The 144,179-nt window shown below is 46.2% G+C and overlaps 1 protein-coding gene, 1 non-coding gene and 2 pseudogenes across 2 annotated transcripts; 3 read left to right on the top strand and 1 right to left on the bottom strand.

Annotated features, from left to right (window-relative positions):
• Positions 1-8,255: 8,255 nt before the first annotated feature.
• On the bottom strand, positions 8,256-15,804 carry LOC146209687 (uncharacterized; annotated as a pseudogene).
• A 14,345-nt stretch (positions 15,805-30,149) lies between these two features.
• Positions 30,150-140,386, top strand: LOC146209684 (sodium-coupled monocarboxylate transporter 2-like). The gene is made up of 15 exons (XM_084580926.1): positions 30,150-30,502; positions 71,668-71,733; positions 72,337-72,388; positions 82,070-82,137; positions 98,849-99,006; positions 103,488-103,628; positions 108,907-109,036; positions 119,566-119,654; positions 127,557-127,666; positions 132,099-132,166; positions 134,978-135,064; positions 137,395-137,567; positions 138,467-138,570; positions 140,125-140,225; positions 140,294-140,386. Exons 1-15 carry the CDS (start codon positions 30,161-30,163, stop codon positions 140,384-140,386), a joined length of 1,782 nt encoding a protein of 593 aa, XP_084437052.1. The 5' UTR covers positions 30,150-30,160.
• LOC146209686 (uncharacterized) lies at positions 53,980-54,910 on the top strand (annotated as a pseudogene).
• TRNAS-UGA (transfer RNA serine (anticodon UGA)) lies at positions 121,884-121,956 on the top strand. The gene has a single exon. It is a non-coding gene; the product is annotated as a tRNA-Ser (tRNA).
• Positions 140,387-144,179: the final 3,793 nt, after the last annotated feature.

Raw genomic sequence — 144,179 nt, 5'->3', positions numbered from 1 at the left:
AATTCTGTGCCGCCCTTCGCATCAAAGTGGCCAAGTACGGGCGTATTTTGGAGGCACTTGCGAAGATCCTCGAAGCCCCTTTACTGCTCGTCGGCCCAGATGAAAGGCTGATCGTCCTTTGCTGGACGAGTAAGTGGTTCCGCTATCCGGGAGAAGTCGTGCACAAATCATCTTTAATATGCACAAAACACGACACACGGAAAATTTATCAGTTGGGGTCGGGAAAGCAGCTACGGCAGCCGTCTTCTCTGGATCAGGACTAATTCCCTAAGCGCTCACGGCGTGGCCCAGAAACGTGAGCTGTTGGAATGCAAAGTGGCATTTTTATGGTTTTAGTGAGAGCCAGGCCACGCGGACGGAATTTAGCACGGCCGAAAAGCGTTTGAGATGCTCCTCGTAGGTCGCAGAGAAAATGACAACGTCGTCGATGTAGACGATGCACATCTGCCATTTCAGGACGGCTAGGACAGTGTTTATTATTTTTTGGAAGGTTGCAGGAGCGGAACACAAGCCGTAGAGAAGTACCTTAAATTCGTACACTCCGTCAGAAGTAATGATTGCGGTCTTTTCTCGATCACGTTCATCGACTTCGTTCTGCCAGTGCCCACTGCGTAGATCAAGCGACGAAAAGTACTGGGTGTGGCGGAGTCGGTCGAACGAATCGTCAAATCGAGGCAATGGGTAGACGTCCTTTTTCATAATTTTGTTTAGCCTCTTATAGTGGATGCATAATCTGAGTGTTCCGTCCTTTTTAGCGACCATCACAACTGGTGATGACCACGGGCTAGTGGACACCTGGATCACATCATCGCGGGGCATTTCATCAACCTGCGCCCAAAGAGCCTCTCATTCCTTCGCTGACACTCGGTAGGGGTGTTCGCGGATAGGACGCTCGGTGGGATCAACTATAATTCGATGTTTGGCTACTGACGTCTGCATACCGTTGGAGGCGACGGCAAAGCAGTCATGGTAAGTATCCAGAATTGCTTGAAGGTGGCGTTTCGAGGTAAGAGAAAAAACAGGATTCACGTCAGTTGGAAAAGTATGTCCAATGCTCTTGGGAGGGTTCTCGTTGGCCAACGAAAGGGCGCAGTTACTTCGTCAAAATAAGCGATGGCTGTACCTTGCGGTAAATAGCTGTATTCGGCGCTAAAGTTCGTGAAAAGCAGTTCAGTTTGTTTGTTACTCAGGGCAAAGACCCCCCAAGCGACGCAACTTGTAGGCTCAACAATAAATTCACGTTCGTTTCCGCCAGGCCTTGAAGGGCGGGAGTATTATCGCACTGCACTGTAACAAACAATATGGTGCTTTGAGGTAGAGTAACGTGGTCATCACACACTTGGAAAACTGACCTGCTTGTGCAGTCGCTGTGCTGTGTGTATGTCATCGGAAATTGCGCGGTGAGTGGAAAAAGTCACCATGAAGTCACGGAGGTCAATGATTGCGTTGTTTTCCCTAAGAAAACAAAAGCTGATAATCAGGTCCTTGGAGTACTCTGCTAGAACAATGAAGCAACATGAGAAAGTTACGGGACGAATCTCGATGCGAGCGGCGCACACTCCGAGCGGCGTTAGAACATGCCCTCCGGCTATCCTTATCGGGGCTCCTTGTCAAGGAGTCAGTAAATTTTGCAGAATGGTAGCAAGGCCATGACTCATAACGCAAAAATCAGCGCCGGCATCTAAAAGGGCAGTCGTGTGGTGGTTAGCAACAATGGTCGGTATTTCGGCAAAAGATAGCTCACTGCCGACAAAGTTCAATGTGCCAGGGATCGTCGGGCTGACGGGTCGTTCATTGCGTCGAATCGCGGCGTCGAAGGTAAGCTTCTGTAATTACCGGAAGGTCGTCGGACTCGTTGGTCGTACGGTGCGTCGGTTGTGCATGTCAGAAGAAAGCTTCGGCGATAGTCGGAAGTGGTCGTACTATTGGTCAGAGCGGAGGGTCGGAGGTCGGTCTGTAGGATAGAATCGGTGAGCGGAGAATGTTGGTCGTAGTGTTCATCGCCGGCGACTCTACTCCCGCCGGTCGCCGTCCTCAGTTTTCCCGGCACGCACTTCGAGACTGCCTGAAGGAAGTACGGCGGCTGGAGGAAAACTGTCTCGGGGATGGTGACTTGGACTGGCGTCGCGAGAGGGACGTAGGTGGGACGTTGTCTTTGAGGTACCAGTCGATGTCCCGTGGTCGTTCGCCATATTGCGGCCGAGGGGCCTCCGGTGAAAATCTGCGCAAGCCCATCCAACGGTGCGGCCAGTGGCGCAGTATGTGACCGGCTTCGCCGCAATGAAAGCACAAACGTAAATTGTTCGGCGTGGCTCTACGAACGGGGGGTCGAGCGTCAGGCACACCAGTCGAAACTGGATATCGGGGTGCTGGACGTGCGGGAGTAGCAGGGTTACAGGGTGCCGATGGTTCAGGCGCACGGGTACGCAACACGTCATTGTACGTCATGATGTACGGCGCAGGCGGCTGGGGTGATGGTACTGATGACACTGCTTGGAGGAGCTCTTCACGCACAACATCCGAGATGCCCCCAACACGTGGGTGTCGATCGAGAGAGGGCAGCTTTTGAAGCTCTTCGCGCACGATGTTTCGGACGGATGAGTTCACGAAGGGCTTCACTGTCGTTTCCGCCCATCGGCAAGCGGAAGTCCTGAACAGCGATGTTCGCAGAGCGGTCAGAATGCACAAATCGCCGATTCAGAGGACGCTCGATGCTTGTCGCTTCCTTCGTAAAATCAACACTACATGCATTATCACATACAAGGCCAACGAACAGTTGCTTCTTGACGCCTCGCATAAGGTGGCGCACCTTCTTTGCATCCGACGTAGACGAATACGCCTGGTTGAAAAGCCGATTAATTTCTTCTACAAACATGGCGACACTCCCTTTATACCGCTGTTCTCGGGGCTGTAGAGCGAGTCCGGCCAGTTCTTTTCTTACATCGTTGCCAAATGTTACGAGCCGCTGCCGCCGGAGATCTTGCCAGGTGGTGATGGTAGTCACGTGGTTTTCGAACCACATCTTGGCAGCATCTTCTCGTGCGAAATAAACATTCCGCAACTACCGGTCCTCGTCCCACGCATTAAACAAGGCGACCCGGTCGTAGCTGATCAACCAGTCCTCAACGTCTTCAAACTTCTCACCATGGAACTGCGTGGGCATACGCGGAGTATGGCAGATCAGCGGCTGGGCCCTCACGGCAAGCTGAATGGTCTGGCTTGCCGCTGTAGTCATCATGGTTCGCGGTGAGGAAACAACCGCACAACACAAGGTGAGCCTCTCAAGTGGCGGCTCGCCTTGTGCACAGGCGTCGTCCACAGTGTGTAGATGGCGTAGGAGCCAGAGAGGCTCTTCGCACATGGGCTCTACCCGGAAGCTCCACCAAAAATGCCACAACATCCAGTGGAACTGGGTAGGCAGGTTTACTTACACTTACGCAAAAGCACCGGCAAAAGAAGGCAGGGCTGGCTAACCGACTGGCGAGCAAGCACTATGAGAGCACATGCTAGTCTTCCTAGCTCGCCATATGGCGGCGCCAGTAATAACATTGCGGCAATATCTGACAGATCACTGTACTCAGAGTTATCTGGACGGTATGACAAAATTGTGTCGCTGTTACAATGTGGTTCATGGTCGTATAAAAGGAAGAAGGGCGAAAAACGAGTTGTTTCGTGGCAGGCAGCGTTCTACGTGAAAGTTACAAATGACAGAATCTGGTCCAAGTTGGAGTACCCAGAGGCGAGCATGTCCCCAAGCGTACGGTTGAACCAGTCCGTGAGGCCGTTCGTTTGCGGGTGGTAGGTGGTTGCTGCACGATTGAACGTATTTGCATGAGGATAGAAGCTCTTGGTCGAGTTCGGAGAAAAAAGCATTGGCAGTGGCGTAGCTCAGCTATGTCAGGACATACATAGCGAGAGGTTTCACTCCGTCTAATCACGTAATCACTAAGGCAATCGATAATAGAATCAGGACAACCTTGGACTGCAATCAAGCAAATGATCAAGCAGGTTTCCGGAAACAACACTCTACTATCGGTCACATTCATACAATCAACCAGGTGATAGAAAAATGCTCGGAATATAACCGGCCCTTACACATAGCATTTATTGATTACGAAAAAGCATTTGACTCAGTTGAAACCTCGGCGGGGATGCAGGCATTGCGAAATCAGGGGGTAGACGAGCCGTACGTGAAAGTGCTGGAAGATATATATATATAGTGGCTGCACAGCCACCATTGTTCTGCGTAAAGAAAGTAACAAAATTCCCATAAAGAAAGGAGTTAGGCAAGGAGACACAATCTACCCAGTAATATTCACAGTTTGCTTCGAGGAAGTGTTCAGAGACCTGGAATGGGAGCAGTTAGGGATAAGGGTAGATGGAGACTACCTCAGTAATCTGCGATTTGCTGCTAACATTTCTTTGCTAAGCAATTCGGGGTATGAACTGAAAATAGTGATTGATGACCTAGACAGGAAAAGTAGAAAGGTAGGCTTGAAAATCAATATGCAGAAGACTAAGGAAATGTTCAACAGCCTCGGGAAGGAACAGCAGTTTACGTTAGGTAGCGAAGCACTGGAAGTAGTAGGCGAATATGTCTACTTAGGACAGGTAGTAACCGCAGATCCGGACGATGAAAAGGAAATAAAAAGAAGAATAAGATTGGGATGGAGCGCATTTGGCAAGCACTCATAGATAATGACTAGCAGCTGAGTGGTATCGCTCAAGAGGAAAGTATACAACAGTTGCATCATACCTGTACTCACCTATGGGACTGATGAAACGTGGAGGCTAACCAAGAGGTTTCGACTTAAGTTGAGGACAACTCAGAGGGCTATGGAAAGAAAAATTATAGGGGTAACATTAAGAGATAGCAAGCGTGAAGAATGGGTCAGAGAAATATCTCAAGTTACTGACATTCTAGTGGAAATTAAGAAGAAATGGGCATGGGCAGGACATGTAGTGCGAAGAGAGGATAACTAATGGTCGTTTAGGGTAACAAACTGGATTCCAAGGGAAGGAAAGCGTAGTAGGGGGCGGAAGAAAGTTAGGTGGGCGGATGAGGTTAAAGGGCAACTCCGGGGGTTTTTTGACATTCGAATATTGTAGTGAAACTTTTACCACAGGTTCTTCTCTCCGTCCTGATGCATACCACAAAATTTGGGTGCCGTACGATAATCCGTTCACGCGCAATACGGCTCTAAAATATGCCGTTTTCATAGCTTAAGTTGAGATTATTTCTGCGGGCAACACTGAGTTTCTGACGTCACAAACAGTATACAGACGTTAATGTCTACTTCCCGCGTGATTATGAAATTGTGAGGGTTATATTGAACTACCTCAGACATTTTATGCAGTGCGTCATGATTTCCATACTTTATTTTCACCATCCAACGCACGTACGAGTGTTTTTCTAATACTGAGTGTGACGTCACCGTTTCGTCAAATGTGACGTCGTTTCTGGCCGTGAAATCAGTTTCGGTTTCGATTTGCTGTTTTTCTTTTTTAAAAATACTTCTAATTGGAATTTTGGAAAACGGTTTTTTGTGTTGAAGTCAGGACGTGCCGAGGAATGTAATTTAATTAAAAACACAAAATGATGAAAAAACCACCGGAGTTGCCCTTTAAGAAGGTCGCAGGGGTCAAGTGGATGCAGCTAGCACAGAACCGGGTTAGTTGAAAAATATGGGAGAGGCCTTCGCCCCGCAGTGAGTGGAGTCAGGCTGATGATGAAGGTGATGATGATGATGATGAATCACGTGATCGGTTACACGTTGCTTCGCTTGCTTATGCCGTCTCTTGGCCAGGCGCTTCCCTCTCTGCCCCGGCGTCTCCGCCTCTCTCTTGGCCTTGCGCCGTTCGTTCTTTCTGTTCTCGGTAGTCAGCCGCCAGACCACTACCTCGGGGTCGGACGAGTTGCGATTCTCCAGTGTCCAGCGCCGCTAGGCGGCGGCCTGTCTCTCTTTATTAAGGTGACGCAGCCACTTTGCGCACGCGCAGTAGTGTGCGCCATGCTGACGTCAATAGGCTGTTAGCGCATGCGCACAACTGGCGAAGCGAAGCGGTCGGAGCGGCGGGGAGGCGCGTGCAGCAGCGCGCTTTGACGTCAATGGGCTTCTCGTGCATGCGCAGAACTACACCTTTTGGAAGTACGCGAAACGGCGAAACTGTGGCCAATGTAGCTTTCACTACAAAACACGACCTCTGTCACTCAGTAGCTCACGAGGGGCGCCGTGTCTGAAAACGGAACGATGGAGAAGAAAACGAGCTACCTCTCTTGCTGTCGCCGTTGGAAGCGCGGCAGCCTCCTCGTAACGGGTCAGGTTATCGACGGCGATTATAGACCATCGATTACCTGCGGCAATGCATGGTAGCGAACCGCGGAGGCCAATTCTCACGCAAGTAGAAGGGTGAGTTGGACACAGTAATGGTTGCAGAGGGCCAGCCGTGTGGCTAGAGGACCTTTCGTTGTTGACAGGCAGTATAAGAGCGAATGTAGCTACGTACAATATTGTACATGCTGAGCCGGTAATATCTGACGAATACGTATGGTCGTCGTACGTTTTCAGGACGCCGGCATGAGCGCTTTTCGGGCCTGTATGATGACGGACACAAATAGTATAGCGGATAGGGCGCGCAACGACAAAGAGCCAATTTCTGCAGTCTGAGTAGAAGCTCCGTCCTTAGAGGATCGCTGTTCCGAATAGTGCAATGGGAGGCTTGTCAGCGGAGTTCCCGAGGATGCGTAGTCACGGAAGTGGTACCAAAGATATCTAGCACAAAATAAATCAAAGGATCCATGCATTGCTCGGAAGGCATATCCTTAATGGTTAGGGCTGTCAGGAAGGCCTGAGGCGGGGACGACAATACAGGCGAGCACTCCTGTGATCAGGAAAGAGCGTTGGCGTCAGAATGCTTGCGGCCAGTGTGGTACACTGCAATAATGTATTCCGAAAGCCTGAGAGCTCAGCGGTCGAGACGGTCAAGCGGAGACTTGACAGACGCGAGCCAGCAGAGAGCATGATGATCCGTAAGCACCTTGAAGGAGTGGATGTACAAATAAGGGCGGAACTTAGTGACAGCCCACACTATAGCTAAGCACTCTTTTTCGCTACAGGAGTAACTGGACTCTGGTTTGGTAAGAGAACTACCTAATAGGCGGCAACGTATTCGTAGTATCTAGGATTGGGCGGGGCGAGTACAGCACTGAAGCTGACACCGCTGGCAGCGGTATGGAGTTCTGGAGGGGCAGTAGGGTAGTAATTACGAAGGATTGGCGGTTACGTCAGAACATTTCGCAGCGTGGCGAATGCCTCATCGCATGCTGAAATCCAAAAGGAGATGTTAAGGGTGCCTTTCAGGAGCTGTGTAATGGGGTTATGATGGATGCGAAATTCCGGACAGAACGACGGAAGTACGAGCGGAGGCCCAAGAAGCTTCGCAGTTGTTTCAGTGACGTCGGCTTCGGGAAGTCAGCAATGACGCGCTGCTTGTCAGGATCAGGTGAACTCCATCTTTGCTCACGACGCGTCCGAGTATTGTGAGCTGGTGGGCACCGAAGTGGCACTTTTGGAGATTCTAATGAAGATCGGCGCGGGGGAGGCAGGTGAATACCTGGAGAAGGCGAGTCAGGTGGGTGGGGCAGTCGGTTGAAAAGACGACGATATAATCGAGATAGCCCGAAAAGATGCTCAATTTAAGTATAATGGTGGTGGTGGTAGAGGTTATTTTATTTATATACAAAAGAAAGGAAAATATGTTTGCCAGCCCCGGTATCTGCTATCTGATATCTGAAGCACCTAAACTGGGGCGGCGGAAATAAAGGGATAGCGAGGAAAAGGTAGAGGAAATCAAAGAGGTGAGCGATAGGGATAAAGAAAAGGGTAGGTAAAAAAAAGAAATAAATACTCTATACAACAATATACAGTACTTTGCTTGAGGCCCGCCCACATATATGTTAGGTCACTGAGCACTCGGCACATCGGGCGGGCCTCCGCACTAGCTCTGCGTCCATGTAAATGTTTACGACGCCAGGAGGAGCACACTTTAGAAAGAAATGACAGCCGAAGTGGAACGATCAACCGTTATCGTCCAGAATAGCATACGCGGAGCGTTCGGTAACAGCGCGCACTATCCGGCGAGGTTAGATAGGCGGGATATCAAGCCCGCCTTTTCGATATATTCACACAGGTGGTGGTGAACTCCTTTATGGCGCCCAAAAAAAGGGGACCAGTCAAAGATCCGGATGCGCTGGCTTAGAGGAGGTCGGTGCGGATCCCTTGGGATGCCGCGGCCTCCACTGCGCGCTGGATAAGCCAGCGTTGGTCCGCTGGCTCGGGAGTACGCAGGAGAGACTCCCACGTCTCTGGGATGTTTGAGTTGTCTGTGTTGTAGTGTGTACAAGTCAACGCTATGTGTATAAGAGTGGCCGCAGTTGAGCAGTGTTTACACATAGGGGCTATCTATTCCGGTAAGATCTTGCTGTACAAGATGGGATGTGGGAAGCTGCCATTTTGTAGTTTGCGCCATCGGACGGCCTCGAGTCTTGTTACATCGCGGTGTGCTAGAGAATATGTGCATCGGGAGTCGGTAGTGCTGGAGTATGTCCGTGTGTGTGGTGAGTAGAGAAGCGCGTGAGATATTGTAACGTAAAGTTACACAGAAGGCACTCTGGCACTCTGGCACCGAAGAACACCAACAACCAGTCAGGTCGGCACGAAAGCGGAGCACTTTCGCTTCGTCGTTTTCTTCCAATCACCCGTTCAAATCTTCGTCGTCGTCTATGAATGACATGTGTCTTTGCCCCCCTTGACAGCATCGCCTAGATGCTGCAAATGCTGCTCGATACGATGAGCTGACAGATGGTATGCTAGGTTGGTGTGGGATACCACAACACAAAACGGGGCACCATCAGTCTCAAGAATAGTCAGCGGGGCGATCGTGGTAGGGTTTCATCCGGACGACGTGTACAACATCAGTGAACTTGCGTCGTCTGCGGCTTGAGGGATCTTGGGTCGCAGATTCAACTTCGTACGTAACGTCGCTGAGGCGGCGGAGAACACGATATACCGAAATACCGGCGCAGCAATTTTTCAGAGAGCCCACGATGACGAACGGGCTTCCATATCCAGACATAGTCTCAAGGCTCGTAGGCAGCGAATCACCGTTCCTTGTAACGGTCAGCGTCTAGTTGCTGTTGTAGGTATATGCGCTGCCTGGCCAGCTACTGCGCTTATTCCGCACGCTGAGTAAAATTAGCGACGTCTAGGTCAAGCTCATGCTCGCCGTTGGTGTATACGGGCACATTGTATCCAAGGGAGTTGTCACTCGACAGGTGAAGACAAGCTCGAAGGGAGTGAGCACGTCGTCTCCTGAAGTGCCGTATTATATGCGAACCGTGCATACGGGAGAATGCTTAGGTCTTATGCTCTATATCCACGTACATAGACAGCATGTCGGCCAGAGTTCTGTTAAGCGTTCCACCAAGCCATTAGTTTGTGGGTGGTATGCCGTGGCCCGTCTATAGCTAGTGTGTGTAGGGTTCCACACAGCCTTAGTCAGGCGGTCAGAAAAGCTGCCCCGAGGTCGGTAATGACAGCAGCTGGAGCGCCATGGCGCAATACGATGTCGTGGAAAAAAAACTCTGCTACTTCGGTGGCAGTTCCATTTGTGAGCGACGCGGTTTCAGCATATCGCGTCAAGTAGTCTGTCGCGTACACAATTCAAAGCTTTCCATTAGTTGATGTCGGGAAATAACTAAGAAGATCCATCCCCACTTGTTGGAAAGGAGTTTTCGGAGCAGCGATCGGCTGAAGAATTCCAGCTGGTTTCACGGGTGGAGTCTTTTGGCGTTGACAGTCACGGAAGGTTTTAACGTAAGATCGTGCTTAATGGAATAATTTCGGCCAATAGTATTTTTCTCGTATTCTTGCAAGCGTACGACTAACTCCCAAGTGGCCGGCGGACCGTTCGTCGTGACAAGCGCTCAAGATGTCAAGCCGTAGGTGCGTAGGTACTACGAGTAGAAATGTCGATTTTGATCTTTCAAAATTGCGCTTGTAGAGATCTCCCCTTCGTAAAGCGTATGACTGCAAGCCACGAAGAAAAACAAGCGGTACTCTACCACCGCGTCCTTCCAGATAATCGATGAGCGGCGCCAGCTCCGGGTCCTTGCGCTGAATGCCAGTCATATTGAATTGGGTAATTATCCCAATAAAGGGCAATCGTCGGCGTTTTCCACTGCAGTGGAGTCCAATGGCACGCGTGACAAGCAATCCGCATCTTGGTGTTTATGTCCCTACTTATAAACCACAGTAACGTCCTACTCTTGAAGACGGAGGCTCCAACGAGCTAAGCACAAGCAAAGTAGCAATGGGGGCTAGTTGGTTTACCATTAGCCAAGCGTCCAGATGGGTCTTTAAGGCTTGCCAGCCAGCACAAGGAATGATGGTCGCTGACAATGCGAAAGGGTCGTCCATACAAATATGGTTGAAGCTTGCTGATGGCCCAGATTACCGCAAGGCACTCCTCCGTTGTCGAATAGTTCGCCTCCGATCGTGAGAGTGTTCAGCTCGCGTAGGCGATAACCCGTTGTACTCCGTCTTGCCACTGGATGAGCACCGTCCCGAGGCCAACGTTCCTGGCATCAGTGTGTACCATCTTTGCCAAAAATAACCGGGTTGCGTGTTCCGCTTCTCGGTCGGGTAGCAGAACATTCGTGCCACTTCTGACGCTGTAAATCTGCCTAAAGTAGAGGCGAGTTCCTGTCCTCACTCCTCAAGAATTGTAATACCCTTGGAATCCATGTTGGCGTTGCAATACAAGCGATAAGCAAAACATGCAGCCTTGTTACGTTTGGCAAAGACGGTACGTCGGTTGCGCCGTCTTCATTGAAATGGGCGAGAACTGGGGGTCTGTGTAGGCGGCTTCTAAGCTCCTGGAAGGCTTGTTCTTTATCGTCTCCCCACAGGAGTGTAGGCGGCTTCTAAGCTCCTGGAAGGCTTGTTCTTTATCGTCTCCCCACAGGAAGGGTATGTCTTCTCTGGTTGATGCTGCCAGCGGTTCAGCTATCTTGGAAGAATCTTGGACGAAGCGTCGGTAGTAAGAACAAAGACCTAGAAATCGCCGAAGTGCCTTTTTGTCGGGGGGGGGGGGGGGGGAGGCGTGGAAAATTTGAAACTGCGGTAGTCATCTCGGGATCAGGGAGAACGCCCTGTGCACTGACAACATGGCCAAGAAAGCATAGTTCCTTGAAAGCGAAGTGGAATTTCTGAGGCTTGATCGTTAGTTGCGCGCTTTGAGTGCTTGAAGCACGATGCGCAACCGGTTCAAGTGTTACTCGAAAGTAGGCGAGAAGATAACATAATCTCAGTACATCAAGCCCGACTGCCACTTCAGACTTGATAAAACCGTGTCCATTATACGTTGGAACGTCGCCGGTGCAGAGCAAAGACCAAACGGAAGCACCTTAAACTCGTTTAGGCCGTCGGGCGTCACAAAGCAAGTCTTCTCTCGGTCTCTCTGATCCACCTCGATTTGCCAATATCCGCTTTTCAGATCTAATGAGGAGAAGTACCTGGCGTCGCGTAGTCGGTCGTGGGCATCATCAATCCTGGGCTGCGGGCAGACGTCCTTTTTGTTCAAGTGATTTAGCTTTCGGTAATTGACACAGAATCTCAAGGTGCCATCCTGCTTTTTGACAAGGACTACTGGCGACGCCCATTGGCTCGTCGATGGCTGGATCACGTCGTCCGCAAGCATTTCATCCGCTTGCGTTTCATTGGCGACACGTTCTTTAGGAGAAACTCGGTACGGGCGCTGGCATACCGGTAATGCGGTCTCCTCGGTAATGATGCGGTGCTTGGCGACAGGAGTACGACCGACCTCAGAGTCTGCGGCGAAGCAGTCTGCGAAATCGCTCAGAAGAGCCGAGAGAAGATTCTTCTGATCGGGCCTCAAGTCGGGGCTAATTTTAACGGTTTGCAGAGCATGACAAGGTGCGGCCTCTTCTTTAGTGTCGCCCCGGTGGTGCATAAATGAGACAAGGCAGTAACATCGTGAAGGCCTGCAACAGCCGTGTCCTCGGCAAGATGCCGCATCTCCATATCGAAATTTGTCAGGAGGACAGTAGCACAACTGTTATGGAGTTGTATAAGTTCCTTCGTCTTCTCCTTCTCGAGTAGTAGCGGAAGGTGCCCGTCCGCGATGCCCTCGTAATCGTGGAGCAATTCATGCTTTACAAGAACCAGCACATGAGACCGTGCGGTACCCTCACGTCATTGTCGACTATACGCAAAACGTTCATACCCGGAACCTCGTTTTCAATGCGCGCCATTGCTCGGTTCGTAGAAAAGGAAACACGCGCTTCTTTCAGGTCAATGACAGCGCCGTTCGTCTGCAGGAAGTCTATACCAAGGGTCAATTTTTACGCACACTCAGGAAGCACGATGAATTCTCCGACATACACAAAACCAAGGATGCCGACCCGCGCATTACACTTGCATGCAGGTTTTGAAATTTCGCGCAGGACCAATGTGCAAAAACCTTCTTCAATTCTCGGGCGAGACCATGGCTCATTACTGAATAATCGGCACCAGTGCCGAGAAACGCGGTGACATCCACTCCGTCAATCGTTACGCACAAATCGGAGGTAGTATGCGGATGCTGTCGCTACCTGACACAAGCGAAATCTCGTCGGGTCGGCCTAACGATGACGGAGGATCTTCACATTTCCCTACCTCAGCGACCCAGCCTCCGAAGGTCGCTGGTATTAGTTTTCATGGCGAGGGCTGGGAGAGCGGCGTCGGGAATAGTTGGGACTTGTGGAAGGGTAGCTCGTCGGTGACGTAGACCGCCGCTCTTGGTAACCGGACGTGACGGGATACTGTCGCGCTGCAAGGTCGCTTGAGATCTCTGTAGGCCGTCCACCATTCAGAGGGTAGGGGTCCTCGGAGGCAAAACCCCGCATGTTTACGCGGCGGTACAGGTACGCCCGGTAAAGCTGACTGGCTTCACCGCAATGATAGCAAAAGGGCAGAGGGTCCCGAGGCCGCCATACTTGACTTTTACGGGGTCGCTGGTAGATTGGCGGAAGGGAGTAGCGAGGCCCCATGCGGCTCCACGCGAGGTCCTCCATGCGAGGACTTCACTCAGTTTCAGGGGAAGCAGGGTGGCTGATCATATTCTCGGCTCGGCAGCTGAGATCTCGAGCGAGAGTGTGCGCCTGGACGTTTCCTCTGAGCGACTCGGGGGTTGGAGCCCAAAGAAGTGAACGACATGTGAAAGAGGGTGCTCTATAATGTAGAATGTGCAACGCCTGGCAAGATATACAACCAGCATCGTAGTTGCGAATAGCCTGTTGAGGATCACTGATGACGACTTTGGTATTAGGGTCGGCTAGCGCTAGCGCAAAGGCAACCTCCTCAGCTGCGGTGATTGTTTCTGCATTGCGAATGCTGCAGGCTTTGTACCAGCTGCGGTGACGGGCGAGAGCTCCCGCCACGATCGCTGGCCTCGATGAATGGTAAGAGGCGTCCGTATACGTGGCGTCCGGACGTCCGCTGAAGCGTTTCTCGAACTGACGAGCTCGGTCGGCCCGTCTCTTGGCGTGGTGTTCCGGGTGCATCCGTTTGGGAATGGGAGGAATGCGGAGATTTAGGCGATATTCCGGTGTAAGCTCAGTGTAACTTGGGGCCGATCTCGGCGGGGAGATCCCAACTTGCTGCAGTACCGCTAGGCCAGCGTGTGTGAGTGAGAGCCGCTCATACCGGGCGGTGAGGGTTGCTCGATAAGTTCGCTCACGGTATTGGAGATTGGGAGAGCCATCAGCTTATGGGTAGCTGTGGACATGAGAAGACCTAGGGCCGTCTTGTATGCTTTTCGAAGTTACGCCTCTAGCCGTTCGCTTTCGGCACGAGTGAGACGTAAGTAAGGTCCAGAGTAGGTGATGCGGGAGCAGATTAAAGCCTGAACGAGGCGCAGGAGGTTAGACTCACGCATGCCATGATGCTTGTTGGAGATTCGCTTAAGGAGGCATTCGATCTGTACCACCGACTGGTCGATGCGTTGGAGCGTGACGTTGTTGCTGCGGTTAGCCTGTAGGTGCAAACTGAAGATCCTGATGTTATCTGTTCGAAGAATCGGGTTCTCTTGCACCTGGAGGTTGATGTCAGGAAGTATCTTCGGAGGGCGTGGAGCAGATTGGGCGAACTGTACTTAGATAATCTCCGATCCGTTCGATGGCGGTCTGTAAAGTCTCGTCAATCTGGCCGTCACTGCCGCGGGTGATCTAAAGTGTGAGGTCGTCAGCATAAATGCTTTGATGCAGGTGGGGAATGTCGGCCAGTAGCTTCGGCAGGCCTCTCAGTGAGACGTTAAAAAGAATCGGCGAAAGAACGGTGCCTTGCGGCGTGCCACGGTTTCCCAGAGAGATGATGGCAGGGTCTCCCGTGCCGGCTTTAAGTAGCACTGTTCGGTCGGTGAGGAAGTTTCGGATGTACGCATACGTGCGATGTCCAACACCTAGAGCCTGAAGTTGTTGAAAAATTGCTTCATGGAGGACGTTGTCGAATGCCTTGACAACATCGAGAGCGATGGTGTCTTTCGTGTCTAGTGTACTTCTCATGACTACCTGATGATGGAGAAGAAACAGATTGCCCGGGTCTGCTAAATGAGGGCGGTAGCCGAAAATTGTGTCTGGTAGAAGATCGTTGTCTTCAAGGTATCGTGAGAGTCTGGTCTGGATAACGTGTTTTATCAGCTTCCCATCGCAGGACGTGATAGAGATGGGACGGAGGTTGGCCAACGTTGGCGCTTTGCCCGGCTTGGGGATGAGGGCTATATTGGCGCATTTCCACTCCTGAGGAATGATAGCGCTGGCCCAACATTCTTGAAAATAGTCGGTAAGAGCATGAATAGACGCGTCGTCTACAAATTAAAATTACCTATAAGAAGATACCGCTTCGCCTCGGCAAAGCTCGCCTCACGAACTGGGATGCTTTTAGGAAAGACACCGTACCCCCATCCACGGTCGACCACGAAGCCTGGACCAGCTCCTTAGTAGACAGGGTCGAACGTCACGCGAAACATATCCAACTCATTACACAAACACCGGCTGTGGATTCTCATCTACTACATTTTTGGGAAGCCCGGCGAGGACTCCTCAGAAGATGGAGGAAGCAGAAAAATTCAGAACCCTACAAAAGCGGATTGCCAAAATCACCAAACAGGCCGAAGAGTATGTCAAAGACCTCGAAAGACAAAACTGGAACCAGTTTTGCGATCGACTACAAGGAATTCTGAGTACACATAATACTTGGAACACTCTGAAATCTCTCATCGGAACCGCAGTGTCTAAATCTACATCTCGAAAAAACTTGGCTAAAATAAAATAGTACATTCTTATGATGGAACGGAGCAAAAAATCCTGAAGGAGATTAAGAAGCAATTAAACAACGGAAGTTTGTTACGTCCACACCACAACATACACTCGACGTGCCAAGGAAGCCGGAATGAGGACCTAGATCGGCCTTTTCTGACAGAACTACTGGCGTCCCTGGCGAAGTTCACCCGGAATACCACCCCTGGCAAGGACCGAGTAACTGACAATATCTTACGAAACCTTAACCAGGAAGCAACGAAGTACCTCCTTGAGCAAATAAACAACAACTGCGAGACGGGGGGCATACCAGCAGCGTGGAAACACGCAGAGGTGATAATGATTCCCAAGCCCAACAAACCACCAGGACTTGGGAACTTGCGACCTATATCCCCCACTTCATACGCAGGGAAGCTCTCCGAGCACATGGTCCTGAGCTACCGCGCAAACCATTTGGAAGATCATGGGCACATCCCCAATACGCTCTATGGATTTAGACAACACCTATCCGCACAAGATATCCTACTCCAACTCAAAGAGGGTATTATGGACCATCTTGACAAATACAGTAAGAGCATCATTCTTGGAATGGATATAAAGGGAGCATTTGACAACGTTTTACACGCCGCAATACTTCTCAACCTAGAGGACATTAGTTGCGGAGAGCGAGCATATAACTATGTTCATACATTCTTGACGAATCGTACGGCCACCATAGGCCTGGAGGAACCTCAACACGCACAAATTCCTAGTAGCGGACAAAGGCACCCCGCAAGGCTCTGTTATATCGCCCCTCTTATTTAATATCGCTATGATGAAACTCCCGAGGGATCTAGATAAAATCAACGGCATACAACATGTTTTATATGCTGATGATATACCAATACGGTTCTAGGCGGCTACCCAGGACAGCAGCAAGACGCCCTTCAGGAAGCCGTCGACTGCACGAATAAACTACTTAAAAACTTGCGGACTCATCTGCGCACTAGAGAAATATGCACGCCTGGTTCGTAACGCCAGAACTTGAGGAAGACCACCAAAAGATGACATTCCTGAACCGGAAATCTTTCTTGACGGAACCCCTATCTCTCAAGCCGACTCTCTTCGCATCTTGGTCTAAACATCCCGAAAGATGGATCAGGGTCTGCAACACTCCGAAGACTTCAGGCTACTGTTACTTAAGTGGCGCACCTGGTCCGCCATGTGGCCAGCAGAAGACACGTATGAATGAACAAAATACCATCCGCATCATCCAGGCTCTCATCATAAGCCGCGTAACATACGGAACACCATATTTAGATCTAAAGAAAGCAGAAGTGAAAAAAACTGAACACTGTCATCCGTAAAGCCACCAAAATCACAATCGGTATATCCGAACGTGCATCTACGCAACGCCTCCTCCACCTATGCCTTCATAACACATGGGAGGAGCTTGCCGAGACACACAAAGTAAATCAAATGGAACGCTAAAAACTAACAAAAACTGGATGGGCAACCCTAAAGAAACTGGGATACAGAGAAGGTTTAGAACAAAAAAAAAAAGAAAAACACTAAGCAGCGCCTTCCGGACGAAATCTGTTCATACGTCACCGTAGCCACCATCCCGCGAATTTGCATCCTACATACAACAAAGGCCGGCGCCTGGCAAGAGTTCGGGCCCTGAGTAAAGCGCACGGAAGAAATCCGGAAACGAGATACACTGATGCAGAAAAATACCCAGGAAGACAAGCCCACTCCATTAGCGTCATGGATTCCACATTTACAGAAAAGACCTCTGCAACTATTCCAACAAACGACAAGGACGTAGCCGAAGAAGCCACAATTGCATTGGCGGTCTCGACGAGCAAAGAACACGTCGTCATTCTCACTGAATCACAGTCTGCATGCAGAAACTACCAAAAGGGAAGAATTTCCAGCATAGCACTTCAAATCCTCCGTTGAAACACAACTTATCACCTTCGAGACACCTACATCATATGGACTCCAGGACACACTCATTTGGAAGGAAACGAGGCCGCCAACGCCTCAGCCCGAGGATATGCTAACCGGGCACCACTTCTAGAGGGATTTCGGAGAACACAGGAGGTACCCAAGAAGTATACTGGCATCCTCCTGTATTACAGACTTGAAAGAAGAAAATATACCCTACCCCACAAGAAACTAACCAGAGAAGAAGCAGTCACCCTCCGAAAAATTCAAACCAAAAGCCACGTCCACGGCACCTTACTACACAGACTCTCGCTCACCACCTACAGATATGAATGCGCATTTTGCAACGTACCTAACACCCTACAACATATGGTGTGGGGATGCAAGGGATGAAATGGCACTATAACCACCATGGCCACAACCTAAGAGCAGTGGGAGACTCAGCTGTCAAGCCCCAGCCTGGAGGATCAGCGTAGTCTGGTCAGCCGGATTCGGGAGATGGCTCGGGTCTACGGCTTCCTTGACTGAGGAGGCTGCCCACCTTGGGCTGAATATTTCACGCCTGCTCATAATAAATATTTGTCTCTGTCTCTCTAGGCTTAATTTAGTTAGTTTAAAAAGAAGGAGCTTATGCATGACCCCTTTTCAAAGGCAAAGATCAAGGAAAACGCAATCTGCTCTAGATCGACGGTCAAGGATGAGACCAAGCTTATCGGTGAATGACGCATTGTGTTAAGCAAAAAAGGTTCTTGCGGAAGACATGTTGCGCATGTGTAAAAAAGGAGTAAGTTTCAAGAAATTTGTCAATGCATGTGTAAAGGGCGTGTGCTATTATTTTGCAAGGATTTCTAGTTAATGATAGGACGATGATTGCTGGGTTCATTTGCGGCTTGATTTGTGGACTGGCTCGGCTTGTGACTGAAATCAGCTTGCCTATCTTCCATTCTGAAGGGAGGGCACTGTCGTCTAGTGTTTGTTGTAAAATCTGAGAAAGTAGACAGGAATACAGTTTTGGTGTTTTTCAGAAATTTTATGTACAATTGGTCAATTTCCGGACAGATGACATATTCAGAGCCGATTATCTGTGCAATGCCTATAGCTTCGAAATTGCTGAGTTCATAGTATTCACGACATTGCATGGCTGTATACGTTGGGTTAGCTTAAATGACAAAGTTACTGCAGAAACTTCGATTTGATGCCTCAGGGAAAGTCTGAGAGGACAAAGCTAAACCGGTGTAACTTTGCTATATCTATGTCGTTAGGGCACACAACACGCCAGAATTGTTTGGGGCTTTTAGTAATCATCGACGTAATGTAGTTTGGAAGAAGTTGGTTCTCGTGGCATTTAGTGCAGATATATAAGCGGAATTAGCAGCCCTATAAGCGGTCTATCGCTCATCATAGGAACGCTCTTTGGCGAAACGAAATATTCGTTTTTTTTTTTTCACCTGTTGCTTACTCGTTTAATGTGTGCATTATACCAGGGTGAATGAGAAGAAACAGTGCGGAATAGGATATACCGGTCGGTGAGGCGTATTGCCGTTCCCCGAAAACTGCAGCAACGGAAGTGCCGGGTGCGTCACTCAAAAATAAAACACGACCTTACGTTTTTTATCGAGCGTGAAGCGCAGTACGGAAACTGAAATGCAATATTAATAAAATCGTTTTATGGACTATAATTACTTTCTGTAATGAACTTAATACATCGCTGGCGTCCATCGCGCCATCTTTTCGAGGCTAAGTTAATTTGAAAAATCGCCGCGGCGTAAAGCCGTAAAAAGGAACTTAAAGCATTTTAAAAGGCGATTGTTGCTTAGAGCTGGGCTTGAACGCAACCTAAAGGTAACATACACTCCCTGAAGACAGCAATTGACTACGTTAAAGTAATTGTATAGTGTAACCGTTGTTATACCGTCACATTCTGGCTGAGTTCGCGGCTGGTTTTGCTGCTGTTCAGAACAGAAACATGGTATTATTCAACCTAAAGGCGAACATAACCCGGCAAATATGGTCGTAATTTATTTAATGTTTTAATTAAAAGAAATAAAAAAATGTACCTACAAAAATTAAACACATCTCTTACAATCAGGTATGTGGTGTTAATCCCTTGCGCCACAGAAGCGACGGGAAGTGCACTCTTTAAATGCGATTTTATTCGTTTTCATTCAACGTACTAAAGATGGCGCGAGGGATGCAAATGACATAATCAGAGGATTACTGCAAGCAGTCTTAATCCAGCAAACTGCTTTATTGTGTATGTATTTTAGTTTATGCACTGCAATGTATACTAAAAAACAACATATAGCTTAAAGGACTTTCTTTTTGTTGTGTTTTATTTTTTTGTGATTTCACCCGGCACTTCCGTTGCTGCAGTTGTCATTGAATGGAAATACGCGTCGGTGAGTTCTTGCACCTTCGCGAGGTAAACGTTCAAATTTCGTTGCGCTGTGCAACTATCAAATGTTTCGAAAAAAAAAATACTAATTCAGAAAGCTGTATTCTGAATACGCTTTTTCATTTCTACGTTTCCTACGCAAGAATTTGTGGTTTAACGTACCAAAGCGACTCAGGCCACATAGGGACCGCGTCGACCACCTCGCGTTCTTTGGTATGCACTGACATGTCCCAACACAAGGGTGCCTTTCTTTTCGCCTCCATCAAAAAGATGGCGGTGCGAGCGGGATTCGATGCTGCGTCTTTGGTTTCAGCAGTCGAGCGCCTTAACCCCTAAACTACCGCAACAGGGCAAGCGTGTTTAGAAATATTTTAAACGTTTTTGCTATTTAAAAATTGCTGCTGATACAATTCTGTGGAGCTTAGCGTTAGTTTCATTGCTATAGTTCAAAGCCTCTATAGTGGAGTATTATTAGGTTTGCTGGGCTTATGGCATACATCGGTAATAAAATCGAATTTTGCTCAGATGCAGTGCCAATATAGGCTTTCACAAGCGTACATTAGGTTAAAAATTTTTGAGCCTTGAATCTTTAAATAAAAGCTAGCTGAAATTGAAGCTACGTTTACTTTTACATCTAATTTTAGGCAGAAGATGGAGAATGCTATGCACAACTCTCTCGACGTATGCAAATATGCGAGTGTAAGTTTTCGGAGCATGTCTCCCACTGAATGCGTAATTAAGGTTTCTCTATAAGAAAGCAATACAAACTGTGAATGAGAGAGAGGGCGCATACTATTTCTCCCAATTTTTGTTAGGACACGCGCGAAAGAATAAACCACCCATGCACGTATCTGAAAAATTTTATTGAGTATAGAGATTAGGGAGGGGTATGTGTAGGTGGGGTGCCTAGTCCGGGACTCCAGCGGCTCCGGGACTCCAGCGGCTGCCGCTGCTATCCGCGCACGTGTTATGAGGGCCCGTTGGGTATCTAGTCCAGAGCTGGATAGGGCAGCCTTCTACCCCTCAATTGTTGGCACTGCATTTGGGTCATCTGGAGGATTGTTTGGCAGGTCTACACCATGTGGGACAGGCCTGCCTTCTCCCTGCAATATTTACATTTGGGGTTGCAAAACCCGGGGTGTATCATGCTTGAACGAGTTGGTGTGTTGTATGTACCTCTCTTTAAGCGTCGCCATCTAACTTCTGCTTTGGAGAGCCCCTTGGCTGGGGTGGATATTTTCTGTGAGAGGGCATACATTGCCAGAGGGCCTGTATAGGACACGGTTGTGGAGGATTAAGTGGTCGAGTCCCGGGAGAGGAAAGCTCGGGAAGGGGCATGGGTGCACTCGTTCCCTTCCACGCCTTGATGTCCCGGTGTCCAGACGGAACATGTCTTGTTCAAGGTGTCCATGAGTTTTCAATATCCTGGCAGCCTGGGGACATATTATACCTTTGATGTAGTGGTGGTAGGTAGCCATAGAATCTGTGATTATATAGACGCAGGTGGTATGCGTGGCGGCTAAAGCAATGACCATCTCCTCCGCCATTTATATATTGTCATCGCAGATGGTGAGGGCATCAATCAGTTGTTGTTGGTGAATCACAACCGCTATCGTGTACGCCGCTTGTGACTTTGCTGCGTCTACGTAGCAAGATTCAGTGTCTGTCTCGTACTTTTCCTGGTCGTATTTGGCCCGCGCCTTCCGGCGCCCTTGGTGGCACAGAGGATGCATATTGCGGGGTAGGGGATTGGCTATGATGGACTTTGACAACCCGGGCGGTATAGCCTGTTTTTGTACGAGACCTTGTGGTTTAGTCAGGTTAAGGTCCATAAGAACGGCCTGCCCCGTGCGGGTTGCTGCTAGCGAATAATCTGGAGGGCCTGTTGGGTGGCAAGGATTGCTCCGGTTGTATTGTGCCCCCCTAATTGCAAAAGGCACTCTGTGGAAGTGCTTTGGGGCAGGCCCAGCATCTTATTAACTGCGTTTCGTATAATGACGTCAATTTGCTTATAGTCTCCCGTCTTGACGTTGCGAATACGGTGTCGAATACACAATTTTGTTAATGACAAATGCTTGAACCAGGCGCAAGGTGTCTTGTTCGCGCATTCCGTTGTTTTTGGTAGTGACCCTGGCTATCATACGCGCCACCTGCAGGCTGGTGTTTTTAAGCCGAGTGAGGGCGTACACATTTCTGCCCTTGTCGTTGATGTAAAGGCGTAGAACACTGATGGTGTCCTTCTGTGGTATTGGGTCTCCATTGAGGTTAACTTCAACCGTGGGTCTTCGTTGGCGGGAGCTGTGAAGTACCAGCAGCTCCGACGTTTCGGGGGAGCAAGTAAGCCCGCAGTTAGCGGCGTAGGCTTGCACGATGGTTACGGCCTCTTGAAGGCAGTCCTCGATTTCCGCGGTAGAATAGGCCGTGCTCCAAATAGTGATGTAATCCGCGTAGAAGGCGTACCGCAGATGCGATACCTGATTTAGCTTGGCTGGGAGTTTGATTAAAGCAATATTAAAAAGTAAGGGTGATAGAACAGCACCCTGTCGCGTGCCGCGTGCGCCTAGCTGTATTTTGCTGAGTTTTACGAGACCGACGTCGGCATAGACGGTACGACCTTGAAGGAAATCTTTTACATGTTAATAGGGTCTTGATGCCGCAATTGACGTCGCTCATAGTTTCCAAAATAGAGTGGTGATTTACGTTATCAAACGCCCTCTTGAGGTCGAGACCAGAGAATTGTCTCGAAGAAAGACTTGTTAGGGGGGGTTATGACTTCTTCCTTCAGCTGGAGAAGTATATTTTGGGTGGCTAGGCCGGGCCAGAATACGAACATGGCATGTGGGCACAAGTCATGTTTTTTTCAAGGAATCGTGTGAGCCTTATGTATACCGCCTTCTCCATGTCGTTCCCTACGCAGGAGGTGAGAGAGATGGGCCGAAGATTGGTAATATTTATGGGTTTGCCCGGTTTGGGAATGAAGTGCACCTCGGCAGTTTTCCACTCGTCTGGCAGCCGGCCCGTGCGCAAACAGCTGTTAATGTAATTCGTGAGCTGGGTGAGGGCTGCGTCGTGGAGATTGTCGAGGAGTCCCACCGTGATTTTGTCTTTCCCAGGAGCTGTGCCTCTGCGCATGGCTAGGAAGGCGACATGTATTTATTTGAAGGTGAAATCCGCATCTAGTTCTTCATTTGGCTGCCCATTAGAGGGAGGGAAGAGGTCCGTGTCGATGTGCGGGCGGAGTGTCTTTGGACTCCATCTTACCATACATGGCGCAGAAGTACTTCTGTTTCATGGTTTGTATGAGATCATCACATACAGGGCCGCCGCTTAAAGCCGCCTAGCGGTGGTATGCGCAAGTATGCTTCGGCGGCTGACGCCACCGTCTATTTGTCGATACAAGAATGAACGAGGTTATCGGCCCCGGTTATATTCCTCTCTTGACCTCGCTCACGCTTAATTCACAAGCTGTAGTACGTAGCATTATTAATATAAACAGCGCGAACACGAAGACAAGGGACAAGAAACAAGAAAGCCACAGTACAAGCGCTGACTCACAACTAAGCCTAAGACCTTTAATCCAAAGCCGAGAAAAAAACAAACAAGAAGAAAACGAAACAGTCACGTGAAACAACCCCTGGGTTCACCTGCTGCATAAAAAATTACTTTAAAAAATCACTTAAAAAAGACACCTCTTTGCTTGTGAGTCAGCGATTGTACTGTGACTTTCTTGTTCCTTGTCCCTTGTCTTCGTGTTCGCGCTGTTTATATTAATAATGAATAAGTACCAACTCGCCCAACAAAGTATCTTGGTAGTACGTAGCACTGAACTATTACGGTCATGTGTAAAATTAAGCATTGCCATGACGTTGAATCGATTCTGAGAGAACTTACGTACTGCATCGACACACAGCTCCTACCTCTCGCCCCCGCTCCTTTTCTCTCGTGCTATAGCTGGAAATAGCCAGTGGGTGATGAAGCGCAGCTCTGCTCGGCTGGTCTCACCGGCGCTTTCAATACCTGATGGCTTGACCTCTCTTGACTCTCCTAAGCGGGTGAATGAACCTGTGGTCGAAGCTAGCAAAAAACGATTTGAAGATTGCTGGCCTAAAAGCAGAAAAATTACATAATGTTAGTAATGTAAAAACAAAAATTCAATAAATAAAATGATGATATAGTTAACCAATCTAAAACAATAATTAAGATATAGGGAGAGAAAATGAGCATGAAAGCAACAGCTACTACCCCGTTTAAAAGGGGACACACCTATATTCCATTAATTCATCGCTTGTTGTTCGTCCGGGCCCTGCAGAAATGTTTGCCATCGGCACCGTGCGTTTTGTATTTCGTCGGAAACGGCACGATCTTTTTCAGTGTAACAGCCGAAGTTCGCGCTTCACTTGGCAGGGAGTTTGAGCGCTGACGAGTATAAATGCCCGTGCAACGCTTTGGCAAGTGGGGTGAAAATTTTGCTTCACTCTAGGCAATAACATGCATGAGATATGTCTTTGATAAAAATAGGTGCTGAACGGCATAGCAACTGGGCTAACAATCCAAGACCAATTTCTTCAACAGAACATATAAAGGTAGAAATAGGTAGCAGAAAGGAAACAGATATAAAAAAAACAGCCTCTAAAGGTGCAATTTTATGCAAACTGTAGCACGTCACAGTAGTTGGCTTCGTGCATGCTGTCACAATGATAATCAATGAGAAAAAGGCTAGACGCCTTTTGCAACACATGCCCACACGCACGTATTTATAAACGAACGTTGTGAAAATTCCCATTCGACGAAAAATGCCGCCCCGAGTTCTACTGGGTGTTAGACGCAAAATTGTTCTTCTATGCGCGCAGGATGTACCGCAGCGAGAAATATGCAGCAGGACTGGAAGGTCGATGACTGCAGTGAATCGTTTATTACAAGCTTACAGGGATGAAGGCGGTCGCCTTAGCGATGCTCCACGTCCAGGTCGCGAGCGATGCACTTCGGCAGAGGCTGACGAATTGATCGTCGCTGCAGTCATTGCGGATCCCTCTCAGAGCGCTGAAATAATTCGAGATGCCTTCGGCCTAGTCTGAGCACCATTCGGAAGTCTTCAGGAAGCCGAATTAAGTGAATGTGTGGCGGCGCAGAAGCTGTATTTGACGGTAAAACAGAAGGCACAGCTACTCGAATTTGCTCGCACCCACGAGCAGTGGACTGTGGACGATTGGCAACAAGTCATCCTTACAGATGAATCAACTTTCAAATCAAAATGGGAAGAGCAGCGGCGCTTTTGGTGTCCATGCAATTGCAGGTATGTCCAAATAATATTGATTTGAGTGAATCGAAGAGCACAGCGTTCTAAAGCCCCGTAAGCCATGGGCAAGTAAAAGTTGAGAAATGAAACAATTTTTCCTCGCTAGTCCTCGTGCAGCAATTAAGTTCTGCAAGCAGAAAAGTGCTTTTATCTTTCTCTGTGACCTGACATTATGGTTTTGAGTTAAATTCGTATTTCTTTATCATGCAAAACATAGGAGCTGATGAAGGCATTATTCTTTCGCACATAGGTACCTGCCCGAAATCACGACGCAAGTAATCAGCAGTGGTCGTTAGGCCGTGAACTTCTGGGGAGCTGTGGGTGCAGAAGGCCTCGAACCTTTTATAAGACTGCCATCAAAGTTTAACGGAGCCAGATACGGCGACGTCCTTGACAACTATCTCATCCCGTACGCGCTGGACGGGACACTTAAAGATGGAGTCGTCTTCCTGCAGCAAGACTATATCCCCGTCCATCTGCGTGAGTTGTGAAAGCCTTGCTATAAGAACGGGCTGTGCAGCTATTGGAGTAGAGTCCAAAAGGCGCCGATAGGAGCATCGCTGAGAACGTTTGGGGAACTTTGAAGAGTAAATCACAGCACAGGCCCTGACGACCTCTGGGAGGCTGTCAACAGAGAGTAAACGTAACAGTAAACGTATCCGAAGAGCAATTCGGATACGTTTACTCTAGTTCCTTCCTCGGCTTGTGACCCATGTCATTAACGTGAGCGGGAGTTTCACTCGTTATTAAACTTTGAGTTTGCATAAAAATGCCCTTGGAAGTTTTTTTCTTTTAATCGTTTCCATCCTGTTGGCCTTTTCGCCTTGTACGTTAGCAAAATATAGCCAATCGTAGGCGGCTAAATGTGAGTCAACCATGTTTTCTGTTTGTCTTTTTTTCCTCCGATGTAAGGAAGTAATTTTTCTCCCAGGGAAATCATCCTTAATTAGCTCACTTGCTATTCCGTAGAGCACCTGTCTATAATGATCACAACGAAGGCAATACATGCAGGCTATTCTTCTTTTTAATGTGCTTCCTTGAGCCAAGAAGAACTTGACCGAACTTGTCAAAACGATGGACGAGCGTTCGCAGCTCGTGCACAAACTCGCAGAACACATCACGAGATAGTTTGTTGCTCATCTCAATTAAAACAGCGCGAACTTCACGACGGTCGTAGAAAGGGAAGACGATCAGCGGAAGACGATCACTTGTTGGATCCAGCGCCTGTGCCTTTTTTTTTTTTGTCCCTCGTCTTCCCTTTCTACGTCCTTCGCAGTTTGCTCTGTTTTCATTGTCACAAAGTCGCCGCGAAGCAAAGAGCGAACCGTGGCGGTCACGCAGGCTGAAAATAGTGGCATTGCTGAAAAAGCAAAAAACTCAAGCTGCCAAACTCTGACTTTCTACACGGCGCAGACAAACAACAAAATCTTGCATGATGTATTGAAAGTGCCCCTGGCTAGCACTGATGGAAGCACAGCAGCTTCTCTCGTGGCGGCGATAACGCGAGTATCAAGTTATCGAAATGGGTCAGCCGGATGTTTCGGCTCTTTGCCGCGCAATTGCTGATAGAGCGAGCTGGCATGCAGTTTTTCCAGTTTGGCCACAGCTCGTGACTACGTATTACTTTTGGGGCAGCTGTTTGTGCTGTTTGCCCTGGCGAGTAGAATCAACACATTTAGTGACGTAACAAACAAAACCTGAATAATAATTCTTAATATTTTTTCCAATTTTTTAATAATACATGGATGTAAGCGTCTGTCATAGGCAACTTCCGCTCATAATAAAGCGTGCAAGGTATTAAAGACTGCTAAATTGCAAGTGAAAGACAGTTTACCAAAACTTCGCAAAACATTAGTTATATATAGCGCGGCTCCGAGCCAGTAATTTTATTCATTTGTCTCGCCCCTAACTGTAGCTTTCGCATACCCATTCAAATACTACTTCATGATCTGAACCGACACAGAGTAGTTAGGGCTGTCGAGTACTGTTCCCAAGGATGCGGGATCGAATCCCGGGATCGGCTGCCGCTTTTTTGGATGGAGGCGAAAAGCAAAACGCCAATGTTGGCGTCTTCGCATGTCCTCAGCACTTCAGCCATCATGTGGTGCGACTACTGCTTTGCACGGCGCCTATGTCGTAATGACAACTCCTGCTCAAACTGCATGATATTATGCGAAACATTTATGGCCAGTCTTGCAAAGTACTTTGTTTTCTTTTGCACATCAAAAAACAAAATTATAGCTACAACCACTTTGACGCATAACAAGGTAACGCCAAGAATTTTGGAGATTACCCATGTCAATAGGGAGTCATCATTGTAATTCTTGCTGCGACAAAGCTGTACCTGTGTTTCGATTAATCAAAGCGGCGGCGCAGTGAATTCTATTTTAACACTGTTTTTACTCAAGAGTCAAGGGGAAGAATTATTTAGACTGAATCAGATTTTGCAGTAAAGCAACCAGTTACCATTTTCTTATCTCGGTCTTGAAATTATATCCTGAAATTCTATCCTTGCGTGACAGATTTCTAAGACTTTTAAAGCTATCAAGCCCTTTATTTAACTAATGTAGCATACAGTGTTCCCGATGCAAAAGCAAGCGCCTACTCAAGTATATTTAGCCATAAGAGAATAAAATGAGCTTTGTCAACATAGGAGTGGTGGATGTTACTGAGTCTAGTCCTTCCGAATTCAGGCAGGTGGTGTATCACCCCTTCACTATACAATGGAAATTTTCCCTCTAGTTCCTTTTTCAGTTATATTACACTGCAGGTACAATAACAGTACCTCTTGTTTACCTGTACGGCTAAATCTTTTTCCCGCATTATTGTTTCGCTCGCTGATTTGTAAATGCAGATGAGAATAATTATCTTCAGGTTGGCCATTCCGAAATATTGGCTACAATCTATTACTAGGTCAACCCATTGTAAAGCTGGCGGAAAATTTGGCAAAGTTACGTGGTGTGCTGAACGTTAATTTCGCCGGTCGCCGGCCGATCAAGGTATCCAAATGCGAGCGCACCTCTGCAAGGTGCTCTTCCGGAACGGCACTCTGCGGTCGCATTTACGCGCGAAGTTACGCGTAGCGGTGGTCCATTTTTGTCTTCCAAAGGTGTTGCAAAATGATAGCTCTGTCTTAGCTGCATTGATGTTGTCTTATACACAGTGCATCGATAACACGATTCCACACCTTAAGCTCACTCCGAAGCTTGGCCACGCGGCTCGTAGCAACGTCCGCGCTGCCAGTCGGGGCAGACACGTCGGGGCCAAATGTGGGCTACTAGGGTGGGTGCAGTTCATTCTCTTATATATGACATATGTAATTTATCTATAGGCTTCTCTATGTAACGCCGTACCGAAACGTCAAAATTTTTGTGCATCACCTTCGAGCTTGCGACCGCGTTGCTAGCCAGATTTTGGTTCAGTTTGGCTTTGCTAAGTATTTGCCGTTCTCTGTGTGTGTGTGTGTAACGGTGGACCCTGAACGCTTAACCTGTTCTCTTATAATAATTTGATAAAAGAACCTTTAGGGTAGGTAAAGTTTGACACAAGCAGTATCATGTTAACGCTGTAAAACTGCTGCTGATGTTGCAGACTCTTCTAAGGTTCTGTTTCTGAGCTGACGCCCAAGTTTTCACTCAGTGCAACTGTAACTTTATTCATGACAGCCCCACTTGATTGTCATCATGTCTTATACCTCAGACAATATTATATTGCATGGTGATATTTACAGAGAAGCATATAGTTGTGAATTTTGTTTGTGGGCAAAATAGCATTTCAGGAATATTAACTGTCGTACCTACCGTCCACTTCCTTCACTCCTGCTTTTTACGAATAAGAGCTGCATTAGACTTACGTAAGGTGGTCTTCAGACTTTGAAGTCTATAATTTTTCCTTTCGTTTATGAGTTTGTCTCTTTTCATTTTATTGAGAAAAATTTTCCAGGAAACTCTAACTAAGCGTTTCAACTTTCGAGAAGGGCAAAATTGGTGGAACTGAGATAGAAGCGCTTGGCCTCTCAAACAGGTGACAACAAGTGTTTAGTTTCCAAGCCAAAAAGTTCATTTTTTTTTTTTACTTTCACACGCAGCTCTACTGCTGGATGTGACATTGCGGATGTGCCGCACTCCGCCATGTGGTATGCCTACCTTCGTTTTTTGGCCCCTATGTCACTGACACGACGTAGGCACAGCTGACTACGTCACCAACGTAAACGCCGCCCTTTCTTTGAAAAGAGTACTGCGAAGTTGGTTTTAAACAGCTGTGTGCTGGCCTGGTTTATCGCTGTAGCGCAGAGAACAGTTGTATGTTCTTTTGAGCCTATAAAAAGAAAGAAGCAAGTGAAAGGGAATAAAAAGCAGGAGAGGGTACAGTACAGGCATAACCGATTCAGAAGTGTGACACAGGCACAGGAGCAATCTGCGCTGAAACGATTTTCAGAAAGAGTGGTTGGGTATGCAAGTCAAATGCAACACGAATCCGGCGCCGTGCTGTAGAGGTAAGAATCGCAAGAATAACATATTCTCAACCAAACCAACATAATCTTTGCACGCAGAACCATTCAGATAAATACTGCTGATGCCCCACACTAGTCCAAATCGCATTATTTTGTCCGAGAATGTGAATATCAGTTTACGCTAGACTTAGTGCAGCATCTTACAGAAGCAAATAATTTTTACCTCCATGCATGAGGTGAATAATGATAGAATAATCGTAGAACGAGTGAGAGAAGATGTTACACGGTATGAAAGAGGTACTGAACAAGGATTAAGGAGGGAAGCCTCAGTTCACAAGTCGAGCCTTGCGAACTGAGGCTCGCCTCCTCTGTCCTTGTTCAGTGCTTTTTCATGCGGTGAATTAGAAAGATGAGGTTGCAAAAGATTTTTTTAGATTAGACAAGGAGCACGTATCACAGATAACGCGTCATTACAGTATTTGAGGTTCAATTGCTCAATGTTTAGTCGAGTGTAGTACCAAACCTTCATATCATCGGATCCTAAATCTGATAGCCAAAATCAAAGCTTCAAACCTAAGAAATAAAAATATAATCTAGGAGTGGTTAGTTCAGACACATGAAATGTGTCCCTTTTTATCTAAACAGCGCTCTGAAGAGGGAAAAGTGGTCAGAAAAGTTTGAATTGCGACCAGGACACGACCACCACCGTAAATGTTGCGACTCCTGGAGTACATCCTGTTCGCGGTTCTGGTGATGGGGAACCTTGCTCTCGGCCTCTACTTCTCCTTCCGGAAGAGAAACCTCGTCCCCGGAAGCACTGAAACGCCGGCGGAAGTGTTCCTTGGAAATCGAATGATGAAGACGCTCCCTTTGGCAGCGTCATCAGTGGCTTCTCTATTTTCTTCGACGGGACTCGTTGGCTATCCGGCGCACTACTACGCTTATGGCTGGCACATGGCCTGGTCCTACCTGACGCCACTGCTGTTTATTCCGGTCGCTACGCATGTATTTGTGCCCGTGCTTTACAGGCTTCGCATCACTTCAATATTTCAGGTTGGTCCTTTATGGTAGTGTGAGCCCATAGAGCTTTATCTCTTGCGAATTTTCCCCGAATAGCTTATACAGCTCGTTCGTCCGAAAATCTGTCAGCGTCTTAATAGTGGAAGCTGCAGTTGTAGTAGTTGGCGCTGCGTGTCAGGTATAATGGGGGGCAGCGTAAAAAAAAAAATCGTATCACGGTAATTTGTTGTCTAGTGACTCATGATGAATTGGTGTGTCATAGGCAATGACGAGGTAAGGCAATAATTTTAATTGATCAGAGAAATGGTGAATCAAAAAAATAAAAAATGGCAAAAGAGGATTAATGGTGTCAGAATGCCAGAATGAAGATCCAGCGCTTAATGATGCCAATTAAAAAAAGAGTATGTTGCGATGGAGAAGAACTTAAGGTGACGAAGAGGATTCTGAGCGCTTTCTTGAGTGGCATCGCAAACGCTGTGTGTGCTTGACCTGTCTGTACACGGACTGTTCCCGCCGCAGCTCCTTGATCTCCAGTACCTCTAACAAAACCCACATGCTTCAATTGTGTAATTGGTAAATTAAATATTGACATCATTGAAAAAAAAATGAACAATTGAAAAAGAGGGTTCAAAGGTGTCAAAATGCTCATAATGAATATGAAATGCTTGATGATACTAGCGTTAATTGATCATATAATTACCAGAAATAATTGAAGATGTGAGAGGAGGAGGAAACGACTTTAATGTAACGCACTATTAGGCGTCGAGAATGTCCTGGGTCAGGGTCACAAAGGCCAACTGGTCTTTCAGCTGGTCACAGGCTAACCAACAAGCCCGCCACGTTGGCGAAGGAGGTGTGGAAAATGAGGTGACTGAATTGCAATGGGCAGGAAAACGTGCAGTGTTCTAAGTTTGCACAGTTTTCAGGACAATTCGGGCATGAAGGAAAATGTGTCTGATGCGGAGTAGAAACGATCGGGAAGGAGTAAGGAGCGTATTCAAGTGTATGCGCGGAAGAATGCGTATTTTCATGGTAGTGAGGGAATATTTATCAGAAAGGTGAAGTGTACGGAGAGTTTGCGTAATGTTGTCATAGTGAATGCTGATTTCTTTTTGTAGTGAACGGTAGCGTCCCAGATGAGTGAATAAGGTCAGCGAATCCCAGGCGCCCGGTGTTGAAGTTCGCTGACGAGGCGATGCACTACTTCATTGCCTGGGATTCCAGCGTGACCAGGAATTCACCCCAGTGTGACATTGTGGTGATGAAATATGAGAAAATTGGAAAAATAGGGGTTGGAATATTTCAAAAGCTCAAATGAAAAGTAAATGTTTGCTGATGCTAGATATAGGTGTTATATATAAAGAAACGAGACATTTAAAGCATTAAAAAGGTGAACAAATATTGTACATGTTTGTTAAGCGTTACTGTGGCATGCCCTTAATTATGGATTTCTACGGTATTACATCGAATGTTAAACAGCGCGTTCCGTTGAATGCGTCCTGGGACGCATCATGCTTCAAGAAGCGGCGCCCGAGCTTACCGCTGACGTCATCGCCCGGCAGGCAATAATAAAAAAAATTCGATAAAATAAATAAAAAAAGAAAGATAAAAGTTGAAAAAGTGAGAACAAAAACAGTCATCCTTGTGAAGGTATGCTATCGCTTCTCACCGTTAAAGGCGCAGTTTTAAGTACCGCGAATGCTTAAAATGCATAATGTAATAAAGCCAGCTCCGGCCGTTTTGCCTTTTTGCCTTGTGATTAACAGATTTTCGATTTCAAAACAGGAAAGTTATCATAAACAAATATTAACTGAGGATGCAGGCGAAACGAAATTTTTCTAGCCATCGCTATTCTAGCTGCCCTAGAAAGGTTGTGTTATTTGAGCGGAGATGGTGCTGTATAGAGGGAAGAAAAAAAATACGCAGGCAAAGTATTTCAAAACTCATATAACCAGTGGTACCTTGGAGGAAACTACTGGGATAGCGAATTTCAGTGTAGCAGCGAGCGGACGAGAGTCAGGTGAAAGGCTGAGACAGGAGGTTCTTCTGTGGTGCGGTGGGCGTTGCTGACACGGGCCAGGATTAATTGAGGCAAGGGGTTACACCAGAATACATAGGTGAACATTGCCAAAGAGTTCATTAGGGCATTTAGACTTGTCTTAAATTTAATAAGACTAAGGCCTTTCCTGTGACTTTTTGCACTCATTTGCCGCGTTTTCACTCACTTGCTTCCTTTTTCCCTTTTTTGAACCTTTTCGCCACGCATTCTTTACAATTTAAACGTCTGTGGCAGTTCGGACATCTACACACTATATCTATGTCCGAGGCTACTTTGATGTTCAATTGTATCTTTGGCTCTAATCAAGTAACTAATTTCTCCACGTCAACGAAATATTGTACACAAACTTTTGACTCTCTACCTCATACAATCAATTTTTTCTCATCAATCAATTCTTTTCTCTAAAATGACAGTGTGACACCCTACGCGGACCCACAAATCTTGTCTAGATATATTTCACCCTAATGTTATTCATTATGTGAGAACTTTTTAGCCTAGCCACGGTGGCCAGGGAATTCGACGGCTGATACGAGACAGTCGTGTTCAGCCTGCAGGATGGGCCAGTTGCGTTTCAAAGGATGTAGTACAGGCGCCACCCATATACTGTGCGATCCATACTATTACACCCCAGATAGGTCGCCGAAATCAAACAGTCCCCATCACTGCGGCCTCCCTTATAAAAATTGGTGACTCTAAAACGTTAAATGCCATAAAGAATCAAAACCTTTCATTAGAAGCTAAGCTGTATTTGACCGGCGTGGCACTAGGCATGCGGTCGCGCAAAGAAGGGAATGGCACACTGTAGGAGCATGTTGACCCCCGCGAATAGCAAGCATCTAAGGGCAGATGTAAGATAATACGTGGAAAGATTGACACGCTTCGCAGCCGAGCCACGTACACCGAAGCGCCGACAGCGGCTTCTGTACAGACGGATACCCCCTTGTATCCCGGTACGCTATCTTCTCTCGGTTTCATAGAAAACAGACGTGCAGACTGGCGCGACACTGAAACGATCTCTTCATTGGGCTGGCCTGTGACCGTAAAGAAATGAATTACTTGGGGAATGACGGCAACAGCGCTCGGCCACTGTCAAAAACGCTGCACCGCTCGGCTGCGCTCAACTTAAAGTTCAGAAAGAACATCCTAGATAAGACTTCAAAAGCGAGCACGCCAATCTCAAATAATCGCTGCTGCGAATCTCTGTAGGCAAACCTTGTCACCCCCGCCGTCAGGAACCGTCAGAGTGATAAAAACTCGTATCAGCGGTTTTGAAAGAAATTAGCTGTTCTTTTTTTTTTTCAGATTCAGGCGGCATTTTTGAGCACTTACAAAAAACGTACTGTACACTGGGTAAAAGGAAGGGCGAAACTGGCGCTGTTGAGCCGAGGTCCAGTCTCGTCCTTGTCTCCTTTGTATAGCGCGGTTTGAAGGGGCATCATGCCAGCTTCCCTCACTCTCTTTGATGTTTCGTAAGCAGCCGCCACTCCCTTCTGGAGGAGTAGGTTTTATTTTTTTAATTTTTGCTTATTTGCCAACAGGTAGTGATAATACTGCGCATGACGTATTTCCACTATTTTTCTTTATTACCCGCGAAGAAAACAGGTAACCAAGTCCGCACTATTAATTACACGCGATGCATCCCACTACATTAAAAGACGAATTCCCACTGTGCGGGAGGACCCCTACCCAGTACCACGTAACGTGGGAATGCAGTGCACATCAAATACAAACAGTTCCAATTCTAAATGAAAGGCAGCGGGAGGATTTGCTGGCCAGCTCTGACCCGGAAGCTCAGCTCTACGTGGTTACAAGAGCTCGCAAGCTGGCGAAAGCCAGTGGTGCCCTGGACTGGGGGCGCCAACCGCTCGTCAGCCTCGGCTAAAGAGGCGAAGATAAAAGACCCTTAATTAAGCATTTAATAAAGTTTACTCACTCCCTGATAGCGGCAGTGATGGTTGTAGCATGGAACAGCGAACAATGAAAAGAAGAATGCCAAATTGTGGTTTCATTGTTCTATAGCAGCCGCCAGGCATCTGAAATACTAGGCTGGTCGACGCTCGCGCGATAACCTTCAAATCGCGTTTAACAGTACGTGTTTTACTGGCGCTAAATAATGCCGTTTGAATTTAGCGGCTTTGAGAGCTAAAATATAAGCACGGCAAAGGGTAGCGGCAAAACCGTGACAATGACAACTATGAATATACCTGTGACTTTTGCGAGGACGGAAATAATTTCAAGAGGAGATTTGACGTCAGTGGGGATGACGAAACACTGTGAGCAGATGTGGTTCGGCTCAGCGGCTGTTTATGAGACAGGTCATCCAGGCATAGTTTCCTGCGCCACGTATTTGTCATGCAGCATGACAGGAAATCAAGGCTGGTTTTTATTTCAGAATGATGGCCTTTATAGCGGCAGCGTGAAAATGTCAATTATTCGGCTATCAGAATATTTGTTTTAATGCACTTCTCAGTTGTGTGGTGCTTTGTTCTTTGCCGCGTTTCGTTCTCTGCAATAAACTCCAGTGTGCTTGGAACGTCCGATTTTTCATAAAACTCTATAGGTGCAGGACGGAAATGGCAATTTTGCACACTGCGCGCTCCCTAACGGTTTAGTGCTCTGCGCGATGCTATAGTGAACGTTGAAGGTCATCCATGCCGTTGAAATTATTCTCTATCCTGCTAAGAGTGCTCTTCGTATATTTGACGCGTGTAGATCTTTCATGTGGTTGAAGCTATTCCAGATTCCTGTTTTACGGCATATATTCCATCTTTTCAATGTCATATTTATCATCACGGAGTTGAGTATTGTCCGCCGAAAATGGAACGCTATATGTAGAATCACGAATAGAATATCGATGGGACGACGACAAAGAGAGGGAAGAGAGCGTTGACTTTCGAAATCCAATGGGAAGTCAGCGCTCTCTTCACTCCGCCTCTACCATCGTTCCTTCCGCATTCTATTCGCGGTGCTCCACAAGATACAATGAGCCAAGCAGCCCAACAAGCAACTATACTGGACTCATTGGGAGTTGCGTTTTGTTTCTTAAAACTAGAGTTCATGTTGTTTCAGGCTGAAAAACAATGTAGTGCCCATTTACGGCAGTCATAGTCGGACACCTCAATGAAAGTGACGGCTTGACTGGTGCCGGAAATGACGTGATTTTTTGTCTCAAAGGTCGCATAACAAACTAATATAAAAGTACGCTTCTTCGTCGAAAGCAGGTCAAATATGAAAATGTTGGGTATGAGTAAGTAAAACAAGACATTTCAAGACTGATTGCATAACCGCGGCCCTCGAATCGATGCTGGACACGTTGTGGGCGTATTCGGAGCGCCTTTAGCGCTTTTCGTACGCGCTCTTAGAGATGCGTTAGGGTCTCTGACCATTCAACTGCACGTGTTCCCGTCGTCTAGCCCACTTTGGGGTCCGTACTTTCCCACTAGTGTACACTTTCGAGTCGAAGCACCCCATTAAACTGCACAGCGTAACGCCGACAGGCACGCGCTTGTGAATACACAGCATGACCGTATCATACAGGAAGAGCAACCGACGGAGGCAACGATAGTTTCGGCCTTGTCTCTTTGTTTCTGCGTTGTAAGCACCGCCACCTGCTCACAGCTTAGCGGCAATAATACGCACAGTGAATGATAGCAGCTGCCATTAAAATACCAACGTGTATGGCTTATTATGCGACGAGATTCGCATTAATGTAAGTGGGTTGATAACGCGATCTCTTCGAAATTACTAAGTTCATTTTCCTTAATGGAAGGGGAAGAGGTGTATGTTAAAATAATGAGCCTATACTATACGGAACGTTAGAAGAGTCGTCTGGCAGGCTAGTTGGTGACATTCGCTCATCTTCAAAACTGTTCGAATTAGACAGGACAACAGATATACACACACAAAGCGCTTTTTGTGTGTCTCTCTGCTGTTTCTTATTTGCGCAGTTTTGAAGATGATGGAGGTTAGCTTTAAATATTACGTCTGCAAGAATTTCTGCAGTATGAAAATTCTCAGTTTTTCTTTTAGGGACGATATTAAAGAACTATTTATTACTGGATTGGTTGCTTAGGCAGACGCCAGGGCAGGCATTGTGCGTCGTGCATATCGGCTCTTCTCTTTTGAAAACCTATTGAAGGTTATCCGTAAACGTGGCCGCTGTGTATAAGTATTGCTTTTTTGAATTCAAACCGAGTACATTACATTGAATAGGACCCTGCAATTAAAAGAAAACAGAAAAAAACGTAAGAAAACAAGTTCTTAAGCAACGCGAGTCGATTTGTTGTCGCCATAGGGACAGACATTATAATTATTCATGCTCCCTTTTACTCGCGAGCACTACTGATGACAGGCTGCCGGGCGGGCAAGTCGCTCAGTTCCAAACCTAACGAAAAACGTCGGACAGTTGGACATGGGTTAGCTGAAGAAATTAAAAGCCGCCGAAGGTGGTTGCGGTGAACTCTTTTATTATGCCCAAAAACAGGGGACCAGTCGAAGGACCGGTTGCGCTGACTTAGAGGAGGTCAGTGGGGACCCTTTGGAATGCCGCGGCCTCCACCGCGCGCTCGATAAGCCAGCGTTGGTCTGCTGGCTCGGAAGTACACAGGAGAGACTCACACGTCTCTGGGGTGTTTGAGTTGTCTGTGCTGTAATGTGTACAAGTCCACACCATGTGTATGAGCGCGGCCGGAGTTGAGCAGTGTTTACACATGGGGACTATCTGATCCGGAAAGATCCTGCTGTATAAGAGGGGGTGTGGGAAGCTGCCAGTTTGTAGTTTGCGCCATTGGACGGCCTCGCGTCTTGTTAGATCGCGGTGTGCGGGAGGATATGTTCACCTTTGGAGTCGGTAGTGCTGGAGTATGTCTGTGTAAGTGGTGAGTAGAGAAGCGCGTGATATATTAGTGTACGCGGAAGCAGGGTGGCTGATCATACTCTCGCCTCGACAGCTGAGATCGCGAGCGAGAGTGTGCGCCTGGGCGTTTCCGCTGAGCGACTCGTGGGCTGGAGCCCAAAGCAGTAAGCAAGATGTGGAAGAGGGTGCTGTAGAACGTAGAATGTGTAACGCCTGGCAAGAGAAACGGCCAGCATCGTAATTGCGAACAGCCTGTTGAGAGTCAGAGATGACGACTTTGGTATTAGGGTCGGTTACCGCTAGCGCAATGGCAACCTCCTCAGCTGCGGTGACTATTTCTGCATTGAAAATGCTGCAGGCTGTGTACCAGCTGCGGTGAGGGGCGAGAGCTCCCGCCACGATCGCTGGCCTCGATGAATGGTAAGAGGCGTCCGTATACGTGGCGTCCGGACGTCCGCTGAAGCGTTTCTCGAATTGACGAGCCCGGTCGGCCCGTCTCTTGGCGTGGTGTTCCGGGTGCATCCGTTTGGGAATGGGAGGAATGCGGAGATTTAGGCGATATTCCGGTGTAAGCTCAGTGTAACTAGGGGCCGATCTAGGCGGGGAGATCCCAACTTGCTGCAGTACCGCTCGGCCAGCGTGTGTGAGTGAGAGCCCCTCATACCGGGCGGTGAGGGTTGCTCGATAAGTTCGCTCACGGTATTGGAGATTCGGAGAGCCATCAGCTTATGGGTAGCTGTGGACAGGGGAAGACCTAGGGCCGTCTTGTATGCTTTTCGAAGTTACGCCTCTAGCCGTTCGCTTTCGGCACGAGTGAGACGTAAGATGCGAAATGCACGCCTTCGTGTTATTATTACCGTAGTCTATCACTCTCAGAGAGAATAGGCCCTTTGGCTGGTGCATCTACGCTCTTTTCTCTCCTGCTGAGGTCAAGAGGCAGGACGTCTGTCTGCTGCTAACAGCAGAAATATACATTATGGCCACACAAACCTCGTCAGTGAAGAGAAGTAGACACAAATTTAAGCAAATTGTTGCCCCAATCGATGCCATTGTTGTTGTCTATATAAAACAAGTGGGGCCCAGTTGTTCGCGTAGCTAACAACATGGAAACGTCAGCGAACGTGGTAGAAGGAGGGTCCGACGCTGCTACTATAGCATCGCTTTCGGAAAACCTAAAATATGTTTTACATTTAGCTTGAGGAAAGATAGCGAACAACGTGTGAAAATGTTTGATAGGTTTCATTTATCGAAGTACGAAGCTGTTAACGCCGGTTGAGGCTAGAGATGTTGGTAGAATGTGGTTTCAACGTTACTTGATTATTTATTCCATATACTCTCCGGATCTGAAGTCACCACAGAAACAAGTGATAGAAAAGGACAGCGCAGAGGTATACAATAATGGGTTTAGAAAGTTGCAGAAAATACAGTTGCCTTGAAGTTCTCAACATCTGATATGGCAGCGATGGAGAGAGAAAGATCCTTCGAGTCAACGTTATTTTAGGAATAAAAATATCATGACACATTTTCACCTAGAAACCTCAACACCAACTTTCAATATGTGATCAGAATGGGTTGAAATAATAGAAGGGCTAGCAAAAATACGACCATTTATTAGAGGGGCATTGTGATACATGTTTGGGAAAGACACAGTCGAAACCACTATCATAGCGAAGAAAGGTCCGGCTATAAAAGGGCGCTTTTTATGAAAGTAATACTGGTGTAACTTGAAGAGGTAGATAAGTTGAAACCTGCTGCGTGATTCGTAATGAACTCTATTGCGTTCATCAGCCTGATTCGATTAGAAGCCCATACTGCGGATGCATGTTCTAACTTTGGCCGATCGTAAATGTGGAATATGGGTACCGGTTGCTGAACCGTTACATCATCACTACATTAACAAAGAGCCGACATGACAGCTCAAGCTGCACCTATCACATCCCACAACGATGTTGCATAATGTGCGTTCAGAGCGCAAAAGCATACAGCAGTCGGGCTCAAAGCATTCAGTTAGAGAGCAGGGCCCGCTTGCACAAAACAATCTTAAGACTGTCTTAGCTAAGTCCAGACTTAACTGGAATCTAAAGAATAGGCCACTAGCATGGCCGCTTAAGACTGGAGTCAAGACTGGGCTTCAGTCCTGACTTGAAAAAGTCGCTTGTATGATTACGACTTTAGTGCTGTCTTGGTTAAGACACAAGGACGCCAGGGCCCGCTTGCACAAAACAATCTCAAGACTGTCTTAGCTAAGTCCAGACTTAACTGGAGTCTAAAGAATAGGCCACTAGCATGGCCGCTTAAGACTGGAGTCAAGACTGGGCTTCAGTCCTGACTTGGATAAGTCGCTTGTATGATTACGACTCTAGTGCTGTCTTGGTTAAGACACAAGGACGCCAGGTGTCTAAGTAGAGAAATTAGGGAAATACAGGGATGCGCTGGCACTGTCCCTGCTGTAAGATGTACACATTCCGTCAATTTTGCCGTTGTGTAAAATTCGTGCCATTGCTTTTTGCGGCTTAAGATTGTGTTACGAGGAAAAATGCCCCACGTGGTTGCTGAGGCCGTTCTGGGAAGCCACTCTGGTGAACATGAACCTGAAGCGTTCGACGTTCGGAACGCGAGCCGTCTTAAATAAGCTTGGTCTTTCTAAAGACACCATTTAAGTCTCGACTTAGCTCGGACTTTATCGTGCAAGCCGGCCCAGGTCTTAAACCTTGTTGTGGCCCCAGTTGATTAATCGTTTTGTGCCTGCCTTCTTCTGGTTCTGCGGCCCGTGTTCCATCTGTTCATTTTACAATTAAAAGGTAGGGCAGGCACTGGCAGAAACAGGTGGCCCTCGTTGGCTGTTACGAGGGTTACGTTATGCCACATGTGCCTGACGGATGTACTCGGTGGGAAAGGTGAACGGCCAATAATGATCACCTGTGCATCGGTGATTCAAAGACCTTGCGGACGTGACCCACGATTTCGACAGACAAGTTGGGAAAACTGTGAAGGTGCTGGCAATGGAGAATGCGGGGATTTTGTGTACTACGGCCGACATCGTCCTCTTGACTAGTCTGACCATTTCCCGAAAGAGCTGCTACTCCTTGCTGTGGTGGAGCTCAGTCCGACCTTTGTGCAGGTTTGGGAGCGTCTTCAGATGTACTCCTGACGTCCAAAGCTCGTTTCAAAAGCGGAAGACAGAGAAGTAGGCTGGTTGGTTGGATATGAAGGGGGTCTTATTCCTCGTCAGCGACGCATTTGAGGTAGCTTGAAGTGTGTGGCGGCGAGAAACCCAAAGCGCACATTTCACTTCCCCGGACTCGATGACATCTATATAAATGTTGCTATGCCAGTGATCTGGAAGGGCAGCCTTGGACCACCTGCAAATGTTTTCGTGGTTCACTTTTCAATGCCTGTAGCAAAGCCAGAGGGGCACTTGAGGAACACTGAAGACATCCTTAAAATCGGGTGGGGTGCTTGTTGTCCAGGTGGGCTTCTTCGAAGCGCTAATATAGTTCTTTCACTATCGATGTCAAATATGGCATTATATTCTTTGCGACCTTATTTACGTATTTAGAGCATTCCCATGCAGGTGCGCGAAAAGAACTTTACGGTCCCGCGAGTTGCACCAGCCATTGGCTTCAATTAAGCAATGTACTGAGTGAAGCATCCATGTAAGTCAATGGTACGGCTTGCAGTCTCAAATTCATTGGTGGCATCGATTGTGGTGTATTCCGTAGCGCCATACGCTGGTGTTCGTTAACAATTGCTGCTCCGAAAGGCGTCGCTTTATGTTACTAATAAGCGGCAGCTAGATATCTTCGGGGAATACAGCAGGTATGCACATGCTTTATGTCATATGATCCTCTTGTCTATGCAAAAAATAGAAATAGGCTGAGCAGAACGACGGCGACGAGGAAGAATATTTAACGCTTTCGTGACGCGAGTTTAAGGCGCTTAGCCGCTGACTGCGCATCTTTGGAGCAGCTAGATGCCAATATTTCTTGAATTTTTCGATATCTGAGGATAACTGGAAACGATTCTGTTAGAATCTACTGGTGCGCTTCTTTTGTGGGCTTCGAGTAGCGTAGGAATATGTGGCTACGTTACTGGTTGCCGTCCTCTGGCCTCTGAGATCGAGTCTGGGTTCATAACGTCGCATTTATGACACAAAACGGAATGAGCAGGGCTGCTTAAGGCCCCCAAAACATTGCAACATTTCCCAAAATACAGTTCATTCCTGTTTCTGTTTCTCAGGGAGAGCTCGAGCGAGCGTCATTATTTCTATGTTTTCAACAGAGCGTTTCGAAGGCGTGTGTAAATATCCAGTGCCGCCGGCGATATCAAATTCATGATAACCTTGCTGCCTAATGATTAGTTACTAAGTACCTGAAGAAACAAGTGCTACATAAATTATATAAATTGCAAAAATATGCAAATAAGAAGAGAAGATCTGTTCCTGTAAGCATTATTATTGCCGAGAAGCTTTGTTCTTTTTGCTTGTTCCTGCCTGGGAAACCCGGCTTTCATTTTTTTCAAGCGCAAGATGCGACGATCGAGATTCATCTGGAGTAAATGGAATCACACCCGACTGCTTCTGCTTTGCTTCAGATCGTTCTGAGTACTTATGGAGGATGTATCTCGATATTTATATAGTCGCCTTTAAATTTAGCGCATTTGAGAGCAATGTGCATTTCTGTAGCTCTCCGACCAGCGATTGCGCGTGCTGGTATCGCCACTGTCGAGGTTCTTAGTTCTGATCATCATCGTCATCATCATCGTCACCGCCAGCCACACTATACCCACTGCAGGGCGAAGACCTCTCCCGTATTCCTCCTATTAACTGGCTTCTGTGCTAGCTACATCCACGTGACCCCTGCGAACTTCTTAACCTCATCCAACCACCTGATTTTCTGCCTCTCCCTGCTACGCTTTGTTTCCTTCAAATCTAATTGGTTGCTCTTAGGGACCATCGGTTATCCTCTCTCCACATACATGTTCTACCCATTTCTACTTGAATTTCAACAGAACCAGGGCCCGCTTGCACAAAACAATCTTAAGACTGTCTTAGCTAAGTCCAGACTTAACTGGAGTCTAAAGGATAGGCCACTAGCATGGCCGCTTAAGACTGGAGTCAAGACTGGGCTTCAGTCCTGACTTGGATAAGTCGCTTGTATGATTACGACTCTAGTGCTGTCTTGGTTAAGACACAAGGACGCCAGGTGTCTAAGTAGAGAAATTAGGGAAATACAGGGATGCGCTGGCACTGTCCCTGCTGTAAGATGTACACATTCCGTCAATTTTGCCGTTGTGTAAAATTCGTGCCATTGCTTTTTGCGGCTTAAGATTGTGTTACGAGGAAAAATGCCCCACGTGGTTGCTGAGGCCGTTCTGGGAAGCCACTCTGGTGAACATGAACCCGAAGCGTTCGACGTTCGGAACACGAGCCGTCTTAAATAAGCTTGGTCTTTCTAAAGACACCATTTAAGTCTGGACTTAGCTCGGACTTTATCGTGCAAGCCGGCCCAGAACTAAAATGCAATAGAAATACAGTCCAAACTAAATTTGAACAGAATTACAGTTGGAATAAACTGGCCAGTAAAATCAAAATACCGTCGAATTTCCTCCGCAGGTATCCAATTGACCTCTCTCGGGTTCTTTTTTTCAAAGCTAACTTGAAATCTTTGACAAACAGGCCTTGCAAATAGATAACATCTGATACTGACACACGCGCTTTACAGGCTGACATTGACAATATTAACCTATGGTGCAGTAAATGGCATATGACATTAAACGTAAAAAAATGTAAATTCATGCGCGTGTCCCGTTCACCCACTAACTTATCTCCTTACCATCTAGGCGGTAACCAATTAGAATCTGTCCTGTCATACAAGTACCTCGGCATTCACATCACTTCCAGCATTCTTGGAGAACGCACGTAGAATACATCGTCAACAAAGCTAATTGCATGCTCGGGTATCTCAAGCGTAACTTCCATTCAGCCCCTACTAACACGAAGCTAGTGCTTTACAAAACCATAATTCGTTCGCAAGTAAAATATGCATCGGCTATATGGGACCCAGGCTTTGAAGTTCTTACAAATCAGATAGAATCAGTTCAAAACAAATGAGCACGTTTCATTTTATCGAACTTTCATCGCACCGCCAGCGTGACCGCCATGAAATCAAACCTCTGCTTACCACTTCTAGCAACGCGCCGCAGACTTGCGCGACTGTACCTCTTTCACAAAATATTTTATCGCGAAATACTACATGATGAATTGCTCGCTCCACCCACATACATATCTTCACGCCTTGATCATGCACACAGAAATCAAACCTCTGCTTACCACTTCTAGCAACGCGCCGCAGACTTGCGCGACTGTACCTCTTTCACAAAATATTTTATCGCGAAATACTACATGATTAATTGCTCGCTCCACCCACATACATATCTTCACGCCTTGATCATGCACACAAAGTCCGCCTAATTTCATGTAACACCAAAGCATTTTCTGACTCGTTTATACCTCGCACATCTGTGGACTGGAACCACCTTCCTTCGTCAGTGGCTACAATTGAGCGGTTACCATTGTTCCAGTTATTTTTGTCCAATGTTGCGCATGATGCCTCGCACAAAAGTGCTATACGTATATCCTATAATGTACTGATGTTTATGTATGACCATGATCTGCTTATTTGTTTGTTTGTTTTTCTCACTATTTCATTACATGCTGTACGTTTTTATATGAGTCAAATGTTTTGTTGTAATCCCCACTCCCCTCTGTAATGTTTTACCTTGAGGGTACCAATAGAATAAAATAAAAAATAAAAAAAGCGCGAAATAGTTCTATTACATCCACCGTTGTTCAGCTATACCTACATGCTCAGCCTTTGCTTTATTTGTTGACATATCTTACCAAAATTGTTTTTCAAAAATGTTGCCCTTTCAAAGTAGCGTTAGCACCCCAAAGAGCCCCGCCGCGGTGGCTCAGTAATAAAGGCACTCGATTGCTTGTCTTAAAGATTTCGGCTCCATCCCTTCCCCTAGCGGCCGCTTATCGCTGTACGCGAAAAGCGACACGTGTTTGTTTTGTGCGCGTGAAAGCAGCCCAGTTGGTGGAAATTTCCGGACCACTCAAATAATGTGTTTCCCATAGCCAGAAGTAGTTTGGGGCATTGAACGCTATAAATAAAGCCAATCAGCGAAAAAGAAAAAAAATCAAGGGCCCCGGCCTTTACAGTACAGTCAAAGTACAGCGACTCATTTTTCATAGAAACTTTTTATGATGAAAGAAGTGTGCTTCGTGTCCTACATGTATAAAGGTGCCATATAATGCGGTTGGAGTGTTCCAAGCATGCGATTTCTTTCTTCATTTGAATTGAAACTTCCATGCAGTCCCTTTGTTCTGTATATAAGCAGTGAGCTGATAATAAGTTGTGCATGGTGTTTAAATATTCCCACACTGATTTGGCCTTGCTTTCGGTCCTGGATGACGATGAGTTAAGGTATTGCCTCCGCTAGGAATCTTTTGCGAACACCTAGCGTTCGTTTCAGTCAAGTAATCAGGTTTATGTGCAAATCATGAAATAACTTGAGGAAGTGTAGCGTGAAAACTGCAAGTCGGACTGATAGGAAGACTCGAACAAGCGCAAACGCAGAATGGAAGCTTACTGTAGAAGCCTGATTGGGAATGTAGAAGCCAGATTACCCTTCATGGAGTCGTAATACCATACGTCTCCAGGCACAGATTCTTGGGAGTAATTATTGACCACCGACTATCTTGGTCGAAACATATTGCTATGGTGAAGAAAAGGCTAATTAATTTTTGCCATGTACTTCGTTACATAGCTGGCATCAAATGGGGTCCAACTGACCGCTCCTTAATATGGCTTTACGAGGCTCTGTTTGTTGGCTACATCCGGTGCAGTCTCCCAGTACTCTCTAGTATGAGCATTTCCTTCTTGCGGACTTTAGAGAGCGTGCAAGCGCAGGCACTGAAAATATGCCTTGGACTGCCCAGATGCACCTCTAACAAAGGCACAATTGAAGAGGCACACGCTCGCCCAATGTCCATATACTTGTCACACGAACCACTTCGTGTATATTTACGAGCACTTACAAGACACCGTTTTCCCCCACTCAGCAAGATTCTGGATGAGAGGCCGGACTGCAGTTTTACAAGTGCACGCCGCTGCCATCAGTCGCAAGTACCGACAGGATATGCCCTCCCATATCGTCCCACCCAACCACCATGAATGATGGATAAACCTTTGGTGCACCTTCGTGTTCCCGGACTACTAATGGTACCAATTAGTGGACTCAAACAACTTACTCTGGCACACATCTGGTCAGAATATCCCAATTATATTCACGTATACACCGATGGATCTGTTTCAGCACAGGCATCCGCTGCAGCTGGGGTCATACCAGCTCAGAAAACGACTCTGCATTTCCTTTTGGGACATACCTCTACATCAACCGCTGCCGAAATTGTAGCCATTCCGGAATCTATTCGCTATATATGTGGGGAACCACCTCAAAAATGGTGTATATTCACGGACTCGAAGACTGCATTACAAATTTTGGAAAACTTCTTACGCCACGCTGCCTATCAGTCCCTGGCACTCAACATTATGGAGCTCATCACATCTGCCCAGATGCAAGACCACATGATAATGTTTCAATAGATCCCTGCCCACTGCGGCCTCCATGGGAATGAGCAGGCCAATGTTGAAGCGAAAAGCGCACTCATCAATGGCTTCCAAACAGCTGTGCCTTTTTCAAGAGCGGATACGACGTGTCTTCTAAAGAGTTGTTTGAATATTGCTACAGCAACTTACTGGGCTCAACCAGACGCCCGACACATCCGTCTAAGAAGGCTCGATCGAACATTTAAATTTAATGTTCCGCGTGATATTCCGCGTCATCAGGCATGCTTGATACATAGACGTCGTTTAAACGTGGCTTTCACGCGCAAGTACTTACATTTAATTGGACAGATGGACTCACCGGAATGTTCAACTTGTGGCATCCCAGAGACTGTGGACCATGTATGTAGAAGAAGTATCTTCCTGCTAAGGTGGCTTCATCGCTCCTCTGAAAATTCTTGCCGTTCCTGTAAGCACCTGTCCTGTCTCCAGAGAAGTGGATCTTCTATTTCCGAGGAAGCTCCAGACGTCCTCTCCGCGTCAGGTTGCGAGACCTCCGGCGCATGCTACTCATGCATGATTGCAGCTCAGGTCGGCACGGTGGCTAGGCCTAGTGCTGCCGCTGCCACGCTGGCAGAGGCAGCTTCGCCGGAGTTGCTCGCTGCAACTCCTGCCCTGCCGTCGACACCTCAACCTGACCATCGGCCTCAGGTCCAGCTTTGTGCTCCCGGTTCTTCAGCACCAGCGCCTATTCAGCCTTCTCAAAATGAACAACAGTCCGTAAGTGAACTGTTCTCTGGGCGGAGCACGGCTATGGCCACTCAGCTAACACGACGAGATGCACATCCAACAGTGCGTCCTGAGGAGACAAGCTCTTCAATGGACCTATCGGCTTCACCATCCGTATCAACGAGCACCCGTGCGCCTCACAAGCGTCCTTCGGAAGATAATCAACCGAATTCGTCCTCGGCAAGTGGTGGCTATCAAGGAAAGCGCTCCTGTTTAACTATCGAAAACAAGGTTGCACCTACACCGGGATCGTCATCTTATAAATTGGCGATTAAATCTCTAGCCAACAAAAGCCTCACCGATATACCAAACAGGATCATCCAGGCCAACTTGGACGCGTGTCTCGGAACCAGAGGTTTTCGGGGCTTCACGGCAAGGAAGAAGTCAAACACTATAGCTGTGTGGCTCCCGACACTTACTGCGGTGGAACGTGTCCAAACGCTTAGTTATATTTCAGTCACAAGTGAGATCTCAGTGCCTGTGCAAGTGTATCTAGTTGAAGGCTCCGACTTGCAGCGTTGCGTTGTTTACAACGTCGACATAAACGAAGATCAAACCACCCTTCAACGTGAGCTGTACTGCCCAACGCACCGAGGCATACAGGCCCGACACATAGGAAAGGGGCGTTCCTGCATGATCACCTTGCAAGGCCCTCCGACACTCCCTGCTTGTCTGTACTACTACGGCTGCATATTAAGGCCACGGCCGTATAAACCGAGTGTGGTTTACTGTTATAACTGTTTTCGGGCAGGGCACATGCGCAAATCTTGCCCCTTTGCTACTGCCGATAAAGGTGCGTCTGAAGGAAAAGTTACGTACCGATGCGGCCTCTGCAAATCGGACGACCACGAGATAACATCTCCAAGTTGTCCGACAAAGCAAAAGGCAACGCAGAAGGCTCGTCTTTGGAACACTAAGCGTTGGCCAATAGAGGACATGACACCGGTGCAGACATCCAATCGCTTTGCAGCTCTTCAGTGGAATGATGACGAGTGGCCAGAGCTTCCTGAGCCCGCTTCGAATGCACCTCCAGCTAAGACAAAGTCTAATGATACGGTGCTCAAGAAACGCCGTCGACAACAGCCAATACAGCAGTGTACTGATCTACCAGACGACGATATGGCTGTAGTGGATGAGCAAATCAATCGTCTCTTAGCAGAGGTCTCTAAGCTCCGACAACACAGCGAAATGCTTGCTCGACGTCGGCGAGTTGCAGAAGTAACCGAGAAATCTAGTAATTGCCCCACACAACCGCCTTCATTCCGCGCAACAGGGCCATTTTCTGCCTCTTCCCAGTGTACCACAATGCCTAATGATAACTCTGCAATATCGCTGCTCCGCTATATGGTCAACCAGTTATCCAACCTGACATCTGTGATACTACAGCGCTTGGACTAGCACACAAAAATGGCGAAATCCGGTCGTCCTGGTGTACTACAGTGGAACTGTAGAGGCATTTCCACGAAGGTTGCCGAGCTCAGGACCCGACTGCGATTTAACAAGCTTCGGGTGTGGGCTATGTTACTTCAGGAAACGAACGCCTTGCCATCTATTCCTGGCTTCAGCGGCTACGTGTCTCCTTCAATGACCGACCGTCGCGTGCAGACTGCTTCTCCCCCGGGAAAGGCGGCGATATATGTTGAAACGAGTATTCTTCATGTACGCCTTTCTCTCGAAAACTGGTGCACATCATACCAAGAGGTAGTAGCAGTTGCTGCGAAATTTCTGAAAGGAACCGTTGTTCTTGTTTCTTATTACGTTCGACCAGCTGGAGGCGCCTCTTCCCGTATTAATCTTGACTGGTTATTAAGTGTTCGTCGGCAATACCCCGGGTGTCCAATTTTAGTCGGAGGCGACTTTAACGCCCCTCACCCAGATTGGGGGTATCCGACTGCAAGCCCTCGTGGTAGGCGTGGGCGGGACGCCTTCACTGATGCCCTGTTTGTTCTGCTTAATCACCCTGGGACAGCAACACGGCCTGTGCGTCACATACTTAGTGCTGCCTATGCTCCAGACTTGACGTGGTGGTTGGGCGCAGGAACTCCCTCATGGCACATGGAGCCGGACTGCTGGGGAAGTGATCACCACCCTATCCTCATGGGTCTCCATCCCTCCCGCCTCCGCCCTTTACGCCGCAAATGTTCTGTGATAAACTGGGACAGCTTTCGCTCCTGTCTCGACAGTATGTCTTCAGATTCGCCGTCACTCCTTGTTGACCGTATACAGAGAGCACTAAACAGCGCTACGACTACTACCTGGATTGATGTAGGTCGACCGGCACCAAATCTCGGCCTGCTTAACTTGTGGGCAGCCCGCCGTCAAGCTGAGCTGGCTGCTACGCGAGACCCTACTTCGGGGCAGGCACGTACACGACTGAATTATCTTACCGCGAAGGCTCGGAGATATGAACGCGATCTATCGCGACGCCAGTGGCATGCATGGTGTGAACAATTTTCTGATAAATCATCGAATGCCTCACTATGGCGAACGTTTCGTGCAATGGAACATGGTCTTCGTTCTACTGACGCAGCAGCAACAGCATGCTTTGCGGCTAATCTGTCGCCGGGTGATTTCGCCAAAGAAGCTGCTCGAAAATTTTTCCCAAAATACGATATAATGCCTCCTTCAGCTGTAAACATTAATTTGGCAGGTATCCCTGCAGACGCATGGAAAGTACCATCTGCTGCCGACGCAGATGGAATTGCGAGCCCCTTTTCGATGTGCGAGCTGCTGGCTGCAATTGACGATGCGAAACGGAAAACAGCGCCCGGCCTAGACAAAATTCAGTATGAGGTTTACAAGAACTTCAGTACTGCTGCACTTCCTCAACTACTAGACACCATAAACAAAGTGTGGCTTGATGGTGTCGTACCCGAGAGCTGGAAAACCGCTGTCGTGATCCCTATTCCCAAACCTGGGAAGCGTCCAACGGACCTCGCCAACTTGCGACCAATCTCCTTAACATCAACGCTTTGCAAGCTCGCAGAGAAAATGCTAGCCACACGACTTTCTTGGTGGCTTGAACAGCACGGTTTTTATCACCCTGCTCAAATTGGATTTCGTCCATACATAGGTACAGAGGACGGGTTGGCTGTCTTGGCCTCAGCAGTTCTGTCATCTACCCGCAGCCGCGATGTACGTACCATATTAGCAATGGATGTTGAAAAGGCATATGACAAAGTCAGTCATGCTGCAATCCTGAATGCCATTGACATGCTCCATCTCCCTCCGAGAGTACGCACTTTTGTCGCATCATTTTTGGACGGACGAAAATTTGCAATACGCTTCAGCGGTGACACTGTTGGTTCATTCGTTTCACTACGTGGCGTGCCCCAGGGATCAGTATTGTCTCCGACGTTATTCAATATTACTTTCATCCCATTGGCGTGGCGCTTACATGATATCCCTGAAATCAAGTTTTTGCAGTACGCAGATGATATCACGGTATGGAGCACTCACCATGATCTTCTCACTCAAGAGGCCGCCCTTCAGTCAGCATTAGACGTAACCTCTGATTACGCATCCTCCATTGGCCTTCAACTTTCTGTGTGTAAAACTTCATACACGTCAGTCGCCAACCGCTGGGGACGGCGTAAACTTGCCTCAAATCCAATTCGTCTCTCTCTATCAGGCACCCCAATACAAGAAAGTTCGAGCCTGACAATTCTGGGCTTAACAATTCACCAATCAGGATCAGCCACTGCTTGGCTCTCTCAGGCAAAAAAGCAAGCACTTCAAACTATAAGTTTAATAAGAAGACTTGCACCTAAAACGGGTGGCACTGGCTCGTCTGTTGCACGCCAGTTAGTGAGGGCGGTTATGCAGCCCCGTATTGTTTATCAGGCCCAGTTGCAGCATCTTACAAGGGCACAATGGGATCGCCTTGAAGCCGTAAATCGAGAAGCTATGAGAACCATAACATGCCTTCCACGAATCACACCGGTCGTAGCGTTACAGGAGAATGCGCAGCTCAACACCATCGATGAACTGGTGCAGCAGCGCCGAGATGCTCGCAGACTCAAGACCACTTTGTCACATTCCACGCAAGCACTAAGGGCGTATGCAACGTCACACATTATTCTTCAGCCACCTGCGCCAGTTCTCCCTCCCTGGAAATTTATACAGTTAGGAGACAACAAGCCAACTGACATCCGCAGACCGACGTCTGCCAACTCTGCATCGTTGCTACGCCAAAGATTTGAAGAGCAAGATACTAACCTGCCTCAAGATTCCATAGTAGTGTACGTAGATGGAAGCCTGCAAGGCTGTGAAGCCAAAACGGCAATCCACTGTCCACGGAGACCTAGCCTGAATCAGACAACTACGTTTCAGCTTTCGGAACTACTTACATCTTTTTGCGTTGAGCTTGTGGCAGTTCAAGAGTCACTCTGCTCCGTGACTTCTATAACTATGCTCCCTACAGCCCACATTGTCATCCGCACTGACGCACTTCAAGTAGTACGTCTGCTCCGACGTGTCAGAAACTGCCCTAAAATTCGCCAGGACATCCACCAGCTTGCGGCGCGCATCCCACAGTCAATACGCATTGAGTGGGTCCCACGGGATCTGCTGCCTTCCCAAAGTCAAGCTGATTTTGCAACCCGCCTCGTGAACCAAGACGCATCAATCCCACGGCTTCTCGAAGTCGACGACGCTGCCCTCCTTTTGTCAAGAAAGGAGCACCTCCGGCGCCGCACACGTGCACTTATCCCTCCGTGTGCGATATCCCTTCCCCGCGGTCTCACCCGTGCAGAGGAGGTTGCGCTTAGGAGGATCCGGGTCGGTGTTGCCCTTACACCAGCAGTAACTAGGACGTGGTCATACTTCCAACACTTATATCCTCGCCCAGGATGCCCGATCTGTAACAACGAAGATGTCGAGGCCGACATCCACCACTTGCTGTGGGACTGCCCAGCACTCAAGCCAACACGAATCCGGCACCTGAGAATAGCTGGCCTTTCAGCAACCAATCCTGCCTCATACGTCACTTGGACGCAGGGACCTCATCATCGCTCACTTCTGGACTTCATAAAATCAGCCAACCTTTTTCCATTTATTCAATCATTTATTCATCCTTCATCTCATAACCTACTGATGCCCTGAGGCAATAAATATCGACTTAAAAAAAATGTAGTATATGTGTGCCCAGAGTATTCGAACGAAAGAAATGTGCTAGCTGCTTCCTTGAAGCGTTTAGACAAGAGGCCTCTGTCGGAGGAACTGCTGCTGGGCGCTTGGCAGGACAAGGGGAAGGGCGTCGAGGCAATGCGTGCTCTTTGCTGTTATTTGAGCGCCAGCGGATTGATTCGGGCTTGTAAAGCAAGCTGCTCTGTCTGTATATATATTTCATATGCCTTCTCCCACATCGTCACCCATCATGACCTTCTTTCTTCTCTCCTTCCCCTTCCCCAGTGCAGAGTAGCAGGCCAGATTTGAATTACTGCGGCCAACCTATCTGCCTTTTCCTTTCAATAAATCCATCTATCTATCAGATTGGGACGCCGCTTACGCCGCGCTGCGCGTGATGTGGAAGAGGACGAGGTCAAAGCACAAAAAATCACGCTGCGGCTTTTTAAAGCTGACCTATCACTGCTGGCCGATTTCCCTATTCTTCCAGTAAATATAATTTCATGCTCATCGTCACAGCAAGGATGCGGTTGTCGGATAGTTTCCTGAATCCTATAGAGCCGGAGACATATTATGGTAAGGCTATCCCCCCAAAAAACATAAAATAATGTGCCTCTGCCCGTGCCACTAGGTATAAGCACCAAATGAAAAAAAGGAGAGTCCAGCGGTGCACTTAAGTCTGTTTTAATACAGTAATGCGAAATTATTGCTAATTCTGCCACGCCACCTGGTGGATTCACCCGACACTACGCTAGTTGACCTGAGAAAGATGTGTATGGCTTATTTTCGTAAGTTAAATGATGGGGCGGCGCAGGTGGAACTTCATAAATACGACCTTGTTCACTGTGCAGCGCGAGAGTGTGTTGTTGTTGTTTTACTGGAGGCGTGATCGCTTACGGCGATAGCATTGAGCTCTAGTGCTCATGCCAATGGAGCTGAGTTGTTCGGATAATCGTATTGTTTCCGGCAGCGACCCGATTTTTTCCTCAAGTGTCACTTCTTACGGACACGCTCTGATGACAGGTATGGTCCATGTCTATAATGCTTTCGCAGTAACTGAGAAAACAATATTAAAGCGATAGCATTAGAGTCCTCGTTACCCAGACAATCTGGCGTCAGCATTGTGATCGGCGTTGTGAGCAAAAATTACGTGCATAGAGTGATAGGTGGCAGCGGGAAGCTTACATGGCGGGACACTGATTGTCCGTGTGTTTGTGCGACTTAACGAGGCCAAGAGATAAAATGAAGGGAGGAGCCGCCGACTCGGGTTGCTTATTTGAGGTGGGAAGGTGCACTGAATATTAACCTTCCAGCGCACTTCGATGCTTTGTACGTGTCCTCGAATGAGAAAGCACTACCGCGTCATGCACTTAAACGCGGAGCTTGTCAGCAAAACTTTTTATACAAAAAGCAATTTTCAGACAATTTACATTTTTTTAGATATATCATACACGCGTACCGCAACTGAAATGAGCAAAGAAAAGCGAAAATACGTATTGATGGAGAGGTAAATATTGGTAAAATAAACATTTGCTTAAAATGCTGCAGGTTTTTTGTGAATAATTATTGTAGGCGTTATTGGTGCGAGAGGGAATTGTGGTTTCATAGCATGAATGTTACAGTACATTTTTCTATAAACCATATCACAAATCTGAGAATGAGTTATACTCGTCATATTAGTGGATTACTGGAAACGATCATAGCCGTGATGACAACATATAGAAGCGCTTGAAAGCATGATGGAAATAGTGACCAGCAAAGAGCCCATGGTGTTGTTAATGGTGTCGCGACACACTCTGTGCATATTTACGCGCAGCCTCCGTCTTATTATCATCCACCGCAGCGTAACACAGCCACACGCTGGAGTGCGTTACCGATAAAACAAAGGGCCACCACTGCGTCACCTAAGCAATGCCTCCTCGACGGTGGCTACAAAGGTAGGCTGCCCGGCTAGGAAGTTTGGCCTTTTCCTTCCGCTACTGAGACGAGCGTAGCGTTGGAAGGCACTTCTGCTGGCGCCGCTAATCGAATAAGCAGCTACGTTTTTATGCTGGGATTCGTCGTTCAACAGAAACGACATCCCACATATAGTGACCCGGACAACGGACAATAACGCACTGCCATGGGCGGGTAAGAGCAACAGCTTCAGGAACGACACGGCCAACTCAACGGTTCCGTGCAACAACAACCTACCGGCTCCGCCGAGGACGTCAGAACCTCTGAAGATGGCTTCCCGCACTGCCCCGCACGACGTCTGGCGTGTCGCTGTCAAACTTTCGTCGTTTTGATCCGACTCGCCCGAGGTATGGTTCCCCCAAGTAGAGGCCCAGTTCTCCCTCGCACACATCACACAAGATCGGACCCGCTACGATTGTGTCATCGCCCACCTCGATGCCCGCTGCGCCAACGAGGTCTGGGATATCCTTGCCAGCCGACCGATGGTCAACTTTTACTAACACCTCACGACCGAACTCATCCGTCGCCTGTCGCTCTCGGAAGTCGAGAAGGTGCGACAACTACAGTCCGCAGAACCTGCCGAGCGCGACCTTCGCAGCTCCTGCGCCACATGCGTGCTCTTGTGAGCAACATGGAAGTCCAGGATTCCTTACTGCGAGCACTTTGGCTTCAAAGACTCCCACCGCACGTTCAGACAATTATGAAGGCTCAGTTGCCGCTACCTCTCGACCAACTTGCCGGGATCGCTGATCACGTTATCGACGTCCATTTGCCGCTGTTGTCGCCCACAGCGCTTGCGCGCCGTATCGAAGACATCAATCGACAGCTTAGTCCACTTCAACGACTCCTGGATCAACATTTGTCAATGCGCCACTCGCAAAGCTGTGGCTGTAGCACACCCGTCGTAGCAGAATGATGACGACGGCCGGTGCGACTATTATCGACGTTTCGGGGACAGAGCGCGACGATGTCGACCACCGTGCTCCACTGGACATAAGGGAAGCATCAAAGGCAGCTCGTAGACCCGGCTGCGAGCTGTCAACCTGGATGCCGTCGCATCATCGTCATCGACCAAATTACAAAACAATGGTTCCTTGTTGATAGCGGTTCCAAAACCTGCTTTTACCTACGAGCCCACCTTCAAAGTACCCGTCCTCCTAGTCTTTCGAGAGCGGCAAACCGGTTTACAATGAAGACATACGGCTCGCTCCACCTGCACGTCGAGCTTAATAACCTACGCCGTGCCCTTCATTAGAATTTTGTCATCACCGACGTCATCGAGCCAATCATCGGAGTAGACTTTTTGGCGCACTACAATCTCCTTCTGGACGTCCGCCACGACTGCATTATAGACGTGACAACGGGACTTTCTTCGCAAGGACCGCAAGAGAGTATACCCACCAGCTAAGCATTAAATACTCTGTGTTGAAAATCGTTCACCGTACCACGCCATCCTCGTCGAATTCCCCAGTTTGACGCGTTCTAGCGGGTTGCTGCGTGATGTGCAGTACACCACTGTCCGCTACATTCGGACCACCTCAGGTCCCCCAGTTTTCTGCCACGCCCGTTGCCTTGCACCGGACCCCATACGTATAGCCAAAGCAGAGTTCGAAGCCATGCTCCGTCAGGGAATCGTCCGCTGCTCCGACAGCCCACGTACCTTGCCACTTCACCTTATCCAGAAGAAGACCGACGGCTGGCGACCCTGTCATAACTACCGTGCCCCACAGAGCCAGCACCATTCCGGACAGCTACCCCGTTCACCACATGCAGGACTTTGCAGATCGCATTTATGGCTGCCACGTTTTCTCCGTGCTCGACTTGTCTAAGGCCTACACGCAGATACCCGTCAACCCCGACGACGTTCCGAAAACTGCAATCGTTACCCCTTTCGGCTTGTTTGAGTTTTCCTTCAAGAGCTTTGACCTGAGGAACGCTGGACAAACCTTTCAACGCTTCATGGACGAAGCCGTTCACGGCCTCGACTTCTGCTTCAGCTATCTTGACGACATATTGGTCTTTTACTGTAACGCCAACGAAGACCACACGAACCTTCTACTTTTCCAATCCTCGATGACCATGGCCTACTCGTGAATGTCCTAAAGAGCACGCTCGGCGCATCAGTCGTCAATATCCTCGGCATTAGTTTCATCACAGGAAACTGGACATTTGCCTCAATGCATCCCAGACCTGCAAAATTACCCCCAACCCACCATCGTTAAAGACCTCCGTTTCTTCGGCATGCTGAACTTTTACAGGTGTTTTTTTTTTTTGCAATACGCAGCCAAATACCAGGCTCCCCTCTATAATGCCTTGGCTGGATTATGAGGAAACGAATCCGTCACGTGGACACTGGCTTTAACGCAGCTTTACGAAGAATGCTAAGCTGCCCACTGCACCACCACACTTTTCTCCCATACTCCCTTGGGACGCTCCTTTGGGGCTCTTCACGGACGTCTATAACTTCGCCGTCGGCGCCACCTTTATGCAACGTGTAGACAACACCTGGCATTCCTTGGCGTTCTTCTCCAAGAAACTGTCAGCTAGGAAAACGACCCCTTCTGCAGCCAGTCCCATCAACGAAACCATGACCCGCGCCCGGTCGAGTTCGCCAGCTTACTGCAGAGAACTCCTGGCGATATACGAAGCAGTTCAACACTTTCGCCACATTCTCGACGCACAGCACGTCACTATCTACACTGACCATAAACCTCTGACCTATGCCCTCTTTCAACGTCGCGACAAACTCCCGCCGATCCAGCAGAACCAGCTTTTGTTCATTGCCAGTTTACCACCGACATCTAAAATGTCAGCGGGAAGGACAACGTGATCACCGATGCGCTTCCACGCGTGGTAGCTATCAGATCTTTGCAGATAACAGCTGACGTCTTTGCCGAGGCTTAGACTATACGTACGTCGAACTGCAAGAACTTTTTCAATGCGTGTCCTAACTGCAGATGCAACAAGTCCCCATACCTGGATCGACAACGACCATCTACTGTGACATGTCAACAACACGAAGCAAGTTTTACTTGCCCCTTTCCTATCGCCGTGAGCTCTTCAACCACTTGCATAATCTCAGCCATCCCGGCATACGCGCCTCTACACGCCTCGTGGCCGACAGCTATGTCTGGCCCTTCATGCAGTGGGATTGCCGCACCTGGGCATGCTTGTGCATTCGATGCCAGCGCGGTAAAGTCCCCAGGCATGTCCCCTCACCACGTGGAGCTTTTCCCTAAACCTCTGGTCGCTTTAAAAACGTCCACCTTGGTATCATAAGGCCCCTTTCCCAGGCTGGATCAAATAGCTTTTGTCTCACCGCATCGAGCGGTATACTCAATGGCCTGAGGCATGGTCCATCGAGGGAATCACCGCGGAAGACGTCGCCTCGACCTTCTTCGCCGCCTGGATTACCCGCTTCGAGCCCCTTCACCACGTCACCACCGACAAAGGATGACAGATAGAATCGCAACTTTGCAAGCTTCTCGGGCTGACCATCGGGTTGGAGTGCTCGAGGACGACCAGCTACTACCCCTGCACCAACGGGATGATAGAGCGTTTCCACTGAAATTTCAAAGCAGTCATCATGTGCCACCCGGACTCCATCTGGCTCGAAGCCATCCTAGCCGTCGCCCTAAGTCTTCGCGCCATCTTCAAGCCGGACATTCAGGTTATACCCAAAGAGCTCGTCTACGGGGAACCACTCCGTTTCCCAGGCGAATTTTTAGCTGCACCGCCAATCACCACCGTGACGTCAAATCCCATCTATTTCGTCGCCCGGCTGCGACGCAGCATCGCTGCTCTCTGCTCGTCACCTGCAGCTCACCACTGAAAGACTGCCCCTTTCGTCTTCAAGGATCTGGCGACGGGCACGCAGACTTTTCTCCGCGACGACACCGTTCGCAGGCCTTCCCAGTCACAAAGCGGACGATATCCAGTTCTACGTCGCGACTACAAAACCTTCATCCTGCGCGGTAACGGCAACGACGCCCGCGTCGCTGAATCGATCGGCTGGCTTTACATCGATTCCGCCGAACTAGGAAATACCTGTGCAACCACAAGCGTTCATCGATGCCTAGCAGCATCGCAACCTGCTTCTGTCACTCACAGACGTCTGGTATGCTGCACAGGTTTTTTTTTTTTTCAAGCTTTGACGGCTCTCCACGGCGCGGGAGGGGGAGGGAGGTGATGTCGCGACGCACTCTGCGCATATTTTTGCGCAGCCTCTGTCTTGTTATCATCCGGTGCATCGTAACACAGCCACACCCAAAACTGCATTACAGATAAAACACAGCGCCACCCGTGGTATGCATCACTGACGGTGGCTAAAAAGGCAGGCTGCCCAGCTTGGAAGTTTGGCTTTTTTCTAATCACTACTGAGACAAGAGTAGCGTTGGTATGCTCGTCCGCTGCCGCCGCTAATCGAATAAACAGTAGTTGCATTTTTAGTTTGGGATTGGTCCTTCAGCAGAAATAACATCCCACAGCCAAAATGACGCACGAGATTCCGGGTGACTTGGTGGACGTATTTAAAATGGTAATGGACGCTTTGCAATGCCTTGATGGTTGAGGATTCAAAAGTGCACTTGGTGTGCTTACACTAGGTGACATTGCAAATGTATTTAGAATTGCGAGTGATATGCATGCATACCGCCTGTCTCACCCACACGGACCTCAAGAGATTGACGCACCTGAAAAACTCCTTACGTATGCGTACGTTGGCAGCAGCAATGAACATGTCATTAGGCAAGTTTACCGGTCATCTAACCAGTTTGGAGCTCTTTCTACCTCTGTATCGGAGCATCGAACTCTAAATATAGGTTTACTGCTGTTTGATTTTTGCTGAGAGATGAGGAAATGTTTAGAAAGTGATGACCACGCGAAAGCATCTGCGGACCAGGTAATGCTCCGGCTCAAAAGCCAGTTCTCGGTAGTACATATTGCTTAAACACTAACATGCTCACACACAAAGCTCGAGCCCTGCATCGAGATTGTGGTTCTAACACTACCGTTTCTGCATTAATGTTTCTTCCTTGCCGTTGTCCATTAAAAAGTTTGGAGGAATAGCGGTGCTACGGCCTGGCCACAGCGTCTATGCCGCAGTGAACGCCATTAAGCATATGTGAAATTATTGTTGTTAGACCTGCTGCAAAAAAAAACACGCATGCGCAAAATGTCCAATAGTGCGCTATGAATCTTCACAATAAAGCGATAAAAAAGACACCTCACTATAACACAGGTCAGGAGAGCACGTGCAGTGAAAAAGAAACAAAAATAAATTCAGACTAATACACTCAGAATTAAGCTACATATAGATGTCAGGCGAAAATAAATGTTTAAAAATAACGAACGCCATTACGTTATATGTAACGTGACACTGATGTACCATCCGGTCCAGGGATATATTTGTTACAAGTATGAAGTCTTTGGCTTTTGAGTACCGGTGATTTGAACCCGCTAAGGTCAGTCATCCAAATCCGAAAGGGCAGCATGTCGGATGTGAGGTCAATTGCCTCATTTGCTACGCATTTCATGTTCTCGGAAGGGTGGCTTCTTCCTACTGTAGTAACTTATCAGAGGTAGCTGGCGCATTAGGAATTGGAAACTTTCGGATGAGGATGGCATATTCACAAAATAGTCACATATAATTAAATGCTTAAAAAAAAACTATGAAGGTTTTAGAGCTTCAAATCGCGCCAAGTAATCATACCTCGTCAAGAAGCATTCATGACCGCTTTACCACTGCAGCAATAAGAACGAGATTTCGTTAGTGTGACTTACTGGGACACTTAACGAAATCAACCAGTGAGAGATCAGACAGCTCTATGCGATTATCCTTGTAGAATTATTAACTGGCGTTAATCCTTACGTATTGACCTTAATATATCCAACCGTGCTAATCTCATGGTCACAAGAAAGAAATTCATTTAATGTATGCTTACAAGATTTATAATTCAGATTTCACGCAGGTTAACAAGTTTGAATATACATGCGTTACATTTGACTCAAAATTAACGTGAAGTTAAGTAGGAACGCACATGTTGATTTTGTTTAGCGGCGTCATTGAATTAAAAAAAGCTGTGACTATTGAAATGCCACAAGAAGCACTGCACTAGTACAAAAAAAAAAAACAAAAAAAAAACTATCAGCTATCAGGAGACTAGCTGGCTACACAAACACTGTGTGGGGCCGTGACACCAAAGAAGGCATAAATCACATTGAAATGATGCAAAAGAAAGCCCGAAGGTTAATCTAAAACGATTATGGTAGAAGCATTTTTGGGAAGCGTTGCGAATACAAACTGGGAAAAGAGAAGCGCCGTAAATTACACCGCCTACAAGTGATCTCCAAGATTCTCAACGGCAATGAGAAAAACAATTTTCACACCTACATGCACTTGCCCAAATAAAGGAAAACGGGAAAACGAGAAGTAAACACAGTGTGAGAATTCTAATGCCACAGGTTAAAACTAACGCTTAAAACTTTTCATGCTTTCCTAGAATTATAAAGGAGTGGAACGCCTGACCCCACGAAGTTGGTAATATGCCATCCGTTGATAATGGCCGCGACATCTTACCTATGGTGCAGCAAGTATTTCTTTGTAACGATACTTTGAATAGCTTCGCCGACTAGATGCCTCTCGAACTTTGTAGTTTTTTCTTTCATAATTGTGTCCGTTCTCCCATGGCTAGCTGTCGGTTACTTGTCTTGTTTCCTTGCTGTTGTGAAAATGCAACTCGGAAGTGTTTCATGAACACTGTATCTACTCCTGGTTTGACTGCCAAGAGGCAGTGGACAGTACTAAAGAAATAGGTATAATCAATAAATAGATGAAATGACATGAAATTGCATGGTTTCAGTGAACCCAGCGTTTAGACCAAGTATATGATAGCTTCCAAATGGGGCTGAAGTTATGTGGCCGTCTTGGTCTGAGATGTGCGTCGATGGACAGCAGAAATTTGATACGACATGACGGCAAAGTCCAGACCAATTTTCTTGCTTCGTAAACCCATTTGTTAACCAGTTGAGCGAGCTCAAAATTTGTTATGCAAAGCCGCTTGAAATTCCATTTCCAATTACCTTTGCGGGCTACTTCATCTACGTGTTCGTTAGCCAGGATTTCAGAGTGAGCCAGGTTCCACTATAAAGTAATAGGGTGGCCAGAGGCGATTTCCTGGTGATGTTAATACCAATGTTAATAAGACAAATAATTTTGGATTAGTTTATTTAACAGCCTGTGTAGATATTGCTGCGTTGTGCTGGAGTCAATGAAATAACCCAACTGTAAGGGGTTCGGCGCAAGATGTAGGAATATGCTTATTTAATGTTGTGAAGCTCTGCTGCCAGGTAGAATATCTGTGCTGCTGCAGGCGATGGACAACTCTCGAGGGCTCATAAAGGCCACAGTAGGAAGACTCCACGGGAATGGAGACATCGATTAAGACATGGACGCCCGGAGTATTTATCTGCCAAGGAGGGCATAACGTTTTGCAGTAGCGCTGCTGGTGGCATCTAGTTCTTTGTATTTAATCTCGCAATAAACTGCTTTATCTTGATAAACGAGAATGTCTAAGGGGAAAGTTGCAGGCAGTAATTTATTTAGTGAGTAATGCTAAAGAGTTGCCGAAGTTGCACAGCTTTGCAAAGGCCAGAGTTACTGGGGTTAAGCCGGACATGATGTAGAAAGTACTTCTTTCTTCCAGAATTGTCGAGCAGACTTCAAGATAATCATCCTCGTGCTTAGGTTCATTAAAGTTTAGGGTTAGCCTGAATCGATAACAGTTTAGCTTAGCAAATGACGTCTACGTAACCAACAGCAACCCCATCCGTTGGCAATTCTTCAAGTCATTAACATCTCCTTATTTATACATTGAGATTACTTTGGCGTTATTTCATGATTCCTGAACGTTCGAGATCGTAAACATTATATACGCAAGATCATCCATGTAGCTGAAATTATTCCCGATCCCTCCATGAGTGCCCTTCGCGATGTTGACGCGTGCTGAAGGTCTTTCATGTCGCTGAAGCTAGTCCAGATTCCGGTAATACGGCATATATTCCGTCATATCTCTCATCCCAGAGTTGATTATCCGTCGAAAATGGAAATACTGCGCTGTATGTAGAATCACGAATAGAATATCGATGGGACGACGACAAAGAGAGGGAAGAGAGCGTTTGCTACCAATATCTAATTGAAAGTCAGCGTTCTCCTTAGTCCGCCTCTGCCATCGTTCCTTCCGCATTCTATTCGCGTTGCTCCACAAGTTATTATGACCCAAGCAGCAAAACAAGCAAGAATACTGGAGTCATTTGGAGTTACGGTTTTTTTCCCTTAAAGGTCCACGGAAACGGCCCCCAAGAAACCACTGATAAACGTGCTCAGTGTGTAGAACACATCCTTTTGAGCATTAACGCAAAGTATAACTCCTTGGAACAAAGCCAGCGATTTATTATTAATTTTTAAAAACAGCGTTTTTTGAAATTCGCGGGCAGAGGAAATGTCGCTTGGCGGTGTCGCATGGAACTATTTCCTAATCCCGTGACGTCACGGGTCGGTTGACTGGCAAGGCTTGCTAGAAGCTGCCATTCGCTGCGGTCACTGCAACCATGACGTCACGAACACACTTCCGGTAGCTGCGAAAGTCGTCTGCTCGTGCGCTGCTCGAACTCTGTGCGGGCTGTTACAGCTCGCCGCCCTTATCGGTTAGGTGGCCATTGCCCATTAAGTGCAACAACCGAAGCAACGCAGGGATCGGCAGAACGAAGCTGCATTTACAAATATTTTATTTATATAACGTGGTTTCAGGAGTATCGGAGTGTCGTCCGACGAGGCGTCAACAGCACGGTCAAGCACCGCACGATGGCAGCACATCCTTGACCGCCGTAAACATCGCTGCTGTGGCCCCTCCTCCCGCATACCGTTCGCGAACCACACGGCGGATCGTTAGCACCGATGTCCGAAATAAAGCGTGCTAAAGTTTGTTGGCGTCTGGAATACTGAGCCGAATATCAGGTATGAAGCCCTCGTGAGGATCGCTGACCAGCAGCAAATTGCTGGTAAGAGCGATAGCCGTGATACAAGCTAGTTTCTGCTCAAGCCAGCTGCCGCTGGTGCATATTTCGGCTGATCCGATCTGCTCGTACTAGCTCTGCGATTAATGCGTCGGCAGAGTTAATCCTATAATTATTATACTATGGCAGGATAGGAATCACTATAAGACAGTTTCATAAGTAGACGATTTACGACAGCGTTGATCATGTTCCAAAGCGTCGACCGCCGCGGCTTCGAAGCGAAACATTAGGCCTTGCGACGACTAGGGACGGTCACGCACGGCGCCGGCGTTCGCCGCGCTCGCACGTTCCACCCCCGCGGTAATTGTGTAACGTACCTCAGCCTGCTCGCGGCATCCCGTGCTGCAAGCGTTGCAAACTCGTGTACTTTCATAGCTAAGGCCGCGTATTTTTTGGCGTTCTGCTCAGCAACAAGCCGTTCAAACGATACTGTAGGCACGACAAGGCTTCAGGACGCAGTCGCTGCGCTGTCGGCCGTAATCGAAGACGTCGGGCGGCACCATAATCCATACATCGATCTTTAAACGTGATACAGTGGGCAAATGAATAACTTTGTGAAGCAGACCCGCTCGTACGTTTCGCGCACTCGGGCGCCGACGAGTAGCTTCCGTCAACAGACGCCGTCATAACCTCGGTTAACGACGCAAACCGAGGTCGTCAAGCTCGGTTTGCGGTAACCGCGGTTAGTGGTGCAACCATGGTTTGGTCCGCCGTGTAACATAGGATAACCACGGGTTCGCGGTTACACTAACCGTCGTTGCGCGAACTGGCGAACTCCTCAGGCGTGTGCGAGCGAGGACGGATTGGCGCGAGTACGCCAGCGAGCGAGCTCGCGGCAACCGGAAGTTCGTTGAAGTGACGTATATGTGGGCGGAGCTTTGAACTTGCTTGTATTCTTTTTTTTTTTTTTTTTTTATGGCTCCCTTCGGCGTACGAGTTGAGGGGGAAAATTGGAAGGGTCATTTTTAATCGCCGATATCTCTGGTGTTGCAGAAGCTAGATCGAAAATTTTTGCGGGAGAATGATGGGTGGTTCAATAACTATCAGTGTTATGGCGTTGTTCACCCTTCTTGGTGACCCCTTTCTGGGGACCTTTAAAGCTACAGTTCATGTCATTTCAGGCTAAAAAACAAGAAGGCAATCATAGTCGAACATCTGAATGAAATACATGGCTGGACTGGTGCCGGAAATGACGTGATTTTTTGTCCCTAAGGTCACATAAAAAAAAGGTAATATAAAAGTCTGCTTCTCCGTCAAAAGCAGGTAAAATATGAAAATGTTGGGCAGGAGTAAAACTAGACATTTCAAGACTGATTGCATAGCCGGGACCTTCGGATCGGTGCTGGACACGTTGCGAGCTTATTTGGATCGCCTTAACGCGCTCTTCGTGCGTGTTCTTAGGGATGCGTTAGAGTCTCTGACCATTCGAGTTCACGTGTTCCCGCCGTCCAGCCCACGTTGGGTTCTGTACTTTCACACTCGTGCACACTTTCGAGTCGGAGAACCCCATTAAACTGCGCAGCACGACGCCTCCAAGCACGCGCTTGTGAATACACAGCACGACCGTACATACAGGAAGAGCAACCGACGGAGGCAATGATAACTTCAGCCTTGTCTCTTTGTTTCTGCGTTGTAAGCACCGCCACCTGCGCACAGCTTAGCGGCAATAATACGCGCAGTGAATAACAGCAGCTGCCATTAAAATACCGGCCTGGATGGCTTATCACTTCGACGATATTCGCATTAATGTAAGCAGGTTGATAACGCGATCTCCTCTAAATTACTAAGTTCATTTTCCCTAATGGAAGGGGGAGAGATGTGTGTGAAAATAATGAGCCTATACGGGACATCAGCAGAGTGTTCTGGCAGGCTAGTTGGTAAAATTCGCTCATCTTCAAAACTGCTCGAATACACACACAAAGCGCTTTGTGTGTGTCTCTCTGCTGTGTCTTATTTGCGCAGTTTTGAAGATGTAGGAAGTTAGCTTTAAATAATACGTCTGCTAGAAACTTCGAGAACTTATGCAGTATAAAAATCCTCACAGTTTTTCTTTTTAAGACGATATTAAAGAACTATTACTGAATTGGGTGCTTGGGCAAACGCCAGGACAGGCATTGTGCGTCGTGCCGGTGTCGGCTTTTCTATAGTTAGTGTGAAATGCTGTGAAGTCGATAAAGGCGTCTTTTGAAAACCTATTGAAGGTTATCCGTAAATGTGGTCGCTGTGTATAAGTATTGCTGTTTTGAATTCAAACCGAGCACATTACGTTGAATAGGAGCCTGCAATATAAAAAAAAAAAAAACGTAAGAAAACAAGTTCTTAAGCACCGCGAGTCGATTTGCTATCGCCATAATGACAGACATTAAAATTAACCATGCTCTCTTTTACTCGCGAGCACCCCTGATGACATGCTGCCGGGGGGGGGGGGGGGGGGGGAGGGGGAGTAGCTCAATTCCAAACCTCATGAATTACTTCGGACAGTTGTACATGGGTTAGCTGAATAAATTAAAAGCCGCCGAAGCAAGCTTGCGCCTGATAGCCAGGCTGTGGTACCGGTCTTGACGTCTGCACCCATCGATGAGTTGTAGCGACTGCAACAAACTTGATGTGGCATCTCTTATCAAGTGCAAATAGGACATATGTCACTCTCGCGCTATTGCTTTAAAAATTCCTGCGTGTGCCAAGCTGTACATTTAATGATGAAGGATCTGCCAGTCCGCTATCCTCTCGTACTGTTTATGCTTCACTTGTGTACCCAACCTTAAAAAATCCTGTGATGTGCCATTTAGATACTTACAAATATTATTTAACGAAAGCAATGGTACCGAAAGGACTTAAGAAAAATGTAAAGTGCGCTCTCGGCACACTTCGCCCTGAATTATTCTTTCGCTGGAAAAATGTTTTAGATGATGCGTCATTAGCTTTGATTGCCATTTTAAAACAACACTGTCAGGAAAAAGTAGATGAACTTAACGATCAAATGGCCAAACTAGCACTAACCGCGGACGAGCATCAAGTACTAAAACAATTCGTGAAAAGGAAAGAACATAAGCTTCAGGTTAAAAAACGGCGTAAATTCAGAAGAGATCAGCAGTCGGTAGATAATGACACACCTTGGCAGCGAAGAATACCTCCTGCAATTTCACAACGACGGATATCACCTACGGGACAGGACACAGATGATAGCAACATCATTGACATTTCTAAATCTCTAAGCGATAATGATAAACAGATTCTAAGGCGAGGCCTGACCTTCTGCCCAACGAATAATAGCTTTAATGAATATGAACTTCACCGAGGTATAACTGAATTCGCAAGAAGAATGCGTATTAAAGAATTCTTCGCTGAAAATCTAAACAATGTACCGGAAGCTTCCAACCTACTCAGAGCCCCCAGCACATGGTTTCCCGATGCAGAGCGCAGCCCCGAACTAGACCTATACATTAAATCCGTCTCAAAAGAAATTATTGAAAAAACAAAGCTAGCTCGAAAGCCGCCCAAAATCCTCTCTATAACTGAAAGAGCAACTCTTGACAACCTAGCTTCTATAACAGACTTAGTTATCAAGCCTGCAGACAAAGGTGGTAGCATAGTGATTCTCCCTGTTGAAAATTACAAAAAAGAGGCATATAGACAGCTTAACAACTCTTTCCACTACGAAAAGTTGAATACCGACCCGACAGAACAGTTCAGTGAAGTCATCCTGAATAAAATAAGAGATCTATTAGCCAGGGAACTAATTACCGAGATGGACTATAAATTTCTTCAGCCGTCAAACAAACAAGCAGGTCGATTTTACCTACTGCCCAAGATCCATAAGGTTTCCGCAGAAGCATTGTTTACCACAGACATACCAGGAAGACCAATTGTTTCCAACAATAATACGCCCACAGAAGACCTCTCAATATTCCTAAATCACCACCTAGCAGACCTCCCGACCCAGCTTCCTTCGTTTGTGCAGGACACACCTCACTTTCTCCGAATTATTGAGCGTATTAATAACACCACCAATCTGGCAGATGATTGTATACTTGTCACACTTGACGTCGCGGCACTCTACACTAATATTCCTATCAATGAAGGTATCGACGCCCTCTCCCAAGTACTAATCAACAACCCCCATACGCATGCCTCTGAAGTTTATCTCTCGCTCCTTAAACTAGTCCTAACTTTAAATTATTTCGAGTTCGATTCATCCTATTATTTGCAGATATTTGGAACCAGCATGGGTACTCCATTCGCGCCGACTTACGCGAATATATTCATGGGAGTTCTAGAATCCAATACACTAAATTCATTCCCGGTAAAGCCACTTATATACCTTCGCTATATTGACGATATTTTCATGATATGGCAGCACGGATCAGAATCACTTCAGTCTTTCGTCTCGCATCTTAATAATCATCACACTAGCATTAAATTCACTTGTCAGTCGTCGCAATTAAAAGTCGACTTTCTCGACACCACGGTGACAGTGGAAAATGGAAAACTTAAAACTTCTTTGTACAGAAAGCCAACGGATAAGCAACAATACCTAGATTTTACGAGTCATCATCCGAGACATTGTAAACAAGGAATATTTGTAGGACAGGCGACACGGCTTAGAAGAATATGTAGCGATGATAGTGACTACCTAAACGAACTACATTCATTGAAAGCAACACTAATCCAGAGGAACTATCCCGGTAACTCCCTTAATATGGCCCTCGAAAAAGCAAGCACTTTAAACCGCAACGATGTGCTCACGAAACGACCAAACGCCAACACCGAACGACAGCCTTCTTTTGTAACTAAATACTCCAATGCCCTTCCAAACATAAACAATATTCTGCGGAAATACCATTCCATGCTAACATGTAATGAACGCCTCAAGAAAATATTTCCGGAGGCACCAAAGGTGACATACAAACGTAACGCGAACCTCAGAGATATTCTAGTACATTCTAAACTCGACAACAAGCACCCAACACAACCACGCCCTTGCTCTCGACCTAGATGTAAAACGTGCAGTCATATACAAAAAGACACCACGGTTAAAAGCAATGCAAGCGATTTCACTTTTCACATAAAATCAGGCTTTAACTGCACATCTTCAAACGTTATCTACCTTCTAGAGTGCTCCTTTTGTCATAAACAGTACATCGGAGAGACAGGACAACCAATGAACATGCGGCTTAATGGACATCGGGCAGACGTAGGCAAAAACCTCCCGAAAGCAGTTTCCCAGCATTTCAATCAGAAAGACCATAAGTTAGAAGAAATTAAATTATATATTCTCCAGTCAGGCTTTAAATCTGCAAGGGACAGAAAATATAGAGAGGCGTATCTAATTCATAAATTTAGAACATTGGAACCAGCAGGAATAAATATATCTAAGGGAACGTTAGAATCCCTTGGGTATATTCCCTCTCCATTATAACTATTCGGAAAAACAATCTCACACAGCCTTAATTGTACAGTTTACTCACAACGTACATACACCCTATTCCGTTCCGCAATAGCATAACCCTACACGTTCCTCTAAACACATTTCCTCCTTATCACTTGTTGCTTGAATTTGTCCTCACATATTTTTTTCTTTTTTTTCCCTTTTTTTATTATTATCTTTATTATTTTTCTCTACTTTTTTTTTCTCATGTCAGTGTTGGTCCCCTGTGCGCTTATTATCCTGTGACTTTATCCCCCCCCCCCCCCCCCTTTGCAGAAAGTTCTAAGAATTGTCCTCCTTAGATATATGACTTATCAGGGCCGTTCGCAAACCCTCCCTTTGTCAGGTGTATCTGCACCAAACCCGCCTAAGTGGTGACTAATCATCTACCCTGTACTATGATTTTTTTTTTCCTGGTACTGCCGCTTTTACTTCTTTTGTAGGCCTCGGGATCTCTGGTTCCAGGTTGAGCTAAACACTTAAGGTTATTATTATTTTTTACTCTGCGATTATTCCTGGGACCATGTACTCCCCGCCCTACCCCCTCCTTTTAAGAATTGTCCCCCTAGATATATGCCTTATCAGGGCCCTTTGCATAGCCTCCCTTTGTAAGGTGTATCTTCACCAAACCATCTTTAGTGGAGACTAATCACCTAACCAGCATAGTAGTCCTTTTTTTTTTTTTCTTCCTGGTACTGCCGCTGTTACTTCTTTTGCAGGCTACAGAATCCCTGGTTCCATAGCTGATAAGTACTACATACTCAAGATTTTTTTTTCTTTTTCTTTTTTTTTTCTACTTCATGACCGACTTTCTTCTCACCCATCCTCTCCTCCCCACTCTTTCGCACCCAGTTTCCCCTCCCCAGCTTTTCTTCTTCGGAAGCAAAAGCGTATTTAAACCCCTGCCAGTGATGATCGCTATGCCCAGACGAAGACAAGTCCACTTGTCGAAACGTTGGCTCATCTGCGACCTGAGGCGTACCCTATTTACCCTTGTTCGGTTCTTCTTTTTTATACCGCCTACATATAGTTATTCGTAGGTCTGCTGCACTAATCTCACTTAACAAGCTTTCAGCGTTGAACGCCTGGAGGTGCGATAGTGGTTTGTGGTAGCTATCGCGTGCTAGTTGCGACCACGCTGTTTGTTCAGAATTTGTAACCTCATACGATCTCCTTTTGCTCTGGCGCAGCACTTCTCTCACTGAATCCACTCTGCTGTTTTTAGGTTCATGTCTTGTCTTCACACCCTACCTGTGCCTGCCACTTCTTCTTAAATCTAGCATACTGATCACTGGCACTTAACCCTCGCTCATCCCTCTATCTTCTCTTAATTTTACGCTTACGTGCTTGATTTCGACATTCCCTGTTTTATCTTCAAGTACAGCCGTTGTCTTTAGCCTACACCTTTATGACTCAGAGATAACTACCGCCAAAAGACAAGTGTTGTACCTTTCCTGTAAAGGGTACAGGAAAGCTGCTAGTAATATTCATCTGAGATTGGATTCAAAATGCACTCCTCCATATTCTTATTGTCCGATTTTTTATCACACTCTGTTCTCTTCTGGTGATGTCAAGAGGCAGGACTTCTACCTGCTACTCACAGCATATATATACACTAACATATACATATATATTGTAAGCCTTCCTTGGATTTTCTCTCACTTGTACATACCATTGTCATCATTCCGCGGCACCACGTCCGGCACGTGCCTCGGTTCGCCATCGGAAGGAATGTTTGACTCGGCATACCCTGTCTTGATGTCACAACCTTGCCATCTCGAACTGGCGTAGCATATATATATATATATATATATATATATATATATATATATATATATATATATATATATATATATATATGGTCGAGCACTGACTGGGCGTTGGTTTGCTAGGCGTTATTGTTGACAGGACCTGCGTATGCGTCTGTCTGCGCTGGAGGTCTGTTCACTGGATAAAGAGGTTCAGGATACACGCAGTAGCAAGTACCATTTGTCGTGTCCACTTCACCCGTCCTTGTCTGTCAGAGCGTTTTCAAAGTTATTACAAAACTATCCCAAACTAGGGCAGCAAACAACTAAGTTAGAACACGATCACGCGTTTCGCGTTGTCCTGAGCGGCTAAAGTCCCCCTTGCTTTTCTCAGGGCTTCAAAACGGCTATGAAGCTAAATGTAGACAGTCAACACAGAATGTGCATCTAGAAATTATGCAGAAAACTAATATAATGTTCATCCTTCTCGACAGGGGACAGCAGCGTGTGATATAAGGAGCAAAGCGCTGGAGGTGGTAAAGAAATGCTCCTACATAGGGGAGGTAAATACAGCAGATCCGGAACGCATGAATGACGTAACTATAATAGTTAGGAATATGGTGGCTGCAATTGTCAGCCGCTTTCAATTATAAAGGCCCACTTACCAATATCCCTGAAGAGATAATTAAACAACAGCAGCTTCTTTCCTATATATATATATATATATATATATATATATATATATATATATATATATATATATATATATATATATATATATATATATATATATATATATATATGTACGGTAGAAACTTGAAGCTAATAGAAAGGGCTCAGCTGAAGCTGAGAACAACGCCCCAAGCTCTAGAAAGGGTCGATGTACTTGTAGCGTCCGAAGAGAAGGAAGAGTCCACAAGGGGGGAGCACTCGCTATTGACGGGGGAGTAGAAATGATAAGATGAAATGGACATGGACAGGGCTGTAATGCAACGGTAAGGCAACAAATATCAATATAGCTAACAGACTGGTTTCCAAGAGTTTACAAACGTAGCAGGTTAAGACAGAAAGTTCAGTAATAGCTTGAGATTAGGTAGTTTGAGGAGCTGACCATGGGGGTCGATGGGGTTGGACGGTGCTGTTGATTCTGTCTTCCCACCCCTTCTATAACACTGAAAAGGCTTTGATGGTAAATAAATAAGTAAATAAAAGGGCACTGCCGGCTCAAGACATGTTAATGCTAACAAGTGAGCAATAAAGGGCTTATTGCAAAAGTCGCTGTTCAACGGATTGCTGCCCCCCTACCTACTAGCACTGTTGAAGGACAGGTCCTGCGGTGGCCGTAGTCAGGTTAATGGTGATGGTGATTATGGAAGCTATGTAACTCTCATAGAGTATGATTTTACGGCAAGAGTTGTTGAACCAGTAATTTGTTTTCTTAAATTTTCCTTCAATAAGGCCAATTGTGCATTCGCATACTAGTGTGCAGATTTGCAATATTCAGTTTTGCTTCTCTGTTCTGGTCTTTCAGTACATACGTCTCCGGTTTAATGCCACCATTTCTCTGACTGCTTGCCTCATCTACATATTTCTTACGGTAAGTATACAAGAACCATATTTAATCGTTTTCTAGCCTTTTGACTGAATAGTGTACAACTAGCTTGTAACCTACATGTAGAATTGGGTCTAGCTGTGTTTTCTGTTACGCTCGACCTTCGTATCAACGCCGTCACATTGGTTCAGTGCTTAGATTGCTCGAGTGCTGCATCCAAGGTAGCAGGATCGAATCACGGTCTCGGCAGTAGCATTTCGATGGAAGCAAAAAGAAAGACGCCGGCCCATGTGCTGTGCGATGTTAACGCACGTTAACAAACCCCAGTTGCTCGAAATTTCGGCAGCCTTCCAGTACGGCGTCTCATATAGTTTGAGCTGATTCGGAACGTTAAACCCCGTAAACCAAACCAAACTTTCGTATATAGTTGACGCGTATTTTTTATGCTTAAGTCCTTGCGTAAGCGCTCACATCTATTTTGATATGAGTGCCCCGCAAAGAGGGTGAGCGAATTTAATGAACTTTCTGATTTGAGGTGATGTTGGGTTTGGTGTTTTAAAGTGCAGCCGCTAAAAATGCCATTCACTGAATTTGATTTGGCTGTATTTGACTGAACTCCGGGGACGCCTCTGCCGTTTATCGTTTCAGCAAAGCGTGGGTGCAATCTCCATTTTCGCTGCATCGCTAACCTTGGTCACAGGTAAGGCTCGCCTCATGTGCGAACTTTTCACTTGGAGGTATATTAGAACAAGTCGTGGTGGCAATGTTGACAAGCCAGGAGTAGTATAAATATATGATGACGGTGTGGAGTACGTGATCAGAAGTATTAACCATATCGAAACTACGATGTGATATCTGTATGGTATTGATTCGACCTAGGTTTTGTAAAACGCTAACGTTACGACGCCGGAGAACGAGATATAATGATAAAGACACATAACAGAAGGACAGAGAGGTTAACTAAGCGATGCCCTGCAGGCTACCCTATACGCGAGGAGGGAAGAAAAGGAAAAAAAGGAAATAAGGAGCGAGAATGAAATGAAAGTTTTACGTGTTTATAGTTCACCAAGTGAAAGGGGCAGTGTTTTATAAATGAGAACGGATAATAACGAACTGAATACCGAGTCCTTTAAGGACTTCAAGAGCGCCTTCACCATTTTACTTCGTTGTGAAGGTTTTGTTGAAGGTCATAAAATATTTTCTATTATTAGAGGGCGAGAGTCTAAGCGATGAAATGCAGTAGCCAGGAGGGAATGCTCTCGCTCAAACCGAGGCCACGACGCAAAATGGTCATGTGTAATACTGGTTGATTTTGTTTTACTGGGCTGCCCTGGTTTATGAGAGCAGAAAGAAAACCTGGAAAACGTCTGTAATTATAAAACAAACGGAATATATATTTAAAAATTAAAATATGAAAACCGGCCGTGTGAGGCCCTCTGAATTTGAGTCTCGGCTGAACGCGCTTATCGCCAAGGTGCGGCGGCCAGTGCCGATCAATATAATATTTCTACAGCCCATTGCAAATGCATTTTTGGGTGTTCGTTTTAGTCTGAAGAAAAGTTGGAAGCTATCGCGAAATGATATTGACTTCCCGAGTATTCAAGGGACATCAGGATTTGGTAAAAAATATGAGAAAATATCGTAATTTGTTGAACTTTGCTCATTTTGTTCTCTCAGTACGGGCGTAATATTTGCGGTACACAGCTATCTGGTACGTAAATGCAGGCATTTTGCTTAGAAACGCGCTAGGAATTTGTCGAACAAGGAACAGCTCATCTGGTCTATTTAACAAGTGGGACTGCCCAGCACTCAAACCAACACGAATCCGGCACCTGAGCATAGCTGGTCTTTCAGCAACCAATCCTGCCTCATACGTCACTTGGACGCAGGGACCTCATCATCGCTCACTTCTGGACTTCATAAAATCAGCCAACCTTTTTCCATTCATTTAATCATTCATTCATCCTTCATCTCATACCCTACTGATGCCCTGAGGCAATAAATACCGACTTAAAAAAAAGAAAAACAAGATCGAAGGAAATGCTGAAGAATATTCCCTTCTTCTGCGCTGCGGAGCTCATTTATTGCTAACCATTTCTTTTCCATATTTCACTTCTGTGCTGTAGTGCTTCTATTAGGCCGGTGTAGAAAGACAGAACACTCTCCGTTTCAACTGGGTGCCCTATATCCCCTACTGTAAAACTATGCCCAAGTATAAATTTCTGATCACAACCTTGAAACGTTGCATTCTTGCTTCAGGAAGTGCTTTAGGAATTGTTAGTCAATCAATGGTATGAAGATGTATTACTGCATTGATAAAGCTAGCTAAAGAAGTAATCTGATTGCTTTCAAGCTTGAATGATTGAGGAAATACCTTCAGCGTGTGCATCTAGTCCCATAAGGTATAGCCCCCGTAAAAAGCACACAACCCGGCGGGTACTCAACTTGGTCCTGAAGGCATCCTCAGCGACAGAACGATCTCTAAAGCTTAAGGGTCTTCAATCCTTCCAAGGGTTTTCCTGTCATAGGTGGTAGAGGGGCCCGGTAAACAGCAGAGACTCAAACCTCTCGTGCTCTTCGCATACTTTTGACAGGGTGTGTACTTCCTATGTAAACAGCATGTGGGATGGGATCCAAGCTTATTAAGCTGAGAAACGGCTTTGCATGATAAGAGAGTGAAGGCCTATATGTATTTATTATCAGTACAAAATATTTGTAATGTCACGGGATAAACTTCATTTATATAATACACAGTAGCCCCGGTAGGGATACTGCAGGAATGGGAAAGAAAGTACGACATAAAAATCAGCAGTCAACAACAAGATAACCTAGTAGCGTAGTCAGACATTTGCTATTACATTTACTGACTGCAGCTATCTTACATGACCAGGCAGAAAATTCTAGCCACTAGGAAAAAAAAGCTTGAATTTGAACGCGCATGCTCGTACATAAATGGGCGACACATTTAGGGGATAATAGATTATTCAAGGTGAAAGTTAAAAAACTTGCTCCGCTAGCACTCTAAAGCAAAAGAGGGTGGAAGACCAATAGTGTGAAAATATCTTGAATACTGCTCACCGGACGATTGCACAGAAGCGAAAGACCTAGGGTCAGAAAAGGCAGTGCCGGTGAATATTCCTGTCATAACGTCGGCAAATAAGCTGCAGAGATTTCCTTCGAATCGCAACGGAAGGTTATTGATAGCAAACTGTTTATGATAACTCGAATTATGGACCCATAATCTGAACGGGGATAGACTAATCGTGTGAGTTGCCAGTTTATTTAGCTTGGGGCAGCAAAATGAGAATGCTTCAGGCACCTGAGCCTTCACATCGCACTGTTACATATCATGTTTATGCGTTTTTCACCAAGACACGTTAGGAGAAACATAACACCTAAGTTGTTTCTAACAGTGTTTGTAGAAGTTATACCTCTATATTAGTGACACTAAGAAAATGGCACCGTAGGTGAGAGAATCCCACGAAGACATGTTTACAAAAACTTTGTTTTCATTTTCCAAAATGAACGAAATGATTTGAATGCTAAAAACGACGGATTTAGCTGCACGTGATGCACAAAGATGTTAACTGAACTTTGCAACACGTTGTCTTATGCATTAAAGCGCATTTTGTAAACAACATGTTGTACCATATCCTTGATGTATGTGCGTTGAGAATAACAGCGATCTGAGCCTTGGCTCCTGCGACACACAGGATATGTGAATGTTTTGAGACAAACAGGAGCTTAGAGAAACATAGTCAGCGCTGCCCAATTTATGAATGAGTGCTTTTTAAGTACTGCATGCAGCTTAGTGAGTGCCGTTCTTCTCACTAAACTGCATGTAGTTTAGTGAGAAGAACGGCATCGTGGTTTTAGATAGCTCTAAAACTGAAGCGTCGATCTGACAGCGAACAGCAATGAAACTAGTAATGTTGTGTGTAAATTAAACACGTTCAGTGCATAAAAATGTTATTAGCTTCAGAAATTTTGCAATGCTCTTGTCTTCTGTAACGAGCGTGGGAAGCTGACACATTTATATCACCAATGCCACGTGGTATCAGTTGGAAACATAAATACAGGCATTGCAAGTGTTCAAGATTTGCTTCTCTTTTTTAATAGTTCGCGTGTTCAAAGAGAATCTGGAGAACAGTGGGCATTTAAACGCTCGGAAGTGCGTGCGTCAGTAGCATTAAGCGACGACGATGTGCCACGCAAACATCTGAACTCTACACTGCAAAGTGGAAGCCAACTGCGTCATGTAGCGGAAAAAGGAATACCCGCGAGAGCGGGTAGAAAGAAATTAGGAGACCTGCACACCTAAGCTCAATGCCGCAGTTGTCTAGCGCTCTGCTTTTGAACGTGTATGACGGCGGTCCTAATCCCACCTTCACTTGTACGTTTTGAGCAGTTTTTACTTGATTTCACCTTTCAGGTCAATGGTAATTTAATAATTAGGTTTTGTCGCTCAGTCTGGTTTACTTTATAGCTTGATAGCCAAAATTCCACATTTAAATCCCTTTTGCGCAACACTAGACTTTGGTTCGCTGCACGATTTTCAGTTGGGAAATAGGCGCCCGCGATGCAGCGGCATATCGGCTAGTGTGTACTGCTGGTCGCTGCAGTGTAAATATTTCGCCGCGGTGTCTCAGTGGCCGGGCTGCGTGACCACTGATCTCGCGGACTTTGGGGCAATGTCGGGCGCGACTGCTGCTTTACGATGGATCTCGTGAAAAACAGGGCATCAGTGCACATTAAGAAAGAACCCCAGATGTTCACAAGTTCTTGAGCCCTCCACTACGGCATCCGTTATAGTCTGAGATGCTTTGGGACGTTATACCATACATAATCATATGTGACGTTCCCTTTGAAATATCTACGCAGTGTGCATTGGAAAACGATTTTATAAACAGACGTTTCGGGAAATAAAGTTAGGTCATCACGAGGCCGCAAATAGATTGCCGATGTGACAGCGAAGTATAAGTTATTATTATGCTTTCGTGAATACGGGTATATTGAAATTTTTTCTAGACTAATAATTAGGATAATTCCACATTCTGAATTTAGCAAAATGCTTTACATTGAGTATGTGTCATGGAGATCACATAAAAAAGAACAAGGAAGGACACTTAAGCTCCAACTTTTGGGTATGACATAATAGCGTTAAGGTTTCCGTCTGCGGCTATTCTTGCGGTACCTTGTTCGCGTACATGTAGTCTCTGCGCAGTTAATTATCAATCTTAATTTGTGTCTATAAAAGCACGGATTCTTACTAGTACACGGTACTGAGCAACCACGCTCTCCAGCTATCGTTGATAGGCGACCAACCGACATAAGAAGCCTTAGTTTGTGAAACGATGGTGCTGTCTTGACCTAGTAAGAGTAGCACGCATGACGCGGCATCCAAGGCTCCTGAGAAATTGATTCCTATCTCACTTTCGCACCTCAAATTAGCAATCCGAGTTAGCAGCTCATCGCACTTAGTGATATTACGTGGTCTCGTTAGGCCGCACAATCTCAAACAACCCAATAAAGAACCATTGCTGGGCCATGACACCTATCAGCTATCCTCTGCCACTGCCATGCCAGTTGGTTTTACCTCACAGTGCGGACATACCGCGTTAAAATCACGGTTCTACGTTCACTAAAGGTGAACAGAAAGAATATCCGTATATTTTATAATTCACTTATTAGCCACGCGCACAGTCAAACCCTTTGCGAATTGATTACGCTCTAAGCGTCTTAATTCACTGTATGCTCAAGCTGCCTCCTTCATCAGAGCAATCAAGCTTCATCGTCGTGTTATTCCGTTACAATAGAAGCTGCATGTTAAAGGGACACTGCAGCAGTTTTAAAATGTACCAATACTATAGGCTTTTGAAGTAGATTATTTGTTGATCATGCCTGTAAATGTTTTTTTTTTTCGATTATGCATAAAGCACTTGCGCAATCGTCGACTGAAAGCGCGCAATTCAAATTTCCCACGCCCCGCGCGACCGCTACAGAGGAGGAAAGCGGAGGGAGAAACCTCGCTTCTCCGTCCGTCGTGACGTCACCGTGAGGAGCCGGAGGCATTCACAGCGAACGGAGGGAGTTTTCGGCGTGCGCTGTTCCTCGTTTTGCGTGCGTTGCGGACGTACAAAACACGTCAACTTTGTGTTGTGCACATGCCACAACACAGCTCTGCATGTGTTCGGATGCACGAACAGCTGTAGACGCGACGATGTAATCTTCCATTGTAATAAAAGCTCGCGGCGCAATACGGCGTTGCTTAGAAGAGATATATATTCAGGCCGACCAAAGGAAACATTCTACTCGAAGCATTTTCATAACTTTGACTACACGCAATTTGTTCCTAATGCGATTTTTATAGGGCTTTGACAAAGAGGCATGGCTGAATCATGACGCAGTTCCTTCTGTTTCCTTGTACAAAACAGTCGGGATAGTCATCTGCGAATCCATTCATGGACTGCAATTTCATGAAGGGACGGTCAGACAGCATAGGCGCATGGTTATATTCGCGTGCCTCGTATTTTTTTTTTGTTTTGGCAAAATTTTCGCGCAATGGCTTCTGTGTTAAACATGGACAACTCATCAGTAGCACACGCTGATGATTTTTGCGAATTAGCAGATGATTAAGAAGAGGCCACTGTGTGTCGAAGCTAGGCTGTAAAGACTGCGAGATCTTTTCCAGCACGGCACGTGCCTGATATGTTCGTGGAACCCTTACCGGAGCATTATTTGAAGATAGGAGTGTACTGCTCAGCTGGGTATAGGCGCATTAAGGTAAGGAGCGAAAAGAGCGAGGTTTCCTTCTGTGCGTCCGAGCAATAAATCACCTAAGTTGTTCATACATGGCCTTGCGATTTTGAACCCGCTGCTGCCTCGTCATTTTACATAGTCCTCTCTTGTTTGGGGATGCGCATTAAGTGGCAAATGAAAACGACGAAGATCTTGTAAGAAAACAAATTTCGGAACACGCTTTTCTCATGAATGTATGGGTGCGGAGGAGCTGCAGCTTTGCCTTCAACATACGTCAGCCGTCAATTCACTAAACGCGTATTGTGGCAGTACGATAAAAAGGAAAGGCTTTCAACGGCTGCTAAATGTCGTATGACTGAAGCAGCATTCTGCGTGCATTTGACTTGGTCTCCAGCTCAGTGGCCTCGTCAGTGCCTCGTATGCATTGCAGAGCTCCGCAACCGCTCTTCGCTTATTGTTCATTTGTCTGGTGGCAGCTGTGTACTGCTTCACCCTTTCTCTAAAATTCTTCGTTTCCCCAAGGTACCACGTTCAGTTCAGTTCAGTCGTTCAGTCGTGTCCGACTCTTCGTGGCCCTATGGACCATGTCACGCCAAGCTTTCCGGTCTCTCACTATCTTCCTAACATCACATAACTTCATCTGCAGTGTTTCGAGGATGCCATCTAACCATCGCATTCGCTGCCTACCCCTGCTCCGGCGACCCTCAACCTTTCCCAACATCAAATCTTTCTCCAGCGACTCCTCTCTTCTCATCAGATGACCAAAGTAGCTGAGCTTTAACTTTAGAATTTGACCCTCCAACGAGCAGTCAGGGTTTATGGTCGACAATATCGACTGATTTGATCTTTTGGCAGTCCAAGGAACTCTCAAGAGTCGTCGCCAGCACCACAATTCAAACGCGTCAATTCTTCGGCGGTCAGCCTTTTTCACAGTCCAACTCTCGCATCCATACATCACAACTGGAAAGACCATAGCACGAGTTATACGGATCTTGGTTGGCAGACTAATGTCTCTGCTCTTTACTAGGCGGTCAAGGGTAACCATTGCTCTCTTTCCCAGAAGCAGGCGTCTCCTAATTTTATGGCTGCAGTCTCCTTCCGAGGTAATCTTTGGAGCCCAAGAAGAGAAAATTTGTCACAGCTTCCACTTCTTGTTCATTCATGCTCCAGGACTTGATAGGGCAAGACGCCATGATCTTAGTCTTTTTAATGTTCAGTTTAAGCCCAAACTTCTCACTCTCTTCTTGTACGCGCATCAGAAGTGTATTGAGTTCCACCTGAGTTACTGAGGTATGCGGATGATACCACTTTCTGCCATTAAAGTGGTATCATCCGCATATCTGAGGTTGTTGATACATTTTCCAGCAATATTCACTCCAGCTGAAGACTCGTCCAGACCGGCCTTCCTCATGATGCACCCTGCATATAGGTTAAATAGGCAGGGCGACAGTATGCAGCCTTGCCTCACTACTTTCTCAATCAGAAACCAATCAGTGAGACCATGCCCAGTTCTGACTGTGGCCTCTTGTCCTTCATACAGGTTCCTGAGTGGACAGATGAGGTGAATTGGAACTCCCATCTCTTGGAGAGCTTGTCACAATCTGCTGTGATCTACGCAGTGAAACGCTTTTGCATAATCAATAAAGCAGAAGTAGATGGTTTTCTGGAACTCTCTGGCTTTTTCCATGATCCAGCGAAGGTTGGCAATTTGGTCTCTAGCTCCTTTGCCCTTGCGAAAGCCAGCTTGCACATCCGGAAGCTCCCGATCCACATACTGCTGCAGCCTACCTTGGAGGATTTTCAACATCACCTTGCTAGCATGCGAAATAAGCGCGATCGTGCGGTAGTTGCAACAACCAAATCTTTGGCACTGCCTTTCTTTGGAATGGGGATGTAAACTGACCTCCTCCAATCCTGTGGCCACTGCAGGGTTGTCCAAATCTTCTGACATACTGTATGCAGAATGTTAACAGCGTCATGGTTGAGGGTTTGAAGCAACTCAGCTGGAATGCCATCAATTCCGCTACCTTTGTTCTTAGCAAGGCTGGCTAAGGCCCATTCAACTTCACTCTTCAGGATGCCCGGCTCGAGGTCAGTGATCACAACCGTCTTATGTTGGGTTTGCACATTCGGGTCTTTCTTGTACAGTTCTGTGTATTCCTGCCACCTCTTCTTTATCTCCGAGGCTTCAGTGAGGTCCTTGCCTCGTTTGTCCTTTATCACGCCCAGCTTAGCACAGAAGCTTCCTTTGATATCTCTGATTGTCTTATACAGAGCTCTTGTGTTCCTTAATTGGCTTTGGTCCTCAACTGCTTGGCACTGTATGTTCAGGAAGGCATTCTTATCTCTGCTTGCTATTTTCTGAAAATCCGCATTGAGAACCTTGTATCTTTCTCTTTCCCCCATAACTTTTGCCATCCTCCTTTCCTCAGCTATTTGCAAAGCCTCTTCAGATAACCAGTTTTCTTTCTTGCATTTCTTTTGCTTTGGAATTACATTAGAAGCAATTTCTTGTATTATATCACGAACATCAGCCCACATCTCTTCGGGCTCTCTGTATTCTAGATCTAATTCTTGAAATCGATTCCTCACTTCCACAGCATATTCTAATGGAATTTGATCCAGATCATACCTGAAAGGCCTTCTAGTTTTCTGCATTTTCCTCAATCGAAGCTTAAATTTGGCAACAAGAAGCTGATGATCGGTGCCACAATCGGCCCCAGGCCTTGTTTTTACTGCTTGTATAGCGCTTCTCCACCTCGGCCGGCAAAGAATATAATCGATCTGATTCCTGTACAGACCGTCCGGTGAAGTCCATGTGTACAGGCGCCTGTTGTGCTGTTGAAAATGAGCATTCGCTATGGTCAGGTTGTTTTCTTGACAACACTCTACTAGCCTCTGCCCAGCTTCATTTGGCTCGCCAAGACCGAACTTTACTAAAATTCCGGATATTTCTTCACTCCCGACCTTAGCATTCCAGTCTCCTATGAGAAAAACGACGCCTGATGATGGGGCGCGGTTTAAAGGCATTGTAAGTCCACATAAAATCTCTCAACGTCACCTTCTTCCGCAGTGGATAACTGTTATGTTGAAAGGGTGACCTTGGATCCGAAGTGAAATCATTCGGTCGTTTTTGGGGTTATACTCTAGCACTGCTTTGCCCATTCTTCTGTTTACTATGAGAGCGGCCCCATTCCTTCTCTTGGATTCGTGCCCGCAATAAAAGACATAATGGTCGCCGGAGTTACTGGTATTCAAAGCAGGATTTGGTACACGAAGCGTTGGATTCATTTTTCACAACAATGACCTTTCGGGCAGGCCAGAGGCCTGAGACGGAGGTAGTCGGCTAGGGCATTGTTCGAGGGACTTAAAATGTAAATTTCTGTCGCAATATTCTTGTTGCATTCGAGTGTAGCTGAAAGACTTATGTTCGTTAATGTTTAGTTAATGTGCCGGAAAAGCATAATGACAGCTCTGAAAGACATAAAAGAGGTTGGATTTTGTAAAGTGTTAGATCTACAATTTGATTCTTTTTAAATAGATGCGGCTATTGCAGTATTTTGTATGGGACAGGAGCATAATTGCATGTCCCCAAGTATCTGAACACACTACCTTTTTGCAGCGTTCGACGCACCATTTTTCTGGTGCAACGTCTTCATCGGATTGTCGGGAACGGTCTACACTGCAATGGTAAGCTTCACCACGTGTCATTTTATATATAGTCTCTTCATTCACTTTTTTAATTTCGGAATGTTAGTTTTTATTCATCAGTACAAAACACTGAGCCCAATAAGCAGTAATTTTAAGAACCCGCAGTCTGTAATACATAACTTTTTTTTGCCAAACAAAGAGCCGCACTTTGGTACGTACGTTTTAGCTTATTTCAGGAAATATTAAGGAAATGACTTCTCCACGCTTTTTGCTTCTCCACAGATAAGATACCTGAACACAATTGTTTTAAGATATAATGCGGGGCTAAAATCATTATTTTCATCCCCCCCCCCCTCCTTGCCAAGAAAAAGACATCTTTTTTACTTTTGGATTTTTTGAATTATGCATGTATTACAGAAATTTCTCGCCAAGTTTGGTTGTGATCTGCGCAGTTGGAATGTTTTGTCATTTTTGTTTTTTTGCGAGATGAGGCGCGCTCAACACCGAAAGCGCCTATGAACGCTGATTTCAATAATCAGTTGCATTGTGGACAAGAGGCTGAACGTAAGGCGTATCACCAAGTTAAAATGCTTATTTTTCGCGCTCTCTACCCAAATAAGACCTGCCATCGCGAGTACAGGAGACAGCTAAAAAAGCAGAAAGAAGAGGGAAATTAGAGGTCGTGATAACAGCGGATTGGCTGGAAAACCGCGATAGAAGCTTTTTTTTTTTCCTGAACCGGAACGCGTAACCCTCAAACACTGTTCTTGCACCACTGGGAGTCTGCCTCACTAAAGTGCTTTACAAGCTTGAGATAAAATAGGGAGCCTGAACGAAGATGCACGCCCGGCAACCAACCAAGTAAGAATTTCACGAGCACAAACAAGGGCGCTGGACATCTGTGAAGTAGAGAGAAAAAAAAAAGGCAACTCCAAGCAATCTCCACAGAGCAGTGTCCTGTTGAAAAGGACAGCCTATCGTATGCAGCAGGCCAATTTGTTTAATTTCTGCCCTAAGCATAAAGGGCGTGTTCTGAAATCTTTGAACTAATTTTTCTCAGTTCGTACTTTTTGCAAGAGCACAACCATTAGGAAAACTACCATTTATGAGTTGTTTCGACAAATGCTGCTTTCATGGTCGTTTCTGAGCCAAGATTTTGTTTGGAACAAGATAAGGTACTTTGTTGATTCCTAATTATTCCTCATAATTTTTTTCAAATATATCTTAAAGAACTCACAAATTTCCTTTCACTTCACCATGAATTACCTAGAAGTCATCGAAGTACGAACGGTTGTTACATCCTCATGTTTTTTTTGTGATAGTTTTCCTGTGTTTAAACATTTATTTACTCACTATTAAAGGTACAACTTTTTTTCTATTTGGGCTAAGATGGTGAAACTTGGAATATATTATAAGCGAATCTTGAAAATGTTGTCGCAATAGGTCCAACAGTTCAAAAGTTGACCCTGTAGCCCCAAATTCTCCCTTAAAAACACGTGGTATATTAAATATCAGGCATGAAAAAAGGAATGAACTTTTTGGTTTCGCCAAGCATTTGGGTACTCGCACTATAACCGCGTCATTCCCCCCCCCCCACCCCCCCCCCCCCCCCAGAGATGATCTGCGCCATGACAGAAGAGTCCCCGCAATTACTGCCTAATTTCAGGCGCATTTTATTCCTATAGCAATTTGGAAACTGCAGCAGTTGGAAAAAATTAAAAGCTGCAGCTATTAACCTTTCTTGAAACGATATGAAATGAATCACTAGCATGTACTGAAAAAGGCAAAATTCCACGAATAAAGCATCACTGCCTTAGAATTAACACTGCCCTTATGAATCAGTTTAGGCGAGGAGTTCTTCCACTATTAGCGACATAATTGATCACACAAGAACACGTGGAAATGGAAAGCATTCCTTACTGAATTGCACCACTTCACTAGCATAAAGAACGCTAATGAAGAATGAAGTCTTTTGAAGAGGCACTTGATTGCAAATTGTATTGGCTCTGGATCAAGTTGCCCGATGCGAAAAGCTGTAGTGGGATCCACAGCACGAAAGTACATGTAAGTAATAAATATTCCCTTTGAAAGCAATTCAATAAATCTCAAATACAGTGAAATAACAGACAATAACCGCAATAATCACGATTTTTGGGTTACAATAATGGAAAAGCCAACGTCGTATTTTCTGCTACACGGGACCTTTACGGCACCGCTGAAAATCGCTGAAATGTGTCCCACACTCTCAATACCTCCACTTCTTTTGCCCTGAATGCAGGTTATGCAAGCAGACACAAAGGGTCCCTTAGCGATAAGTGGTTAGCTTGTAATCTGGGCTACTAAAGAACAACGGTGCTAAACTACGGGCATTTCATGTACAGCAAAGAACAAGAATTAAAACACAAATTATGTTTAATGAAAACATCGTACGAGAGGTGCGAAGCGTGCCAGAGATAAAATGGCGAATATACTCAAAAGATGGCCATAGGGGGGCTTTGAAAATTGTTTAGTTTGTTATTGTTTTGGGCCGCGTGGCTTGTCTTTGTTCTGAAGCATGCTCTCTTGGAATGAATAATGCGTCCGTAGACATCTTGGCACGTGGCTGCTGTACCTACACTTGTTGCTTTTTATTCATTTATAATAGTACCCACAGCGCCATTACCTGGCATTGCCAGCGATCGAGGTTGAGGTGAGGGGAAGAAAAAAAAAAAAACTGGATACATCCGGAGGTGGGAAAAAGGAAAAGGAAGCTTTAAGGCAAGCCTAGCACGATATTCATGATATTCATAAACAGTCTCACAGCAAGGAAGAAAATACATCGTAGGGTTGCCTGAGCACCACCTCCTATGGCAACGTATTCCAGATGAAAACAGCTTCTAGAAAAGGAGAAATCATAAAGATGACAGTTAATCTCTAGCGTATTTTCTTGATATGTGATCTCTCCGTAATGACACAAACACCACATTTGGCCTCTGCCTTTCAGCACGCTATTCAGGAGCAGTTTATTGAGGCGCTTCCATATGCCTATCCGCCATCAGCGGTCGCTTACGCCGATGCCGTTCCATGACCTGTCGACGCGTTCCTTTGACTTGTGACGATGTCATCTTAAGGGCTGTCACCAGTCATTTGACGTACGCCGATATCGTTGCACGACCCTACTACGACGCCTACTGCCAACCTACCGGCAGTGCCTGTGGAAGCTAGCGCCAGACACTTTTTTCAGCCGGCTCCAAGACCACGCAATATTCGGCACATTGCAGATAACTGGCCAAAACAGACACTTGGGCAAATTAATTCATTGAGTGTAGGCAGCGCAAAAAACACGGGGACGTATGAAGGACACAAACGAGTGCGACTTTCAACTCGTTTCAGCTCGTTTGTGTCCTTCATACGTCCCCCTCTTTTTTATGCTGTCTACACTCAGTAGATATCTGGCCAATTTGTTGCACTTGCGGACTGGCTGGGCATATTACCCGCTATTGCTGAAACCATCTCCCAGTGTCAGCACCACCTGCTCCAAGCTTCTGAGTAGTAGTCTGTGACGACCCACTATTCCGCGCCTACTGAGCCTGAAGCAAGTCGCCATTACTCACCAGACCGCTCAGCCCTCTCAACACCGCCGTTCACCCTTGTCGAGGTTGAGCTGCATCAGGTGAGATGTCAACAGAACGCTTCCCATGTGAAAAATTAGAGGCCGCAGTTTCTGAGGAGAGAACTGCGTGATGGTCGGACTTTATAAGTCTTCATCTGTCCACTGCCAACCTTATTGAAGTTTCGGTCGAGGATGTTTCTATCATGCCCATAATTGACACCGATGCTGCGATTTCGGTAAAAGAAGAAAAACTTGTTTAGCTGTTAACGAAGATCGAGACACTAATTTCAGGACTTTCGGTGCGCACGGCCAGCGCTCAGCGAACCAAGCCTTTACTAGGGTGCACCACTCGAGTCGGAATCCACAACCATGTTTTACACAACTCAGTTCGCCATGCTGCCTAGTTGCTTCCACTCTGTTATCTAGGCTGGGATTTCCTGTCACGTCACGCCGCTATAAATCATTGTGCTCGCGCTGTAGTCAGGTTCTCTGCGCTGTCCGAGCCCCATCCTAGACAACGCTTCTTCTAATCCATGCGATAAAACTTTTGTTATCGAAGACATCGACATTCCTCCCACTTATTTGACGCTTGTAAATATCGCTTGTGACTTTATGCTATAAAACTAAAGGCGATTCTCGAGACCTGACCGACCTTCGTGTGGTCGCGGCCTTTCCCAAGTCGAGATCCACCGAAGACATGCCCAGCTTCCTAGGCCTATCTGTTCCTAATTTCGTCAGTTTATTCGAAGCTTTGACTCAATAGCTGCCAATTTGACCAAGCTTCTGTCGAACAGTTCCCAATATTCGGTCTGGTCACCGCCATAGGAGGACGCCTTCATTACATTGCGCCCCACCCTCATGACACCGCCACTCCTGCGTCACTTTAGCCCGACAGCTCCTAATGAAGTCCACACAGACGCCCCTGGTGTCGATTTCAGCACTCGACTTGCCGAGCGAAAACCTGGCTTTGCTGAATTTGTCGTCACCTATGCAAGTCACACCCTCACGATCGGGCAGTCGAATTACAGTCACTGAAAAACAGTTTAGCAATGGTTTGGGCTATAACCAACTTTCGCCCTTACCTCTATGACCGCCCTTTTGAAATTGTGACGGACCACCATGCGCTGTGGTGGCTTTTCTCTCTGGAAGGCTCATCCGCTCGTCTTGCCAGGTGGGCTCTTCGTCTGCAGGAATTTAATGTCAGTGCAGTCTACCGCTTTGGCTGCAAGCATCAAGACGCCGATGCCCTTTATGGCTGCCCCCTTCCAGCTCACGCCTCCCCGCCGTCCGTTCACATCAGTGACATGCCTTCTGCGCAGCGAGAGACCCCTGAGTTGCTTATCTTATCGATTTCTTCGCCGATTTAACGGCTGCTTTTCCATTACGTGCCAATCCCCGCTCCCGCCGATGCTGCTCGTGTGCCTGAACTTCTAATAAAACCCATTCTACAAAAACAAACCTTTGCAATCCAATCTCAGTTCCTGCGGACAGTGAAATAACTATACAAAATAATTAGCTGAAACTCTCATACTTTTCAATTAACGCATTTCTGTAGTGCCAGTGGAGTTGCACTCAAAAAGACGATGCCACATCAATTTTTGATCGAGGAGCTTACGTTCTGAAGACCGTGCACAACGCGATGAAATCAGTCGCTCTTTCGGGACGGAATCGAAATAAAGCGTATGGAGTCGAAGGAAGCTCAAAGGCGACAGAACGAAGTGTTGAAGGACTATGGCATCATCCCAACTGCCTGCTTAATGGGTCATGTCATGCACAATATTGAAGTGATAACTTCACTATGCGAGATAAAGCCAAGGTCACAGTGGGCTTCCAATGACCTCCAAAAATCTTTGAGGTCATGTTATAACTTAAGCCACAACCACTTTGGGTAGATGTTCCCACCAAAGCTCATATGTCAACTGGCATGTTTAGTAGCTTAACGCACGAGCAGTTGCACGATGAGACGATAGCAGGCAGCAATCTCGAGTATAGAGTGAAGCCACGCACTTTGGTCGAAGCCGCTTCATGAACTCGGAGGAAGAGCAACTGAGCAGTCGTCGGTTGGCTGCAACTGTCGATCCAGAGGGCATAACGTTGCGAGCTGAAAGTTTGTAAAGGAGAAGAGATGGGGCTAAAACGAAAAGGGCGGCGGAAACACCGGAACAACGTGAGGCGCGTCTTGCGAAAGGACCCCGACTATAGGGAACTAAAATTTGTGGTATTCGGGCTTTCCGCGGCTGCCCTTTGAGCGGCCGCCGCCGTGCCATGTTGTTCTCCTCGTTCCCTTTCTCCCGCCTGAGGCGGCAGAGAGGGGCTCGGACGACTTGTCATTGTCCTTCGGGCCACAGCTTCGCCCTGGCGTCCCAGTGGCTGTTCCCATTGGCGCCTTTTGGCGGGAACACGGCACCGCTTCGATGGCCGCGCTCGCGCGACCGTCCGAGCGTAGCTCAGAGGGAGAAGACCCCTCCGAGACATCAGAAGGTGCCTACGCAACTGTTCTTATCTGCCGGCCTTTGTCCGCGCAGACCAGTGTGTACTCGAGTTCGTCTGCTCCGTGTCGTACCTGAGAGCGAAATTCGAGCCTGTCGATCATGATCCAACGATCCGCGACAGGCGTACCTTGCGGTGGTTGCCCACTCTCTCTCAAAGGAACCTCCTGGTCACTGCGAGAGAGACAGAGATCACAGCACGCCCTTGCGTGCTTGCGGCGCGCACTCCGTGTCACTTCGTGCGCGCAGGGGAGCCTTGCTCCTCGCGCGCTCCCGGAACACGGTGACTGAGTATGTGTGTGTATATGTGCGTTTGTATATATGTGTATGTGTGTGCGTGTGTGTGTGTGTCGCTGGAGGATGGCGTTTCAATAAACGTCTCCTTTGTGAACTTGGAGGCTTGTGTGCTTGCAGCGAAGTGTTCTCCTCCCTGTGGAGGTTGACTGCGCGCTGCAGTGTTTCAGTGTGCACGTGGTGACGGCTGATCGGGGCTTCGGCTCGCGCGACGCTCGAACCCGCGGTGGTTGGTGGCCTATGACCACGTAGAAACCACAACTGGCGCCCAACGTGAATTGTCCCTCGCTCCATGAGTCGTTGGACAGCACATCGGCCGAGCCGGTCGCCTTGACGATCAAGCTCATGCGCCATGCCTGCCGCCCCCTGCGCGGCATTCGGGAAAGGTACTGAAACACGCTACATGGTTCTTCGGACTACCCTGCGGTGCTACCGTTGACCATATGTCTCTGCTAGTTCAGCTTTACGACGTTGCGGAAGCAATGTGTGCGACGCCGCCGCTGCCGGCATCTCTACACAACAGCACCCGTACCCCGCTTGCAGTCATTTCTGTTCGGGGAACGGCGAGGCGTCGGCCGGGCTCCCTCTGGAAACCGCGCCGTCAGCGCGCTCAGTTGGCTGATGCGACTCCGTGAACTTTCGAGCCGGCTGGTGCGCCATTCTCTCTTGGTACAGCATTTCGACTTTTCGGTGCAGTAGCTACAGGGGAGAACGAACGTGGTAACTGACGCCCTATCCCGTGCCCCACTCGCCCGCGGCGGCGTCTTTACGCCGGCAGGCGAAGGGGGCGAAACAGCAGACGAGCTGCAGATCGGCATGGAGGGGACGCCCGAAGACGGGTTCCCCATTCCGCTATCCGGGTAAGCAGCGCTTCGCAAAGCAGGCGAGGGTGAAAGCTCTTTGTGAGCACATCTGAGACGCCGATGCCAGCGGAAGTTTTGCTGCGAACTTGCGGGGGGACGAAACCAGGCTCTCCTTTGGGGTGACTGGGATCGTTTTCAGCCATGAAGAGCTACGACGGTCCAGCAAAAAGACCCGTTTTGTCGCGATGTCAGCGACGGTCTCTGGGAGACGGAGCGCCGTTACGCTGCTTGTATTCCTGCGGGCGCAGCGCCGTTACGCTACTTGTATTGAGCGGGCGCAGGGGGACACGAGCCAGCGTGTGTCGCGGCGTGCCCGGGGGATTCATACTTGCTGGGCCATGACGGGCTCGCGCTGAAATACATAGCCATGGATGATGAGTCCTTGAACCATTTGAAGTGGCTATTCCCCAATGTCTGAGCGGCGCTCTGTTGCGTTCTCTCACGAGAAACCATTGGCTGGTCATCTGAGTGGCTCCAAGTTTTCAAGAAACTGAGTCAATCGGTGACTGCAGCCCGGCATGAAGCGCGACATTTTCCGCTGTTGCCGTTCCTGCCATGTCTGTCAAATGGAGAAGTCGAGGGGTGCAAGCCACCGGGCATGACGAAACCAACTGACAGTGTGCGTCCGTGGCAGATGGCCACCTGCGATTTCATGGGGCATTTCCTCAGTAACAAACAGGGGCTCATTGCTGGAGAATCCCCCTACGGGAAATGCCAGCCGTGCCTACATTGCAGACCTGAAGGCCTATGCGTAACAGTCTGACGAGCTTGCGCTGGTGCCCATTGTCACCACAGGCAAGCGTCAAGGCACACCCAATGCGGTGGAACGCAGCCGTGCCCCGCACAGGTACAAGGTGAGGCGATATTCACCTCTGTGACTGATGCCGGACGGCGGGCCTTTTCCGCAACCGAAGGCATACCGCCACCGAGCGAGCTTGCTCGTCGAACCCTACCCGGAAGCAAGGTTGGTCTTCCCCTTTTCTAGCTCGCTCAGTTCTAGCCTTTGTGTTTTATTTTGTTTTTGTGTCTCTTTTTCCATTTTCGTTGTCTTCTGTTTCCGTTCTTGCTTCCGATCTTGTAAATATTGTAGAGTGAGTGCCTTCTTTTGTACAGCGCGTCTTTTCTCCGCTTTCTTCTTGAAATTGCGAGGGTTGCTCATTAGGCAGCCCTGACGCGCGGCCTCTCCGGTGTGTGTGGAAAGGAAGTTGGGGCCGTTTGGGGACGGGGAACATGGACGATGCCCCTTTCACCCAAGGACGCCGCGGTTGCGAAGGTGCTGGGTTTAGGTTCGCCGCGGAAGGTCGGCATCGCCCTATGTTTGATGTGTGAGTGGCTGTGCGTGTGCGTGCCTGGACGTGGAGACGACGACGTCGCGCCATGTGTGTTTGCACATGTGTGTTTGAGCGCGGTGGAAAGGAAGCTCCGCGCGGTCTTCCCATGTGCGCCTTGGATCGCCACGGAGTCACGGACTTTCCACGCCTGGGGCCCCTTCAGCGGGTTCGCTGTTCCTGCACTTAACCTGCACCACCACTGACGGGGATCGTTTGCAGCCAACGATGCAAGTTGGCCACCCAGAAGTCAACGAGCGGTGAGTCACTGCAGGCTCCCTGAGGTGCGCCGACGAACTTTGGAACTTCTGTACATAGTTGTGTTTACTCCGCCTGAGGAACTCAGTGGAATTTTGTACAGAATTCTTCATGTCATCCTGTTCTTTGTTTTGTGTGTGTGCGTTTTTTGTAGTGTGTGTTTTCTTGAGTGTCCGTCGTTCCAAGATCTTTTTTGGGCTGGAGCTGAAGCGTAGTTTACTTGTTGCGCGAGGTTAGCATTCTTTTCTTCGTGCTGGGGACCTGTCGCGCGCTTTCGCTAAGGGTAGGAGGGCAATTAAGGAGTGGAGGATGTGGGATTCGGGCTTGCCACGACTGCCCTTTGAGCGGCCGCCGCCGTGCCATGTTGTTCTCCTCATTCCCTTTCTCCCACCTGAGGCTGCAGAGAGGGGCTCGGACCTTGTCACTGTCGTTCGGGCCACAGCTCCGCCCTGGCGTCCCAGTGGCTGTTCCCATTGGCGCCTTTTGGCGGGTACACGGCACCGCTTCGATGGCCGCGCTCGCGCGACCGTCCGAGCGTAGCTCAGAGGGAGAAGACCCCTCCGAGACATCAGAAGGTGCGTACGCAACTGTTCTTGTCTGCCGGCCTTTGTCCGCGCAGACCAGTGTGTACTCGAGTTCGTCTGCTCCGTGTCGTACCTGAGAGCGAAACTCGAGCCTGTCGATCGTGATCCAACGATCCGCGACAGGCGTACCTTGCGGTGGTTGCCCACACTCTCTCAAAGGAACCTCCTGGTCACTGCGAGAGTGACAGAGATCACAGCACGCCCTTGCGTGCTTGCGGCGCGCACTCCGTGTCACTTCGTGCGCGCAGGGGAGCCTTGCGCCTCGCGCGCTCCCGGAACAGGATGACTGAGTATTTGTGTGTGTATATGTGCGTTTGTATATATGTGTGTGCGTGTGTCTGTGTTGCTGGAGGATGGCGTTTCAATAAACGTCTCTTTTGTAAACTTGGAGGCTTGTGTCCTTGCAGCGCAGTGCTCCCCTCCCTGTGGAGGTTGAGTGCGCGCTGCAGTGTTTAAGTGTGCGCGTGGTGACGGCTCATCGGGGCTTCGGCTCGCGCGACGCTCGAACCCGTGGTGGTTGGTGGCCTATTACCACGCAGAAACCACAAATTCTAGTTCACTGTACCCCCGACGATGCTGCAAGATGTGAGAGACGAGCAGCACGGATGGCCGGCGGCAGCGCGAACGCCGCTTCTGGGTCAGCACCGACAGCGAAGCTATTGCTTCGAACTAGGTTTCCCCGAAGCTAAAGCACTGCTAATTTTATTCGTCCATCACTCTCAAAATTAGCAGCCTCGATGCTGAAAATCACAGTGCTTTTAAGGCGAAAGCCTTTAATGCCTTATCGTTGTCGACAGAAGGTGTTCAGCAGAGGTGTCACGCTTTCGAGAGCGAGAGTTAAAATATATTAATAAACCTTGCCTAGGGCCAGGTATTGAATCTCCATTCCTTGGATCCCCAGCCCAGCGCTTTAACCACTGCGCTACACTTTTTTTTCTTTATTGCCTAATTGATTACCATATTTTACACATAAAGAGCATTACTCCACACACACACACACACACACACACACACACACACACACACACACACACACACACACACACACACACACACACACACACACACACACACACACACACACACACACACACACACACACACACACACACACACACACACACACACACACACACACACACACACACACACACACACACACACACACACACACACACACACACACACACACACACACACACACACACACACACACACACACACACACACACACACACACACACACACACACACACACACACACACACACACACACACACACACACACACACACACACACACACACACACACACACACACACACACACACACACACACACACACACACACACACACACACACACACACACACACACACACACACGCACGCACGCACGCACGCACGCACGCACACACACGCACGCACACACACGCACGCACGCACGCACACACACGCACGCACGCACAGAATATTACGCGACCAATACACACCATGGGTTAAAACCACGCGAATTGAGCTGCGTTATCCGTTACAAATCAGTCATTTGCAGCAACACTTCTATTCTCGGAAGCCACTCAGGCACTTCGTCTTGTCTCTTGAAAACTTCAACAACACTCGCAGTAGCTTCGCCAAAACACTGCCGTATTTTCCTCACATCAATGTCTGCATGCCTGAAAGCCATTCTGAATCGCCAGATACTGTGCAGGCCAAATAACATGATCATGTCCAGCGGTAGCCCATCATCATCTTCAAGTGGTAAAAATCAAATTCCGAATGCATTCGCGGGAAGGTCTTTTTTAATTGTTCGTTGTAGAATGCCCCAGAAGAAAAATGCTTCCCAAATATCTACGAAAACATGTTCGATAGTTTCTGGTTGGCGGCATATGAAACAGCGATTTCCCCAAGGTACAAGAAAAAACTTTCATTTCTAAATAACTCAACTTCTAGTGTATTGCTATGGAGCTTGAAAAAGAAAGTTTTGCTTCCTCTGGTACAGCCATATTTTTTACTCGTTTAAGGACTGACTTCCATGGACCTGCAGAGTACAACGATCTGAACAATAGGATCGGGAGAAGGATATCGCACAAGCCCATGTAAAGTTCCTTTATAACTGTGGAAGAAGTTTACCGGTCCATAAGGAATACGACCAGAAGCACGGCAGCAGGAGCCGACAGAATCGACAACGCCCTGATCCGAAACCTGAGTGACGATCCCAAACAAGAGCTCGCAAGCTTTCCAAACAAACACTGGGAGGCGGAGACGGTTCCCGAAGACTGGAAACACGCCAAAGTAATTATAATTCCCTAAACTTGGCAAACAGCTTCAAATTGAAAATGTTAGGCCCATCTTGCTCACCTCGTGCCTCGGCGAGCTTTACGAGCGGGTGGTGATGCTCTGACTGCAAAAGTTCATGAAAGTGAATGACCATGTACCCCATACCATATTCGGCTTCAAAGCAAAACTCTCGACAGAGGACGTGCTCCTTCAAATACAAGATGTGCTCCGCAACGTACCCCGAACGAGTGAAAATGTCATAATGGCCCTCGACATCAAGGGAGAATTTGATAACGTCAGTCACGAAGCGATCCTTAGAGGCCTAGACAACCTGGAGTGCGGACGCAGAATCCACGGGTACGTCAAAGCCTTCCTGTCAGATAGAACTACCACCATCGGCATGGGAGACCTTCGATCGAACAAAATTCACGCGCCAAACAAAGGAACACCCCAAGGATTAGTCGTCTCACCTATCCTCTTCAATATAGCTATGATAGGTCTAGCGCGAAAACTAGAGAAGATCGAAAGCATCAGGCACGTCATGTATGACGACGACATAACAGTCTGGACGAACACTAGTTCCCTCGGGGAGAAGGAAGAAAAACTACAGGAAGCGGCCTCCTGTGTACAAAAATATCTCGGAGAAAGAGGGCTCGCATGCTCGACCGAGAAATCGGAATTGCTTCGAATGTGGAGAGGCAAACAAAACCGGTCCGTCCCAACCAGTGAGGACCTGAAACTCGACATCTACCTGGAAGGAATGCCCACCCCGGAAAAGACAACAATAAGAATATTATGTATGTGGGTTCAATCGAACCAACGCAGTAGTCAATTTTACCATGCTCAAAACAACAACGCTACAAGTGACACGCATGATCACCCGCATCACCAACAGGTGGCATGGCATGCGCGAAGAGGACACACTAAAACTAGTTAGAAACTTAGTAGTGAGCCGAATAATGTACAGCCTGCCTTACCAGTGCCTCAAAAAGAGTGAAATACAACAAGCGGATGCCCTGCTACGCAAAGCGTATAAGACGGCACTCCGATTACCGCGCAACACCTCTACAGAAAAGCTCATGGCGCTTGGATTGCAAAACACATTCGAAGAACTACGCGAGGCGCAGCTTGAGTCGCAAAAACTCAGGCTGCTGCAGACAGCGACTAGAAGAGTGCTCTTACAGAGACTCGGATACTGTGAGCAGATGCGAGAAATAGAGAGGACGGAAAGAATCCCCTACAAACTTCGCAAGCCCCAAGGTAGCTCCAATCCCGAGAAACATGGACCCTAACCTCTACCAAGGTAGAAGAGAAGCAAGGGCCGATTTTATAAAAAAAATATACGCTCCTCAAGACACGACCGTGTATGAAGACGCGTCCTCGAGAGGGGGACACAACAAAATTGCTGTGGCCACGGTGGTCGATTCGTCTCTACGCGAAGTGACCAGCGCCTCTATCCGACACTGCACAGTAGCAAAGGCTGAGGAAGTAGCCGTTGCTCTAGCGGTGGCGGAGGGAACTGGGCGGTAGCTAACGATATTCACGGACTCTCAAACAGCCTGTCGAAATTTCAAGAGTGGTAGGATAGGTCGTCACACGCTACGTATACGCCTCGAAGTGAGCGACAGAATTCAAACTCACGAAGAAAACAAGAACAGAGACAAAATTATGTGGGTACCGGGGCACATGGGGGTGGCAGGAAGCCAAGAGGCCGACAGGATAGCTCGAGCATACACTACTGTCCGAGCATCCGACGAGTTCGCGGAATTTTTGCCAGCACCCAAGGCATACTCGGCCATACTAGAAAACTATAGAGGCAGAAGAATGCGATATCCTCCAACGCACAGCTCTCTCACCAGAGAGGAAGCTGTCATATGGAGACAATTACAGACGGGTTCATACCCAAACCTACACATACTAAACAAAATGCACCCTACTATATACGCGGACAGATGTCAATGGTGCGATGAAAAACCAACACTATATAACATCACATGGGCCTGTCAAAACATAGATGTGGTCCCCAAAATTCGAAGCCCGAGTGCGAAACAATGGGAGACTGCTCTCCAGCGACCGCTGCGAAGACCAGCAAGGTCTGGTACAGCGAGTCCAACGGGCAGCAGTAGCCAGTGGAGCCCTGGACTGAGGGCAACCGATCATTCTGCAGAAGTGGACGAAGTCGATGGAGAAGACTCTTGTGGATTCAACAAGCAGACATCTCTGAAGACGTCCCAAAAACGGCCAAGTAATATAGGGCTAAATAAAGTTTTTCATTCCTTCCTTCGCGTCACAGTTGATAATTATTCAAATGAAAAACGGGCTTGCAATACACGACATGACGTGTACACTTTAAGGATTTCGAAGATCCTCCCTTGCATGCCCGCCGAACTTACAACCAAATTTGGTAGCACTTTGTTCAATCTAACCTGCCACACAGACGTGAAATGCTCTTTGTTCCCCTTGTTTACCGTGAGGATTATAGCGCGATTCCGCGAGTGAGAGATAGTACGCCTTTCCTTTCCTGTAAACGAGTTATAGGACGCCGGTGAACTTTGATGCGTGGAATGAAATCAAGGGCGCGGATGTACCGTCATGATAAGCATATGTCACCAGGTGATTCATGCATATACGAGAGAATTAGAATATTTATGTCTCCAAGAGAGCAACTATAGCCAGCTTTTCGGGGGTTAGGTCAGGTAGCGGACCCCGCCGAGTGTCCGATCCAGGAGTCCGTGTGGTGCCTTTCATTCGCCGCTTCCTCGACCCCCGCACCGGCACAGCAAACAGAAGCAGATCCAGATGTTGTTGTTGTGACTGTAGGAAGAAGGAAAAAAAAATAAACAAGCCTGCTACTGGCTCTGTAGCTGAGCCGCCTCCGCTGTCTCGTGCGGACAGAAGAGAGAAAGTAGAGAAGAAAGAAAAAGAAGAGTGAGATAGTTAAATATCAAGTTCTTCTTTTCTTCTAATTTTATTCCTCTCCGATCACAAGGACCATTCACTCTAAATGTAGAATACAGAATTTATTTACATTTCAGCACAACGTTTTCTCTGCCAGGGTGCGGCCTCTCGTCACGGCACCCGAGACCAGTCTCTTTTCTGTTGCGTCAAAAAGCAGCGTCGATCAGCTCGCTTGAAAGCTGCTCTCTCCCTCGAAGGCCTCCCCGCCAGGCTCCTGGGGGATCTTCACTTCCTCCGTCATTTCGCTGCGGCTGTTTGTGACTGACGCAGGCGCCTTCCACCACCGTTACAAATGTTAACCGCCAGCGGCCGTCAAATTCTCAGAAGCCGATTCGCTGGCCCGGCGGGGATGGTTGCAATCAGATCGGATGCCTAAAGGCCCGACCACATGGCAGCGCTTCTTCGGCGTCTCGTCAGCGTCTTGTCTATGAGCGTCGTCGCTCGGCGCGCGCCGGAAAGGGCGACCAAACACATGACGGCGTACGAACTGGCGTCTGCAAGGCAAGGCGTGGGAGAATCCTGGACGTTCGAACAATTGTCCCCCGTCCGTAGCTAAAATCGTCCTATTCAGCGACGGCGGGAACTTACTGGGGAGGGTGGGGGAGGCAAGGGCATCAAAAGGCGCAGGCATGCACGCGGACAAAAAGAGGAGCTGTTGCTTCCGCGGAAACGAGTTGAGCCTGTGGCGGTTGGTGCCGCAGCAGCCCATGCGTGGCTTTGTCGTTGGTCCCCACCTGCGAATAATTTTCGGCGTCGACGCTGAGATCTGGCCCCTCCAGATACCTGCGTCTTTCAGCGTCGTCTCGCTTCAAGGGCCAAAATTGCACCTCCGGCGACGCCGATATCCGCGACGCCGACGCGGCGCCGAAGAAACGCTGCCATGTGGTTCAGCCTTAAGGGAGCGACGCTCTTCCCCTGGCCTTCCGTGCGGCGCCAGCCCGCCGGCTGCCTCACAAGTTCGAACAGTTCAGAGAGAGGAGGCGTCTGCCACGGCCGCCCCGTTTGCTTACAAACATACACACACGCAAGTGAAAATACACACACATATGGCAGTCTTTTCAAACGTTTTCTGCCAGCGATCAGAGCGACGCAAGCGCGCACTTAACAGAGAGAAAGACGAGCGCCACTACAGCCGTCGTCCGCCACCCATGCGGTGGCGGGTGCAATGATGGCGTACAATAGATAAAAATTCGATGGCAGGCCAGTTCCCGCCGCAAGCGGCTTTGACATACCACTCCCAGACTCGTAGGGAAAGGGACAGCTACCCTTCACCGTCCCCCTAGACGCAGATGTCTAGGAGGCAGCAGACATCAGTGGCGTTTGAAATTGAGTTACAGGATAGAAAAGGCGCCGTCTCTGTCACAATTCTGTGCAGACACATGTACCCCACCGTAAAGAAAGGGAGGGAGGCTGGAGTGAAAGGAGAGAGGGAGATAGAAGTGCCGTAGTGAAGAGCTGCTATCCACAACGCCATAATGGCTTTCGTCTCAGCGCACTTTAGTGGTCCAAAGTTCTCTCTAGAATTTTTCTTAATGTAAGCCGGGAAACGAAATATTCTGTATGACCTGACAATAAAACGCTTGCAGGTTGAATTTAGAGCCGCAGTAACTTTAAAGCGTAGGCAGTGCACGTCGCGCCTGCGTCGAGCACATGTAGTTCGCCGAGTTTCGGCTTCGTGCCGAAAAAGCAGTGAATGCCTTCCGTTTCACGAACTTACAAAATTAGAAACATTTTTACCAGTTTCAAGCACTGATATGGCATTGTCTTGTCCACGGTTTCAAAGTCGCCGTTGGCAGTCGCAACCACAGTGCGTTAGTAAAAAGTTTACTTACTGACTTTCGGTTAGTTAATTATATGATTAATAAAATATTGCAGGGGATTGTCCGCTGGGGCTGAGAGTCTGTTCATACAAATTTATTTCTTTTGGAACTTCCGCTTTTAAAAATCTTTCGAAGAGTTTGCTGAAATGCAACTTCTAAAATTTGAAGCCTCGTATATTGTTGAACTGCTTATCTTAGACTGACGAAACCCATATAAAGTCGAAACTGCCAGAGGAGACTCCACGTTCCTCGTATTTCTGTCATCTTTTTTTTTTTTTTTTTTTTTCAGGGAGGCCTCAGAGGCGTCGTGTGGACGGATTGCATGCAGTTCTTTTTCATTCTGGTCGCCCCAACAACAGTTGTATCGAAGGTCATACTCGATTCTCTTTCATCTAACTCAACCGTTAAACCGTTCAGCACTCAGGATGCCATGAAGTACATCGGAAAGTAAGTGCAGTAGACAAAAAGCTGAGCTTGGTTTACCTATATGTGTTAGATATAAATATCTCGGTAATTTATTGTGAATAAGTGTGCGTTTGTGCGTATTTATCAAACAATTACTGTGATGGTGCCTTGGTTGACGTTCTGTAGAATCGTATACGCGTAGAGCAGCACAAGGAAGAAAATGGCAAGTGTTCCTCTTATTGAGTCGCTGTTCGGAGTTTTGTCTTTCAGTGCTCTCAGCCGTAAGCTGGGGTTGACAAACATATCCCAGGACATGTTTCGTTTTACAAAGCAAGAGTCTCCACCTCCTGTTTTCCAGGTAGCCGGTTCTTTATGGGTAGATAATTTCATGCATTTGAAAGAGTAACAGTATGCTTGAATTAATGCAACTCGCTTCACATCAAATTCCACTGACGAACTCGTAAGGGTTTTCAGAGAGCCCTATGATAACATTTTTTTTTTGTTGTTGTTGCAAGTTTAGAGTTATTTATATTGCAAATCAGGTGCTTCGTATGCAACCTAAAACGATCAATGCAAATATTGGTCAATGGAATGAACCTAGTTGCGCAACCAACATCGTATTGTTGCTACCAGTGTTCAGCCTTTTGAATGTTAAACATGATGTACGTATTACTCGAAATGCTAAATTACGCAATCATCTTTTGGGAGTTAATTTCACGAATGCTGGTTTAGTTCGATTAATTGATCAACGTCTCAAAGCGACTGAGGCTATGTAGTGACGCCGTTATCGAGGGTTTCTAGAAATTTTGGCCATATGGGCTCTTTAACGTGCACTGACATCGCGCAGTACACAGGCACCTGGCTTTTCGCCTGCATCTAAAAGCGGCCTCCGCGGCCGGGATTCAATTCCACATGTTTGGCCATACAGATAAGCGCCCTAACCACTGCACCACCACGGCGGGGTATTTCACGAATCTGAGTTTTAATATGCCCCTTCGAACTGTTAAGATAATATATTTTTTTTCATGTATCATTGATTACGCTGCTATAAAACTAAAGGACTTGCTTCCTCTAGTGCTACGACTATTTGTGAGTGCCGAAATAATAAATGCCGCCAAAAGTGTCATTAGCCCGGTTTAGGGGATGTGTGTTTTCAGTGAAGAAAACTTTCGCAACAATACTATAACCATATTAAATATTAACATTTAACATATTATTGACAACCGGTTATTAGCCAAATTACAATTCTCATTTTCACCCCTTGGTTATTGCATGGGTTCGAGATTTTCTCTGTTCCAGGTTTCAGTTTACCACTGTCAATAACCATAATTTGTCCCTCAGCCAAGTTCATTCCGGCGTTCCAGAAGGAAGCGTGCTTGGGCCCTTGCTTTTCTTGATGTTTGTTAATGATTTACCTAACTCAGCCTCTTCTCGAATCAGACTTTTCGCTGACGATTGCGTGATTTATCGCAAATTTATACTAACGACGATCGCCTAGCTCTTCAATCAGACCTCGGCATCGTTACAGCATGGTGCTCTACTTGGCTTATTCAACTTAACCTTTCTAAAACAAAATTTATGTGTTTTACTAACCGAAGATCCAGACTTCAAACAGCGCATTCTTTAAATAACACTCCAGTTGAGTACGTAACCACGTATAAATACATATGTCTTCACCTTTTTTCTGATCTAACATGCAACCACCATATTAACCTTATTCTTGCATGCGCTAATCGGTCTTTAGGTCTCCTAAAACATAACTTAAAGCATGCTCCCTTACACCTGCGATTACGTGCTTACACCGCTCTTATTCGACCTAACATTGAATATGCTTCGGCTATTTGGGACACTAACCAAGCATACTTAATAAGTAGCATCGAATCATTGCAGAATCGCGCAGGTTGTTTTATCTTCTCTGATTATTCACGTCATACCAGCATCACAGCCTTGAAGAAACGCGCCGATCTTCGGGATCTATGTCTCCGTCGTAAACTTGCAAGTGTGTCACTTTTTCATAAGCTGTATCGTCACTCAACAGGACGTTTTTCTTCGCCTTCTTCTATTTTTGACCGCCGCGACCATCCATTTAAAGTTAAGCGCTTGCCATGTCGTACATCTAACTTTGCACATTCATTCATACCACGTACGAGAACTGTCTGGAATGCTCTGCCTTCACATGTTGCTACCGTCATTGATGCGGATAAATTTTATGATCTATTGGCTGCCACTACCTCTGCTTAAACTTTTTGTGTTCATTGTGAACTTACCAGCGCATCAGGTTTCTGTCTTTATTTCTGTTAATGATAGTTCTTTTATTTATTTTTTGCCGTTATTTGTGAGACAAGGTATAATGTATACCAACGTTACTGCCTGCCGCTCTGTTCATATTTTTTTTCCTTTTAAACTTCAATGTTCAATTGTTTGTTTTGTATTTTTGCAAATATTCATATGCTTTTGTCTGCTTTGTTGTTTCTTGTAATTATGGTTTATTTGTTTACTTTTGATTACATGTCTGTATCCTCCCTCCCCCCCCCCCCCTAAGTAATACCCTCCAACTGAGGGCCTTTAGGGGTATGCTGTATAAATAAATATATAAATAAATATTATTATTGTTATTATTAATATTATTATTATTACTCTCAATATTACCAAAATGGTTTCCAAGACATTGAGATTTTATTTGGAGCAAAGGGTTAGGAACACGCAACTGCTAAACAGATTTGCCGTGCATGTGTGAGCTGAAAGGAAACGATGTTGGTATTATCTACTTATACATGGATTCTGAAGGAAAGAAGACAACAGTCGGCGAGGCCAAAGAAAGCATTGGGGATTGTACTTTGTCTTTTCTTTTTAATTTTTACTTCTATAATCACATAAATAGTAAAGTAATCCGTTTAGGAGAAAGATAAATAAACACAAAGTAGAAGGAAAAACAACGTGCCGATGGTGGGAACCGAACCCACGACCTTCAAATATCGCGTCCGGTGCTCTTCCAACGGGTTCGGTTCCCACCATCCGCACGTTGTTTTTCCTTCTACTTTGTGTTTATTTATCTTTCCCCTAAACGGATTACTTTACTAATTTATGTGATTATCGAAGTAAAAATAAAAAAAAAGACATAAAGTACAATCCCCAATGCTTTCCTTGGCCTCGCCGACTCTTGGCTTCTTTCCTTCATGTATTATAACGAGCACCATCATTTCCCCTTCATTTATCTGCTTGTAGCTTACGGGGGTCTAGGTTCTGGCAGTCTTGAAGCCATAGGTAGCGCAAGCACAGCTTTCGCCCTCGCTCTTGATCACGTTCTACGTGACGCTGGAGGTAACACAGGACGTTCCACGTCCACCGCTATAGTTGAGGGTGGCGCTGTTGAACACTTTCAAGGTTAGTGTACAGACAATAATTATACCCAAGAAAGTAGCAGGTGGGACAGCGGCCGATGTAGCTCAGTTGGAAGAGCACCGGACGCGATATTCGGAGGTCGTGGGTTCGGTTCCTACCATCGCCACGCTGTCTTTCCTTCTACTTGGTGTTTATTTATCTTTCCCCTAAACAAATTACTTTACTAATTTGTGTGATTATCGATGTAAAAATTAAAGAAAAAGACAAAGTACAATCCCCAATGCTTTCCTCGGCCTCGCCGACTGTTGGCTTCTTTCCCTCATGTATTTTAACGAGCACCCTTATTTCCGCTTCATTTATCTGCTTATACATGGATTCTGTCATTGAACGTGAGTTGAAAAAAAGATGCTCCAAGGTAAGGTTGACTGGTTAAAAGTTTGCGAATACTGATCTTCCTAAAGAGGAATAGATTGAAAAAGAACCGAACAAGGGTTGAGGGGGTTCTAGGCTCGCAGTCTAAGCCAATTTCTCGACAAGGGTCGACCTCCATGTGTCTCATCATCATCATCAGCCTGATTATACCCACTGCAGGGCGAAGGCCTCTCCCATATTTCTCCACTTAACCCGGTTCTGTGCTAGCTGCAGCCACTTGACCCTTGCGAACTTCTTAATCTCATCCGCCCACCTAACGTTCTGCCGCCCCCTGCTACGCTTTCCTTCCCTTGGAATCCAGTTTGTTACCCTCAGCGATCATCGGTTATCCTCTCTTCGCACTACATGTCCTGCCCATGTCCATTTCTTCTTCTTAATTTCCCCTAGAATGTCGGTAACTTGAGTTATTTCTCTGACCCACTCTGCACGCTTTCTATCTCTTAATGTTACCCCTACCATTTTTCGTTCCATAGCCCTCTGGGTTGTCCTCAACTTAAGTAGAGGGGCTGCACAATAAGAAAGAGAACGTCTCGGTTTCCTTCCATGCTCTGCAGCTATCTTCCTCCTCTCGTTATGCACTGAAAATAATAGATTACATTGCATGGCGTTTTCAATAGCTGAAACTCAACAACTGAAAACATATTGTTCTTTATCGACATTATTGAGTTCTGAAAATGCATCCCGAATTGCAGTTATTTGTGAATAAACAAGGATGTCTTACAAAGAGAGTATTGTAAATTTTCCAACAGCTACAAAATCGATCTGATGAGCGACGAAACGATCTGGTCCTGTTTCCTGGGCTCGTCAGCAATGTCAATCTACCGAGTGTGCCTGGACCAGGTGGTTGCCCAGAGGATGCTGGCGTCTCGAACAATGAAAGAAGCTCGAAGGTATGGCGAACAATTTCACTTAGCCAAGGTGAAAAAGTAAACACAAGCGAAAAAGCAGCAGTTAAACGTTCACGGACACCACAGCATCTTTTCATGATCCTGTCCCACATTAGTATTAATTAAAGGTTGTGGAATGCTTAGTAAACTTCTATAATTCCGTGTGCAAGCATGTGTGCGACTGCTGGTGGACTGATGAATTATATATTCTGGCGCCTTGGCTCGACTAGGTGAAGTCTTTTAAATCGTTTAGCCATAAAGAAAGCCAAGTATAGATAAGACGGATGCAGCCATAGTAGCAAGCAGGTACTTGAGATGAACAATAAATAAGGTGTACAAGAATGAGCTGTCAGTCTTCTTGGTACTGTACGCATAAAAAAAAAAGGGCAGAACGCAGAATAACTGCAAAATTCTCATTATTGTTTGGGTTTCTGGTCCAGTTTTCTCGCGCAGTTCCCTGAGAAAACCGGAAAAGTAGGCCTCAAACAATAGACAAAGGAACGCTTGTTTAAGGACTGCGCTCGCCAGCAATGGGAGTCTTTCTCATCGCCAATAGAAAGAGCCAACACTACACACATATACAATAAATGAAGAAGCAAGCAAAAATAAACATTAACCATGAATACACATTAAAATAGGTAATGTTCCGCGGCATGCTTGTTTTCACTTTCTTCGTTTAGAAAGGGGCAACCCCGGACTCACAGTCGTCACCTTCTAGAGGCTCTGTTTGAAGTAGCCCTCTGACATCGTTCCTGAATATTTGCCGGATTCGGAGGTAACACCGGCTTTATCAAGTATTCCTTCCCAGCGTTTTCGATAGCCTCTACAACCAGGTCATTTTGGCGTGCGTTAAGATATTGTTGTTCAGAGAGTATGGATGCATCACCCATTCTTACGAGTAAAAGAAGTGAGCTCTGGGCCACGAAGTTATGTGTACACTATATTTGTGCTGCTAAGCGCTCAACTTTCTCGACCTTCGTTTTCCTGCTACTGATCTGTTTTGAGCAAAACTTGGAAGATGAGCTTAAATATGTCTTGCCAAAGAGCTGCAGTAGGTACTTCCTTTAGAGTTACACAACTGAGCCATTGCTATTAAGAGCTATACTTTATCCTTATTTGTAGAATTTCGATAGCTTTTCCAGTTGCGCACATATGTCTATCTAATGGGGTCACGCTAATCTGCTCCGACGTCCACTGGAGCGGTGCTTGTACAACCGTCTTGTTTCTGTGAGACACATATATAGCGACGAAATGCGACGGTGTGAATTTTTTACTTGGTTATCATTCCTTCTCATATCCATTCCAAAACACCGCCCGTGGTAGCTGATAACTGTTATTACATAGATATGCCGTTCATGCTAGAATAATGATTTGTTGCTTGAAGATTCCAAGTTAGGAAAGCATTCAGTGTGTGAAACATCATGACCTGTATTTATACGCAATGATTTACTATAGAAGGTCATTCCTCGGGAAAGGTTGATATCAGTGTTAAGCACACGCTACGCCAGATAAGGTTGCAACGCGTTAAGCGCTTAAATGATGTAGAATACTGCGAGAGCCATCTGCCCTGATACAGTGGGAATAAACAATCATATTCGGTATATGGAATAAAAGAGACCTTCACATAATTTTCTATTCATTGTTACAAATAGTACTTATGCCTGCAATTGACCTGATATCCAGCCATGCTCCCAAGGAAACGAATGTAATAACTATTAAGGGTTCGTTACGAGATGCATACAGAAGGAACCAAAAGCCACTAACCGAGCTCGTACATGACGATGGTTGTTCGGCCTTCTACTTTCTTGTGTATCAACTATTGACATTAACAGACCTTGAGAGTTCTTTCAAGGACATCGAAGAGAACCGAACGAGGGATGAGGCTTACCTCAGCTGGCAAGCCGTTTTGACAAGGGGACTTCTCTTCGCCTGAGCCCAGATACCCCTGTCGAAACATTCGCTTGGCTTGAGAGCCGAGGTTCCCCCTCAACCCTTTTTCGGTTCTTTTTCATACTATGCAGTCATTTTTTCGTCGTTCTAGTCTTAATCTCTCACGAATATGACAAAATAACCTAAAACGCTAAATTGGGAGCTTGTGGGTTTGGACCCCATCGGCGGCATATCGTTGTTTTCCTTATACTTTTTAATGAATGGCTATAATAACTTATCTGAACCCATCAAGAAATTAGAGGACGATTAAGACTTGATTCTTGACCGCTGTCATCTTGCTTCTCTTCCCGCTGGCTAGAATCCCTTTGGATTCAGCGGTGTCCCGAGCCATGTGGGTAACTCGCCTTTGGACTTCTTCGTTCTGGCTGATCAGTAAAGCCTCTCAGGATTCCATATTTCTGCTTTATTCCTTGGAGTTAGGGCATGTTCACCACATGTGAATGATGTGTGCAATTTTGTTATATTGTTTACACCGCGAGCCCTGGTTCGCCGAATGCCATATGCTTAGTGCGAGTGCTGGGAAAAACCTCCGTGTGCAACTGTCTCCATACGACTTCTTCCTTTCTGCTCAGATCTTTGTCTTCTGGATGCAGTGCCTGTCTTTCTATTCTGTAATTATTAAGAATATTGTGATATGTATTCAGCTCCTCTCTCTGATGGTGCTCTCTGCTCAACGAGAGCGCACTGGTATCAGGTGTTTCCGTCCTGGGCCAATGCGTGCCTTGTCGCGTTTCCTCACAGACCCTCCTGGGCCGGAGTCCAGGCGAGGTCAAATAGTTCCGCCGTTGGCGGTACGGTAGCCAGAATTTTAACTCATACGGCAGATACACTGCCTGCCTTGTAGTTTCAAACAGCCGATTGGGAGTCTAGTATAATCACAATCTATTCCCTTACCCCTTACGCCTTTACTCTGGCCTGTGCTATGGTTACCTCCCCAGCCGCTGTTGCATCCTCTGTCTGATGCTGCAGCACGAGACTCGGTCCCCATCCTTGTTGTCTCGTAGAGCTATGAAACTCGTTCTGCGTTTGTATTCCGCCGCGTTCGTCTAAGCCACGTCTTACCTGCTGGCTAGCTTTTCTGTAGAACTTTCGCTCTGTCCTTCACTTTACCCTCATGCTGTACCTGCTGCGTGTTTCTTGGGAGTGTTGGGATTCTTATTTTATTTTTTATGTCTATATTAACAGTTCTATTTGAAAGTCTTTGACATAACTGTCTCTACCATACATTTCAGAGTTTCTAGGCTTTCTAGTATCGCTGAAGGTTGAACGTTGTCGAAAGCTTTGACCATGTCAAGACTGAATATTACTCTCGCATCTTGCATTTGTTTGTTGAGCACTTGCGCTTTAATATGAAGCATGACGTGTCATGCGTAAAGATGTGTCCTGAATCCGATCATTGTGTCGGGGTAAAGGTCCTGTTCTTCTAGGAATCCGTGAGTTTGAGCCGTGCTAGAGTTTCGAAGCCTAGATTTTCTAGCATTTAGTCCCTATCGGCTATTTAACTGTTGCTGTTGCGCTTCTTGGGTAGCCTTAATGAGCTCGTCAATTGCGTTTGAAATTCCCGTGTTGAGAATGTTCTAGGTAGACGCGTACGGAGCGAGGGCCAGGGCGGTTTTGACACCTTTACTGATTAGGATTACTGCCTTGTTCTTTTCAGCTCTGGCTAGCCTTAGGTAATGTGCCACGTATGTAAGCCTACTGATTACAAATGATTGAATTAGTCTCAAAACGTTCGTCTTCTTCATTCCTACTGGTTTACTTATTATTCTCGTGATTGGGCTGCACGCCTGGCATATTTTCGATTCGAGGGTTTGTATCGTTTCGATGTATTTCCCGTTCGACTATATCCGAAAACCCAGTCCTCTGATCGTGTCTAATGAAGATATTTTGTTTTCTATTCACCATTAGCGCTATCTCGTATCCCTGCGGCTTTCTTTGTCTACTTTGTGGACGTAGGAGTCCTATTTGGTTTAGGTATGACTCAATTGCCTTCATCGCTGTTTGGAAGGTATTTACGATGTGCGCATCACTGCGTCTGGTACCCCAATCTATACGACAGTGTTGGATTCCAGAGCGAAGTGAAATTGATGGCTGACTCGTGGTTAACACAACCTGTCTATGCTCTGTGTCACTGTAGAACTTCAGTACATGCACTTCATGTGTTACAGTGTCTGTAAAGCGTTGTGTGAATTCACGTGTTGCAATTCGTATCAGGCGCAATGTGCGCGCTTGAATCGCAATTCTGCGCTTAACCCACATGAAAATCAGAGATCAGAATAGAATAGTATTTGGAGTTACGCGGCAGTGCACATCATGTCTTACAGTGTTGATTCCTTCTATACCAGCCAGTTTCCCCGGTAGGTAATTGAAATGTTGAAGAGTGTTGGTGAATGGATCGTGCTCTGCGTTACTTCTGTTACCTAGCCTTATTATCTACCTTCCTTCCCTCCTAAGTAGATGTTAACAGTTCTACTTGAAAGTCTTTGACATAACTGTCTCTACCATACACTTCAGAGTTTCTAGGCTTTCTAGTATCGCTGAAGGTTGAACGTCGTCAAAAGCTTTGACCACGTCAACACTGAATATTACTCTCGTATCTTGCATTTGGTTGTTGAGCACTTATGCTTTAATATGAAGCATGACGTGTCATGCGGCAAGATGTGTCCTGAATCCGATCATTGTGTCGGGGTAAAGGTCCTGTTCTTCTAGGAATCTGTTTAGTCTTGTAATCCAAAAAAGACTACATTTTATCAATTATTTCTGCAAGCACATTGCGCTTTGACATTAATTAACACCCCTCTCAAGCTCCTCGTCCTCAACAAAATCTCAATGCTTTCCTCGGTGTCAGCGATTTTGCTCCCGTCACGCTCCAAATATTTCTCAGGAAGCGCCACTACATTAAATACAGGTAAAGCTAAATTCTCTTTTGGTCTTATGTATCGACGGCTGGGCGGCCGCAACAGAGGCAAATTAAAATACCTGCATGACACATACTCACAGCCAGGGCTGGAAGCATCATGTTTAGTGTTGGGTTTAAATAATTTTCCATCTCATCTCTTTACGTGTTTTTTAGATCCCATAGTTCTAATATTTTTGATGAAATCAGAAAGAAGCCATTGGATGACATGTCACTAATATATTTGTTGTAACATGCAAGGAAATAAACATAGGGCTCCAATAATCTAAGGGCTTTGCGCCCAGATATAAAGTGTCATTACTCTACCGAAGCTCGCCTGGCGTATACAAGGGCCGCTCCAAGACTGTCGGGATCCTGTCTTGGTTTCCTAGTTATTTCTTGATGCTTCACACTGTTTCCGCACTTTTTTTGCAGGACGGCTTGCGTGGCCGCACTATTACTGGTTCTGTTCTACTTCAGCGGCCTGTTTATTGGAGTGGCGCTGACCATCTGGTTTCGCGGTTGCGACCCAGCACTGCTGGGAAACATTAAAAGCATTGACCAGGTGAGGGATGGCTGCCCGGTGAAAGTAACCTTTCACGCGTTAGCCTAAATGTTTCGTGCCGCAGCAAATCGGCGTCTGCGTTTCCGTTCTTGCAAAGCGGAAATCCTAATTTTTCAACCAGGTTATGACGTCACAGCCACGTGACCCCGCAGGAAACTTCTCCACGAATGCATATGAAACGTGGCGTCGAGCGCCGAATAGAAGTGAATAAAATATGCCGTATGATAGGAGCACACCGTTATCATTATTAGCTGAACAATGCCACTTCGCCGGGAAGACCTCTCTCATATTTCTCTAATTAACCCGGTCCTGTGCTAACTGCGTCCAGTTGACCGTTGCGAACTTCTTAACCTCAGCAATCCACTTGTGTTTCTGCCACCCCCCCTGCTACTCTTTCCTTCACTTGAAATCGAATTTGTTAATCTAAGCGACCTCTCTTCGCACCATATTCCCGCTTACGTCCATTCCACCTATGTCCGTATCTTTTTTTTTTTTTTTTTTTACTAAAGTGGAATAAACTCGAATTACTTTTATGACCATCTCTGCACATTTCTTATCTTTTAACGTCACACCCACTATTTATCTTTCCATAGCCCTCGCCCTCTGTATTGTCATCAACTTAAGTAGAAACCTTTTCGTTAGTCTCCATATGTTTCAACTGCGTAGGTGAGTATAGGTAAGGTGCAACTATAATACACTTTACTCTTGAGTGATGCAGGTAAGCTGTTTGTCATAACCTGCTAGTACTTTCCGAATGCACTCCATTCAAGTTTTGTGCTTCTAGCTGTTTCCGTTAGGTGGTCCGGATCTGCTGTCACTATACCTGTCTTATGTAGACATAATCGCCTACCACTTTCAGTGCTTCACTACCTAAAGCCCTCACCCAAGGACCCTTGAGTTATCTGTAATAAATAAATATATAAATACGGGCGTCCAAGCTGATTTTGGCTAAGGGTTAAAAAACGAAACATTTCAGATAGGCTCGAAAACCCACTTGTATACTGCTGCCAGTCACCTGGCGCACCACTGGCAATTTTGTATCCTGCAATTAACTAATTGTAATTAAGATATTTTTCTAATTTACTAAGTATTGCCTTTGGACAATAAATAAGATCTGCAAAGTTGGAGAGAACCTTCTGAAACCCCCATTCCATTTATTTGCGGTAAAGAAAACCGCGCACAGGCTCTAAAAACAACCCGAAAAATACAAAAATATCACGTGACTAACGCATTCGTGCGCCGCGATTGTGGCGCTCTCAGTCGTAGTTTGAGTGAATGAAATTAGCTGCGGCCTTGACTCGACAGCCCAGTCCCAGTGATTGGCTGATATGCTTGCGATGGTTGCAGCTAATGCGGTGAGTTCGCCGTGACTTGCACTGTCACGTGTGCCGACTGCATGAAGCGGACGAAGTCAACCACGCAGACTTATGGGTCTGCCGCGACGATGCGCTCGTGGAGCCAAGGCCGCAGCTGATTTTCTTCACAGAGACTTCAGGAAAAAAAATACGAAAGCTATTCTAGGCTTAGACCTTAAGAAAGCTTTTGACAACGTCAGTCACGACGCCATTCTCGACGGGCTCGCTGAGCTTAGAGTAGGCGAAAGAACCTACAACTACATTAGATCATTCCTGCGAGACAGGACGGCGATCATCAGCTTTCAGGGCTTATGTTCGGAGGAGTTCCCGCTGGGTAACAGAGGCACTCCGCAGGGGGCTGTGCTCTCACCTTTCCTTTTTAACATCGTAATGAGGAAGCTCCTCAGTAAGCTTGGCCATCTCGATGACTTAAAACTAAGCATCTACGCGGACGATGTGACCGTCTGGATGTGCGAAGGGAACGACTCGTACATCACATCCAGGCTCCAAGAGGCAGCAGATATAATCAACTATCACGCAGAGGATGTAGGTCTATGCTGTTCGCCAGAAAAATCGGAGCTCCTGGTAATGACCAGCAGTAGTGGGAAGATAACTCCAGATATCAAAATTAAAGTCAACGGAAACGGAGTCCGGAAAGTAGATGAAATTAGAATATTAGGTATGATTATCAACCGCAGGGGTAGTAACAAAAGCCTGATTAAGAAATTAAAAGATCGGGCGGAGCTCGTAGTCAGAGTATTTAAGAAGACGTCCAACAGAAGGAGTGGTCTCACGGAGGCTAGTAGACTCAGACTCGTACAAGCTTTTGTCACGAGCAGAATGTGCTACGCGACTCCATTCCTAAATATCAGCAAGACCGAAGAACACAAATTAAACGCCATAATTAGGAGATGCACGAAGTGCGCTCTAGGACTCCCCATAACTACTTCTAACGACATTCTAGAGAAAACGGGGTTGCATAATGAGTGGAAAGAGCTGGCTGCGGCGGTCAGGCTGTCCCAGAGAGAGCGACTCGCAGGAACGGCGGCGGGTAGGCAAATCCTCGACTGGGTAAACCTACTAGCGCCCGGGGAAGGCGAAAGTGTCAGAGAAAGCATAGATCGAGAAATAAGAAAGCATCTATACGTCTCGCCCATACCGAAGAACATGCACCCCGTACACGACGAGGGGAGGAGGAAAAGCAGAGCTAAGCACCTCGCTAACAAATTGGACAAACTCCCGCAGGGATCGGTCGCCTACACCGATGCAGCGATCGGGAAAGAAGGCGACGTAACCTCGGTCGCCGTATTAGACACTGGGATCGCCATAGGAATAAAAAGAAACCGAGATCTACCGCCGGTAGAGGCGGAGGAGATTGCAATAGCCATTGCCATTGCACGACCAGGCGTGAAACACGTCATCAGCGATAGCAAAGCGGCGGTTAGAAATTTTAACAAGGGTAGACTCAGCAATCGTGCTGCAAAACTTCTGAACGAATCGTCTCTCGCCGAAAGCGTGACCATAACCTGGACCCCAGCACACGCCGGTCTCGCCGGCAACGAGGCTGCCCACATGCTCGCCCGCTCCTCGCTACCTCGGTGTGCTGCGGACGCCTCCACAACATCTAAAACCAAAGAATGTATAGGTACCTTTAGGGATGTAACCGACAACTTGAAGAAAGACCGGAGGATATATCCGCCACCGGTTAGATCCCTGAGTAAAAAGGAATCGTACGACTGGAGAAGACTCCAAGCTCGAAATTTCTTTTCGCCCCTGTGGAGGAGTTGGACGGGTGCCAGAGGGCGGAAGAGGGACGGTGCATAAACCGAAATTTGTAAATTTTGCGGCCACGTGGCAACATTAGATCATATAATATGGAGATGCGTTCGTGCCCCAGGGCGCAACGCGATTAAAACTAGCGATGAATGGGAGACCACGCTAAGAAGCTCCGACGAAAAAACACAGCGATTCGCCGTCCGCCTGGCGGCCGAGGCTGAAGACCTCTTCTCCTAGACGAGGCCGGGTGTCCTCTGGCCGCGGTGTGACAGACTGCCTCCCCGGACGCCTGCGTGCGGACCCGTAGGTGGCTGCTGCACCATATCTTCTTCTTCTTCTTCTTCTTCTTCTTCTTCTTCTTCTTCTTCTTCTTCTTCTTCTTCTTCTTCTCCCTCGTTGTAATGGCACATACCCACAGTGGGGGATTGGCCAGAATTCGTGGTAGGTGACATACTATTTTTGATAATGTCGATTTGACTATATGATATAAATAACCTAATAATTAGGAGCTAGTGTTGCTGAAATAACTTGAAATTTTGAGGCGATATAATAGAAAGCAATGAAAAAAAGGAATAAAATTGTAAATTACTAAAAATAATAATAAGAAAAAATACAATTCAGACAGCTCAGCGCTAACACACAAATCTTCCAGTAGCAATATTATAATTATGAAGTAATTCACACACCGGTTTTAGGGCATACCCTTTGACGGTTGCACCAAATGAGAGGAGGAGAGGAACTGTAAATGGCAGTCCTAGGCGAGTAAGAGGTATTTCTAGATAATGTCTTCTCTGAGTAGCATACCTGTGGCAGGAGAGGATGTAATGTTCAATTGTTTTAACGTCATTACATGACGCACAAAGATTGGACGGCGTGAATCCAGAGCGACATAAATAAAGATTCAGGGAAGGAATTCTACAACGCATGAGCGTCATGGAAACCTCCCATTGCCTCGAGGTACAACATCGGACATTCCAATGGAAATTTAAATGATTAAAATCCGTAGTCGCAAGGAGTGGCTCATGGCTCAAGGAGTTTAACGTTTGAAATCGTTCAAAACGGGATATATTTAGCAAGATAATATTGGGTACAACATCGGCAACAGGCCCACTGAGAGCTGAATTTGCTAAATAATCCGCCATTGTATTAGAAGCGATGCCGCAGTGTCCCGGAACCCACTGAAAACGTACTTCCTGTAAGTGTATCGGAAGGAAAAACATCAGGGTTTGTTTCAAAAGACGCATTTTCGGACTTTCTAATGCTGCTAAGACTGACAGGCAGTCAGAGAGTATGATTACGTGAGTAACATTACCGGGAACTTTTTGAAGGGCCAAACCAATTGCAAGCAATTCAGCAGTAAATATTGGTGTGTAATCAGCGATCCGTACAGAAAAACTCCAATCAAGTGCTTTGGAGTATATCCCTATTGCTGCTTTTTCATTTCGTTGTGAGGCATCTGTGAAAATAGGTACGTGTCGTGGATATTGTAATAGATAATCTTCAAGGTGTCCCTTTATTACCGTGGTAGTCAAGTGTTTTGCATTAGATGGCAACGACTGGTCAAAGCACAGTGTGGAAGTAGCTTGAAGAGAGTCGAAAAGCTATTTTAACATGGTGCGTAATCTGTCGGGCAGCGAGGCAAGCGCGCCAACGGCCGGGATGGAGCTTCTCTCACTGCTCGACAGATGACGCATCATGTTAAAATAGCTTTTCGACTCTTTTCTGCGAAAATTGTGCACGCCACCGAGAGCAGTTTTTTCTCGATTTCGAGAAATCTAGGCAAGTACCGATGTTGAATCACTTATCAGATAACGTAGACTATATTTTGCTACTTTGTGAATGTTATTTCAGCTCGAATGGGTTAGTAGATTTTGCATAGGCATTTTTTAAATCCCAGCCCCCAAATATTCAAGACCCTGTAAATGTTCTTCCTCCTCCTCTTCACTGAAGGCCAGGTTGAGAGCAGCACAATCGTGGCGCGCGAATGCGCCAGTCACGTGACATTTTTTTTGTATTTCGCGGGCTTTCTTAAGAGGTTTAAAAAACGACGCACGCGAGGCTTTTATCTGAAATGAATGGAATGGGGCTTTTGGAAGGCGCTCTCTAACTTTACAAATCCATTTATTGTCTAAAGGCAATAGTTAGTAAATTAGAAAAATTATCTTAATTACTAATTGGTTATTTGAAAACCAAAAATTCCCTCTGATGCGCCCAATGGCTGGCAGCAGTATAAAAGGGGCTTTCAGGCCTGCCTCAAATGTTTCATTTTTTAACCCTTGGCTAAAGTTAGCTTGGATACCCTATGTACTGCTGTGCCTTCCTGAGACTGTTGACCAGTACCTTAGTCATCTGCATAATAATTTTGGCTTACATTGCTGTTTCTCCTGCCTTGGTCATCAAGCATTCTATTAAATTCAGCCCCTGAGTTATTTAGCAAGGTAATGTCACCAGAGAATCGCAGATTCCCGAGAAAAGTCTCTGAATACTTGCTCTAAGCAAGCTGTGAATCATACTGGGGAGAGGTCGTGTCTTCTTTTCAGAGATTTTTCCTTGTGAAAATTTTATTAATTTTTTTATTCAGACCTATGGTTGCTGTGCAGCAGTTACGGATGCCAGTACTTCACACTCGCTCATCTACACCCTGATTTCACAATACCGGCATGACTGCCGTGGTTTCTACTGAGTCAGCCGCTTTTTCCTAATCAATGAATTAATGAATGCTATATATATGGTGTGGTTATGTTCCGAACATATTTCTATCACCTGGATGATGGTATGAATACGATAGGTAGTAGAGTACCCTTTCTGAAAACCGGCTTGATCCTTTGGTTGATTAAGTCGAAGGTTGCCCCTATTATATTAGCGATTATCGTAGCAAATATCTCGCGCCTAATGGAGGATAAGCTGTTTGGTCTGAAATTGTTAAAGTACTAGGCGTCCTCTTTTTTTTTAGTTAAGATATAATTAGCATTCTTTCATGACTCCGATATTAGCGATATCATTGGGCATCGCGCTTGCAAGGTGGTGAGTTTTTTTTTTTTAGCGTGGTGTACTCAGTCTTTCAAAAAATATGTAGTTACGTGATCATCCCCAGCAGCTTTCCACCTTTGCGCAGCTTCTAAATATTTCTTAATCTTGTCCTTTGGTACTGGCGGAACGTCCGAGCGCTCTTCACTACTGCCAATCTCATTATTGCTCCGACTGCTTCGGCTACTGTACAGATTAGTATAGAACTCCTCGGCTAGTCTACTTATTATATTGAACGTATAAGTGATATTTTCCGCATTCTCCCTTAGAGCATACAACTAATTTTTGCCTACATCTGCGTTTCTGTGCACGTAAGGCATGCTTGTACAGTGTGGGCTTCCACGCAGGTTATGGCCCTACGATAAATATTTTGTCTGTAACTAGAGAGTACTGCAGGCTGCTTTTGCGTCATACCTCTAAGGCAAAGCCTAGATGGGCGCCTAAAATTATTTTAGCGAATTTAGACAAAATTGATAATGCAAGCTCGCTGACAAATTTTTAATGTTCGCCAAGAGCGAAAGGTGAGGGCGCTGCATTTTAGTCACGACGAATGCACTAAGAATCCTGAGCCGGTGTGCTACATAGTGCGGGACAACCGCATATTTTCAGGAACACAGAGGGGCGTCACTAAGATGTCTCCACTTCATCATCACCATCATCTCGACGCACAAACGTAAAGTGCAAAAACAATAATAGCGAATGTGCAAAAACAGACGACGTCAAGAAAAGGCTACTGTTTTCCGAAATGCCGTTCAAAAACCTATTAAAGTGATTAAGCAACCATATATCTTTCCAAAACATTTTCTTAAGTGTGCTTATTAGGTGCGAAATATCGGCTTCCGTGTTGCTCAATACTTAGCCAATAGGAGAGAGACTAATTGCTTATTTTGAACAAATTTTATACTTACATGCTGTCTTGCTCGCTTTTGCAATATAGTCACAGTATTGAATGTTGAGGTATTTTTTGTTGAAGAAGAACGTTTTGTGGGGTTCTCACGGGGCTCCGGCACCGCTCTGAGAACCGAGACCACACCGCTAGCTCTGACCACTCCCGTGGCCGTGAAGAACGTCACACGGAGGCAAATATAGCCAGCGGGCCAAGTTGTTTATTGGGAACGCCCAATGTTCTTCCTTGCCGTGGAAGCAGCATCCCCGCGCTCCGGCGGCGTCGTCTCTCGAGTGAAGCTGCAGTCCATCGAGATGAGAGGGGAGGGAGAAGGAGGGGCCGTTCTCTCACCCCCGCCCTTTTCGCCACAGCGCCGGGGATGAGGGCTCCCCGAGAGAAAGTGAGGGTGTTCGCTGCGTCGTGCGGGCGAGGGAAATGTTGGTTTCCCACAGTTTATATTTGGATGATTTTTGGTCAAAAGGTGTAGTTCTGCACACGGTAGCTATCCAGCCCATGATGCTCTGGGCGCCCATGGTAGCTGAACTTGTCATCAGGAAGCTCCAAGCAAACTCTCATAGATGGCAGCACAGCTTTCCCTCTAGATTAAAGTAACAAACTCTGATCTGCATAGCTCAAAACGAGCGCAGCAATCAAGGCTTAAGCATTGTTATTAGCTTTTTTTAAAAAGCAATGTATCGTAAAAACAAAAAAATATAATTTTTTACAATAGCTGCCTTGGTTGCCAATAATTGCTGCCAACACCCATGTCCGAAAGAAATATGCTGTTCATAGAGCGTACAATGAAGTAAATAGATTTCTTATTGGCTGACTCTTCTGCAAAGGTGACACTTATTCGTATTGTGAATATTTTTTGAATGCCAATTGAAACATCTACTTCAGCGCCAAGCAGCAATATTCATTTGATGCCTGTCAGCATAACGCCAAGAACATTTAACCACCAGGCTATTTCGAAAAAATAAATGAATCCTGAATCAAACACATAATGTAGGTCCAGAGCAAAACGCTAAAAATATTTAGATTGTGAAGCTGCTATCTTGTACATGAGCATTGTGACGTTGAGCCTGCTTCGAATACGAATTCCTTAGATGATGTTATTTTGGAGCGACTCAACCTGTCACAAATGGAAGTGTACCCAAGGGTGAAACTTATGCCATGGGGAATGAGAGATCCACTGAGGATGAGCCACTGAATGTAACTTGTGACACGCGCAAACGTTAGTCGAACCTGGTGATAACGAGAGTGTCAACGTGCGTATGATCGAAGCGACAGTCGAGGAAGCAGAGTGTGAGGCCATTTCGTGTTCACCTTGGTTTTCCGACCTCGGCGGCTCAAGCCCAGCACAGCGGTGTACATCTCGGGTAACTCTCAGCAAGCTTAATGTAGGTGACCCAGTCGCAAAATGAATGCCATGAACTACGGCACCTGTCAACAAATGAAAGAAGTGGCACGCTCGCGGCTGATTACGTTTATTGCATATGAGCGGGCGTGAGGATCAGGGAGGAGAAACCCAGCGGCACTAAAGAGTCGTGCTGGAGGTGTTGCCAAAGGCGATAACAGGTGCTCCGGGGGTTGGAATGGTGGTGAGATGCAGTCACTGAGTGCACGAACACAGCAGTGTAAGATAGGGTCTTTCTGGCGGTTTGAATCCTGCTTAGAAGACTGGAGTGCACTAGGTTGGATTAAAACGCGCATTTCTGAAATTCAAATAGCGATTACGGGCAAAAAAAACATGGGCCGATGGAGGACAGAAAGTGGATGTAAAACACGACCACATCTAGAGCCTGCGGGAGCTTTCGAGTTTACACGGGGGTGAGACCGAAGATATCTTGAAATTTCATGCTGTTATGGTCAGATTCCACGCGCTGTCATGCGATGTCCTAGAACATAGATGTGGCTGACGCCAAAATAAAATTCTTCAGGTTAAAACTTAGCCGCAATGAAAGGCCAGTTTTTCATACAGTTTGAATCGTAAAAAGAGCGAGGTCAGGGGCAGATCTCGTTTTGCAAGCAAGGATCTGGCGTCTGTGGATCCTGTGTGTCAACACAATGAGTCTAAATGCGTTTTCTAGCACTATAATATAACTCTGTTCAGATCAGTGGATGTTTCAACGGCTCGAGTGACCGGGATTGGGGAGCTGCTCAGACCTTATTACTGAATTTTGTTGACACTCAGGGTTTTTTCAATTAGAAACTGCGTAGCGACCATGATTTGAACTTCCGTCATTTTGCACGCCAGGCGGGCCGTTTATCTCTGGCAACACCGATTCAAAGCGCCCCCACCCCTATTCATGCAAATAGTTTTTTTTTTAAACGTTTGGATGCAGATGCTAGCACCCCCTTTTTTGTGCGCGTATCCATGACAGCCAAGTGCCAAGTCCCAAGGTGGTCCAGCATTCGTGGCTTGATATCTGGCGTCATGTGTTGCTGTGTTCAGGCAATACACGACAGATATCGGCATAAAACGACTAAAACCAGCTGAAAACGACTCCGATATTTATGTCAGCCTGTTGTCACGTGCGAACTGGTATTAGCGTCATTCGGCAGGCTTCACGAGCACCGCGGGCGCATGTTCCTTCATTTGGTGTCAGTGTTTGATGGCCGTAAATAACGTCTAAACTGCTTTGCAGAGGGCAGCCTACTCCCTCAAATTTAGGCGAACTGCAATAGCTTTTGCAAAAGTTGTTAACGAAATATATTGCCAGAAACTGTTATTTCTTGTGCCCATCTTGTCGAGATATGGCCGGTGGTGGGGGGACTTTATTTTAGAATTTCGGAGTCTAAGCACCCCCCCCCCCCCTTCTACCCTGGTCATCGCGATCGTGAAATTATGGGGTGCTTAGAATCGAATAATTACAGTAGTACTTAGTGCGCTTCCATTGAGCGGTGGTGGTATTGGAAGAAGCACAGTAGCATTTTATAGAGGTTTTCACAACTGCGAGTCTTCCGCATTGTATATTACGAAGGAGAATAAGGACTCCCTATACTTACATGACATTGTAGTCTTGTGAAAAGAAAAAGCGTGCTTTATTTCCCGCCGAGACTTTCCTGTAATAATAATAATAATAATAATAATTGGTTCCCAAGAAAGGAAGGCGCAGTATCTGTCACACTTGTTTCTGTGGACACCTGAACCGCGCCGTAAGGGAAGGGAGGAAGGTGGGAGTGAAAGAGGATAGAAAGAGAGAGGAGCCTTAGTGGAGGGCTGCGGAGTAATTTCGACCACCTGAGGATCTTTAACGTGCGCTGATATCGTACAGCTCACGAATGCCTCTTAGTTTCGCCTCCATTAAAACGCAGCCACCAAGGTCGGGTTCGAACCCGGGCACTCCGGCAAAATAGTCGGGCGTCTTACTACCGCTTTCTGATTTCTGTGATTGACGCGTGTAGATAATTGCAAGGTGGTTTGCAGTACCGAATTGTCTCACTGAGCAGTATAAGATATTGGGCTTTGTGTTTTGTTTCAGATATTACCATACTACGTAAATGTTCACCTTGTGCATGTACCAGGGTTTGTTGGTCTCTTTCTCGCGGGTATCGTCAGTGCTGCGACAAGGTAAGCGTCTGGCGCTGCAATCAACCTTTATACATTTTTTTAAATCACACGGACAACTTAAAACGCACAAAATAAGAAAGCAAACGATTTCTTTCTAATATGCCAGATTTTGAACATTCTCTTTACAATATTCACCAGTACAACTGCCATGGTGCTGCCTCCTGGGCTATTTCACGCTGTTGCTGGATCCGGTGACGTCTTAAATAATCAAGCGCTTTGTCGAAAATCCTCACAAGATTATGGCGGAAATATCCGTTTTATTACCAACCGCCGAATCATGAACGAGGTTAGAATACGCTCGATGTACAGCAGCCCAATTTTCTAACAGCATCGGGACCGTTTCTAAAAAAAAAAAAAATGAATGTGAAGCACTCTGTGACGAAGAATAGCGGCAAAACGGGGTCAAAATAATGCGCACTTAGCGTGAACGTTCTTCTTATCAGCAATTTTGCCACTCCGTTTAGCAATAGGCCATCTCCGGGCCACTTCTTCGAGACTACTAAGATACTGCTAAATGATTAGTGACTCTATTATACTCCTCGGCTGTACGCCCTCTGACGCAACTCTTAATTAGCTTCTCCATCAAATAAACGTCGGTGCCTTTGATCTAAATATTTTGGACACCAAATATGTAAGACGTCATTGCATCGTTACGGGTTAGGAAAAAGGAGAACACTCCGGCCTACGAAAAATTAGAACCACTATAGCTGCTTAGGGATGACGCGTAGTGACTGAACGTTCTTACCGGAATTTTTGGCGCGCATGCATAGCTGGAATCACTCCTTCACCGACCTGAGACGCCTGGAGAAATGTACGTTATATGAGGACAGTCAGATTATAGCACCGATTCTCTTTAACACCACGATCGAGAACGAAGTGATGCCCCTTGTTAAGAAGAACAGGTGAGCGCGCATCTCTCTACGGCTTCATCGTCTTCGGCTATGGACCATATATCGGCCTAAACTAGCTGCTGACCAGAAGTCAGAAGGGTGACTTGAACAAATATAGTTCTCAGATTACACAAATATAAAAGCCCACGATTCCCAGTGTAAACTGCCAGTAATGCTGTTCGCATTACATTGTGCGTGAGCGCAGGAGCAACGCGATCAGTTATTCTATCCTGAAAGCAGGCAAGAAGCATCAGGCTATTACAGAAAAAGCTGTTACAGCGCCGGATCAACCATATAGACATGTGTTCTAATTTGGAATTACGAGCTTCAAGAAGAGTCAATACCTTGTATACCCAGGCAAATAATTCATTTTACTACTTCATAGGAACGATGAATGAAAGAAGCCAACAGTCGGCGAGGCCAAGGAAAGCATTGACGTTTGTACTTTCTCTTTTTTTATTATTTTTTTATTTTACATCGGTAATCACATAAATCAGTAGTGTAATCTGTTTAGGGGAAAGATAAACACAAAGTAGAAGGAAAAAGTACGTGCCGATGGTGGGAACCAAACCCACGACCTCCGAATATTGCGTCCGGTGCTCTTCCAACTGAGCTACATCGGCCGCTGTCCCCCCGGCTACTTTCTTTGGTATTAATGTTGCCTGTATACGAACCTTGAGAATGTTCACCAGCGCCACCCTCAGCCAAAACGGGGGAGGTGGAACGTCCTGTGTTACCGCCAACGTCACGTACAACGTGATAAAGAGCGAGGACGAAAGCTGTGCTAGAACCCTCTTACGCTACCTATGGCTTAAGACTGCCAGAACCGAGAACCCCGTAAGCTACAAGCAGATCGATCAAGGGGAAATGAGGGTGCTCGTTATATTACATGAAGGAAAGAAGCCAACAGTCGGCGAGGCCAAGGAAAGCTTTGGGGATGGTACTTTGTCTTTTTTTTTAATATTTACTTGGATAATCACAGAAATTAGTAATGTAATCTGTTTAGGAAAAAGATAAATAAACACAAAGTAGAAGGAAAAACAACATGCCGACTGTTGGCTTCTTTCCTTCATGTATTAAAACGAGCACCCTCATTCCCCCTTCATTTATCTGCTTATAGCTTACGGGGGTCTGGTTCTGGCAGTCTTGAAGCCATAGGTAACGTAAGAGTCCTCTAGCACAGCTTTCTCCCTCGCTCTTGATTACGTTCTACGTGACGCTGGCGTTAACACAAGACGTTCCACGTCCGCCGCTATGGTTGAGGGTGGCGCTGTCGAAGAGACTCAAAGTTCGTATACAGACAGCATTAATACCCAAGAAATTAGCAGGGGGGACAGCGGCCGATGTAGCTCAGTTGGAAGAGCACCGGACGTGATGTTCGGAGGTCGTGGGTTCGGTTCCCACCATCGGCACGTTGTTTTTCATCTACTTTGTGTGTATTTATCTTTCCCCTACACAGATTATACACAACCAAATTATGTGATTACCGATGTAAAATAAAAAAAAAAGACAAAGTACAATCGCCAATGCTTTCCTTGGCCTCGCCGACTATTGGCTTCTTTCCTTCATGTATTATAACGAGCACACTCATTTCCCCTTCATTTATCTGCTTACTTCATAGGAGGTACTTCAGTCAGTGTACAGATAACTGGAAGTCATTGAGCGACTTATGCATTTCTTGAAAATCTTCTTTCGATCTCTTTTGTCGGAAAAAGAACTCCGTTAGCAGCTTCGGCTTCGATGATTATTATTCATAAATTTAGTATGTAGTTATGGAATTAATATATAAAATCAAGCTAATCTACTTGCCTTTATGGCCATGTGTATGACTGAAAGAAGTTTCGCACATAAAAACCTCGCATTATATGACCTATTACCTTTCTCTTTACTGCACCTATTACAACCGTTTAGCGAGAACAATAACGCGAAATGCCTAATTTTCAGGCGTTCTAGCTGGCTATGGACTAATGCCGCGTTTCGATGTTGTAAAGGCTTAGGAATCAGTTTTTTCGGTATTCAGCCTTGTGTCGAAATATTTTTAAACTTCGCAATGAAGCCATTTACACAGAAAAATTGCGGTGAGCGTAACCTTACTGGCATGAGTAGTTTCATAACCTGATTTGGCAAGTGCAAGTGCTCTATAGGTTTTTTAGAAGAGAATGCTGCTAACAACATACTTCGCATGTGCCGAAGGAAGACTGGTTTTATAAAACTTATTCCGTAATTCCATAACACTGTTATTACTTATACACGCGTAACTGGCATCAGAAGAGTTTGGCAGGTGTGTAGGCAACGCCGACACTTATACCAAATCGCCGTACAGAAACTTCTTGGAAATCTGTATGTCTCTGTCTGCACAAAAGCATGAAAAAACAATGTCAGCGGTAAGCGCGTTTTAACCTAATTTGACGAGCGGTATTGATGTCATTAGTTGGTTTTACTAATGCTGGGGAAACTAAAAACGAAATGATTTCATAATGTGTTCAACCCCCGCCATTATGCAAGACGTAGAGATAATCGTACTGATTGGTTTCCGATTGAGAAAGGGGTGAGGCAAGGCTGCATACTGTCGCCCTGCCTATTTAACCTATATGCAGAGTGCATCATGAGAAAGGCCGGTCTGGACGAGTCTTCAGCTGGAGTGAAGATTGCTGGAAAACGTATCAACAACCTTAGATATGCGGATGATACCACTTTAATGGCAGAAAGTGAAGTGGAACTCAAGAGACTTCTGATGCGCGTACAAGAAGAGAGTGAGAAGTTTGGGCTTAAACTGAACATTAAAAAGACGAAGATCATGGCGTCTTGCCCTATCAAGTCCTGGAGCATCAATGGACAAGAAGTGGAAGCTGTGACAGATTTTCTGTTCTTGGGCGCAAAGATTACCTCGGAAGGAGACTGCAGCCATGAAATTAGGAGACGCCTGCTTCTGGGAAAGAGAGCAATGGTTAGCCTTGACCGCCTAGTAAAGAGCAGAGACATTAGTCTGCCAACCAAGATCCGTATAACCCGTGCTATGGTCTTTCCAGTTGTGATGTATGGATGCGAGAGTTGGACTGTGAAAAAGGCTGACCGCCGAAGAATTGACGCGTTTGAATTGTGGTGCTGGCGAAGACTCTTAAGAGTTCCTTGGACTGCCAGAAGATCAAATCAGTCGATATTGTCGACCATAAACCCTGACTGCTCATTGGAGGGTCAAATTCTAAAGTTAAAGCTCAGCTACTTTGGTCATCTGATGAGAAGAGAGGAGTCGCTGGAGAAAGATTTGATGTTGGGAAAGGTTGAGGGTCGCCGGAGAAGGGGTAGGCAGCGAACGCGATGGTTAGATAGCATTCTCGAGGCATTGCAGATGAAGCTATGTGATGTTAAGAAGATAGTGAGAGACCGGAAAGCGTGGCGTGACATGGTCCATAGGGTCACGAAGAGTCGGACACGACTGAACGCCTGAACTGAACTGAGAGATAATCGGGAAAGATCGATGCAGTGGTCACAGGATGGTGAGGTCCCGAATTAGCCTAAATCTGAAGAAGGAACGCAACAGATTAGTAAGAAAGAAACACATCAACGAATTAGCGGTGAGGGGGAGGGCAGAAGAGTTCAGGATCTCGCTACAGAATAGATATTCAGCTCTAACCGAGGATGGCGACATTACCCTAGAAGCAATGAACAATAATTTCAGAGATATCATTACTGAGTGCGCGGTAGAAGTAGGCGGTAGGATAGTTAGAGAGGATACCGGTAAGCTGTCTAAGGAGACGAAACATTTGACTAAGAAACGCCAGAGTATGAAAGCTTCCAATCCAACAGACCAGATCGAATTGGCCGAGATATCAAAGCTAATCAATAAGCGCAAGGTGGTCGATATAAGGAAGTATAACATGGAGAAAATTGAGCATGCTGTAAAGAACGGGGGAAGCCTCAAAGGGGTAAAGAAGAAATTGGGCATGAGCAAAAACCAGATGTATGCGATAAGAGACAAGGCAGGCAACGCCATCACGAATATGGACAAGGCGGTCAAAGTAGCCGAGGAGTTCTATACAATCTCTACAGTAGCCAAAGTTGTCAGGACCGTAATGAGATTGGCGGTAGGATAAAACAGTCAGACGTTCCAGCAGTGACGAAGGACGAGCTCAAGAAAACATTAGAAACTATGAAAAGGGGGAAATCAGCTGGAGAGGATCAGATAACTACAGATTTGCTGAAGGACGGGGAGGATCGTGCTAGAAAAACTGGCCACCCTGTATATGCAGTGTCTGGTGTCATCGACGGTACCGGAACTATGGAAGAATGCAAACATTATCCTCATTCATAAGACAGGAGACCCTAAAGACCTTAAAAATTACAGACCAATCAGCTTACTGTCTGTTACGTATAAGGCATTTACTAAGGTAATCGCCAATAGAATCAGGACAACCTTAGACTGCAATCAAGCAAAAGATCAAGCAGGTTTTCGGAAACGGTACTCTACTATCGATCATATCCATACCATCAATCAGGTGATAGAAAAAGGCCCTTATACATAGCATTCATTGATAACGAAAAAGCATTTGACTTAGTTGAAACATCGACGGTGATGCAGGCATTTCGAAATTAGGGGGTAGACGAGCCGTACGTGAAAGTACTGGAAGATATATATAGTGGCTGCACAGCAACCATAGTTCTGCATAAAGAAAGTAACAAAATTCCCATAAAGAAAGGTGTTAGGCAAGGAGACACAATCTCCCTAGTACTATTCACAGCTTGCTTAGAGGAAGTATTCAAAGACTTGGAATGAGAGCAGTTAGGGATAAGGGTAGATGGAGAATACCTCAGTAATCTGCGATTTGCTGATGACATTGCCTTGCTAAGCAACTCGGGGGATGAACTGCAAATAATGTTCGATGACCGAGACAAGAAAAGTAGAAAGGTAGGCTTGAAAATCAATAAGCAGAAGACTAAGGTAATGTTCAACAGCCTCGGGAAGGAGCAGCAGTTTGCATTAGGTAGCGAAGTACTGGAAGTAGTAGGCGAATATGTCTACTTAGGACAGATAGTAACCGCAGATCCGGACCATGAAAAGGAAATAACAAGAACAATAAGATTGGGATGGAGCGCATTTGGCAAGCACTCGCACATTATGACTAGCAGCTTACCGGTATCGCTCAAGAGGAAAGTATACAACAGTTGCATCTTACCTGTACTCACATATGGAGCTGAAACGTGGAGGCTAACCAAGAGAGTTCTACTTAAGTTGAGGACAATCCAGAGGGGGATGGAACGAAAAATGGTAGGGGTAACATTAAGAGATAGGAAGCGTGCAGAGTGGGTCAGAGAAATAACTCAAGTTACCGACATTCTAGTGGAAATTAAGAAGAAATGGGCATGGGCAGGACATGTGGTGCGAAGAGAGGATAACTGATGGTCGCTGAGGGTAACAAACTGGATTTCAAGGGAAGGAAAGCGTAGCAGGGGGTGGCAGAAAGTTAGGTGGGCGGATGAGGTTAAGATGTTCGCAGGGGTCAAGTGAATGCAGCTAGCACAGAACCGGGTTAGGTGGAGAAATATGGGAGAGGCTTTCGCCCTGCAGTGGGTATAGTCAGGCTGATGATGATGATGATGACTAATGCCGTGGGCTGAGAGGAAGTCGTCGCGCGCCTATCTGGTGTGAGATCTGACGCTACTGAGAACCAATCACCTTTCAAGGTCAAAAATGGTGAAATAGTTAGTCATACGGCACACATCAGCCTAACATACCATAGCAGAGTGGGGCAGGCTTAGTCCTAGCAAGTGCAGCGTGACTAGCATCAAGTTGTCCTTATCACTCACAAGTTTAGAATCACGTAGGGATATCGCGGTTATCTGCTTACTGCACAAACTAATCTACAGTCATCATGCATCAACAGTGCACTTACTAGACCGACTCGCACCTCCCACCGCCTGAATAACAATATAAGGTTTCTACATCATTTTAGCCGAACACATGCTTTTAACTTCTCTGCCTTGCCACGGGCTAAAGGGTTGGATTGGTCTTCCAGAACGCATCGCTAACATATGTGACTCACTAAGATTAGAGAACGAATCAAGTACCTTTTTTGCAGTCAGAATAACTCTTTTATATTGCGTTCACTGCGTGCAAGTTGATTTCGCCCAATACCACTAACTGTTGCATAATGTTATAATCCTCGGTTTATTACTTCCCATGCATGCTGTAATAATGATTTGCAGTTCCAGTCCTGTATTACTGCTCACTTTTGTATATTAAACTATGTACCATTGTTTCTTTCGATATACTGTAACCCCTCCACCTCACACAATGTTTCATGTTTAGAACCCGTGAGTTATATAAATAAATAAATGAATGAATGAATGAATAAATAAATAAATAAATAAATAAATAAATAAATAAATAAATAAATAAATAAATAAATAAATAAATAAATAAATAAATAAATAAATAAATAAATAAATAAATAGCCTTGACTCAGCTTCAAGATCACTCTGACGGGGCCAAGAGCTACCCGCATTTGTACGTACCTGAAGGAGTGGAGTAATCGCTTTAGAAAGGCTCACTTAGTTTATGAATGCAACAGGGACTTCGGATGAAACGTCGAGAACAGTACGTTAGGACCGGCGATACTGGCAAAGGAAATTTATCGAGTGTAATCGGGATATCGCTTACAATTCCGTAATAAACACGCTTGTGATCAAAGCTACATAGGAACAATCATAAAAGGGCCGTTGCTGTCAAACTAAATCCTAGAGGAACGCCAGTAATACAGCCTTGCAGCAGTTTTTAGGTCCAGGTACTCATAGTGGAAGGCGACACTACTTCGCCCTGGCGTTGATATAGCAGTTATCCAAAATAAAGCATGAGCTCGTGTAGAGTTCTGCCCCGCTATTCATTCGTAATCAATTGGGAATATTTTTTTCTCATCGGCTTGCTCCCATTCTCTCTACCAAACACGCGTGTCCTCATAGGGCCCTTTAAAACATGCTGATCCAGTGTTTCTGATTGTTTTGTTTTCTTTTCTAGTACAGTCTCTTCCACTTTAAATTCACAAGCCGCTATCCTGTACGTGGACGTGATTGCCTATCGATACAAGAATACGGAGAAGAATGTCCTCTGGATTACGCGTGGAACAGGTAAAATGTTTAGCATTTTTGTGGTGAATATAGTGCAGTGCATTTTGGTATATGTAAAAATAAATATCTCAAAAAACCAAGAACACACTAGGCTTAATTGTACGACACTACAATGCTAAAAATGTCCTTTCAGCGGCTGCCCTTGCTAATCCTCGATCGCATGTATGCGGATTTCTACTCGCTTAAGCACTAATCTCATTCGTATTATCATTCAGTCCTAAAGCACAGCATATTATCATGTTATATAAATTTTGCACATAAAGTCCCACTTAACCAAAGCTCACCAACGTGCGTGGCTGACTCGAAATGCAAGATACCCATCTCGCCCCATCTGAAAGGAGCGGAGTTGGCAGCTCTTGCAAAGTCGCCCATGTTCTGTGGCCTTGTGCCGCCGACCAATCAGTTACCTGCCATGTCACCAGCCTACTGGCAGCTGCAGCCACAGGCACACTCGTGGTTTCACTCACAACGTCCCCTCACCAGGCACGAGAGCAACAACATTGGCATCTAAGTTTTCGCTAACGCAGTATATATTTCTGTAACCATAATCCGTCCCCGTCCTCCAACCACCACCAGCCGCAACCAAGGGATAGCATGCAAAAATTTTAGAAGTCCTTTTGGACGGAATATCACACTTCACCTCAAAATGGCGAGAGACATCAAATCTCCGTCATTCAGGGCTTGACGCGACCGTTTTAATGCTCCCGTTTGCCAGCTGTTATTGCGGATCCTCGTTCTTATCCTTTTGCTATGTTGCTCGCCCAATCAGCAGAGTGTTATTTGCACTCCTATTATCCGCGCACAATCTTATTGTATACAATAATAGGATACTGCAATATAAGAAAGACCACCCGGAATAGTTATCAATTCCTTCGTTAACCAAGTCGTAGAGACGTTCTTGCGTGGCCCTATTGCGAAGTGTCTAATTTGGGGTCCGGGGTTCGTAGAAGGCTGCATTGTGATTTCCCTTTCCACCTGAAGGACGAAGCCAGAGTTGGTAGCGCCAGCCAGCTTGGGCATGCCATGTGGTCACTTGACGTCACGTAATCAAGCCAACGTTCAGTGCCCGGCCGTATCACTTGTCATCTGCTACCTGACACAGCCATTCCCGTGGCTTTTTCACTCAGTACCAATGCCTCTGACAACGCCGAGAACGATGAATGTGCCAATGTAGGTGTTTGTGTTGAATGTGGTTGTAATGCTATCGGATTAAAAAGTGGCGCCAGGAAACAACACGCCAAAAGCTATCTTACACAAGAACGATTGAATCAGTTATTAGAATGAAATTTTAATTTTACGAAACGTGAACAAGCTACAATTTTCCAAGGTTGCCAGGTAGCGCAGGGAAGAAAACAAAATTCCCCTGTTGCGAATGATCTGACAGGTTTCAGTTAGCAGCTACCATGACATAGCACTATTGGGAGGGGTGTTTAGTGATGTCATGTGACCACATGACGTGACTGAGCTTGGAGAGCTACCGATGCGGACAATGCATTTGAGGGAGAACAGGGCTTTCAATGTTGTCGCGCTAATGTGGCAACGGCGTTGACCGCGTTGTGAGCAAAAAAATAAATGAAAGATGAGCAAGCCACTGGCGAGTTACATGCCAGGGTGCTGACTGGTTGGCAGGTTACGAGAAGTAACGAAACCGCACGATGCGGCCCAGTTCACAGTAGCTGGTTTGGTTTTGGTTTTGTAAGATTTAAAGTCCTCTAGCGACTCAGGCTATGCGAGACGCTTGACAGGAGCTGCCAAATCGGGCAGCACCTTTGAGATGGCAATTCAATTAATGCGGGACCCTTGGATCGTGACTCAGAGACGCTACTCCTACTTCACGCAAGCATGCTCATGCGACGTGGTTAAAGCTGAGGTTGATAGCTATGGCGGGTGGTTTTTCGCATAACTTGGTAGCTCATTAATTTATATGTTACAGAGCATGTGTGAAACAATAGAGGCACTACTGGTAAATAAGCGATTTGGAAAAAGTATGTTTTTGGGTATTCGGGTTTCCCTGGCCAATGTGAATGGCCTTTAAGCCAGTAATTGCGATGTCTGGCTGCATTTGCTTAACCGCTATCATGTTTCATTTCTCTAGCTTCCTAATCTGCTCTGTCGCGAAAACCGTTAAACATGGCACTATTATTCAAACATTGCTCCCAGACTGAGAAAGAGCACATACACGGACGTATCACACAACGTTATTGCGAAGGCTCCCTTCTTGGCAACGTGCAATGTTTTTCCCTGTGCACGATTGAAGGCCGTTATTGTATTAAATGTGATGTTAATGCATTAAAAGTGATACTGTGGCCTCTAGCACGCTAACTGTGATGAGAAGAAAGAGAAAACCTAAAAAGTTGAGTCCTGGTTCAAGCGTTTGGTTTGGCCATTATTCAGAACAAAAAGAAACGCATTCTTTGTATGGTTGTCTATTGGAAATTTAAAAGGAAAATAGTGGAAGCACACTCACAGCAATTTCCTCATATTTGAAATGAATAAAAACTACAAAAAGTGCCAAAACAGAAATCTGAAAGAGTGTTTAATGCACAACCATCTGATTAGGGCGTAGGAGCAGCGTCCAGCTAACACAAGAAATTGCACATTGAACTGAACATTTAAGTGTCATTGAAATAGTCAAGAAAAGGCAGAATGAAGCTAGTCATTGCGTACCTTTCTATGGAAGTAGCAACAGTTTGAACGTATCTATATCAAACCTTTTGTTCTTGTTCACTTCAAAATTTTTAAAACATATTTAACGAATTTGGGCTGCCTATGTACACATGCTGCGCGCTAACAGTTACTCAATGCATACATGTACTGCATGCAAACGACGGTGGCATTGCTTTTACTGGCAGACTCGAGTGAAGCCGTTCTGGTGGGGATTGGTGGTGGTGTGACGGTGACGCAGGAGGCCTGATAGGAGGAGGAGGAGTGAACCCCGAAAGTATTACACAACTGTTACCTTAGCGTATTTACAACTTCGAACAGGTCTCACAAACCGCTCTGGGTAATAGCCGATCGCCTGAAATTCGAGCCGAAAATTCCCCGTTTAACCTAACAGCTCGGCGTCTTTATGCCAGCGACTCAAAGCGAGCCGCTTCATAGACTGGCCTGTAGAGTTACTCCTGCTTTTCCTGGCCTTTAGAAATTATGACGTTGTGGTGGTAGTTCCCTCAGACCCACTCCAGGGCTCCAAGAAAAGCGGTAACATTTCTCATACTGCCCTCAGGAGTTGAGCACAGCTTCGAACCCAGGGCGGTACAAGCCGAAACAAAACGAACAAAAACAAGGCCACGTGTCTGTATGCATACATTATTTCTTTTTTCCTTCCGAAATGCCTCCCTTCTTTACCCATCCCTGCACGTGCGCCCAGATTCGGCGTGCCGCTAATACGATCCTTTGTCGCCATCTTGAAGATGACAACGTGATTATAGCTCAATCATGGCCATCGCCTCGAGTTAACAATGGCTGAGGAAGTCATGATAGCTGAAGGAGCTCGGGGTTTACAGATAAACACATTACCTCCGGAGCCCCGCCGGGGTGGCGCAGTGGTTAGGGCGCTCGACTACTGTTCCCAAGGACGCGGGATCGAATCCCGGCCTCGGCGGCCGCTTTTCGATGGAGGCGAAAAGCCAGGCGCCCGTGTGCTGTGCGATGTCAGTGCACGTTAAAGAACCCCAGGTGGTCGAAATTTCCGGAGTCCTCCACTACGGCGTCTCTCATAGCCTGAGTCGCTTTGGGACGTTAAACCCCACAAACCAAACCAAACAAACCAACCAAACCATTACCTCCGGAAGCTCTGATGCCGTTGGAGAGAATAAGTGGCAACGTGCACGGCATTAAAAAGCAGCTCAAGGTCATCACGAGTTGCACAACAAAAGGGAGAAAATTTGTTTGGGGGCCTTTTCGGGAACGCCTCGTTCTGCTATGCAGACTGTGATAATCGGGACCCACGCGGTGAGGACACAGAACAAAAACGGACGGCGGAGTTCATGCTCTGTAGAAACGGAGCTCATGCTCTGTAAAAAGAAATGACATAAATATGTATCCTGATTGGATTTTGAAAATACCATAGTGTCACTCTTTGTGGCATAATGCTAAATACATAAACAAATCAGTCGCCAAAGGAAATAGATGCTTTTCTTGATTAATAAACCGAATGTGAAAGGGTGCTCAATTAGAATGTCACATAACTGTTAAATTAGACGTTTCTTTTTTTTTTTTTGTTGTGGCCTGTGCGAGAAAACTAGAAAACTACAGACAATCGCTATGAAAGGATATTCCTCATTTTTAAAAAGACGCAGTGAGGAATAATGCGAGACAAGTCTACACTTACTGCTGATTTCAGTCTTAGGTATTTCAGAAAGTCGCAAGAAATTAGAAATATCGGTCGCTACGTAGATGAAAAAACGTAATTTTCTTTTCTGTTTTTCAGTGCTAGGCTTAGGCATCTCAATGACAGTCTACAGCACCCTCTGCGTGCACATGGGTTCCGTGACAAGGGTAAGCTTTCCAAATAGGCTGATTGTTAGTTAGTTATATGGGGTTTTAAGGCGCATAAGCAACTGCGGTTATCATGCGCCAAACGCAGGGTTAGATGATCAGGTGGCTATAGTAATATTGCTCATATTTTGTTTAAAACTTTGGCTTCCTTCAAAAATCTGTAAACAAGTAAAAATTAACGAGTGCTTTTTCGCCTAAAAGCAATAAAGGATGAAATGGAACGTTTTTTCTGTAAAATACAGTAAAATAATGGTTATCTTTAATGCGCTGACATTTCTCTGCCCAAATATCTATTTTTCCTTATGTTGAAAATCGCTCATCAAGCACCAACAAGACAAGCGCAGTTGCTTTAATTTTTTTTAGCAATAAGGAGCATTACTTTTACTTGAACGTATCCAAAGTTTGTTTTAGAAGTCCTCTTTAGAAAAAGTTGGGTTTTTCACTAAATCACTAAATGACTCTGGTTGGCTCATATACTACATTTGAACGAAATCACTTGATCAACAAATTTAACGGCATAACAAAGAACGCCCACATGTGCCGCATTATGTTTATGCGTCTTTCGTGGAAAAATGGAGGTTTATGGCAGCTCCGGATGAATTTGGCTAGCCATATTATTACACCTCAAATAAAGTCGCTTACAAAACTAAAATATGTTTACAGATGGAAAGCTAAGAAAAATATGGGTAGATGCGAAATTAAAATGCAGAAACGTGCTGGTTCTGTTTAAAACATACGTATACTCTGGGCTCTTCAAAGAAAGAGGAGGCACTGAAAAAGACTCCAACAAAAAAACAAGAAAACTCTTTGGAACTACATTTTATTGAGGAGATATTTCAGTAGTCATATTTTTTATCAGTGCACAAAACAATGCAATAATACTCAATTCGAGTCATTCTGACCGGTTCGCAGATCTGTGTCCCGGTCGCAGATAGAAACTTGGGACACCGGTACTCGGAGTTTTGGTGCTCTACTGGAAATACATAACCTCTTTCGTCGAAATGCTTTGAAATCATTTCAAAGGCAGCGTAGACAGCTTAAGAGTTCAAAATGATAGGCGTGGCGTTAAAAACGCAGGCGAAAGCAGACGGGGGACGGAAACTATTGCGAGTTAGTAAGATGCATGATGGTAACATGCGCACATGTCGAACTTAATAACATAAGATAATCGATGATCATTTAAGATTAAGACATGCGGTTACTAAGAGCGTATAAGTGCATCATATTTTATGAGCCAGTTCCAATAACGTAAGAAGTCTTCGGCGATACTATGCAGGTAGATGGGGCGAGACAAGGTGACTTAGGGATACGTGGTTGAATCCCATTGTTGTGCCGTCAACCTGTACTGATGACACGTTTTAACATGAATAACTAATATGTTCTCAAAGCGATCCTATCCAACTGCACAACAGGAATTATGTGGGAGATGCCAGACATATAGAATGGATTATTCCTCGGTTCTTGATCGCTTGAAATCCAGGAAGGACATCAGCCGAACAATCAGAGAATAGCAGGATACCTTCAGCTTAAATATATATTGAAAAAAAAAACTTTTATGCCGTTCACTAGCTTAATTATATGATGTGTTGAAGAATTATAATTTCTTCGTAAGTACACCACATTACGCCATCATGTTGACAGTTGTAAGCACGTTTTTCATAAAGGCTTCCAGAGTGACACTGCAAAGAATCTGTTGTTCTTCGCGCGCATTCTAATTCACTAAAGCTAGGTAAGTGTGCAGCATTAGTATTTACAAATAATTGGGATTGCTTTAATCCTCCTTCTACATGAAACCACGGTCTGCGTACATAAATAAGATCTACTCTTAGGCGCTTAATGACAGCAGCATGATTTCACTCAGAATCTATGTAAGTGTTCTGCTCGGCGCGATGACGGCGTATCATTGAAAAACAGGTTGGCACTCAGACATGTTGTATGACCACTCGTCAAAGAGTATTGCCGAAGCTCCACGGAAAGAGTAAATGTTTATTTAGGCTTTGTGGGACCCCACAGCCCCTTTTAGTGTTTCAAACCGCGCGCGTTTTTTCCTGTTTGTGTTGGTCTTTGCCCAGACAGCGCGAGTAGGCATGAGCGAGCTGCCTGGAACGGGGGCGGCATGTTATCGGCGCGAAAACAAGTGTTGATAAGCGCGTCGGAAGCAAGGCTTGGGGCTTTTTCGCCTGGCGGCCGGCCAGCGAGGGGCGACCAGTGAGCGTCACAGGCCAGCAGTATGTACGTGGAAGACGGAAGCGGGGCGAACAAGAGTGCCTCAGGAGTATTAGCTTAAGTGCTGCCACGCGAGAAGCAATGTTTTTGTACCGTCGTCAAAGCTTTGGCTCTATTACGCACTCTATTTGCGCCGCAGTGCGTTTTGTTCTGCCGCGGTAAAGCCTTAACCCAAGTTCCGTTTCATTCTTAATAGTCCATTGTTGCGCACTTAGACGGCATGTTTTCAGCGCAGTTTTATACAATGCTGTTTCTTTTTTATCTGATACTTTTCTGTTGATCTGGAATAAACCGGTGTTTTTAACACTTGGTTTTTCACTAGTCGGGCGAGACCATGGCTCGCGGACCCGTATTCTAGAAGGCGGAATCTTCAGCTTTTACACTGATTGAAAATATTGAAGGGCACCTAGAAATCGGCACACGTCTTTGAAAGGTGAAGCGTAGCTATTCATTTATCCTTCCAAATTTATTATATGGAACAAAAAGAATGCTGCAAATCAGCAAAACGTTTTTACATGTACTTGCCTTCACTGAGCATGTTTTTAGAGCCCTGTGTAAACCAATGTTTTTAATGGGAATTTGCAGGCCTTTTTGATGGTCTATAATGGCATAACCGCTCCATTTGTTGGACTCTGTCTTCTCGCTGTCTTGTTTCCCTTCGTTCACTCCAAGGTAAGGACGTTTACCGCTGAGGTTCATCTTTCCTATACTTGCAAAGAGACTGTACAATATTTCACCTATATTTGATGTTCTAGAGAGCAAAAGCCAAATGCGCAGTGCAATGGTGTCCGGGGTTTAGTGACGTGCTGATACACTGAGAGGGATGTCGTAGTGGAATGCCCCGGGTTAGTATCAAACAGCTGAGAGTTTATAGTTTTCACCCCAGGTGTTCGAAATTTCCGGATCCCTCCAGTGCGGCGTCTCTCATAGCCTGACTCACTTTGGGTCGTTCAACTGCACAAACCAACAAATCATTGTCCAGGGAAAGATTTCATTGCCATTTGAAAAAAAGAAGCACGAGAAGGTAGCTGCTGCCACGTCGTGTTGTGTTGTGACGTCATAGAACACGCCGACATGTCGGTACCCAGGGGCATTACGGCGAACCTTTCAAATATTTATTTTGTTATTTTTTCACAGTTACTGCTATGCGGCATTATCACTATGGCTGTAGCGCACGAATCGATTCTGTTCTCTTTGTTCATGCTCGTTATTGCGAGATGAAGCTTTATCGTTTTCTTTGTCGCGCAAGATGAGCAGAAATATATCTCGAAGGATTCCAGCCACTCTTGTGTATTTGTAAACTCTTCCAAGTTATGCTAGCGATCATGCATGACTTTATCTAGATGTTTATTAAACGCCTTTAAATTGCGCGTTCTCGGGAGTGACGGGCGTTGGTAAGTCGACTACAAGTGAGCTCGTTTGCTACCATCGGCCGCCGCGTTGTTCAGTTATTTTGAAGGCGATAGTTAGCGCAATACGAGTGCTTCAACACCTGTGTTTTTTGTGCCCACGGCATTGTCACAGCCTCGTGACAATATTAGCATCCAACTACCACCAGCCGCAACCATACTTGTGATGTTAGATAACTTTTCATTTACGCAACAGGTCTCGAGCATTTTGTTTCCTTTTTCCTCGTTGTATTTGCTTGCTGATATCAGGTTAGTGTTCACTGCGCTTACCACCGGAAACTCAGGAGTTAACGTCAGTGGGAAATTACGCCATTTTTGCTTAGCGCCGAGATAATATATCTTTCAATGTACAGTCGTGCCCCGTTAATATGACCCCCGTTAATATGGACGACCCGAATTATGGACAGTTTTTCTGGGGACGAAACCTTTTCAATGTATTTATGCCTCGTTAATATGGAAACTCGCTGTCTGGACAATGGACAGGGGAAGAATGCACGCGCCCCAATTGGGCCCGTGTATTTTTGTCTCGTTAACATGGACAGTGCTTGAAAAAAAGCAGAGTAGTCCGAACGCAAGTTAAAGAAGGGCGCGCCGCCCGCGAACCTACACGACAGCCGATACGGCGGGATGCCTGAACGAGTCCTGTAGGGTTGGAAAGAACCAAAGCGGGCGTGTCGCCGTTCTAAGGGAGGAAGGGGAAGGGGGGGGGGGGGGAGGGGAGCGCAAGAGCGGAGAGGAACGTACAGAGCAAACCGAGGGTCAGCGTAAGAAAGACCCCGAAAGGGGGGAACCAGGAGGTTTCTGGGTGCAGCGGAAGTGCCACCGCAGTCGGGAAAACAGCACATGTGGTTGCAATAAATTCTGCTGAACGTGAACACAGAGGCCGGTAAAAGCGTAAGAAAGAAATGACAGGAAGAAAGACAAGTGCCTACAGTGGTGGTTGGAACTGAAGTTTTCTTTCCCAAAGCGCAATGTGTGTTCCATGAAGCCGTTAACCCTTTTCGGTGAGAGTTAAGACACACTCGCAAAGTAGAGCGACAAAAGAAAGGCGTCGTACGAAAACGCAACCGGGACCGGGCGTCCCGTCCTGGACGCGCTTCCCTCTCATGCTCCTGGTTTTCGTCCCTGTTGCGCTGCCGAACTGCCAACCTTTGCACACTACGCGGTCCGTATGTCGGCTTTGCTTTAAGTCAACAATGCGGCCTTGACAAGGTCCGAGCTTTCGTAGTCGGCTAGCCGTCTTTCTAAACTGTACTTCAGCTTTCAGTGTTTGTTTTATGGGAACACATAAAAACGGCGCCAAGAAGATGGGATGTTCGATAGCCCTCTGCATAGCAGCATGCGAACTTGACTCCCTTGCTTCCTTACAGAAACATGGCAAAAAAAGAAAGAATCAGAAGAACGGAAAGGCAGAAAGGTTAACTAGGCAAAAAAGTGCACAGCATCAGGAGCCTGTAGCCCTCAACTTGAGTCTGTCGTTTGGCATGGCGGGAGTTAAACGCAAAAGAACAGAGTTGAACGTAGGCGCGAAGAAATCTGTGAATACAAGTAACTAAATGAAGTGGTTCTAAGTCGATCCACCCCTTCATGCAGGGGGCCGCCGTTGCGACGTTTACCGTTGTTGTGTATCAAATCATCCACATCTTCACGATTATTCAAAGTGGGAGAAAAGCTCCCAGAATGGAATCGTCTCTGGACTACTGCTTTGGGAATGAAAGTGGCAATGCGGCGACATCAAACATCACATTTCCACTTTTGTCCTCGGAGTAAGTATGCTTTGTTGGATATGACACCTTATGACAACTAATAACTAATTTCTCATTATAAATTATATGGTATCTGAACTTGTCCTTATGATGTTCGCACATAGATATGTGGAAAAATTGTGCCTGCAACCGCAAGGAGCCTGTGTGAACGCAGAATGTAAATTATCTAATGATTTAACTCTACGGCCATTAGCTATATTTATCTGCCGCCCGAAAAACCATTTCTTTAATTGCAAAGTCGTTGCTGTGGGAATCCAACCTCACGCCGACCAAGCGGGGTGAGATATTTGCCGTGGCTATTGACGTCCCAAGGGATTTCTGCTTTGGGCTTGCCTCTTTTATTGATTATAGCGCTCCCAAGCGACTCATGCTATGAGGAACGTTGTGTTAGCATACTCCAGATACTTTCAACCGTTTGGGGTTCTTGAAGTACCCTGACCGCACAACACACTGCAACCTTATGGTTCGTTTCCATTGAAATTCCGCTGCAGTAACTGGTGTTGAACCTCGGTCACCGGGTCTTCCGAATAAGCAGTCTGGCACCCGAAAACTAAATGGACGGACCTTGGGTTTCTTTTTCAGATGGGTATTCGGGATTTTATGATTGGAAATAACACTAATATCAAGTCTCTCTGCTTTTCTATAGGATTTTCACATTGCATGAATAAGAATGCAAAAGGTAGTCTGCAGCAGCTGTAGGAGTTAGAACAAATGGGAAAAATTGGGACATCCAATGCGTTTCTCAGTTTTTAAGGATGTATATTGTGAAATTGAACAAAACCGTTACACATTCTCAGATCTTTAGTATACAAGAAACAGAGCAAACAATATCAAAATAGCCCTTTGTGCACACACGTTCTGTTCAATTACTTCTGCCTGTGCTTACATCCCACGTGCAGGTCACAGCAACCATCCTTAACCTTCCGGATCTCCTACTTGTGGGCCAGTTTCTTCGCCATTTTTGCAACCATTATAATAGGAGTTTTGGTCAGTGCTGCAACTGGTAAGTAATAAGTGCACTCTGAGTAGGCCTCAGCCGAAATGCTTATCAGAAATACCTCGACTCTTTGCTTCACATTTAATAATTGCAGTCGCCGCTACTATAGACTAAAGTCAGTGTTTCACTGCTGCGAATTTCCTTTTTATATCGGTGTTTATTGTCAGACTCTAAGTTCAGTGGATAATTCTAATAAGGAGGCCAACGTTGTAAAACTGAAGGCAGGTTGGATGACATATTAAAAGGAGCAGAGATTTATGATAGGGTCCTTTTGTCTAAGCAGAATAAGCGTAGAGTGTCTCACTCGCCATCCAAATGTCCCTGTATGTTCTATTCTTTATTTCGTATAGTTCCCCAATTTTGCATTTTCCGCTTAGTCATTTTTAGGCTTTTTTCCTCCAAATTTCTTCTTTTTTCTTTCATACCCATGCTAGCAACACGTCTTACCATTCTATAATGAAAAATAGCGCGAAAAAGTACACGAAGGACGGAAGGAAGACACGGACAAGCGCTATCCGTGTCTTGTCCGTGTCTTCCTTCCGTACTTCGTGTACTTTTTCGCGCTATTTTTCATTATGAACGTTAACCAACTTGCTAAACTTTCGGCATTACTTCTCATTCTATGGTATCTTAATCCTGATTGCGAAGCAAGTTTGCTTAATATTTCGTACGCGTCATTTAATTTTTATGCCCATTGCCCTGGCTCTTCGAAGTCCACTTCCAGTTGCCCCGTTTACAACAAAGACATTCAGGAATCATAACCAATTGATATCAGGCGGCTTTAAATTTACTCACGCTTGTCAATCCTCCCCTTAATCTACGCTACACCTACAACCAATACAATATTCCCCTATAGTTCCTGGCTGCCGGTCTACCGGTACAATCTGGCATTAAATTTAGCCATAAGTTGATGTCTAGGCATGCGCAAACTACACCATCCAACTTTTTTTAGTCTAATTTCGATGACTACTCTTTGACATTGTATATAATTCCTCGGTAACCCTTACCTCCTCAGGCCTGAGCCCTACATTTATGCCTACAAGTTTACACCTACTTTGTAGCTGCTGAGGAATTGCTGGACTGCGCTAGTCTGTCTCACTTCATGTGCCTCCAGCGTGTAACGGTTTAACGTCGGCAGGCTCAGTTTCAAACGTCGGCCTGCCGTCATCCAGAGATTCTTAGCAGCCTTCCGGGTGGCGCAGCTTTGACTGCCCCTTTAACTACATCGGAGTGGCTGGAGAATGAAAGCCGGGCTTTAACTACTGGCATCATACCAACCGAGATAAGGACACACCCCTGACATATTACTGATTGCCAGCAAGGCTCATTGTATTCAATCCCTTGGAGATATATAAGTAAAAAGAGACCGACAACGATGTGTAATGTGGCATAATCTAAGTGGTGACATTTCATACGCATAAAGGTCATGAGACCTTGAGGGCAAGTAAAAAGCGAAGGGATCAGGCTATGGAAACTCATTCTGCGAAAGAGTTAAATGTCTACTCTATGTACGCTATGGTTATCAGGCATTGCTTCTTTTTGCTTTTGTTTCCTCTACAGGTGAAACAAAATATCAAAATGACAAGCTGTATTTATGCAATGATTTTATGATAAGAATTTGGCGGCAGATTGGGCTCATGCAAGATGACGTTGGCACTCAGGTAAGACGCTCTTCTCTGACTCTGTAAACAACGAAATGGTGACAATCATATCCTTGTTCCTTTTACAGGATACGAATAACTTGAATGCCGATGGAGCGAAGCAGAAGGGGAATATTGAGAACGAAAATCTGATTTCGTTACGGCAAGAGACGACTATTTAAGGACGGTTCAAGCAAAATGTTGAAAAGAATATTGCATAAAAATCAGTATAGCTAAGCTCACCGGCTTATTACGTTATTCGGCAAGAGCATCGCAGAATCTGGAGTTGTAGTACTGTTTTGACGTTTCACATGCGTCTGCTTGACTGAGCATCTCATAGGCCCGTTTTATTCTCTCTAAGCACATGTGAACCCTCTGCCATTTCTGCTTTTTTTTTTTGGTTAGATGACGTTCTGTACACACTTTATGTCATCATCATCAGCCAGACTACACCCACTGCAGGGCCTCTCCCATATTACTCCAATTGATATATGCTAGCTGCACCCATTTGAACCCTACGAAATTCTCAACCTCATACGCCCACCTAACTTTCTGTCGCTCCCTCTTGTGTTTTCCTTCCCTTGGAATCCAATTTATTACAAGACTATCGGTCATCCTCTCTTCGCACTACGTGCTCTACCCATGCCCATTTCTTCCTCCTGATTTCCACTCTAATGTAATATCAGGAGTGTAGTACGCACTTTGTGTACCCCAGGATAATAAAAGTACGGCTGCAATGCCGTACTTTTATTATCCTGTAAAGAATGTACAACGAACAGATGTGAAACACCAGCAGATGGACCGCTTTACAGTGGAAAACAAGTAGTTCTCCAGCGTTTCGCAGCGCCGACTGTAAATAACATCTGCGGTTGAATGACGTCATGTCAAACCTATGATCACGAGGCCTTTCAGTCCTGTACCGGCCTCAGATTATAGCTATCCTTCTCTCTACCACCTCGACACCACGTTAGCTCGTGGTGAAGGTTACTCTCTCCTATGTCTCTGTGCGCATTACCGTAGCAATCGGGAGCTAAGCTCTTTATTTTCGCCCTCCCTGCACCAGCTGTGGGTATCACCCTCTCCAACGAGTTGCAACTATAGGCTGCCCGTGTGCCCCTTTATTGCTGTTGCAAAACGTAAATGTACTGCATTTTCGCTCTAAAATTGACAATAATAAAGACGAAAGATGCTCCCATTAATAGCTGTGAGGAAAAAATCACGGGCTTGGCTTTGGGAGGTGTTAGTATAGGCCTAACGAAACTGCACTCATATCGGCGGTTGGCGTTTGCTCGCAGTGATGTAAATATGGCAGATCGGCTTTCACTTCTCAAAATACGAGAATATAACGCGTAGGCACTCACAGAACGTTTCTGAAGCAGCGAACTATTTCCAAAATTACACACCTGCAGTGCACAGAGTTTCGTTAGTGCCTCTTTCCACGCCATTTCTGGCGTTTAGTAACTGCCGCAGTTATTCCTGCTTCCATTCGGAAACCTGCGGCTTTGCGAACCATTCGTAAAACCTCACTTTAGTTACATATGTCACAAGTTTTGTTCTTTTACTTTCTCTTGATGTACTACTAGAATGTACGTAGTGAAAACAATTTATTTCATTTGGCCTTAAAGCATGAATTGATATCTAAGCCGTGCGGGCTCTCACATAATACTGCATGCTGAAGAGTATGCGTGAAATATTAAATGAAGAAATTAAGGAATGACCAATCGGTTCAGTAGCCAAGTGCATGTATGCGGAAAAGGAACCGCAACGAGACTTGGCAAACGGGAGTCATTACTATGGCCACGTCATGCCCTCGAAGCCGGAGTTTGACTGTACTCCAAATTCTTAGTACGAATGCTCTACTGCGTGAGGTCTATTCGGTTCGCTATTCCCTGCGTCGTCGACAAATCGGGCTGCGACTTAGGTGTGAATGTGAGATCAGAACCAGCCTTCCGGTACTCACGGATCGGAAGTTAGGCACGTGGCGGCTCTTAGGCATGTTCGCGGGGCTTGGTTTAAGTGGGCCTTTATATCTGTGTCGCTCCTCGCAGGCTGGGCACTATACATCATGGTCATTCTAATGAGCCTCCCTCTGGGAGGTGAAATCGCCGGGCACTCATTGGACTGCCCTGTGTTTGTTTACATTCAACTTGCATCTGACGACAACAATGCCGTATGTTTCCACGTGGCTTAGCAGTGTAAACACGCGTGATGAGGGGGGGGGGGGGGGGGAATTCAGTCCGTTTCGAAATGGAGAGCCAGAGAGTTCGGGCTTTGGCGGCAGATGTCGGAGACTCAGATAAGCCTCGCTAAGTGAGAGAGAGAAGTGGTTCTTTTTAGGGAAGATGAAAAGGGGGATCGGCGCGTTCAACTGTCTCCTCAGGTATGAGAGATCACCGCCGTTGCGCCGCATCGCTAAGTGACGGGAGCAACACCAGACTGGAAGAGAGTGAGAAGGTGATTGCCGTCTACACGCTAACAAGATAAACTGCGCCAAGTTAGAGCTTTCTGACATTAATACGATCACCCGCTCTAAACCTGTGAAAATTTTAATTTTCCATTATCACTGTTTTCGAATTATCTAAACTCATGAGTTAAATTGTCTCTGTGTCAACATATAAATACCTAGGACGTTTATTGAACCCTCCATCTAAATTGGTCCCATCATATAACGCAGGTATCAAACGAAGCTAATCGCGTACTTGGCAATTTTTGGCGAACACTGCCCCCATCAGTTAAGTTACTAGCTTATCTAACATTTATTCGTCCCAAATTAGAATATGCATGGGCTGTTTGGGATCCTTACCGAATTACATTTCCAGCGTACTAGAAGCAACGCGAAACCACGCGGCAAGATTCATATGGTCTGCTCATTCCTATCATATGAGTATCACCAAACTAAAACAAAGTTCTCAACTCACTAATTTAGCATACAGACGCAAAATTGCTAGACTCTGCCTTTTTCACAAGTTTTACTACCACCTCCTGCTCAAGTCAGTCATCAGCCTCTGCACTCCCCACCATACCACCAGCTGCACGCACCATGAAAAGACAGTTTACCCTCCACCTGACCGGACATCTGCGCATCTGTCATCTTTTTTGCTTCGCACCCCAAAGGACTAGAATGGCTTGCCAAACACCATCGTGCTTCCTCAGATCCATCAACCTTAAAAACATCGATCAAATTATTCATGTACTCTACAACCGCTACCTCATATAATAGCCCTTAAATGGGCCTTTGAGGTATTAATAAATAAATAAACCTATATTCATTTGGTTTTCAGTTGACACTGGACCTAAGTGACTGTAATCATCGTTTCTGACTCACAGCAACAAGTGAACAGACGGCTAGTATGTGCGCTGTCTGTGCGTGCCTTGATGATTACAGCACTTTCAAAAACCTTTATTGTTATCAAGCAAAGCGTGCAATTAGAGCCCTCATTCTTAGTATTCTGAAAGTAGTTTGTGTATAATCTATAACCCTGCATAAATTATTTTCGCCTCCTTTTCCCGTTGTTGGAAGAGGAGCATGTGCGATATGTCCTTTACACACACACAAAAAAAATAATTGCTGTGGTTTAACTACGGGTAAGCCTAATAGTGTAACGAAAGCTACGGCCCACTGGCTACGCTAAGGTTCAGCTTATAGTGGAGCACGCAGGTTAGGCAACGGCTTAAACTTTATTTATCCCAATGAAGACATTTCGATGATCAGCAAAGTAGTGAGACGTGGTTTCCACATGTCCAATTACATGATTTGAATCTGCAGTGCTTCGCTGTAGTACCAAGTCGAGGCTACTTCCGCACTGCGTTGTTGTGGCTGGTTGTTGCTTGCTCAACTCGAGTTGAAACCGCTGTTAAGCACCCTCGATAAATGCAGGACCAAGCTCGCGGTCTTAATTAAAGTCCTCCATAAGGAGAACCAGCTCCTTGTCGGCACGGCTAGTCAACCCGCTAGCCACTGCGGCTAAGGAAGTC

The sequence above is a fragment of the Amblyomma maculatum genome, chromosome 1 (genome assembly GCF_055883805.1).
Source record: "Amblyomma maculatum isolate TAMU_Amacu chromosome 1, ASM5588380v1, whole genome shotgun sequence".
In the NCBI taxonomy this organism is placed as follows: domain Eukaryota; kingdom Metazoa; phylum Arthropoda; class Arachnida; order Ixodida; family Ixodidae; genus Amblyomma; species Amblyomma maculatum.
The sequence above is the reverse complement of the archived record's forward strand: the minus strand, read 5'-3'. Positions and strand labels throughout refer to the sequence as shown.

Bases quoted from the DNA above. Each gene is read 5' to 3' on its own strand.
- LOC146209684 (XM_084580926.1), top strand. From the start codon at position 30,161: ATGTTGCGACTCCTGGAGTACATCCTGTTCGCGGTTCTGGTGATGGGG. The intron at 30,503-71,667 runs GTTGGTCCTTTA...CTGGTCTTTCAG, and splicing joins GCATCACTTCAATATTTCAG to TACATACGTCTCCGGTTTAA. The intron at 103,629-108,906 runs GTATGGCGAACA...CTTTTTTTGCAG, and splicing joins ACAATGAAAGAAGCTCGAAG to GACGGCTTGCGTGGCCGCAC.